This window comes from Rhinatrema bivittatum, chromosome 9, assembly GCF_901001135.1.
Source record: "Rhinatrema bivittatum chromosome 9, aRhiBiv1.1, whole genome shotgun sequence".
In the NCBI taxonomy this organism is placed as follows: Eukaryota; Metazoa; Chordata; class Amphibia; order Gymnophiona; family Rhinatrematidae; genus Rhinatrema; species Rhinatrema bivittatum.
Genome location: NC_042623.1, coordinates 56,367,028 through 56,505,347, shown reverse-complemented (window position 1 = coordinate 56,505,347; position 138,320 = coordinate 56,367,028). Strand labels below are relative to the sequence as shown.

At 44.9% G+C, this 138,320-nt stretch overlaps 2 long non-coding RNA genes across 2 annotated transcripts in view; both read left to right on the top strand.

The window, feature by feature from the left end:
• Positions 1–21,734: 21,734 nt before the first annotated feature.
• On the top strand, positions 21,735–87,758 carry LOC115098930. Its single transcript, XR_003858642.1, has 5 exons — positions 21,735–21,761; positions 33,146–33,199; positions 68,957–68,992; positions 70,729–70,761; positions 87,673–87,758. It is a non-coding gene; the product is annotated as an uncharacterized LOC115098930 (long non-coding RNA).
• Positions 87,759–116,544: 28,786 nt separating this feature from the next.
• LOC115099508 overlaps positions 116,545–138,320 on the top strand; it is a 25,356-nt gene continuing 3,580 nt past the window's right edge. Inside the window, exons 1-4 of the long non-coding RNA XR_003858810.1 lie at positions 116,545–116,579; positions 124,035–124,061; positions 128,709–128,744; positions 131,834–131,857. This is a non-coding gene — a long non-coding RNA (uncharacterized LOC115099508). The remainder of the gene's footprint in view (positions 116,580–124,034; positions 124,062–128,708; positions 128,745–131,833; positions 131,858–138,320) is intronic.

Below are 138,320 nucleotides of genomic sequence, written 5' to 3'. Positions count from 1 at the left end.
ATATATTTAAAGATTGAATCATGGTTATATCTGAATTCTTATATGAATGAACCTACAACTTTTTTTTGCAGAAAAAAACTCTAATTGTATGGTTATATTTTTGATGCTAATGAAAATGAATGATTTATTATTTTAGTCACATGTGGGCTATGTACTCACTTGCATTAATTTAATATGTGTGGTAAATGCATGTAGGGTCTAAGGGTCTTATTTTCTAAGGCTATCGCAGGCTTGCGCTAACAGCGCAAGCCTGCGATAGCTAGCCAAGGTAGCGCATGCCTGGGCTACCTACATCGGGGCGGAGTCGGTCCCAGAAGAGGAAGAGTAGGGGCGTCACCGGGGCCGACTCTGCGACGACAGCAAAAAGGTATGGGCATTTTCGCTGCCTATTTCGCGCCCAGTAACTACACAATACTGGCAATATGACCCGAGTGCAGGTGGTCACTCCCGGACCCCTGCTGGACTTTTGTCAAGGCTTGTGGGGGGTCAGGAGCCCCCTCTCAAGCTGGCCAAAAGTCCCTGGGGGTCCAGCAGGCGTCCAGGAGCGATCTCCTGCACTCGTGCCGTCGGGTGCCAGGAATCAAAATGGCGCCGATAGCCTTGCCCTTACTTTGTCATAGGGGCTACCGGCGCCATTTTGAAATGTACCGAAGGTGTGAGAGTGCAGGGGATGGATCCCGGACCCCCCCACTAGACCACCAGGGAGTTTTGGTAAGTCTTGGGGAGATCACAAGGGTGCATTCGGTCCCTACATATTGGCGGATTGCTAATATGTAGGGACCGAATGCACACCCCTAGTAGTTTACTGTTACGAGCGCGCGCGAGCGCGGTCGTCTCGAGCTGGTGGTGAGCCCTTGGGCCACGGCAGGACTCAAGGAGGAGCCCCAAGCCACACCGTGGTAGGTGAGCTGGGCAGGCATGGTGAGCCAGGCGGGTACAGAAGCAGGGGAGCAGGCACGGAGTCTGACCCTCAGCCGGACCTGCACGCCCATGGTAGCCAACACTGGGAAGTTGACTGATGAACGGTCCTCAGACTGTTCCCAGCCCTTTCGGACCTGCCGCTGGGAACGGCAATGGGCAGCAGGCCGGACAGAGGCGAGGGCAGACAGAGTCCTTTACACTGAAGACGTCAGATGGGGGCTGAAGCAGACATCCAAGACAGGCTGAAGCAAGACGTTGGAGACATCAGGGCAAGGCTGAAGCGAGACATTGTAGAAGAGGGCAGGAAAGGTCCAGTCGAGCAGGAACTCCGATGCTGGGATACTGACATCCGAAGCCCCTTCGGCTGGCAGGAACAGAAGCTCAAGAGCCCGGGGGACGAATCCCTCCTGTTGGCCACTCCAGGGCCCAACAGGACAGAAGGCTCAGGAACTAGACGAAGACACAGGGCAGAACAACCGGAACTGGAACAGGAATGGAATCAGGCAGCTTCAGGAACAGACATCAAAGCAAGGTCAGGAACAGACATCAAGGCAAGGTCAGGAACAGAGAGCCATCAACGCAAGGCAGACCACAGTAGACCTGGATCGGGAGAGGTTACAGGCAACTGTAGAGCCTGATCGAAGGCCGACATCAGGTACACATCAGGTAGTGGATATCCGGACCGAGACAGGACAAGAAGCCATCAATACATGGAGGACCTGGATCGGCAAGGTTACAGGCGACTGTAATGCTCAATCCGAAGGCCAGTTGCAAATGACAAGAAAGTCCTTAAATACTGGAGGTAGAAGGCAACTCCCTGGGAGGAGCTTGGCAGGACCGCCCCTCACTGGTCCTATAAATAAGGTGGAGAGCTGCGGGCCGACCCCTAGGGAAGGGCGTCGCCAAACAGGAAGTCCAAACACAGAGGCATGCAAGCCACAGGCAGGCCACAGAAACAGCTAGGCCCCCCAGGCCCTGGAGCAAGTCCCGGATGGTGCACAGGAGAGGCCCTGGCTTCGCAGCGGCCTCCGGGAGGAAGGTAAGATACCTCCTGTAGCGCAGCAACAGGGGGGAATCGCAACAGTTACAATGGTGTTATTGTTACAATATTGATTGAGGAACTATATATTTAAAGATAGAATCATAGTTATATCTGAATTCTTATATGAATGAACCTACAACTTTTTATGCAGAAAAAACTGTAATTGTATGGTTATATATTTGATGCTAATGAAAATTAATGATTTATTATTTTAATCACATGAGGGCTATGCACTAACTTGCATTAATTTAATATGTGAGGTAAATGCATGTAAGGTCTATGTGTTAATGATAACATGTGCATTAAGGGGCTTTCTGATATCCAGAAGTCAGTTGGGAGTGCTCATCAGGGAGACAATAGATGACAGCCATCAGAGGGATGAGGGGTGACTAGGTAGGTGACATGGTCCTCAAAGGAAGAAAGGTATTGAGATTGAGGAGGAAGTAAGGGTTAAGACCTAAAAGACATGGAAAGCAGCAGCCTGATATTGCCACCCCCTGTTTACCAAGTGAGGAGTGTGAGACATGACACAGAGTAGCAACTGAAGAGGAGTCATGTGACAGAAACCCAGTATCCATCAGAACGAGAAGAGGGAGGGAATACGAGATAAAAAGATCATAAATGTTTAAAATTGAGTATTTAATCCATAGAAACATGAGAAGGTGAGAAGAGGAAGTAAGGGATGAGTTTGAAGGATAATGGTTTGAACTGCACAGATGGATGATAGAAGCCTTGAAGGGCCGAGATTGGGCTTGATTTCTCTATGTAAGAGGAGGAGGAAGAGAATTGTATGGAAGAGAGGAGCTTCTTTTAATATTATAAATTCTCACCTATATCTGGGGCCAAATAAATAAATTAATCTCTGCTATGTGATTTAGAATGCTGGCACAACTACCCATGGATGGGTAGTAGATGTCGGAATAGGCAAAAAATAAAATAAAATAATAGATGCAAAATTCCCCCTATAAATATTACTATTATAAGTGATGTAAGCAAAGCGGCAGATTTTAAATGCCCTGTGCGCGTAAATCCAGCCGGATTTACGCGCGCAGGGCCCTCGTGCGCCGGTGTGCCTATTTTGCATAGGCACGCCGGCGCGCGCAGAGCCTCGGGACGTGCGTAAGTCCCGGGGCTTTGTAAATGGGGCGTGTCAGGGGCATTTCGGGGCGTGCCCAGAGTGACGCGGCATTTTGGGGGTGTTCCGGGGACGTGGCCGCGGCCTCCGGCCAGCCCCCAGGACCGTAACACGGAGCGGGGCTGCCGGCTGGCGCGCGCAAAGTTACGCCTGCTCTTAGCAGGTGTAACTTTGCCGACAAAGGTAGGGGGGGTTTAGATAGGGCCGGGGGGGGGGGGAAGGGAAGGGAAGGTGCGGGGGGGGGGGGGGAGGGAACAGGCAGCGCGCGCTGGGCTCGGCTCAAGCAGGTTGCACAAATGTGCACCCCCTTGCACGCGCCGACCCCGGATTTTATAAGATACTTTTGTTCGCACCTGGGGGTAGATTTTTTAAATTTGGGCGAGCGTGTACTTTTGTTCGTGCACCAGGCGCGAACAAGAGTACGTGGAATTTCAATAGATACATGCGTAGCCGCGCGTATCCATTAAAATCCTGGATAGGCGCGCGCATGGCTTCCGATTTTGGGCAGCCTGCGCACAACGAGCCGCGCAGCCTGCCTCCGTTCCCTCCGAGGCCGCTCTAAAATCGGAGCGGCCTCGGAGGGAACTTTCTTTCGCCCTCCCCTCTCCTTTCCCTCCCTTCCCCTACCTAACTCACCCCCCTCCCCGGCCCTATCTAACCCCCCCTACCTTTATTGATGGATTTACGCCTGCCAGAGGCAGACGTAAATCCGCGCGCCAGCGGGCTGCTGGCGCGCCAAGACCCGACCCAGGGCTGTTCCGGAGGGCACGGCCATGCCCCCGGAACACCCCCAGGCCGAACCGCGCCCGCGGCCCCGCCCCCAAAACGTTGCATCACGCGTGACATGCCCCCGACACGTCGCGTCATTCCGGGCACGCCCCCGACACACCCCCTGACACGCCCCTCCGTGTAAGCCCCAGGACTTACACACGTCCCGGGGCTTGCGCACGCCGCCGAGCCTATGCAAAATAGGCTTGGCGTGCACAGGGGGGGTTTGGGGTAGGTTTTCGGGGGGTAAGTGCATATCCTACGCGTGTACCCCTTTGAAAATCTACCCCCTGGTGCGCGAACAAAAGTACACGCTCACTTATGTTTTTAAGATCTACCCCAAAATCAATACATATTTACATAACACATTTAAATTCTTATAATCTATAGAAGAAATAAACCCATGACATTATACCAAAGAAGAATTTATGAATTTATTAAGATTGGAAACATGGAAACATAGAAATGACGGCAGAAAAGGACCAAATGGTCCATCCAGTCTGCCTAGCAAGCTTATGGTTGTAACTACTGACCATACAAGCTGCCTTTATAATTATCAGTTTCCCAGACTGTCAAAGTCAGGGCCCTTGTTGTTGCTGTTTGAGTCCAATTCCCATTAGATTTTTGTAACTTATAAAAAGAAACCATAAATCAGCTGCAGGGCTAACATAAAAAACCCCCAGTGCCATTCTTCAGAGTAATCACAAAAAACAGATTGAGTGGACTCTCCAATTTTCCCTTTCCTCCAGAGGGTGGGATTCTGGAATGATCTGTGGTACTACAGGAATGAAAATTACCAGATAGGAACCAATTTTCCTTTCCCAGATCAGTCTAGACTCCTGGGATATACCAAAGCTTCCCTAAACAGGGTGGGACTGTGAGAGTCCTGCATGAAGTATACTTTAAGCAAAGCCCATAGTCTCTGGGGCCTGGACATCCAAATGATAATGTTTGGCGAAAGTGTGCAATGATTTCCAAGTAGCCGCTCTACAGATCTCCTGTGGTGAAACTTGCTGACCCTCAGCCCAAGAGGCCAGCTGAGAATGGGTAAAATGTGCCCTTAGCTCCTCCGGGATTGGGCAACCTACACAGATATACACAGAGCTAATAGCCTCTTTCAACCACTGCGCAACTGTAGCTCTTGATGCATAATGACCCTTTTTGGTATCACACCACAGCACAAAGAGATGATCGGACAAACGGAAGCTGTTCGTGACTCCCAGGTACTGCAACAAAGAGTGTTTCACATCTAGTCGTCATAACTCTTTAGCCTAAGGTGCTGTAGGATCAAATTTGGGAAGGACAGGAGCTCCACTGACTGATTTAGGTGGAATGATACACCACCTTCGGAAGAAAGGATGGAACAGTTCTCAAGGACACTCCATCATCTGAAATCCTCAAAAAGGGCTCTCTACATGATAAGGCCTGAAGCTTGGAGATTCATCAAGCCAAACAGATTGCCACCAAGGAAACTACCTTCAAAGTGAGATCCTTTATAGTCACTCACCTCAGAGTTTGAACAGAAGCACATACATGCTCTTTAGGATTAAGTTAAGGTTCCAGGAAGGGCAAGGCTTCTGAACCGTAGGACGCAAATGTTTCGCTCCCCAAAGAAAACGTACAATGTCCGGATGAGCTGCCAGACACACTCCCTGAACGTTACCTCAAAGACATCTCAAAGCCACCACTTGAACCTTGAGGGAACTAAAAGATAAACCTTTGATCAAACCCTCATGCAGAAAAGCCAAGGTAAGTACCGCCAAAGCATGCATAGGATCCACCCTCTGTTCGGAACACCAGGCTTCAAAAACTCTCCAAACTCTCACATAGGTCAGGGATGTGTGGAAGACTTTCTAGACTGCAAGAGGGTAGTGATGACCACTTCCGAATAACTTTTATCTCTCAAACGCTGCCTCTCAAAAGTCAAGCCACTAGACAAAAGTGATCTGCCTGATTTAAACAAACAGGACCTTGGTGCAGAAGGTACGGCAGATGAGCCATCTGTAATGGTCCATCCACTGCTAGGTTTACTAAGACCACAAACCATGGATTCCTTGGCCACTCTGGTACAATGAGAATCATGTCACTGGAGTGAATATGAGCTGCAAGATCTTGCCCACCAAGGGCCAAGGAGAAAACACATACAGAAGGATATCTGTTGGCCAGGGCAGAACCAAAGCATCTACCCCCCTGCTCCTCTTTCTCTGGGCCGGCTGAAGAAACGCGAGGCCTTGGCATTGTGGAAGGTCACCATTAAATCCACGCATGGTGTGCCCCACCTGTGACTGACAAGGCACATCACTTCCTCTGACGGCTCCCATTCTCCAGGATCCAGCTGCTGCCGTCTCAGAAAATCCTCTTGCACGTTGTCCATGCCCGCTATGTGGGAGGCAGCCAACCACTCCAGATGTTGTTCTGCCAAAGCAATCAAAATCCTGGCTTCCTGAGCCACTGCTTGACGGAGCCCCCCCCCCCCCCCCCACCGATGGTTGATGTAAGCCACTGTTGTCACATTGTCTGACAAAACCCTCACTGGCCTTCCCCTCACCAGGGGCAGAAACACCTGCAGGGCCAAGCACACAGCTCTTGTCTCTAGACAATTAATGGACCACTAGGCTTCTTCCGCCGATCACCACCCTTGCACAGACTGACTCTGACACACTGCTCCTCACCTAGAGAGACTGGCATTGGTGGTGATGATTATCCAGACTGGAATGTTCAAGTCCACACCTTGACTTAATTTGTCCGGAAGGAGCCACCAGGAAAAACTGGAAAGAGCCAGTTCTGTAAGAGGGAGAGGTAGCTGAAATTGCTTCAACAACGGGTCCCAGCGAGATAGTAAAGCCTACTGTAAAGGCCTCATATGAGCAAATGCCCAAAGAACTAATTCCAATATGGAAGCCATAGACCTGAGGACTTGCAAGTAATCCCAGACCTTGGGTACCCGCTTCTTCAACAATCTGTGAACTTGAGCTTGCAACTTGGAAATCCGCTCTTCGGTGAGGAACACCTTCCCGCCTTTGTATCAAAACTTGCCCCCAGAAATTCCAAAATCTTGGAAGGGACAAGATGACTCTTGGACAGATTGACTATACACTCCAGGGTCCAGAGGACTAAGTCCACTGCCTTCTGACAAATGGTTTCTGACTTTGCCTGAATCAGCCAGTCATCCAAATAGGAGTGGAAGAAAACTCCGTCCCTCTGGAAAGATGCCACCACCATGACCATCACCTTGGTAAAGGTCCTGGGTGCCATCACCAAACCGAAGGTCAGAGCACAAAATTGAAAATGTTCTCCCAGAATCATGAATCTCCGATATCTCTGATGATCAGGCCGGATTCCTATATGCAAGTACTCTTTGGTTAAATCCAAGGTAATCACCGAATGCAGGATTTCCATTTGGAACTAGGGAACCTTCAGAGCCATGTTTACCTTTTTAAACCAAGGATTTGACAGAACATGCCCTCCTTCTTGGGAACTACGAAATAAATGGAACAGTGACCTGTTCCCTGCTCCTCAGTGGGACAGGAATAATGGCTCCCAGCCTGCATAAGCAACAAATGGTCTCTCAAACTACCAGCTTCTTTGCGTCGTAAGTGCACAGGAAGACCATAAACCAATCTCTTAGTAGCTGAGCAAATTCTAAAGCGTAACCTTGTGTTATCACACTTAAGACCCACTGTTCCGATGTGGTCTTGGTCCACTCCTTATAGAACAGAGTCATCCGGCTCCTGATCACCAGAACTGAGGAGTGGACCAGCATTGCATCATTGAGTTGATTTGGCTCCACCTCCACAATGGGAAGAGCCATCTCTGCCAGAACTACGCCGTCAATAGGACTGGTTCCAGAATGGTTGTCTATTCAAGATCTGCCTCTCCCTGTCACCCTGGGAATCTAAAAACACTGACTCCCTCTGAAGTGTGAATGAGGAAGAAAGGAACGTTTCCCTTTCAAATTGTTTTCAGGCAATTTATGGACCTTATTCTCACTGAGAAACTTGATCATCTCATCTAAGTCCTTACCAAAAAGGAGTTTCCCTTTGAAGGGCAAGGCCCCCAAATGAAACTTGGATGAAACTTTGGCTGACCAATTCCTTAACCAGAGGAGTCTCTGGGCTGAGACTGCCAAAATCATAGTCCTAGAGGAGGTCCTGAGGAGATCATTCAACCCATCCACACTATACGCCACAATGGCCTCCAGCCACTCTGCCTGCTGGGTCACAGATTCAGACAATGACTTGTTTGCCTGTAACTGCCGCACCCAGCGTAGGCCTGCCCTCAACATAAAACTACTACATACAGCAGCCAGAACACCAAAGGCAGACACCTCAAAAATCGTCTTGAGGTGCGCCTCCAGCTTCCTATCTTGAAGATCCTTCAGAGCTGTAGAACTGGCAACTGGAACTGTTGACTTCTTAGCAACAGATGAAACAGATGCATCCACCTTTGGGACTTTCAGACACTCAAGCGTATCCTCTGGCAAAGGATACAATTTACCCATAGCCCAGCTGACTTTTAGGCCTGTTTCAGGAGTATCCATTTCCATAAACAGCAATGTACTGACCAACTTTTGAAATGGGAAAGACCTCACAGGACCCCAGAGACCAACCATGACTGGGTACACTGCTCCCAGTTTGTAATCCTTCTATGCCCAGCTCCTCCAGAACCACAGATATCATGGGACCCAGCTACTCCCTGTGGAACAACTGTATCACTTTGGGATCATCGCCAATGATGAATGGGACCTTTGTTAATGCCTGATCTTGGTCTTGATCCACTAAACCCGGATTCAACCAGGAGGGTCCTGCATTTGCCGATCATCTGCTCCAGATGTTTTGGAGCAGCTGTCAATAGCAGGCAGCACCAGGGTCCTCAGGAGCTACCTGACCCTTGTGGCCCCCATATCCCCAGAGGGCCTGGATCTCTTTGCAAGCCTTAGGGAAACCCCCTTCTCAGATCTATGCTACATGGTCTTCCTGGTCTTATAGGCCTTGTGCAGCAAAAGAACAAATTCTGAGGAGGAAGAAGAAGAAGCCTCCGAATCCTCCTCGGGGTCCTCATCATTTTGAAAAGGGGCCCCCTCAGTGCCCGGACCTCCCCCAGAGGCCACCACCACTGGAGACAAAGGAAGAGGGAATTCCCCATCCCCCTCCACGGCCCACACAGCAGCCCTGAATTTAGATAAATTGGCTGCCATTTCCATGTTTATTATTTATTTATCTATCTAATTAATTAATTAATTGATTAATTAATTAATTAAGGGTTTTTATATACCGCGGCACATTAGGAAACATTACCTCTGTTTACAATGAACATTAACTTAGCAAAAGCTTTACAATCCAAAAACAAATAAATAAGGGTACATAGCACATAACATTAAAATTATAAACTAAAATAGGAAAAGGATCATCAGGGAGCTTTTTCTCTTATACCTGTTATAGATAAAATGAAGAATAGCATTTACTGCTCATATTTTCTTTATTGTTTCATTTAACTGAAAGGTACACGCTGTCAAGAAAGATTTGTTATTATAACAGAGTAGAAGAGCTGTAGCCAATCAGATTCCATGCCAGATGTGGTCATTTCCTCTTAACAGCATAGCAACATTGAACCATATAGGCAATGGACTGACACTGTATAAATAGATAAAACCAACTGCCAGTTGTTGTAGTGAGTTGTGTTATATCTATTATGGAATGAGATTTTTAGTATGAGTAATTACATACAGTACATAATTTGAGCATAATAGGTTGTTCTACCAGCTTTTCACTCTCTCATTCCTTCAGCTCACTCCCTATTCCCCAAGCTCCTTTCTTTTCCCTTTCCTAGAGAATAATGCATTTAGAAGAAGGCATAAGTAGAAAGAAAATGGCCACAGCTCTATTTACAGACTGAAAAAAACAATTCCTACATATTACAGAAACATTGATACCCCTTTGTGGTTTGGCATTATTCAACATTAAAGGCTCTGCTGTTATTGTTCTGACTTCTTATACTGCAACGCTTATACATTTGAAAATCCAAGGGCACGCCTGTGATTTACTCCAACAACCTAAACATCCTTCTCCCTGGAAACATCTCATTTTTAATCCAACTAAAATTACATGTGCTGTGAAAGACTGCATATTTTTGTTATGCTCAGGTTGTGAACCCTTGGCCGACGGGAGGATGGTATACCTTTCGGAGAGTCTGTAGGTTCTCTCGTCGGGTGGCGAGGCAGAGCAGGAGGCCGGACCAGCTGACCCCTGGCACTGGAGACCGAGGTGACTGCGGAAGCGGATGAAGAGACGAGAAGAGGAACTGAGTCTTCACCCCTGGAAGTCTGTGGTCCCCCCAGGAGGAGCCCGTAGGGACCCAGACCGCTGGGACTTATGTGGACCTTTGAGAGGTCAGGAGATGGTGCAAGGGCTGACTGGAGCTTCACCCTGGAAGCCCGCGGTCCCCCCGGGAGGAGTCCGTAGGGACCCGGGCCGCTGGGACTTAAGTGGGCCCTTGGAGACGGAAGTCGTGAAGGAATCCGAGGTCGGGTGCCAGAGGGTCGTCGCTCACCAGTCCGAAGTCATATGCCAGAGAATCACCACTTGCCAAGCCGAAGTCAGGAACCAGAGAATCACCGTAAGCCAGTCCAAAGTCAGGAACCAGAAACACCAAGACGAAGCAGGAACAGGAATCAAGACACTGGAACTCACCGAAGCAAGCAGACCTGATCAACATAGGATGTTGCCAAGTCGAGGAATGAGCAGAAGGAGTCTCCCTTTATTCTTCCTCTGCTCCAGCTCATAGGAAACAGCTGAGCCTGGTTTAAAGGGATCATGTCCCTTTAAGTCTAATGAGGAGGCGCGGCCTAATGCCTAAAGATGGTGGTGGCCATCTTTGATTTTGTCCCGTGGAGGAGACGCTGCTGGACGCCGCGAGGGGGGAGCAGGACAGCTCCCCCTGCAGCGGGCAGCTCGGGAGGTCGTGCGGGAGCAACGGCCAGGATCGGAGTCCTCCCCCAGGGCTCCCGCGGTACAGGAACGCCGCGGCTGAGGTAGGGGGCCGCGGTCGTGGCACCCCACGACCGCGGAACACAACAATTTTTAAATGCTTTGAGAAGGACATTTTTCAACCTTGGCAATGTATCCAGGTAGCTACTCAGAGGTTGTTATTCAGTGCTTCCTGGATAAACTTCAAAGGGTAAGTCCAGTTGGAGAAATCACTGTCCTAAAGTTACCTAGATAACTATATTCAGTGGCAGAGCCTTCCAGCTAAGTGTCACTGAATATCTAGGTGAAGTTTTATTGATGAGTAGTGTGATATGATGTTGGTAGTTTGAAAGTATTGTTTGGATTGTAATTTTGATTTTTATTGTATTTTATTACTTGCTGAAATGTTATTATATTATGTTAGATGTTGGGATAGTATTATTGAGAGTGCTGGTTATAATGACTTTTTGTTTTTAATTTTAATTGTTTGTATTTGATGTTATGATTTTATGTTTCCCTTTTGGGATTTGTACGTTGCTTAGAATTTGCAAATATAAGTGTGTAATAAATATTTAAAACCATCAAATAAATAACTAAATAAATAAATAACAGACTTTACCTCTCGCTGGCTCACTGAATATCTACCTCAGTTGCTGGGCTTAACTCCCTTTATGTATTTATTTATTTGTTTAATTAAACCTAATTACATGCTCTTCATCAAGTAGACAGCAAAGTGTTGCCATAATGCCATATCCTTCCTTTGAACATTGTCTGCTTAAAATCCATTTATTTTTAATTCCTTCCAGTATTTTTTTATTTTTTATGTTGTACTGTAGGCAGAAAATGAGCTGCTTTTAGTCCTGTCAGCTGTCATGAGCAGGATCATAAACAGTGTGTCTTTCATACAATAATCTTAAATAATTCTAACAATATGTGCATTTTTTTAAAGGATCTACTACTGTTTCTCCTCATAAAGGTAAAAAGAAAAATATTATTCACTGATCTATTTTATATTTTCTTTGTTGTTTCATTTAGTTTTGTTATTTATTCTGCCTTTTTGTGACTGGTCATCTACTTCAAAACAGATTACATTCAGATACTGAAGGTATTTCCCTTTCACCAGAGGGTTTATAATGTATGTTTGTATTTGAGATAACTGATCTCCTTTCTGAAGAAAACAGCCTAGTCATATATAAAGACAATAGCTCTTTTGCACATGAAACAAATTAATTTTTATTTCAAACACAGCTGGAGGACCATCATATTGAAAGGCACATTATAATGGTGCAGGCTGCAAGTGAGAGTGCGCTATTTTAGAGCCCTACATATAACCATAGGTCCATAACTGTAGTCATATTTTCTGTGTATGTTTTTATTTTTGCAATTATAATTAAATGAGTGTGGCAACTTAGCTTTCATTATAGCTTCACTGAATACTTATGTGGCTGACGCAGGAATCCCAAGGCATTCCGAAGCATGGACTATGTCAGGATCTGGGCTGTATTCAGTGAAGTTGTAGCAAAAGCTAAGTTGCCACGTTCATTTAATTTTAATTGTAAAGGTAAAAATGTACAAACGCAATTTGAAAAAAGTTATGATTATATTTCAGGCTCTAAAATAGTGCACTATTGCTTGAAGCCTACAGCATTATATATAATGTGCCTTTGAATATGATGATCCTCTTAGAAGTGTTTGAAATAAAAATTAATTAGCTTCATATGTAAAGAGCTATTGTCTTTATATGTGATTAAGCTGTTTTGTACAGATAAGATATTAGTCATTTTAACTGTTACAAGTTAAGGACCAGGAGTGTAATATGTTTGTACTTGAGGCAATAGAGGGTGAAGTGACTTGCCCAAACTCACAAAGTGTCATAAGGATTTGAACTTTGGTTTTCGTCATTCTCAGCCTGTTGATCTAACTACTAGGCTACTCCTGCACTTTGAACATTTAACTCACCCGTATGCATATCTCAGAAAATGTTTCACATCATGCAATATTCGTTATTATAACATATTAGGAGGGCCATAGCTAATCAGAAACCAAATATAAGCTGATTTCAGGTGCGCTCTTTGTCCTTTAACAGCATAACAATATTGAACCTTACAGGCAATGGATTGATACTGCATTGGTAGATAAAGCTAGCTAGCTGCCCATTGTTTGCAGGGACAGGTACAGTCATTTCCTTGTAACTGTATAGTAAGTGGTTAACCTAACCTTTCTCAGCCCTTCTGAATTCTGAAGGCCTCTAGGCAGCAGCCTATCACATTACTGCTTACATCGGTCCAAACTGTGCTCCTAGCTGTCACATTTATGGTAATTTAAAAAGACAGCTAAAGTAGATTTTACCCACATAAATGCTGTTTTCTTTAATTGCCTGCCCATTATGCAGAGGGGACGGGGAGAATGGGAGTGTACACCTTTTCTATGTGCATTTTTCCTCCTTATATTGGAGAGGCATTCCAGTGGGCGGAGTCTAGGGAAGGATTGGACTTAGGTGTATATTTATAAATTTTAGAAAGTATGTGAGTAAATTCCACCAGGGAAATTATTGGTAGCTGTAAATCATTTTGATAATCAAATCTGCGAGTAAAAAGTACCTATAGACTACATTGGTTCTAGATAACAACCATTGTGCCTGAAGTAGCTTCCATCTGATTTTCACTCAAAGGACAATTAAATGAGAAGTGCTTCATGTACTCTTAGGGGGCAATTTTCAGCAACCTACTTTGCTGCAAAGTATGCTGGTATTTTTTTTTTTTTTTACCTATGGCTAATTTTCGTATGGAAAGCAAATGGGTAGTTTCCCCTTGTTAATTGTCCATGAGGTACAAAAGTACAAAGTGCCCATGTAGTTTGCACCTGTAATATCTATGGATGTCAGAACGAGGGCAGAACGCTGCATGCAGATTTGAAAATAAAATCTACATGTTTTATTTTCCTCCCCTGACTTATTCTTGCCCTTAGGGTGTCTCCTTTTTTCTCTTGGGTAAATATGTACATCTAGTGAAACTTCTCTTCTAGTTCTTCTGAGACTTGGTAGGCACATCCTTTGGTATGCATTAGACCTTCTCAGGGCACATTACCTGCCATCTTCAGTAATAAAGGTTTACTTTATCATTTGAGGCAAATTTTATAGTGACCCTATGATCTGTCAAATGCATGAGTGAGACTGCAAGTGATCTACATTTGCTGAGGCTTTTTCCCCCTAAAGCAAGTAGCCAAATATGACTTGTCCTTAGCAAGTCTCTATACACCTTTTGAAGTAATTGACATATCCAGTAGTTAGCATAATGACAGTCTGAAATAGGTGTAACCCCACCTTCGCTGAAGATTACCTTCCCAGCCCTGGAGAGCCACTGGGTACACTCAGCTGGGGTGGTAGAATTTATTTTGGGGTTCTGTGAATTGAAGACAGGTTTAGCTGCAAGGCTAAACTTGGCTAAGAATACCTTGAAAAATCACAATGTTCAGTTGTGCTTGAAAAGAAAAAATAATTTACTTCAAAATTAACCAGTTCAGCAGGATATAAAAAAATCCACAGTCAAATACAGGGAAAAAAATGCAGGAAAATAGTTCAGATCACAAAAAATCATCATCAACACTCTACGAAAAAGAAAGTGGTCTTTATACAGATCTTCTCTTCACCCTCCTAGATCCTCTGTGGCTCCAGAAACAAACATAAAGTTTCTTTTCAATAATCCCAGGTACTCACAACAGATCAAGGTTGACTCTATGACCTGGCACAGTACTCTTCTTCTGGTCCCTTAGGCTTCCAACACAGTTCCTTCTACCTTCTGTAATCTCAATTTTTCAAATTTTTTACTTCACCAACTTTCCTTCTGCCAGACTCTCTTCATATCTGACTCCCTTCATAGCAGAATCATTTGAGGGCTTGTGAAAGCACCACAAACTCGCCTCAGCTTCTCAACTACTGCCAGTGCCTATTCCTCACAGGAAGCCATTTTTCTACTCTCAGTTTTACATTTCCCTTTAGGGGAAGAACCACTCTTTCACTGAAATAAATGGCTTTTATATCCCTGTCTTCCTTCTGGACTTTCTTTTCCAGCAATTTCCTCATGCTAACAGTATAGCACATGCTACAGAACACTTCTGCACTCTATTTGACCTTCCACTTGCTGGAAGATTCCCTTAGAATACCTGTTCCATTCTTTTCTATTATCAATATGCCAACTAGTGGCCATAAGGTAATTTTCAAAACAGCCTGTCTGGGTGGAAAGTCCATGGGTACTTTGCATCTTCATATTTGGGGTAGATTTTATGAATTTACGCGCGTGCGTACTTTTGTTCGTGCACCAGGCGCGAACAAAAGTACGCTGGATTTTATAAGATACGTGCATAGCTGCGCGTATCTTATAAAATCCGGGGTCGGCGCGTGCAAGGGGGTGCACATTTGTGCAACCTGCACACGCTAAGCCCGGCGCGCGCTGCCTGTTCCCTCCGAGGCTGCTCCGAAATCGGAGCGGCCTCGGAGGGAACTTTCCTTCCGCCTCCCCTCACCTTCCCCTCCTTTCCCCTACCTAACCCACCCCCCCGGCCCTATCTAAACCACCCCCCTACCTTTGTTGGCAGATTTACGCCTGCCGAAAGCAGGTGTAAATCTGCGCGCGCCAGCTAGCTGCTGGCGCACCATCACCCAACCCAGGGGCTGGTCTGGAGGCCTTGGCCACACCCCCGGGCTGGCGCCACGTCCCCAGAACTGCCCCGAACCACCCCCTGACCCTGGACACGCCCCCTCCCCGCCCCTTTTACGAAGCCCCGGGACTTACGCGCGTCCCGGGGCTGTGCACGCGCCGGTGGCCTATGCAAAATAGACGCGCCGGCGCGCGAGTGCCCTGCACGCATAAATCTGGCCGGATTTACGCACGCAGGGTTTTTAAAATCCGGCCCCCTGTGCACATTTTTTAAATGGAAACTCTATGTGTACTTTCCCTTTGAAAATTGTCTACAGGTACAAATGTGCTGCAGACTTTGCATCCGCTTTTTGTGCAGGTAAGATTTGTCTGGGAAATAGAAGGCATGCCTTGGAAAATATCATGTATGCGCACTATTTCCTAATCTTTCCCAAAACATCCCTGGGAATGCCTCTACTTATCCAGGCTAAAAGCATGCATGCTCTTGAATCCTGCCCCTACTTTTAGCTGGGTGGGCAATTTTCAGACAATCCTTTTATCTGGATATATTGGTAGTTACCCGGGCAAATGGCTGTGCAAAATTGTCCTCATCAGAAGCACCACTAGAAAAGATTATGGAGAACCAGTTTCATTTTCCCCAATCAGAATGACTACCCATCATCTGGCTAGAATAGCATGTTGCATGTGGTTAGACCACAACACTACATTTAAAATGGATCTTCAATACCATGGTTAGAAAACCATGCTGTGATATTTGCAGAAAAAATGGAATTATTGTAAGAAAAACATTGGACATTAAAAAGTCAATGGTAGCTTTCTAGTTTTTTCCAAGGGGTACACTAATTTGAACAAATTAAATCTAGATTCTGGTTGTTGTTTAAAATATGTGTAGAGATGTAATTTTATTTATTTAAAATATTTGTTGTCTGCCTATATCAGCGCACATCATGCTAGGTGAATAATTGTTTACAGCGAGGTTTTTCTATTCCTGAATAGGACTTTTTTTTTTTTTTTTCAAAATTCATTTTCCAATATTCCCCTTTTCTGTGTTGGAAGAGAAATTCTCTAGATTTCCAACACTGAGAAAATCAAATGAACAGTGGAAGTGGAGAAAAGGCAGGAAGCAAGAGAGCAAGCCCTTCATTACTGTGTCAGCTTTCTAAGCTGTACAAGTGTAAGCCTTTCGGAATGAACCATGTGCATCTCAGACCTCAAGACTGCACCCGTGCAGCACAGGAAGCAGATGCTAGCTTAAGTGCAGCTCCTGGCTGCTGGCAAGGTGACAACAAGGGTGCAGGGAGCGCAGCGAGGAAGCCAAACTTTACACCATGAACATCTCAGCTGAAAATATTCTCAACAAGTTTTCCTTCCTCTTGAGGTGGCTATCCACGCATCTCCTTCCTGCCTGCCCTTCAACAGCTGATCTTTTTCTAAAATTGCTGCCAGCCCTGACTCTTGGGTTTGAGACAATAATAAAAAAAAACCAAAAACGATCAGCCGTTTCTAGTTACAGCTGATCGCAGGCTGGTGGTAAGAATGCACTTAAAGGTAATGAGGGGTGGAAGGAGGCGCTGCTGACAAAAAAAACACTTGGGAGAAAAGGCAACCCAAGGCTGTAGAAACTCTCCATTTTTTTTCTCCTTAGAAACCAATTGGACAATGTTAATTGACCATGCAGTTTTAAAATGGTTGTATCACATGAAAGACCCAAGGCATAATAACTCACTGATATTTGGTCCTACATCCCTTGACTGCTATGCAGCTAGATTGTATACCAATGCAGATTTCCTTTCCTGGAAAAGGAGGGATCAATAAAGCACTAAAGAAGCTACTGGCAGCACTCTGAGGAGAGGGGAATATGACAGGGTTGCTAAACCTTGCACTAGAAGCTTAAATGTTTACCCATGGAAAGGGTTCTTGCTGCTTGGTTAGACAGCCAAGTGATTTCAGTGAAACTGATTTGAGTCTGTCTGCTGTCTTAAAAAACACATAGGAACAGAAGGGCATAGGAGAATTATACAGGAATTTTATTTATTTATTTATTTATTTATTTATTTATTTATTTTTTAATTTTTCTATACCGACATTCGATATGGTATATCACATCGGTTTTTTACATATAACAGAATGTCTAAGGCTGGCCTTAGAGACAAGATACAGCATAACATATTAAATTGAGCACCTAGCTAACTATTTAAGTAGAACAATTGGCTGCTTCCTGTATGTGGGATAGGCCATTTGATACCTGGAAGGCAGAATCAATAAGATATGCTCAAAATTATTTTCAAATTCCCTTTTGGTAGTTACAGGCTATAAGTGTTATCAGGTATTGAGCCTTTCATGAATTTTAACACCATTTGGGCTGTAACGCCAAACAACGCATAGATGAGAAGAGCTGATCCCAGGGAAACTGCAAGGTGCTACCAGTCTAACATCATTCACAGCCTTAACCTTAATCAGAAAACCTGGGCCCCTGAGTGGTACCAGGTAGGCAGTCTTCTGTATGCCACATTTGCTGCATCCAATGGATGGGCAGAAATTTAGCACTGCCCTCTCTTTTTCCCTTGGAATGTTTTTGCCTCCATCCTTCTGCCTTGGCCTTAGAGTGTTGATGCCACTATTCCTGCTGCCTTGCCCCTCTCAGTGCCTTGGGATACTATGGCCTCTGTTCTTTGAATGCGAGTAGGTGATAGGGATGAATCTACCTAAAGAAACTAATTCACAATCAATCCTCTGAATACCTACAGTGAACTTTGGCTCAAACAAACATAGCAAAATTAATGACCATCATCGAATATCAATGGCTCATGTTCAAGCCTCAGAATGGCTACAAGTCTCCTTTTCCATGATTGAACATCAATTCCTAAAAGTATGAAGGGAGGACAAGGTTAAGAACATAAGAAATTGTCATGCTGGGTCAGACCAAGGGTCCATCAAGCCCAGCATCCTGTTTCCAACAGAGTCCCAAACCAGGCCACAAGAACCTGGCAAGTACCCAAAACACCAAGAAGATCCCATGCTACTGCTGCCAGTAATAGCAGAGGCCAGTCCCTAAGTCAACTTGATTAATAGCAGTTATGGACTTCTCCTCCAAGAACTTATCCAAGCCTTTTCTAAACCCAGCTACACTAACTGCACTAACCACATCCTCTGGCAACAAATTCCAGAGCTTAATTGTGCGTTGAGTGATAAATAATTTTCTCCAATTAGTCTTCAATGTGCTACTTGCTAATTTCATGGAGTGCTCTCTAGGTCCTTCTAATTATCCGAAAGTGTAAATAACTGATTCACATCTATTCTTTCAAGATCTCTCATGATTTTAAAGACCTCTATCATCTCCTCCCTCAGCCATCTCTTCTCCAAGCTGAATAGCTTCTTGTGTATGTTAGTGTGTATTGAACTAATGCCATGATTGCACCCAATAAGATAATATTAAACTGTTTCCCTCTTTCTCCCATTTAGCACTTATGGCTTGCAATTGGACAAGGTGGCTGAGCTTGGTGTCATAAAACACACCCTGTTTCTCTCTCTCTCTCTCTCTCTCTCCCTGTTTGCTGCTTTCAGTTTTACCTCCTGATCTGCCCTGCAACTGAGCTGCAGCTTCTAAAGAGACTAGGCTTTCTTGTTTTGTATAGATGTTTTGTTTCTCAAAAAATACTAAACGGTTTTGGAACTTATCATTAAGTGGCTGTGCATTCTCCTCTGTTGAACTACTTACTTTGAACATTAAGGTTAAGTCACAGCTTCCAACAGTCCAGACCTGTAACAGGTGATGATATGCTACCCCTGACTTCATGCTTTGGAGTGTTGTTTCCTCAGCTGTACTATCTGTTCTTTCTCTGGTGCCTTTGGGTCCCGAGATGCCTTGGAATGTTGATCCATAACTATGGTGTCCCCCAACCCTCGCCCACTGCTCATGCTGCCCTGCTCCTCTCTTGGTGCTTGCTGGGCAAGCTTTCATGCTGAGGACCCTGTGTCCTACTACAAGAACAGCATCAGCAAATACATTGAAAAGAGAAATCAATCTCTACGCTGGATCCCCCTCCCCTTCAGCACTTTTCCTATTGATGCTGCACTCAGTGGCCTTGGGATGCTGATGCAGTGCTCAAGATGCTTTATCCTTTTGCCCACCCTCCTGCCACATGGCCCTTGATGAATGCTGTGGGTGTCCAAATTGGTTACACATGATACAGGGATCCACCATCCCAAAACTACGACTCTACCATGGGGTGACTCCAGTGGGTGGATGGCTTGAACGCCACCGGTTTATCTCTAATAATTTCACACAGCCTTAAACTTTGTCTTCAAAGTAATTTTCGAATTCCCTTATGGTACTTTCTGACTATTAGTCTTATCTGATAGTTAGCATTTCAGTGGAATATGCCATTCATTATGGGCTGTATTCCCATATAACCCAACTAAGAAAATACCTGCTCTACATGTTTTTGTGGGCCACTCCTGGCCTAAAACCAGATCTAAGCTCAATTTGAAGGACTTCAGTGCTTGAGTGGCACTAGGGAGGCAGTCTTCTGTTGTCACATTTCCTGCACTGACCAGAGAGAAAGGTAATTGGTGCTGGGCTCTCTTGTTGCCTTGTCTTTCGTTTAACTCTGCCTAAGAACTCATTCAGTACCTTCAGGTGTTGATGCCTCTGAATCTTCAGCCTTTGGGCTGGAGTGCATGGATGGCAGCTGCCGTCATCTTGAGCTGGATCTGAGGCACAATTCCTTCGCTCAATTCCTTAGGTGTTGATACCACTGCTTCCTCTGCCATGCCTCTCAGTGCCTTGGGTATCAGTACAAAGGATAAGTAAATCCACTGCAGTATGTATGGACCAAGCTTTCAGTGACCAGTGTGGAGGAAAACCATACCTTCATATCATTTTTCCTCTCTCACATCACAGCCTGAGCTAAAAACTGTATTTATATTTTTAACGTGCGAGGTATTATAATATTTCTTTAGTGCACGCTATTCTTCCTGGAGAAAACAATCTTTGGAAGTTGTGTCGCTGCTAAAAAACCCCCAAAATACACATGCTTCTACTACTGCTGCCTTGCCCCCTCCCTTGGTGCTTTGGAACATGGTTTACTGATGCTGATTTTGTTCTTGGCCCTCTCTCATGCTTTGGGGGTATTCACGTCAGTGGTTCTGCTTGCTTTCCTTCACCTTGGTTTCTTGGGATGTTTTTGCCTCTGCTCTTTCTGCCTTGGGCCCTTTCTCTGTGCCTTGGTTAATTGATGCCTCCCGCTCTGGCTTCCTTGCCGTTTTCTCTCAGTGCCTTGGGATGCTCTTGCACTGCTTCTGATACTACCTGCAAGTTTCAAAAAGCTTAGATGGAAACCCCCAATGTTTGTAGTAAAAAATCTGAGCCCTTGCTTCCCCCATTGACCTTAATGGAAATGACATAAACCACAATGCACCATAAATGACAAACTATAAAACAAAATGAACAAAAGAAGAAAAAATGGAAGTAAAAGAAAAGTTTTCATGCATACCCCTATTGCTGCACTAATAGTCCTGGACTTTCTTAATTCTCTGAGGTAAGGATCAAAAGACTTTTTATGCTTTGTTTCTGCTGAGGCAGGCCAGAGATTCTTATGTCCAGAAGCATAGCCTTCAGATTGTAAAAGTTTTAAAATAAAGTGCTCAAGGAAGCAGTTAAAACTCTATTTTCCATGTGAAGCTCATCTTTCTAGTCACTCATCTAGCCAACCTATCACAAGTTTATTCAACAACATAAATTTATGTATTTGATGATTTTTTGCAAGCATATTGGTAGTCCACTTGGGCAGATTAACTTCTTGTAAAATAGCACGAAGAAAATCTTTAGAAAGCCTGTTTTAGGAAGAAACATTTTTCACTGTTTATCATAAATATATTGCATTCTAAAATAAAATATCTTAAGTCTTAGTGAACCATCATGCCTGCCTAGTAATCCCATACCTATTGATTTTATTCTGATAATGGGCATAATTAAGAATGAGTTTATGTATGACATAAATAGGTAAATGTGTTTTTTATAAAGGGTTCTAATTTATCATTGTCAATAATTGTATTCATATCTATTTATCTTGTATAGAATCCACTGTATGATTCATTTTTTTTAGTATTATAAGTATTGCATAAATATAACCACATTGCATGTATAAATATTTTGGCTATTGCTTTTATAATATTAGTGAAAATTGAAGATCATTAAAAAGTCAATTGTAAATATGAATAATCTTACATGTTCTAAAATATTTTTGCAGAAGAAGAAACGTTCAACAAATCAGGTATGTCTTGAATTATATTTCAGTTCAGAGTGATTGACTTAAAGATATCAGAATTATTTGGTTAATGATAAAGAATTTGTATATTTTTAACATATTTCAACTCAAGTCAGAACAGCGCTCCTACCACGTGCCATTGGTCAGCTCCTGTCACATGGTAGGAGCACAAGATGGTGCCAGCCGTCCATTGCTCCTACCATGTGACAGGGGCTGACCAATGGCACCGGTAGCCCCCGTGACATAGTAAGGTCAAAGGCTATCGGCGCCATTTTGAATACTGGCAGCTGACGGCGTGAGTGCAGTAGATGGTTCCGGACCCCCGCTGGACCACCAGGGAGTTTTGGTAATCTTGGGGGGTCAGGAGGGTGGAGGATTTGTTTAAATTTGCTCCTTTAGATGGCCGAATAATTCGGTGAAAATTCATTGTATTTATGGGGAATCACGATATATTTCGCTTCCCCACGAATACAACAAATATGGCCCTATATGTTGCGAATTACCAATACATTGCAAATGAATGCACACCCTTAGTAGGCTGATCAGATTCAAATATGGGGTGAAGGCCAACCATGGGTCTAGAATTTACCCTAATGAAAATATCAGGTTCAGGTAATTTCCAATATGGTAAAGTTGAAATGTGCTGGAGAATTCACTTTTATGCATAATTTTCACTTCCTTCCTTGTTTAAAGTAGTCTATACATGTGGTATGTTCTTGTAGAAAGTGTTTCCAACTGAGACTATTTCTGTTCATCAAGCTAATCCAGTCCTGGTTTTATTCTTTTGCATGTATGGATCATAACTTGCATTGCTGTAAGAAAAGCAGGACCCATTCATATAGTGTTTTATTTACTAAGCTGTGATGAAGCATTAATCATGGTAAAAGCGATTTAATGAATGATAAAATATATTATTGTGCTGTCATTGGAAATAATGGGTGAAATCTGCAATTATTGCAAACCTTCATTGTCTTTTTTCCTGAGGCTTAAATCAGGCCCAATGCAGCTGTGCTAATGAGCCTCATCATATGCAAGTATACATTCTGCAGATTTATTAAACTGAAGTAGTCCAGTGACTGCAGTTTAGTAAATCCAGCAACGTTTTCTCCTGTGCTAAAACAGTACTTTTAGCAACATTTTATTGTGACTTAGTAAATATGGCCAAGAATGAGTTATTTGCTGGGACTGGATCAGCCTGAATAGCAGAAAAGAAGTTAATTGTGAAACCTATTGTAGAATGAAGATGATTTATTAGTTGAAGCAGGCGTAACTTGCGCGCACCACCTTGCATCCCCGGCACTTTGGCCTGTGCCGGGGGACTCTGGACCACCCTCCCGGCCCGCTCCCCGAACTGTTGCCATGCCCCTGGGACCTGACCCGGACATGCCCCCGGATACTCCCCCTCCCGCCCCTTTATGAAGCCCCGGGACACACGTAAGTCCGGGGCTTTGTGCGCGCTGGCGGTCCATGCAAAATAGGCGCGCCGGCACGCGAGTGTCCTGCGCGCGTAAATACGGGAGGATTTACACGCGCAGGGCTTTTAAAATCTAGCCCACTATGCGATAACGGATTTCATAGCTTTATTGACCACTGCTCCTTGGGGGCCCTCTGTTCTATTTCAGGTGCCATTCAGGGATCAGGTACTTGCTCCTCAAGGGCCTGCTCTCCCTGCCTCAGTGCCTGTAGCATCGACTAACTATCTTGTGGAATCGCATTCATAACAGCTAACACCGAGTGAGTACTCTAACCTATCATCTGTCTCATCCACAGTCCTGCTGCGGAACCTCCTGACATCACCGATAGGAGAAGGGCTCCCTCTGTCGAGGTCCCTGAGACTACAACTCACCACTGCTACCTATTGGCTACATCAAGCTGAATAAATAAAGAGTTCATTCACGATGTTTTGTATCTAGAATCTAGCCCAGTGCTGTGGCTCCTCTTGGGGCTCCTCCTCGGGGGCATGGTCATCTCCAAGGATCCACTAAAACACACGTAATAACAACAGATTGCCAACTCCATGGATCCGGCTCACTTCACGGCGTTGCAGGCCATTCCAGGCCTGGCCCAGCGGATCGCCGAATAGCAGACTGCGCTGGAAGGACTGACCACTGCATTTAATTTGCTACACAAACAGATGAACTCACCTTCCACCCTCAGGTAAAGAGGCTCAACCGTCTGAGGTGACGGCCAAGATGGACTGTACCTCTAGCAGATCCTAACCGCTTCTCGGGAGAAGTATGGAGATGCAGAGATTTCATTAATCAGTGCTGTATGCACTTTGCATTACAACCTGGACATTTCCCCACAGCTTATGCGAATACTACATACTCCTAGCATACCTAGATGGATGAGTCCTGTCCTGGACATCTTCGCTGTGGAATGCAAGGACCCTATCCTTCACAACATTGAAGGATTCCTCAAACTGTTTTAAGTCAGTTTTGATTGACCCTGCCTGATATTCTATTGCAGTATCTTCCTTGGTTCACCTTAAGCAAGGGAACAAGACCCTAGCTGACTTCGCTATTGAATTCAAGACACTGGCATCTGAATTATCCTGGGACCCAAGGTGCCTGAAGACGCTGTTCTTTGAAGGACTGAACACTCACCTGCAGGATGAACTCTCTGCCAGAGAGATGCCTGAAACCTTGGCTGAACTAGTGAAACTGGCAACCAGAATTGACCGCCGGCTTCGAGATAAAGTTCAAGAAACCAAGAGTACCAGGAGGCCCTTTTTGATTGAAGTTCATGTCAAGACTGCATCCAGGGCTACCCCTACGGTCCCAGCAGCCAGCGAAGAGGAACCGATACAGTTAGGCCGCAGCCATTTGACGTCAAAGGAAAGAAGAATGTGGAAGAAACTTGGGCTGTGTATATACTGTGGACAAGCTGGCCATGCTGTCCAAAATTGCCCTATACGTCTGGGAAACGGACAGGCCTAAGTCCTGCGGGAGAACTCTTCTTAGGTCTCACCACCCCTTCTCCTCTGCTCTCTCTTCCGGTATCTCTCATCTGCGGTCATCTACAGTACCAGACTCTTGCCCTAATAGACTCAGGGGCAGGAGGTAATTTTATTCTTCAGCGACTAGTAGAACATGTATGGATACCCACTTCCACCTTGTCGCCTCCTTTGCTTCTTTCATCCATCCATGGAGAACCTTTGCCGGGAGAAGTAATCCTATGTACCGAACCAGTGTGCCTACGTACCGGTGCACTCCATATAGAGACCATCTTCTTCTTTTATCTTAGAGAAGGCTATGCACCCCATAGTACTGGGATTACTGTGGCTACAACATTATATGCCTCAAATTTGATTGGGTCACTCTGGAACTGTCAAGTTGGGGTCCAGACTGCCATAAGAGATGCCTGACTGAGGTTAAACCATTACCGTGTATGCCTACTACCCCAGTGATGCCGTACTTGCCACCTCAATACGCATCTTTTCAAGATGTTTTTTCGAAAGAAGCTGCAGATATACTTCTGTCTCTCAGACCCTATGACTGCGCCATTTGTCTGAAGCTGAATACGGAGCCACCCAAGGGCAGAGTGTATCCCTTGTCTGTGGCAGAGAACAAAGCCATGTCTGAACACATTCAGGAGAATCTCAACAAGGGCTTCATTAGACCGTCCAAGTCTCTGGCAGGTGCAGGCTTCTTCTTGTTGGCAAAAAGGATGGCACATTGCGTCCTTGCATAGATTACAGAGGCCTTAACGAAATAACTATTAAGGACCGTTACCCACTACCTCTGATTACAGAAATTTTTGATAGGCTACAAGGAGCCCAGATCTTTTCAAAACTAGATCTGAAAGGAGTATATAACCTACTTCGCATTAAAGCTGGCGACGAGTGAAAGACGGCCTTCAACAAGCCGAGACGGCCACTAGAGTACTTAGTAATGCCGTTGGCCTGTGTAATGCTCCGGCTGTATTTCAAAATTTAATGAACGACCTCTTCTGAGACCTCATCTATAAATGTGTAGTTATCTACTTAGATGACATCTTAATCGTCTCACAAGACGTCACCACTCACCAAGAAGATTTCAAGAGAGTACTACAGAGGCTTCGTGAAAACCATCTCTAGCCAAGCTATCGAAATGTGAGTTTCATAAGGAATCAGTGCCTTTCCTAGGTTACATTTTCTTCAAAGAAGGTTTTCAAATGGACCCACAGATGCTGGAGAGTATCCGAAAATGGGCCCAACTAACCGGATTAAGGCTCTCAGGCGCTCCTTAGGACCTTCATTAAGAATTACTCTTCTCTCACTGTACCGCTGATGGCTATGATACGAAAGGGTGCCAGCGTGAACAATTGGTCTCCCGAAGTGATTGCTGCATTCCAAAAGCTGAAGGATGCCTTTTCAAACAAGCCATGCCTTCGACATCCAGACCCCTCAAAACTTTTCATTGTAGAGGTCGATACCTCGGACATTAGAGTAGGGGCAGTATTAAGCCAGGCTAGCAATTCTAAGGTTCCTCATCCTTGCTCATTTTTCTCCCGTTGCTTTTCTCCTGCTGAGAGAAATTATGGAGTTGGAGACAAGGAGCATCTGGCCATAAAAATGGCATTCTAAGTTTGGCGCCCATGACTTGAAGGAGCGCAACATCAAGTAACGGTCTTCACAGACCATAAGAACTTGGAGTATCTCCGCCACTCACAGCGCCTGAACCATAGACAAGCAAGATGGTCATTGTTTTTCAACAGATTCAACTTCGTGCTCAAGTATTGTCCAGGAGATAAGAATATCAGAGCTGACACTCTTTCACACTCCTTCCTCTCCGAGGACATACCCGAAGAGCCGCAATACATCAATGACCCCGAGAAGGTCATATTGGCAGCTACCCATTCCGTGCCTGCAGGAAAGATGATTGTACCCAAGAACCTCAGGAAGAAACTATTGCCTTGGGCACATGACTCCAAACTCTCAGGACACCCTGGGCAACAAAGGATGTTGGCTAAATTGCAAACTTTCTATTGGTGGCCCACCATGAAAGAAGACATGTTCGCCTACATTGCTTCCTGTGTAAACTGCGTTAAACAGAAGACACCCCCAGGATGTTCATGGGGTCTCCTCCAACCCTTGCTGGTCCCTGAAGAACTGTGGATACATATTGCCACTGACTTTGTGATAGATTTACCATCATCTGGAGGGAACAACACCATTTGGGTAACCGTTGCAGGTTCTCGAAGATGGCACATTTCATGGCTCTCCCAGGCTTACCCACCGCCATGGAGCTCGCCTGATTATTCATCACACACATCTTCCGCCTGCATGGCTTGCCTAAGCATATAGTCTCCGATCGTGGAGTCCAGTTCACAGCTAACTTCTGGAAGCCATTATGCAAGAAGTTCGATATAGCCCTTGATTTCACATTGGCATATCATCCTCAGTCCAATGGCCAAACAGAAAGGATGAACAGGACTCTCAAAAAGTTCATTCGTGCCTACATGAACACCCAACAAAATGATTGGAGTGAACTGTTGCCATGGACAGAATTTTCCATAAACTCTCATCCAGCAACACCCACTGAATCAACAGCATTCAAAGTATTCTATGGACGACTACCATTACCACCACTGCCACTTCCATTATCAGTGTCATCCCCAGCAGCTCAAATAACTGCTACTGATATCCATCAGCTCTGGACTCAGACTAAAGAGATGCTTATGAAAGCAGGAATACAAGCCAAGAAAGGATACGATGCTCATCACCGCAAGGCTCCAGACTTCAAGCCTGGTGACAAGGTCTGGCTTTCAACAAAACATTTAAGACTTAAACTTCCTTCATCTCGATTTGCTTCTCACTACATTGGACCATTTCCCATTCTCCAATGACTGGGCAACCTCATCTCACCTTACCTCACCTCACCTCACCACAATGCATTCCATGTCTCACTATTGAAACCAGTGATACTCAGTGAATTCTCCAACAAGATATCCGATTCTACTTTGGTAGATGCAGAAGATGACATTGAGTACAAAGTCGATGCAGTTCTCGATGTAAGAAGACGGGGCAGAGCACTGGATGGCGCGGGCCATCCAATGCTCCTACCATGTGACAGGGGCCGGCCAATGGCACGGATACCCTGTCACATGGTAAGGAAAAAGGGCCATCGGTGCCATTTTGATTAGTGGCAGCCGACGGCCCGGGAATGGGAGATCGCTCCCGGGACCCCCACTGGACCACCAGGTACCTGTAAAAAGTTTTTTGGGGGGGGGGGTCAGGAAGGTGGGGGAAGCTAAGGGATTAGTTTTAAAGAGTCGGGGTGGGTTTAGGGGTTATTTTTGTGTGCCATTTTTCCCACCCTCCCCCAATATCATGGGGTTTTCCTATCGTTTTGGGGGAGCCCCCGATTTCTGACGATTTTGAAAATATCGTCCGATATTTTCAATCATCCAAAGCCCGATTCACATCCCTAATAAGAGCCTCGTAAATTGTTCTGCCTTCTCGGCGTAGTAGGTTATAAACCTTCTATAGTAGCCTGTCAGGCCTAGAAGCAGTCTTGTCTTCCCTTTGATTTGTGAAATTAGTACCTTGGTAATTGCCTCAATCTTCCTGGACTGTGAGTAGACTTGACCCTTCCCCAAAATATAGCCCAGACATTGGACTTCTTGTCCTCTCAACAAGTACTTCTTTGGGTTCGCCATCAGACCAGTGTTCCTTAGAGAGGAAAATACAGCTTACAGTTGACTAAGGTGTGTCCTCCAATCTGGGCTGTAGATGATTATGTCATCCAGGTATGTGGTGGTATAACCCTGGTACGGGCAGAACATACAGTCAACCAAGCACTGGGACACTCTGGGGGCACCATGGAGGCCAAACAGGAGGAATGTAATGTGAAAAAGCTCCACTGATGTCGAGAAGGCCATTTTCTCTTTCGCCATTGGCATGAGGGGTACTTGATAGTATCCTTTGATGAGGTCCATGGTAGAGATGAACTGAGCAATCCCAGATGCTGGATCAGCTCATCCACCCTAGGCACTGGGTATGTCTCCAGTTTGGAGACTTTGTAAATTTTTTTAAAGTCTATACAAAATCTTATGCTCCCATCCTGTTTTGGTCCCGGGACTATAGGTGAAGACCATTTGCTATTACATTCTTCTATAACTCCAAGCTGAAGCATTTCCTTCACTTTTGTTGTGATGCCTGGCTTCTGGAATCTGGTATGGCCATTGACATACGATCACCTCCAGCGGTGTAATGATATCATGTTTGACCATGCGTATCCATCCCGGCAAGCTGGAGAAGATACCCCTATTCTGCTACAGCAGCATCTTTAAGGCCACTTCCTGGGAAGTTGACAGATCCTTCCCAAATGGCACCTGGGTCTTATCTGCCTCAGGTCCAAGCTCTGGGCCAAATCCTACTTGAACCACTCCACACTCCTATGGAACACATTTCTTTAGTAGGTTGACATGGTAAATCTGAGTTTTCTTCCTTTTTTCCGGCTGAGCTAGTTTATAATCAATGGGTTGTTTTTTTTTACAAGTCCTCATAAGGCCCTTGACAATGGGCGAACAGTTTGCTTTCAGAAGAGGGTAAGAGAACAAGGGCCTGGTCTCTGGGCTGAAAAAGGCTCTGAACTGTAGGATGGTTATATGCCCAAGTCTGAGTGATCTGAGCTTCTCTAAGCATATGCAGGCTGCCTCCACGGCCTTTTTTAGACGCTTCTGTACCTGAATAATATAGTCCACAGGATTTTGTCTGGGGTTTCCTTCATCCTCCCATGTCTTTCGAGCCACGTCTAATATGCTTCTTGGTTTTGTTCCATATAATAACTTGAAAGGCGAAAAGCCCATTGAACTCTGGGGCACTTCGTGAATTGCGAATAGTAAATAGAGCAAATCCTAATTTTTGCCATCTTCATCTATGAAGTTTTTGCAACATTTGTTTAAGTATCCGATTGAAGTGTTCCATGAGGTTGATGGTCTGTGGATGGCATACTGATATATGTAGAGTTTTTACCTTATGCACTGAACAGGACCTGTTATATTTGGATGAAAACTGAGTGTACCTTCATACGATGCGAACAATGAGTTCTGCTATCGTGTCTATGAGCCTTGTTCAAGCTTCTAAATCATTAGGTACCTCAGTGCATTGCTGTTCATAATTAACTTATTGTCCACTTGTCTTCTTCAAGATAAATATTGTAAAACTGGTCTTAACCACCACTTATCTTATGCTTGCTCTGATAGTCAGTCTTGTGCAGCCGACACCTAGATGTTTCGGAGCATAGCTCCTTCTTCAAGGGCTGAACATTATCAAGAAGGACTTGAGGAACTCTGTGGAATTCTATATAAAGTTGTGTTGACGGCTGGATTAGCTTGAGTGGACTTGGCGTTGTTGTTGCGGTCTAAAGAGCTCCGTATATTTATGACGGCTGCTCTTGACGGCTCCTTATACTGACGCCTTGACGCCAGGAGCCGTCAAGAGCAGCCGTCATAAATATACGGAGCTCTTTAGACCGCAACAACAACGCCAAGTCCACTCAAGCTAATCCAGCCGTCAACACAACTTTATATAGAATTCCACAGAGTTCCTCAAGTCCTTCTTGATAATGTTCAGCCCTTGAAGAAGGAGCTATGCTCTGAAACATCTAGGTGTCGGCTGCACAAGACTGACTATCAGAGCAAGCATAAGATAAGTGGTGGTTAAGAGCAGCTAATCCAGACCTTCTTTAGATTTTGGGATGCAGTGGTGGGCCTCTTCCTGACTGGCTGCCATTGTGTTGGGATGCAAAAGCAGACCTGATGGGCCTGTTCTTTGGCTGCCACAACAGGCTTCTACTTCTTTATGGCCCAACAGATGCTAAAGAATTTAGGGGCATGAGCCCTGTGTGCACAATGCTAAGGATGCCCCTGCTTAACCTCTTTATGCAGGAGACACAATGGCACATTCCTTCTTGTTCTGGTGCGTGGGTCCTGATGGATCTCCTACAGGGCACGTGCCCAGGTGATGTTTTTCTCCCAGGCCTGCTTCTGCAGCAGGACATGGAGATTTTGATATTGGCTCAGAGATATGGTAATTTTTTTTAGAATTCCAGAGTTTCTGGGTCAAATCCAGAGAGTTCTCTGGTATGTAGGTTCACCAAGGCTGAGAATGCTGCAGAGGCAGTATTCACAGGACCTGAGTGAAGGAGTCTCTGTAATTGTACAACAGCGGTACCTAGTAGCCCAGTTTACAGTCGATAATTGCAAGGTTACTGTAGGAACCCTGATGCATAATAACCTCTAGTCAGGGTCTATTGCTGCAATGTCTAGGAAACATGAGTTGTGAAGGCAAGTAAAATAGGTAGAAAAATGTCTGGATAGCTATGATTGAAGGTTAATAACTGAATAATGATGTAGATACACAAACTCATCTTATTCCATGGCAGACCTCATACGGGGCATACGTATCTAGTGCCAATGCGCAGTAGTACAGCAGCGATATAATCATTGGTCTATTGCCCGATGTATATTTTTTTCAAAAACTTTTCCTCATGCGTAGGTGAACAATAAAATAGCCCATTGGCATATCACAAAATATATCGCAAGTGAATAATAAAGTAGCTTATCTTTTCTGAAGCTTTACAGATTTCATTTCCATCTTTTCTGAAGATTCGCAGATTTTATGCTCAAGAAATTAGCAGAGACATGGGCGTGAGGACATGCACGGAGTCAAGGGCTTGACTCCGTGCATGTCCTCACGCCCATGTCTCTGCTAATTTCTTGAGCATAAAATCTGCGAATCTTCAGAAAAGATGGAAATGAAATCTGTAAAGCTTCAGAAAAGATAAGCTACTTTATTATTCACTTGCGATATATTTTGTGATATGCCAATGGGCTATTTTATTGTTCACCTACGCATGAGGAAAAGTTTTTGAAAAAAATATACATCGGGCAATAGACCAATGATTATATCGCTGCTGTACTACTGCGCATTGGCACTAGATACGTATGCCCCGTATGAGGTCTGCCATGGAATAAGATGAGTTTGTGTATCTACATCATTATTCAGTTTTCATTTTGTGGGTTGGTAGCCTATATACTTATTACTTGTTAGTTGGCTTCTCCACCTCTTCTTCAAAACCAGGTGCTTGAGTGTTGCCGTGGTCATATTTGAAGGTTAATAACAACATAGCCCAATAAAAGTTGGTTCTGAGTTAACTGGAAGTCCAAAAGAAGCAGGAAGAAACTGCTGGGTCAAAAAGGGTTGTATTGTAGTTGATGTACTTTTTATACTGGATATCAGTATTAGGGATGCGAATCGTTTTTTGACGATTTAAAATATCGTCCGATATATTTTAAATCATCAAAAACCGTTAGGGCCATGATACAATACCAATTCCCCCGATTTATCGTGAAAAAATCATAAATCGGAGGAAGGGGGAGGGCAGGAAAACCGGCACACTAAAACCCCCTAAAACCCACCCCGACCCTTTAAATTAAATCCCCCCCCCAAATGCCTTAAATTACCCTGGGGTCCAGCGGCGGTCCATAGCTAAATCGGGGGAAGGGGGAGGGCAGGAAAACCGGCACACTAAAACCCCCTAAAACCCACCCCCGACCCTTTAAATTAAATCCCCCACCCTCCCGAACCCCCCCCAAATGCCTTAAATTACCCTGGGGTAGAGCGGCGGTCCAAAACGGCCTCCTGCTATTGAATCGTGTTGTCTTCAGCCGGCGCCATTTTGCAAAATGGCCGCCGCAAAATGGCGGCGGCCATAGACCAACACGATTCGACTGCAGGAGGTCGTTCCGGACCCCCGCTGGACTTTTGGCAAGTCTTGTGGGGGTCAGGAGGCCCCCCCAAGCTGGCCAAAAGTCCCTGGGGGGTCCAGCGGGGGGCCGGGAGCGATCTCCTGCCGCGAATCGTTTTCCGTACGGAAAATGGCGCCGGAAGGAGATCGACTGCAGGAGGTCATTCAGCGAGGGTTCCGGACCCCCTGAGGAAGGAGGCTTGAGCCATTATAAGCTTTACGTCAGCCCAAATTGTGGACATTAATTATGAGGTCTCTCTGAGCGTCCCCGCTTCTCATTCTATACGGGATTTTTTTTATTTTTTATTTTTATAGTTGAAATCATTTATATCCTGACCAGTGGATTCTTTCATTTGTTGTAATAGCAGAAAAGGCATAAAATAAGTTTTTGAATATTGCTTATGATGGAAAGTGGAATATTATATTTCAAAATTAAATTGGCCATTTAATTACACACTGCATACTCCTCTAAATAATATAGACCATCCTTTTCTTAAAAGCCAAATATTTTGTATGGGTGGATTTACAATGAGAAGAACCCTTCAGAAAATGTATCTCTTGCTTATAAAAAAAATGTGACTGTGACCCTTTCTGTATTAAACATTTGATTTAAGTGTTTTATGTAGTCTTTTTCTTCTTCTAATTTTTAATCAGATTTCAGGCTCGTTACACCATCCTCAACAAAAGCTGCCAAACCAGCTGCTCAAGGTAATGTAACAGAACTTTAACCTAGGAATTTGTAATGTTTTATATTAAAACTAGCTGTACCCGCCATGCATTGCAGTGGCTCATTTTGGTTCTTTTCCCTCACGCCCCTTCCCCTTGCTCATTACCTAGGTCACTCCTCCTCCTCCTCCTTGGTCATGCACCCCCGTTCCCTCCCCTTTCCCCCCACTCAACTCCCTTCCCTCACACTCACCTCTCCCCTCATTCTCCCTCTCCTCACTCTCACCTCCCCCCTCATTGTCCCTCCCCTCACACCTCCCCCTCATTCTCCCTCCCCTCTCACCTCCCCCTCACCCCCCCCTCCTCCCGCCCCTCCCTTCCCCTCACTCTCACCTTCCCCCTCCTCCTCCCCCCCCTCACCCCCCCTCCCCCCGCATTCTCCTCCCCCCCTCTCCCTCACCCACCTCCCCCCTCATTCTCCCTCCCCTCTCACCTCCCCCCTCATTCCCCTCCCCACCCTCCCCTCACGTCTCCCCCCCTCATCTCCCCCCCTCACCCCCCCCCTCATCTCCCCCCCTCCCCTTCCCTCACTCTCACCCCCCTCTCTCAATCCCCTCCCAGCTCATCCACACCCCCTTCCCTCTCCCTCTTGTGCTTTTTAGTGCGGCCCATTCATGGAGACGGGAAGTCTCCGGGGATCCCTCCTTGGCGCGCACCTCAGCTGCTCGATATTGCCGCTGCCGCTCCTCCCAGCTATTGTAGCTCGGCCGCCCAACACTCCCATACCGCCGCTGCTACGCCAGATATCACCGCTGCTCCGCTGCTGCTGCTCCTCCCAGCGCCATCTTGGCTCCGCTGTAACCGACGTGCGCTCTCGCCCGCCCAAGCACAGCGGAGCTGCTCCCTACTGCGCATTTGCGGCACATTGGTCAAGCTTCATTTATCTAGATAGATAGCGTGTGTTGCTTTTACGTCCAACAGATGGCGCTGTCTTTCCCAAAAAACATGTTTTTACCTGTCACAGGAGTGACATCTATATAATATAGGTATATAGAAACATGAGCGTATTCGAATGCTACGTTGTGTCAAAATTTCAAAGCAATCGGTGAAGAACTTTCAGAGATTTAAGATTTTGAACAAACATTTACATTTTTATTTATATAGATTTTCATATGTGAATGTAAAATAATGATTCAGCATTAATTACAGTTAATTTTTTGCAATTTGCTATGGGGTAGATTTAAAAAAAATGCGCGTTCACGTACTTTTGTTGGCGCACCAGTCGCAAACAAAAGTACGCTGGATTTTAGTAGATACGCGTGTAGCCGCGCATATCTTCTAAAATCCAGGATCGGCGCGCGCAAGGCTGCCGATTTTGGGCAGCCGGCACGCGCCGAGCCGCACAGCCTGCCTCCGTTCCCTCCGAGGCCGCTCCGAAATCGGAGCGGCCTCGGAGGGAACTCTCTTTCGCCCTCCCCTCACCTTCCCCTCCCTTCCTCTACCTAACCCACCCCCCCGGCCCTATCTAAACCCCCCCCCTACCTTTGTCCACGGATTTACGCCTCCCGGAGGGAGACGTAAATTCACGCGCGCCAGCGGGCCGCTGGCGCGCCGAGACGCAACCCGGGGGCGGTTCCGGAGGGCATGGCCACGCCCCCGGACTGCCCCGGGCCGAAACCACGCCCCCGGGCCTGCCCCCGAAACGCCGCAACCCCCCCCCAAAACGCCGCGTCGATCGGGCCCCGTCCCCCGACACGCCCCCCCCCGACAAAAACCCCCGGGACTTAAGCGAGTCCCGGGGCTCTGCACGTGCCGGCAGGCCTATGGAAAATAGGCGCGCCGGCGCGCAAGGCCCTGCTCGAGTAAATCCGGGTGGATTTATGCGAGCAGGGCTTTTAAAATCCGCCCCTATATTTTCTTACTTGAATATTTGTAGCCTAGGTTGTATTGAAAATTAAATGGTGATGAATGTACAAATATTTGTCTGTTTCAGGTATTGCATTCTTCAGGTGTAGCTCATTCCACTTCAGTGACTCTATATCAGTATTTGCAATCAACTAGCGAATACTTATTGGGAGCAATTTTCAAGTGTCAGCAGCTGGATGCAAAGCCCCTGGGTATTTCAACTTTGCACCAGCTCTCAAAGGGAATTGCCTAGGAGAAAAAAAGTACCCACAGAGATATTCCCTGGGAAAAAAAAGACAGCCTCTGTAGTTTTGAAAATATAAAACTCTGTACATTGTTGTCTTCCCTGACATGGGTTTTTTACCTGAGGAAAAAGGCAGGCAATTTCCAGAGCACCAATTTATGCAGGTAAAATAGCCATTTACCTAGACACATGGCTTTTGAAAATTGCCCCTCATTTGTAAAAAAAATAAACATTAAGCAAAGATAGGCAAATATAAGGTATATGTTAACAATCTAAAATCAATCAAAGTATTACCAGATAGTGTTTTCTTAATTGAGATCAAGAATTGAAAAGCATTCAGGATAATCATAGGAGGAGGAGAGAAAGACTTGTTGAGCTGTTGCTGGCCCACCTCCACAACTGATTGGCTCATTTTTGCTGATATATCAATTGACTGTGGGAGGAGGGAGAAGAAGCCTCTGCTCAGGAGGGCTTCTTCCCATTCCCAGTGTACAGGTCTGCAGGAGGTAAGATCAAGGGAAGATGGGGGAAAGACTGGGTGGGAGAATTGGGTGGGAGAAGAGAGGGGTGAAATCCCCAACCCCTAGATTCATCAAAATGTGATAATAACGCATGGATAACACCCACAATTAAAAAAAAGGGGCATGTTTAGGGTAATTTTTGAACTACTGCACAATGTGGTAACATAGTGCTTTGCATGATGCACTTAACTTATTTTGCAGCTTGTGCTGTGAGATTGAGAGACAGAGACAGAGACTATAAGGCCTTCACAGTAGTCAAGTATTTATATACCTATAGGAGGGGCATCAAATAGCTCGAGGTGAGGTGTTGGTGATGGTTTAACGGTTTAGGGGCCACTTTTTCATGCAGAGTGAGATGTACCCCTCTGTGAAGATTGACTTCATTTGGAGTGATGAAAATCTCGGAACATAAGAACATAAGAACATGCCATACTGGGTCAGACCAAGGGTCCAACAAGCCCAGCATCCTGTTTCCAACAGTGGCCAATCCAGGCCATAAGAACCTGGCAAGTACCCAAAAACTAAGTCTATTCCATGTTACCGTTGCTATTAATAGCAGTGGCTATTTTCTGAATCAACTCAATTAATAGCAGGTAATGGACTTCTCCAAGAACTTATCCAATCCTTTTTTAAACACAGCTACAGTAACTGCACTAACCACATCCTCTGGCGACAAATTACAGAGTTTAATTGTGCGTTGAGTGAAAAAGAACTTTCTCCGATTAGTTTTAAATGTGCCACATGCTAACTTCATGGAGTGCCCTCTAGTCTTTCTATTATCCGAAAGAGTAAATAACCGATTCACATTTACCCATTCTAGACCTGTCATGATTTTAAACACCTCTATCATATCCCTCCTCAGCCTTCTCTTCTCCAAGCTGAAAAGTTCTAACCTCTTTAGTCTCTCCACATAGGGGAGCTGTTCCATCCCCTTTTTCATTTTGGTCACCCTTCTCTGTACCTTCTCCATTGCAACTATATCTTTTTTGAGATGCGGCGACCAGAATTGTATACAGTATTCAAGGTGCGGTTTCACCATGGAGCGATACAGAGGCATTATGACATTTTCCATTTTATTCACAATTCCCTTTCTAATAATTCCCAACATTCTGTTTGCTTTTTTGACTGCCGCAGCATATTGAACTGATGATTTCAATGTGTTATCCACTATGATGCCTAGATCTCTTTCTTGGGTGGTCGCTCCTAATATGTAACCTAACATTGTGTAACTATAGCATGGGTTATTTTTCCCTATATGCATGATGCTGGGGGAGCGCTGGGAAGCGTTTCCGATTTCAAGGAGATTTAGTGTGCCCAGATCTTGGCACAACGCAGAGGATTCCAGGGAAGCACTGCTCCAAGACGTATTCAAGCACAGGTGGACAGGTAGAAGACCAGGGAGCCTGAGCCATGTCGAACCCATCGCACCAGAAGAGACCCAACAACGCAATGCTGGTCTCTGGGATAGCCCTCCGGCTATTTGATAGCCCTTTCAAACCTGCCGCTTGGGAACGGCAGAAGCGATGGGATGGACAGAGGTCAAAGACAAGAGATGGTACTGGAACAGGAACAAGACAAGGAGCTTGGAGACTTGGACGAGATGAAGAGAAGTGAAGACTTGGACGAGGCGAGGAAACTTGGAACTCAGGCAAGGATTCAGACATGGACAAAGATACAGGATACTCAAACATGGATGAAGATACAGGATGCTCAGACATGGATAAGGATGCTGGATGCTCAGATGAGGATGGAGATGCAGGATGCTCAGAGGATTCAGATAGGCAAACAAGTTACATAAAAGACTCAGGCGAAGACTCAAGTTACTCAGAAGACTAGGATAAGGATTCAGGTTACTCAGAAGACTTGGATAAAGACTCAGGTTACTCAGAAGACTCGGACAAGGATTCAGGTTAAACGAAGGTCTCAGGCAAGGATTCAGGACTTGGGCAAAAGTCCTGGATGGGAGCTGCATTGCAGCGTGCCCTACACAGCCGCCATGGCTGGTCACGGACCACGTTGAACGTGAAGCAGATTCCAGGTGAAGAAGTGGTAGGTTAAGCCAGAACATGACGAAGATTCAGGAGAGGCCTGCACCAGGGCATGCCCTACACAGCTGCCCGTGGCTGGTCGTGGACCACGCTGAAGCAGAGCAGGTTCTGGCAGAGTCTAGGCATGGATGGAATCAGGCAAGGACTCCGATGACCGGGGACAGGATACAAGACTCAGGATTCAAGACTAGGAACTTGGAACTCGGATTCAGGAACATTAAAAGCAAGGGTCCATCTGAGACTTGCGTTGCATGATAAACAGTGGACAAAAGAAACCTGGAAGCTGGGTGAAGAGCTGGCGAAGGAAACATCAGGGTCAGGACAGGAACAAAGAACATCTGGTACACTGGAACATTAGGACATCGTAACCACTAGATGACAAGGTAGATCTGGGACGTCTGCGACAAGGAGCAAGGATCCTCAGATACCTCTGGAGCAGGAGCATTGGAACTAGGAGTATCAGGAGGGAGGAGCATCTGAAGACAGGAACATCTTGAAGACAAGACGGACGAGGACAGAGGATCCGACAAAAGACCAGGACCTGGAAAAAAGGTGAAGACAAAGGATCAGGAACCACAGATGAAGACAAGAAAATTCCCACGAAGAACGGAGTGCCTTGAAGAAGCGAGGTGACGCAGAGAAGACTCCTGGAATGAAGAGCTGGAACCAAAGCAACTCCAGGAGTTAACCAACTCCTTGCAAAAGTGATGAGAGACTGAAAGAAGGCCATATTTATAGAGCTGAAGAGGAACACCCAGGATGACATCACAAGGAAGAGCCAGGGACTTCACCCATTGCTGGCTCTTTAAATCAGGAGAGGAGGCAAGGCCTCGCACCTAAGAGGCAGGTCCCGGGACAGCAGCCATGCTGCAGAGCAGGAAAAGCAGGCCCAAGATGGCTTCCACCGCAGGAGAAAGATGGGGGGAAGCCCCAGCAGCTGAAGCGAGGACTGATGACAGCACTCCCTGCAGCGGGAGGGTTGCAGCAAAAGTGGCACCCACCGCAAGAAGGTCCCACATCGGTGGCCTCCTGGCCGCATGGAAGCATGGCCCGCCGTGCAGAACAGACAAGGGCAGCCTCTGAGCCTCCTGGCTGCACAGAAGAAGAGGGACCTAACCCACAAGCAGAATTGCAACACATCATCTTGCAATTATCCATATTAAATTAAATTAAATTAAATTAAATTTCATCTGCCCTGCTCTGACCCAGTATGGCATGTTCTTATTTTCTTATGGTCTTATCATTAAAATCATCCATTGTATCTGAAGACTGGAGGGTGGCTAATGTAACCCCAATATTTAAAAAGGGCTCCAGGGGCGATCCGGGAAAGTACAGACCGGTTAGCCTGTCTTCAGTGCCAGGAAAAATAGTGGAAAGTGTTCTAAACATCAAAATCACAGAACATATAAAAAAAACATGGTTTAATGGAACAAAGTCAGCATGGCTTTACCCAAGGCAAGTTTTGCCTCATAAATCTGCTTCACTTTTTTGAAGGAGTTAATAAACATGTGGATAAAGGTGAACCGGTAGATGTAGTATACTTTGATTTTCAGAAGGCGTTTGACAAAGTTCCTCATGAGAGGCTTCTAGGAAAAGTAAAAAGTCATGGGATAGGTGGCGATGTCCTTTCGTGGATTGCAAACTGGCTAAAAGACAGGAAACAGAGAGTAGGATTAAATGGACAATTTTCTCAGTGGGCGGGAGTGGGCAGTGGAGTGCCTCAGGGATCTGAATTGGGACCCTTACTTTTCAATATATTTAAAAATGATCTGGAAAGAAATATGACAAGTGAGGTAATCAAATTTGCAGATGATACAAAATTGTTAAGAGTAATTAAATCACAAACAGATTGTGATATATTGCAGGAAGACCTTGTGAGACTAGAAAATTGGGCATCAAAATGGCAGATGAAATTTAATGTGGTAAATGTAAGGTGATGCATATAGGGAAAAATAACCCATGCTATAGTTACACAATGTTAGGTTCCATATTAGGTGCTACCACCCAAGAAAGAGATCTAGGCATCATAGTGGATAACACATTGAAATCGTCGGTTCAGTGTACTGCGGCAGTCAAAAAAGCAAACATAATGTTGGGAATTATTAGAAAGGGAATGGTGAATAAAACGTAAAATGTAATAATGCCTATGTATCGCTCCATGGTGAGACCACGCCTTGAATACTGTGTACAATTCTGGTCGCCGCATCTCAAAAAAGATATAATTGCGATGGAGAAGGTACAGAGAAGGGCTACCAAAATGATAAGGGGAATGGAACAGCTCCCCTATGAGGAAAGGCTAAAGGGGCGGATTTTCAGAGCCCTGCTCGCGTAAATCCGCCCAAAACCGGGCGGATTTACGCGAGCATGGCCCTGCGCGCCGGTGAGCCTATTTTACATAGGCTCACCGGCGCGCGCAGCACCCCGGGACTCGCGTAAGTCCCGGGGTTTTCGGAGTGGGCGTGTCGGGAGGCGTGTCGGGGGCCGGAGCGCGCGGCGTTGCGGGGGCATGTCGGCAGCGTTTTGGGGGTGGGTACGGGGGCGTGGCTACGGCCCGGGGGCATGGCCGCGCCCTCCGTACCCGCCCCCAGGTCGCGGCCCGGCGCGCAGGAGGCCCGCTGGCGCGCGGGGATTTACGCCTCCCTCCGGGAGGCGTAAATCCCCCGACAAAGGTGGGAGGGGGGTTTAGACAGGGCCGGGGCGGGGGGGTTAGGTAGGGGAAGGGAGGGGAAGGTGAGGGGAGGGCAAAGGAAAGTTCCCTTCTAGGCCGCTCCGATTTCGGAGCGGCCTAGGAGGGAACGGGGGTAGGCTGCGCGGCTCGGCGCGCGCAGGCTATACGAAATCGATAGCCTTGCGCGCGCCGATCCAGGATTTTAGCCGATACGCGCGACTACGTGCGTATCTACTAAAATCCAGCGTACTTTTGTTTGCGCCTGGAGCGCAAACAAAAGTAGGCTATTCGCGCTCGTCTGAAAATCTACCCCAAAGTGGTTAGGACTTTTAATCTTGGAGAAGAGACGACTGAGGGGGGATATGATAGAGGTGTTTAAAATCATGAGAGGTCTAGAACGGGTAGAAGTGAATCGGTTATTTACTCTTTCGGATAATAGAAAGACTAGGGTCCACTCCATGAAGTTAGCATGGGTCACATTTAAAACTAATCATAGAAAGTTCTTTTTCACTCAACGCACAATTAAACTCTGGAATTTGTTGCCAGAGGATGTGGTTGGTGCAGTTAGTATAGCTGTGTTTAAAAAAGGATTGGATAAGTTCTTGGAGGAGATGTCCATTACCTGCTATTAATTACTAGCAACAGTAACATGGAATAGACTTAGAAGGTCTCTCTCCATGAGTTCATCCTTTATGGATTCCGACAGGCCTTGGCAGAAGATTGCGGTTAGGTTTTCCTTCTTCCATTGGAGCTTCAAAGGAAATGTCCAAAAATAAACCACTGAGGTGGTGCCTTGATGGAGCTGGAGGAATTCTATTGCAGTGGATGTGGTGTGACCTGCTTATCAGGGATGAGGCGGAATTGCCAGAGGAACTGATCCAGATTGGACAAGAGAGGATTGTCCCTCTCCTAGAAGGACTAGGCACAAGCCAATGCTGAAGCCCCCAAGTGAGACAAAGTATGATACCCTGGCTTTATTAGTGGGAAAGGTCTGCCTGGAGGATGAACTGCATGGAGCATTGGTTAATGAAACTTCTGCAGTCCAAAGGCTTGCCAAGAAAATAAGGTTCAGGTGACAGCTATGGCATAGACTTAGGAGCTAGTGTCTGAACCTGCTGGCAGTGGGATTACTGGATTAAGTGAAGGCAGTGGGTAAGTGGTAGCGAATCCATAGAAGAAACCAGTCTCTCCAGAACCACATTGACCTGATCAAAGACATTCTGCTACTGCTGTATCCATTGGGTAATGCTGGAAGTGGACAGTAGGGTGGCAAGATCTTCCGGATCCATGGCCTCAGCAAACCATGATTCCTGTAGAGGATCTGGTGATAGTGAACCCTTGATGGCAAAGGCTGATTGGTGCCGCCTAGCAGGGAAACCTGCTAGGCTCATGCCATCAGCTGGCAGAGATTTGCCTATAGCAGCCACATTCCCCATAGATGGAGCCCTTGAGTTCTGGTGGCTGACAGGTCTTAGGTGGGCCCTTAGGGTGGTGGCAAGAATGAGAGTCCATATTCCAGGCAGAGGTCAGGACAGACAGTGAACAGATGTGGCCAGGTCCAAGCAAGAAGCCAAGTCCATGCAGCAGGCAAAACGTGGTTAGGTTCAGTCAGATGGTCGGAGGACAAAGACACACAGAAGACACTTTAAGAGGGGAAGTTGACCATGCATGCATGCCTTAGGTGATCTTGGTGGAAAGGCAGCATGCTGATATGTGGGGCCTGCACTCAGCGGGGTTGAGAGATGGTGGGATCTCCACTATGGGGAAGTGTCGCCAGTGTCCTGGTCCGCTTCTGCTAGCATCGGTATATATACCACAGCTTGTGGGGCCGAACCAAAAATTGAGAATCTTAACACAGTGTCTATTTTTTTTTTAAGTTCAAAACTTTTTATTGCATTAAGTAATAAAGTAGGAAAAACTAGACAAACTAAAATTAGAAATTAATACAGAAATTATACAAATTAAAAGGGTAAAGAAAAAGGCCAAAACAATAGAAGATCAATAATAGGAAAATACAGAGAAGGCCACTCTAATAGTGTGCCATACATTAATGACAATAAAAATATCAGTTGGCAGTGCTTCCATGTTTACTAGTGAAGATGTTGGGGAGATATCAGTTCCGGAGTTGATTTTCAGGGGTGATGAGTCAGACAAACTGAACGAAATCACTGTCAACCTGGAAGATGTAGTAGGCCAGATTAACAAACTAAAGAGTAGCAAGTCACCTGGACCGGATGGTATGCATCCTAGGGTACTAAAGGAACTCAAAAATGAAATTTCTGACCTATTAGTTAAAATTTGTAACCTATCATTAAAATCATCCATTGTACCTGAAGACTGGAGGGTGGCCAATGTAACCCCAATATTTAAAAAAGGCTCCAGGGGTGATTCGGGTAACTATAGACCAGTGAGCCTAACTTCAGTGCTGGGAAAAATAGTGGAAACTATCCTCATGATCAAAATTGTAGAGCATATAGAAAGACATGATTTAATGGGACACAGTCAACATGGATTTACCCAAGGGAAGTCTTGCCTAACAAACCTGCTTCATTTTTTTGAAGGGGTTAATAAACATATGAATAAAGGGGAACCGGTAGATGTAATGTATTTGGATTTTCAGAAGGCGTTTGGCAAAGTCCCTCATGAGAGGCTTCTACGAAAACTAAAAAGTCATGGGATAGGAGGCAATGTCCTTTCGTGGATTACAAACTGGTTAAAAGACAGGAAACAGAGAGTAGGACTAAATGGTCAATTTTCTCAGTTGAAAAGGGTAAACAGTGGAGTGCCTCAGGGATCTGTACTTGGACCGGTGCTTTTCAATATATATATCAATGATCTGGAAAGGAATACGACGAGTGACATCAAATTTGCGGATGATACAAAATTATTCAGAGTAGTTAAATCACAAGCAGACTGTGATACATTACAGGAGGACCTTGCAAGACTGGAAGATTGGGCATCCAAATGGCAGATGAAATTTAATGTGGACAAGTGCAAGGTGTTGCATATAGGGAAAAATAACCCTTGCTGTAGTTACACGATGGTAGGTTCCATATTAGGAGCTACCACCCAAGAAAGAGATCTAGGCGTCATAGTAGATAATACATTGAAATCGTCGGCTCAGTGTGCTGCAGCAGTCAAAAAAGCAAATGGAATATTAGGAATTATTAGGAAGGGAATGGTTAATAGAACGGAAAATGTCATAATGCCTCTGTATCGCTCCATGGTGAGACCGCACCTTGAATAGTGTGTACAATTCTGGTCACCGCATGTCAAAAAAGATATAATTGCAATGGAGAAGGTACAGAGAAGGGCAACCAAAATGATAAAGGGGATGGAACAGCTCCCCTATGAGGAAAGGCTGAAGAGGTTAGGGCTTTTCAGCTTGGAGAAGAGATGGCTGAGGGGGGATATAATAGAGGTCTTTAAGATCATGAGAGGTCTTGAACGAATAGATGTGACTCGGTTATTTACACTTTCGAATAATAGAAGGACTAGGGGGCATTCCATGAAGTTAGCAAGTAGCACATTTAAGACTAATCGGAGAAAATTCTTTTTCACTCAACGCACAATAAATCTCTGGAATTTGTTGCCAGAGGATGTGGTTAGTGCAGTTAGTATAGCTGGGTTCAAAAAAGGTTTGGATAAGTTCTTGGAAGAGAAGTCCATTAACTGCTATTAATCAAGTTTACTTAGGGAATAGCCACTGCTATTAATTGCATCAGTGCATCAGTAGCATGGGATATTCTAAGTGTTTGGGTAATTGCCAGTTTCTTGTGGCCTGGTTTGGCCTCTGTTGGAAACAGGATGCTGGGCTTGATGGACCCTTGGTCTGATCCAGCATGGCAATTTCTTATGTTCTTATGTTCTTAATACAAATTAACCAAAGATTCAAAATATTCATCAAAAGGTTTCCATATCTGAGACCATGAAGGAAGCCAATGAAATTTAACAGCAACAGCTTTTTCATATTTACAATATAAATAGACAGAATTCAAAATGTTCATTGAGTAATTCACTGTGCTTCCAGAATGACAAAATAAAATGTATAGTGACCACAAGGAGAAAATCCAATAATTTGTGATGTGGAAGGGCAAGATGGAACAGCAAAGCCGCACCCCTGGAAAATAACTACGTGGTAAATGAGAGGGGCATTTATGTGCAAAACTTGAGATCTGCTGCCAAAAAGAGAGCATGATAGGACAGTAAAATAACATATGAGATAAAGAGGCCTTAGAAGGTAAACAAGACCAACAATTGTGGGAGGACATTAGACCCCCCCCCCCCCCCCCCCCCCCCCCGCCCTTGAATAATTTCCAGGGAGTCCACTCTGCCCTGTGGGCCACAAAAAATGAGTTTTGGGTCAAACTGGAGGACAGTGAAACACGCAAAGAAAGACTCCAAAAAGACCACCAGTTGACCTCAGCTGAAGGGCAGTCAGTATCGGAGGTCCACAGACTCTGCAACTAGTTGAGACTGGAAAAAGGGTGCCTTTAAGGGATTTATAAATCTGAGAGGCCAAATGACCTAGAGGACCAAATTCTTGATATAGTACAAATAATGCAGGGAATTCAAAAAAACAGATGTTGGAGAGAAGAAAGGAAGTCAGATATTTGCGAAGTTGTAGTCGGGCATAAAACTGAGATTGGTGTCGAGAGTAGACTCCCTTCAAAACAATGAAAGAGGAGATGGAGTCACCCTGAAAGAGGGTAGACAGATACCAGATACCACAATTTTGCCAGCTTCTACATTTGATACTATGATCCCCAATATGAATATGTGGATGAAACATAAGGGTGCCAGTTTCGATAAATGCCACAGAGGGGCGGAGGCGGACATTAGGTAATCATAGTCTTAGAAAGCTTTATAAGTGGAGGAAAGAATGATATTGGTCATGACTGCATGTATGGGGGACATCTCTAATATTGTTTCTAGGGGAAAGGGGAGTGATAACTCACATTATATGAGCACTTACTGGGGCATATCAGACAATTAAAGAAGGTTAGAGAGCCAGTAATATCCCTATTGTAAAATGTATGCCTGATAATTTCACAGATTTTTACAGGTTATCAACTCCTCCGTGGAGTCTTGTCTGCTTTCAATTTAGAGCGTGCATCTGGGGAGATTTGTTGTGCCAAAGAAAACGAGATAGCAAGCGATTCACTTGCTTGTATAAGTCTCCTGAAAAGAAATTGGGAAACATGGAAAATACAAAATTCAGACGAGGAGCTAGCACCATCTTAATGGTATCTAGATGCCCTCACCAAGTTAATTGAAGAAGGGTCCATTGTACAATGGAGTCACATAACATTGGGAAAAGTGGGAGAGGGTGGATGACAACTCTGTAAAGAAATGGATACTCAAATACCTAAGACCTTGATCTGAGCTTTGAAAAGGATAGGCAGACAGATCTACTCAAGACCCCAAAAAATTTAGAGGAAGTAGTTCAGTTTTATGCCAGTTTACTTGATAACCAGAGAAAGAAGAAAAAGAAGAAATAAGAGAAAACAAAGGTGGTAACCAAGAAACAGGATTAACAATAAATAACAAAGCATCATCTGCATCTGCATCATCTGGTTAGTCAGATACATAAAGCAGAGGGGTGATGATAAAGAAACTGAATCTAGGCCAAAACTTAGGGCCATATCCAAACCATTGTAAGGTAACAAGCAAATAATCCCATTAGACTCTTATCAAATGCTTTTTCAGTGTCTAGGGAAATAGCAATAACTGGAGAAGATAAGGATTTTTTTGCACTGGTGGTGGACCCTTGGTCTGGTGCAGGATTGGTACGGTCCTCCAGTCGGACCCGGAGAGCACCTGCCACCAGGAGGCGGAGCACAGGAGGAGACATAGGCTAGCTGGAGTTTTGCCAATAGCAACCCAGGGCTCCCTAAGGTTGAGACCTTGGTTACCCAGGCCGCCTGGTCTTAGGTGGGCCTCGCAGGGTCTCATAGAGAGGAAGCGCAGGGGAGTGCCCACCACGAACAAGAGTGCGTGGTCGATGTCCAAGCAAGAATGTCCAGAGGTCACAGGAGGCCAGAAGGGAGTGTCCGAGTAGATAGCGAGGATCAAGGCTAGAGTATCAGTTCAGAATGGTCAGCTGAAGAAGGGGTCAGTCTGCATCATCTGGTTACCCAGGCTGCCTGGTCTTAGGTGGGCCTTGCAGGGTCTCATAGAGAGGAAGCGCAGGGGAGTGCTTGGGATCTATTTAACATTTGGGTACTTGCCAGGTACTTGTAGCCTGGATTGGCCACTGTTGGACACAGGATACTGGGCTTGATGGACCCTTGTTCTGACCCAGTATGGCATGACTTATGTTGTATGTTCTTATGTATAGGCAGATAACTTATAAGAGTCAGAACCACAAACGATTCCCTCAATAGCAGGAAAACGCTGGATGGCAAATAGCATGGATTCCAAAGCCAGGTTAAAAAGGAAGGGAGATAGGCACCTGTCTGGTGCCTCTATGTAGTTTGAAACGGTGGTAAATCCTGTTAGTCAGATACATAAAGCAGTGGGGTGATAAAAAAGAAACTGAATCCAGGCCAAATATTTAGGGCCATATCCAAACCATTGTAAGGTAGCAAGCAAATAATCCCATTAGACTCTATCACATGCTTTTTCAGTGTCTAGGGAAATAGCAATAACTGGAGAAGATAAGGATTTTTTTGTGCTAGTGGTGGACCCTTGGCCTGGTGCAGGATTGGTACAGCCCTCCAGTCGGACTCAGAGAGCGCCTGCCACCAGGAGGCGGAGCACAGGAGGAGACATAGGCTAGCTGGAGTTTTGCCAATAGCAACCTGGGGCTCCCTCAGGTTGAGCCCTTGGTTACCCAGAGAGAGAGGAAGCGCAGGGGAGTGCCCACCACGAACAAGGGTGCGCGGTCGATGTCCAAGCAAGAATGTCCAGAGGTCACAGGAGGCCAGAAGGGAGTGTCTGAGTGGATAGCGAGGATCAAGGCCAGAGTATCAGTTCAAAATGGTCAGCTGAAGCAGGGCTCAGAACCTGTAGTCAGTCTGGGAATAGTCAGGTCAGGTAGAGGTCAAGTTCCAGGCAGCAATCAGGACTAGTCAGTGGACAGGCAGAGGTCGGTTCCAGGCAGCAGACAGACGAGGTCAGGAGCAAGCAAAGGTCAGTACAGTGAGATCAGTGAGAAGGGTACTACCAGGAATGGAGAGATGAAGGAACAGGAGATGCTGGAACAGGAGACACAGGAGATGCTGGAACAGGAGACGCTGGAACAAGAGACACTGGAACAGGCAAACTTAGGAACACCGGAGTGTACGATCCGATTGCCAAAGCAAGGAAGTGGTGTCTGTCCACTTCCTTAAATCCTGCTGTCAATCAGGGCATGCCGCGGAGCTGGGATCCACCCCATGCCCTTTAAGAGGCTCGGCGGTCCGCGTGCACCTAGCGGCAGGGCTGACGCCATGGAGGAAGCCAAGCCCCTCCGTGAGGCCTGGATGGGAGACTGAGAGCGGGGGAGCCGGGAACACTGCGAACTGGCTGCGGCAGCGGAGGAGGAGAGCCCGGAGCTCGTGGACGGGAGAGAATGGTGAGCAGGCCTGGCTGCGGAGTGGACATGGCCAGGAAGCCCAACAGTAGACCCCCTTCTAGGCCTCCCCCTTACCGTCCTAGGCTTGTCAGGATGGATCTGGTGGAACTATGCAAAGAGGTCCTTATCGTAGATGTGGTGGGAGGTCTCCCAGGAGTTCTCCTCCGGCCCGAAGCCCTCTCATGACAGGAGGTATTCCCAATGGCCTCTTCGTCATCGAACATTGAGGACCTCTTTTACCTGGAGGATGTCTTCGGGTTCAGTGATAAGTTGGGTAGGAGCAGGAGACCTTCGAGAAGGCCAGGTCAAGACTAATGGCTTTAATAAGGAGACATGGAATGTGTTGTGGATTCCCATGGAGGTGGGAAGTTGCAGCTGGTTTGTAACTGCTCCTATGCGTCGTAGGGGTGTGCATCCGTTTTCGACGTATTGGCGATCCGCATCATATTTTGTCCTATCCATTAAATACGTGGGGAGGCGAAACGCATCGCGACTCCCCACGTATTTAACTTATTATCCTTTTAATTCGGTGCGACAAGCGGCGTGCGCTTCTCTTCGCCCCCATTAGCTACTAGCTACCTATGATTTGCACAAAATGGCAGCGCCCCTGCCCTACATTCCGGTATCCATGCCGACCTGTCTGACCCTTTCCTGTGAGTCACAGTGACTCACAGGAAAGGGTCGGACAGGATACCGGAATGCAGCGTATCCGCGCTGACATTTTGTGACATGCACTGAATGCAGCCAATAGCGCTGTCATTCAGTGCTCTCTGTCAATTTTACTGATGAGCCAGCACTATATAAACATCAGCACGAGGAGCCACGCACTTATTTCCAGCGATGCTGTGGGGAAGTGGGCTGGGTGGAAGAGGGAGGAGGCTGAACTAAGAGAGATAGGCTAGTTAAGCTAGTAAAGGAAAGAAAAAGCTAATTATTCTTTGTTTTGCTGCAGTGCCAGGGTCAGCTACAGCTAGTCCTGTTTCTTTCAAGCTGTTTATTTTGGTCATCTCTGACTGAGAAGAGAAGCTGTGCTAGGTCAGCTAGCACTGACCACCATTTAGGGTGTTGGGCTGGCTTGGAGAGATATATTATTTTCAATTTCATCCATTTTTCTGGAGTGACAAAAATTCCTGCTTTTCTAAACAGATTTTTTTTTAAATTCCATTTACTTAGTCTCTCAGTGCACTGGGCTTCACTGGGCAGTTTAACAGGCTGAGTCTGTGCAGTCAAGTGCCCAGGGAGTCTGCCTCTTTTGTGCTTACAAGCAAGCAGCTTCTGTGGGCACGCCACACACATTACTGCACAGCCAGGCACCATGACAGTGGGCCGTGGGTAGCTTTAACAGACTGATCCTAACTATTGGGTGGGTCTGTGCAGTCAAGTGCCCAGGGAGTCTGCCTCTTTTGTGCTTACAAGCAAGCAGCTTCTGTGTGCACGCCACACACATTAGTGCTAAACATGTGGTTCGTTTATCACCAGAATTAGGCAATCACAACAAAATTTCCTAATTCGTTGTGGTTTCGGAGGCCCCGAAACCCGAAAATAATTTTCCCCGAATTTCGGGGAAATTTCGTTTTTCGGGTTTGCATGGGGAGAGGGACACTTTTTTTTTTTTTTTTAATTAAAAACCACCCCAAACCACCCCAAACATTTAAATAAACTATAATACAACACCACCCCCCCTGATCCCGATCCCTCCCCAAGACTTACGAAGTACATCCCTGGTGGTCCAGCGGGGTCCCGGGTTCCATTTGCCCTCCGTGCCCGTGCTACTGCAAGCCGTGCTCTTTAAAATGGTGCCGAATAGCCTCTGAACTACCATGTCACAGGGGCTACTGGCGCCATTGGTCAGCCCCTGTCACATGGCCATCGGCACCATCTTGTGCTCCTGTCATGTGACTGGAGCTGACCAATGGCGCCGAAAGCCTCTGTGACATAGTATGGGCAAAGGCTATCGGCACCATTTTGATTACTGGCAGCCGACAACAAAATCGCTCCCAGACCCCCGCTGGACCCCCAGGGATTATTGGCAAGTCTTGGGGGAGTCAGGAGGGGGCTCTTGACCTCCCCAAGGCTTGCCAATAATCCCTGGGGGTCCAGCGGGGGTCCGGGAGGGATTTCGTTGTCGGCTGCCAGTAATCAAAATGGCGCCGATAGCCTTTGCCCATACTATGTCACAGAGGCTTTCGGCGTCAATGGTCAGCTCCAGTCACATGACAGGAGCACAAGATGGTGCCGATGGCCATGTGACAGGGGCTGACCAATGGCGCCAGTAGCCCCTGTAACATGGTAGTTCAGAGGCTATTCGGCACCATTTTATAGAGCACGGCAGTAGCACGGGCACGGAGGGCAAATGGAACCCGGGACCCCGCTGGACCACCAGGGATGTACTTTGTAAGTCTTGGGGAGGGATCGGGATTGGGGGGGGTAGTTTGTATTTATGTAGAAAACTGATTTTAAATGCTTGGGGTGGGTTTTTTTTAAGCTTCCTTTGCCGTTTCATTTTTTGGCCCGGTTTCGGGTTTCCTCGTTTCGTTTTCCAAAAAACGAAATGAGAAAACCCGAAATTTACCACGAAGTATCCGAGTCAAAAAACGACCCGGCAGAAAAAAACGAAGCACATCTCTAGTGTACAGCCAGGCACCGTGACAGTGGGCAGTGTGTAGTTTTAACAGACTGATCCTAACTATTGGGTGGGTCTGTGCAGTCAAGTGCCCAGGGAGTCTGCCTCTTTTGTGCTTACAAGCAAGCAGCTTCTGTGTGCACGCCACACACATTAGTGCACGCCACACACATTAGTGCACAGCCAGGCACCGTGACAGTGGGCAGTGTGTAGTTTTAACAGACTGATCCTATTGGGTGGGTCTGTGCAGTCAAGTGCCCAGGGAGTCTGCCTCTTTTGTGCTTACAAGCAAGCAGCTTCTGTGTGCACGCCACACACATTAGTGCACAGCCAGGCACCGTGACAGTGGGCAGTGGGTAGTTTTAACAGACTGATCCTAATTATTGGGTGGGTCTGTGCAGTCAAGTGCCCAGGGAGTCTGCCTCATTTGTGCTTACAAGCAAGCAGCTTCTGTGTGCACGCCACACATATTAGTGCACAGCCAGGCACCGTCACAGTGGGCAGTGGGTAACTTTAACAGACTGATCCTAATTATTGGGTGGTTCTGTGCAGTCAAGTGCCCAGGGAGTCTGCCTCTTTTGTGCTTACAAGCAAGCAGCTTCTGTGTGCACGCCACACACATTAGTGCACAGCCAGGCACCGTCACAGTGGGCAGTGTTACTACTCAGTGACATTAAATCCATAATGTCAGGGAAAGAGAGATGTAGTTGAGTGATTGGGACTGGCAGAGGAGGCACCTCAAAAGACACTAGTGCAACACCACCAGTAGAGCTAAAAAGGCAACTGTCACACTCTAAACTGTTTGTAGGGGATGGCAGTTCCATGCAAAAAAAAATGAAATCTGACCATGATACATCACCATCGCCGCCACTTGTTTCTGGCCCTGTAGATTTGGAGGTGAGGGAAGTGGAGGCAGAGTCATGCCATACAAAATGTAGACACCCAAAAGCAGCAGGGGGACAGAAGTCTCGACTAACAGCATTGACAAGGTAGCGCAGTCACTGTTTGCTTCTGATTCAGATGAAGAATCTTCTTGTGTGGGATTCTCATCAGAAACGGAAGAAGTAATAGCTGACGAATCTTCAGTAGAATCAGTTAGTCCTGTCTTAGCCTCCACAAATGTGCAGCAGGGGAGAGATGAAAGTGATAACGAGGAGGAGGAAGAGCAGTCAGTACAGGCACAGAGGGTGACTGAGGCCCCCTCTGGCATTGCTTCTCAGGGTGCACCCACTACCTCAGCTCCAGTGCCAGCATCCACCCCCAAGGTGTTAGAGAGGGGAGGATCACGAAAGACATCTCCGATCTGGAGACACTTTAAAGTGATGGAAGACCTGCGCTATGCTCAGTGTAATTACTGTGCCAGGGATATTAGCAGAGGCAAGCAAATGGGACATCTATCTAATTTTGGCATTAACCATCATATGAAGAGGCAACACCCAACAAGATTACTGCCATCTGGGGATGGTGGCAGTACCAGTGGGGGGACACCTTCCAACCAGTGTGCAGTGGTAGGAAAGCAGCAGAGTCAGCCCACGCCCTCATCCCCTTCTAGCAGTCAGGTGGCAGGCCAGCAACCCCCTGACATGTGGCAGAAGCGACAGTCCACCATGGAGGAAATGGGGTGGAGTGCAGTAACGCTATCCCGGGGTAGGAGGCAGGCAGCCTCAAAAGTTGTACCCAGGACCATTGGGGAAACGATTGCCCTTGATGACCAGCCCTTGCAGTTAGTGGAGAATGTGGGTTTCAAGCATTTTTTGAAGGTCGTACTTCCAAATTACAAAATCCCCTGCAGAACCACATTTAGTAGAAAGGTCATCCCCAGCCTGTACAAGCAGTGTTGCAGTCGCATGCAAGCACTGCTAGCTAAGACAGAGGGAAGAGTGCATTTCACCTGCGATATCTGGACCACCATGAATGCTGCACACTCTTACCTCTCTCTGACAGCACACTGGTGGGACATGGCTGAGGCAGGGGCAGCCAGCAGCTCTATTACTGAAGAAGTATCGGGGTGGAGGTGGGCTTTAGTGCACACCCACTTGACGGACCAGGCCCATACCGCAGCCAATATTTTAGCATGCATCAGACTGATGCTGGAGGGCTGCAACTACACCAGCGAGACAGGAAAACGCAAGCAGGGTTCTTTGTCACAGTCAATGGTGCAAACATGGTTAAGGCAATAACCGAGGGGCGCTTTAAGAACATCCAATGTTTTGCACACACTCTGCACCTTGTAGTGAAGTCAGCTCTGGGCTTGGAGTCCAATGACAAAGAGAATGAATACCTGCATAGGTTAATACAGAAGTGCAGGAACATAGCAGCACACTTCCACAGAAGTGTCAAGGCGGGGCAGGTTCTCCGACAAAAGCAGACTGATTTGGATATGCCTCAGAAGCGTCTCATTCAAGACATTGCCACCCGGTGGAATTCCATCTTTATGATGCTGGAGAGGTTACTGGAGCTCAGACACCCCTTCATGAACTTTCTGGTACAATGGACATAGGTGTGCAGAATCCCCTAGGGCATCATGATTGGTTAGTCATGAGTCAGCTGGTAAAAATCCTGCAGCCCTTCAAGGATGTCACGGAGGAGCTGAGTTCCAGAAGTGCCACCTTGGCTGACATCATCCCTATAATTAATTTCCTGGATGAACATTTAGAGGCCTTTAAACAGGAAGAGGGAATGACAGCTGAGGTGCTGCAGTGTCTGGACGTTTTGCAGCAGCAGGTGAAAGACAGATTTAGGCCTTTAACAGACGACCGCACATACATGCTCGCCTCAGTCTGTGATCCCCGTGTGAAAGGTAAACTCGCCCTATGTCCAATTGTCTGTCATTTGTGAAGGAGCTGCTGTTAGCAAAAGTCCATGAACAGGAGCGCCATAGGCGGAGACAGATTAGGCTTGAAGCAGAGGTGGAAACAGCAGGCACGTCAGAGAGTTGTGCTGCTAGCCCAAGCAGGAGCAGCACTGTGTCAGCGACAGATAGTACCTCCTCCTCCATGTCAGAACGCCTAAGGCATGTTGCCCATAAAGATTCATCAGTTGTGTAACGGGTGAGAGAGAAAGCAGCAGGCATGAGTAACTCTGAGCCCGCCCAAGCAAAGGAGACACCAGCACAGCTGTCAGTGACACGGTATCTCTCAGAGCCGATAGAGAAAATGCAGACAGATCCTCTAGCATATTGGGCACACAAGTCCACTGTCTGGCCATACCTAGCCAAAGTGGCTCAGTGATATCTATCATGTCCACCAACCAGTGTGCCCTGTGAACGTGTCTTTTCAATGACAGGGGATATCATGAGCCCTCACCGCTCAAGGCTGGCACCAGAGTTGATGGAAATGCTAGTGTTTTTGAAAGTAAACCTGCCTTTGCTTGGGTTTCCAAATTTTCCCTGTGAATGGCAAGATGAATAAAAGCAATTCAAAGCCTTGCAGCAGCTCCAATTTCCTCCTATGCTCCAGATAATATAAGCACTGCAGCACATGTACCTGATATGAAACGCTGTGCCTGACCATCAAATGTCCAGGCCCTATGTTCCTACAAGTGTTTGACCTCAATTGCTTTGCCTGTTCATCCAGGCCTTATGTCCCTAGGTGGGATTGACTTCTGTCCTCGACTGCTTTGCCTGTCAGTGCAGGCCTTGTGTTCCTACAAGTGTTTGATCTTGATTGCTTTGCCTGTTCATCCAGGCCTTATGTCCCTAGGTGGAATTGACCTCTGTCCTCGACTGCTTTGCCTGTCAGTCCAGGCCTTGTGTTCCTACAAGTGTTTGACCTCGATTGCTGTGCCTGTCAGTCCAGGCCTTGTGTCCCTAGGTGGGATTGACTTCTGTCCTTGACTGCTTTGCCTGTCAGTACAGGCCTTGTGTTCCTACAAGTTTTTGTCCTCAACTGCTTTGCCTGTTCATCCAGGCCTTATGTCCCTAGGTGGGCTTGACCTCTGTCCTCGACTGCTTTGCCTGTCAGTCCAGTCCTTATGTCCCTAGGTGGGATCGACTTCTGTCCTCGACTGCTTTGCCTGTCAGTCCAAGCCTTGTGTTCCTACAAGTGTTTGACCTTGATTGCTTTGCCTGTTCATCCAGGCCTTATGTCCCTAGGTGGGATTGACCTCTGTCCTCCAGTGCTTTGCCTGTCAGTCCAGGCCTTGTGTTCCTACAAGTGTTTGACCTCGATTGCTTTGCCTGTTCATCCAGGCCTTATGTCCCTAGGTGGGATTGACCTCTGTCCTCGACTGCTTTGCCTGTCAGTCCAGGCCTTGTGTTCCTACAAGTGTTTGACCTCAATTGCTGTGCCTGTCAGTCCAGGCCTTATGTCCCTAGGTGGGATTGACCTCTGTCCTCGACTGCTTTGCCTGTTAGTCCAGGCCTTGTGTTCCTACAAGTGTTTGACCTCGACTGCTTTGCCTGTCAGTCCAGGCCTTGTGTTCCTATAAGTGTTTGACCTCGATTGCTTTACCTGTCAGTCCAGGCCTTATGTCCCTAGGTGGGATTGACTTCTGTCCTCGACTGCTTTGCCTGTCAGTGCAGGCCTTGTGTTCCTACAAGTGTTTGATCTTGATTGCTTTGCCTGTTCATCCAGGCCTTATGTCCCTAGGTGGAATTCACCTCTGTCCTCGACTGCTTTGCCTGTCAGTCCAGGCCTTGTGTTCCTACAAGTGTTTGACCTCGATTGCTGTGCCTGTCAGTCCAGGCCTTGTGTCCCTAGGTGGGATTGACTTCTGTCCTCGACTGCTTTGCCTGTCAGTACAGGCCTTGTGTTCCTACAAGTTTTTGTCCTCAACTGCTTTGCCTGTTCATCCAGGCCTTATGTCCCTAGGTGGGCTTGACCTCTGTCCTCGACTGCTTTGCCTGTCAGTCCAGTCCTTATGTCCCTAGGTGGGATTGACTTCTGTCCTCGACTGCTTTGCCTGTCAGTCCAGGCCTTGTGTTCCTACAAGTGTTTGACCTTGATTGCTTTGCCTGTTCATCCAGGCCTTATGTCCCTAGGTGGGATTGACCTCTGTCCTCCAGTGCTTTGCCTGTCAGTCCAGGCCTTGTGTTCCTACAAGTGTTTGACCTTGATTGCTTTGCCTGTTCATCCAGGCCTTATATCCCTAGGTAGGATTGACCTCTGTCCTCGACTGCTTTGCCTGTCAGTCCAGGCCTTGTGTTCCTACAAGTGTTTGACCTCGATTGCTTTGCCTGTTCATCCAGGCCTTATGTCCCTAGGTGGGATTGACCTCTGTCCTTGACTGCTTTGCCTATCAGTCCAGGCCTTGTGTTCTTACAAGTGTTTGACCTTGATTGCTTTGCCTGTTCATCCAGGCCTTATGTCCCTAGGTGAGATTGACCTCTGTCCTCGACTGCTTTGCCTGTCAGTCCAGGCCTTGTGTTCCTACAAGTGTTTGACCTCGATTGCTTTGCCTGTTCATCCAGGCCTTATGTCCCTAGGTGGGATTGACCTCTGTCCTCAACTGCTTTGCCTATCAGTCCAGGCCTTGTGTTCCTACAAGTGTTTGACCTCGACTGCTTTGCCTGTCAGTCCAGGCCTTGTGTTCCTATAAGTGTTTGACCTCGACTGCTTTGCCTGTCAGTCCAGGCCTTGTGTTCCTATAAGTGTTTGACCTCGATTGCTGTGCCTGTCAGTCCAGGCCTTATGTCCCTAGGTGGGATTGACTTCTGTCCTCGACTGCTTTGCCTATCAGTCCAGGCCTTGTGTTCCTACAAGTGTTTGATCTTGATTGCTTTGCCTGTTCATCCAGGCCTTATGTCCCTAGGTGGAATTGACCTCTGTCCTCGACTGCTTTGCATGTCAGTCCAGGCCTTGTGTTCCTACAAGTGTTTGACCTCGATTGCTGTGCCTGTCAGTCCAGGCCTTATGTCCCTAGGTGGGATTGACTTCTGTCCTCGAGTGCTTTGCCTGTCGGTACAGGCCTTGTGTTCCTACAAGTGTTTGACCTTGATTGCTTTGCCTGTTCATCCAGGCCTTATGTCCCTAGGTGGGATTGACCTCTGTCCTTGACTGCTTTACCTGTCAGTCCAGGCCTTGTGTTCCTACAAGTGTTTGACCTCGACTGCTTTGCCTGTCAGTCCAGGCCTTGTGTTCCTACAAGTGTTTGACCTCGACTGCTTTGCCTGTTCATCCAGGCCTTATGTCCCTAGGTGGGATTGACCTCTGTCCTCGATTGCTTTGTCTGTCTGTCCAAGCCTTATGTCACTAGATGGGATTGACCTCTGTCCTCGACCGCTGTTCCTGTCTGTCCAGGTCTTACATCCCTACAAGGACTTGACCTCTAACGCTGTTCCGATCCATCCACTGTCAAGGCCTTACGTCCCTACAAGGGCCTGACCTCTAATGCTGTGCCTGTCCATGCAGGTCTTACTTCCCTAAAAGGGCTTGACCTCTAACACTGTGCCTGTCCGTCCAGGCCTTACGTCCCTACCAGGGCTCGACCTCTAACGCTGTGCCTGTCTGTCCAGCTTGGAGCTAGGATATAGTTTTCATGACCTTCCTAATACGGGCCATTTTCCCAAGATGTTTCTTAGTTGCTACATTAATGTTTCTAGTGCTATAGAAAACTGGTGGTAGTTGTACTCTAGTTGATCCTCTGTGTTCTCATTGTTTACAGAGGCACTGTACGGAGAAAGTCAACATAGGTTGATATTGTAGATTTGGACTTGAGTAGCAGTTTTCTTATTTCTGAGAGCTCTTCAAGTTCCTTTGTCATCAGCTGAAGTGCGTAAGTACAGTCAGTAACTTCTGGGTATTCACTAGACGCCAACAGAAACACCCCACTCCAGGGGTGAACCCGTTCTAGGGAGTCCTTTCCTGCACAAAGGAAAGGGAATAGTCTCCTGGGCTAGCCTGTCTTTCCCCTATCAAAACCACAGGGACCAGACTACCTCCACTCTGCCAGCCTTCTTGCCCCTATCAGCTTTCTGCCACTCTGCTTTGCTGCCATACACCAGATGACTCACTTAACTCCTTGTGGTGTTCTTGCCACTATCATGGTTCCTCAGTGTGTTGGTGCTAGTCTTTCTGCTTGCTATGTTCCCCCTTCATTGTGCTGTAGGATGTCAATGCCACTTGTCTTGCCGCTTTGCCTGTCGTGCTGCCTTCGATGGTTCATGCATCTGTTATCGGTGCTCTCTTTTGAAGCTGTGGTGTGTTTTTGACACTCTCACTGCTGCTTTGTGCCTCTGTTAAAGCACTCTTGCCACTTCTGGTACCCCTTTGCACCTTTACAGTGCCTTAGGCTATTCATGCCACTTTGCCACAGTCTAAGTACCTTGGAGCTCTTTTGTTGTTGTGATGATTGCTCCCCAGAAGTTTCATCAAAATTGATAATAAAACCCCAATTCTGCAGCCAAAAATAGACTGGAAATCCTTCCCCCATTGACTTTAATGGGAACCAGAAAACAAATTCACATATCAACGTATTGGGGGTGCCATACGTCCCAATGCAACGGAAATGACCCCCGACAAATGCGTAACTCGAATGCAACGAAAATTGTTTGGCTGCACATCCCTAATGCATCGAATGATTGGGAATGGTCCAATGAACCTGGGAGCCAATCATTGTGATATGTTTAGTGCTGAGCCAAAATTTCTGGCCTGGCCAGAACAGAGGTGCAGTGCGATAGTGAGCATCAGTGAAGCGTTTGGCTTTTTCGGCAGCCTGACCCAGTCTCTTCTTGACCTGATTCCAGAAACAGTGAATCATCTGTGCCATAGACTGGGCTGCAGACAAGGGTATGGAAAGCAGCACTGGTAGAGGCAGGTGTGGCTGGAGACCAAATATTATTGAGAAGGGTGAGACGTCAGAGGCAGAGGCAACGTGGGTATTGTGAGATAACTCAGCCCATGGCAGGAGATCAGCCAAGTTATCCTGCTGATCATTGACGTAGGATCTTAGGAATATCTTCAGAGAGAGGTTTGTCCTCTCGGCTTGGCCATTCACTTGAGGGTGGTAGGCTGAAGACAGATTAAGAGTAATATCAAACTTTTTACACAAAGACTTCCAGTACTTGGCAGCAAATTATGGCCCACGATCAGAAACGATCTCCACTGGTAATCCATGTAAGCGGAATACATTGTTCAGGAAGAGTTTTGCCAATTCAGGAGCCGAAGGGAGGTTCTGTAGTGGAACAATGTGGGCCATTTTTGAAAAACGGTCGATAATAACCCAGATGACCGTGGTACCCTTTGATGGGGGTAGATGGACAATGAAGTCAGTAGAGATGCTTGACCAGGGTTCGGTGGGAGCTGGAAGAGGTTGGAGGAGTCCCCAAGGATGGCTAATCGGAGGTTTTTGCTATGCACAGATGGGGCAGGAGTCCACATAACTGCGGGAGTCTTTAACCATGTTAGGGACTGAAGAAATAGCAAGGAAGGCTGTCTAACAAAGCCGTGAGGGCAGCAAAACAGGATTAGCAGCCAGATGTCCAAACTGGATTTCTTTATTGAGCAGTAATACGAATATGTGAACAAGCCCGACTCTGGCCGAGTTTCGCCCTCTTTCAATGGGGCTACATCAGGGGCTCAACTTGTGTCGTGTTTTGATTAATAAATATCCAGGTCTTAAATAAGACTCTATAACAGCTGATCATTAAACAGACTTTGAAAATTATGTGAGGGCAATGAAGCCCTTGTGTCTCATTCACTCACAGATAGTCAATGTGCTGATATTATTAGATGTGCTTACGATATCTAGCGTAAGCGGCAGCATCTCTGTCTCGTATTCTCTCGTAAAAACGTGTTACTGCTCAATAAAGAAATCCAGTTTGGACATCTGGCTGCTAATCCTTTTTTAACCATGTTAGGCCACCAGTACTGTTTTCTTAACATCTCAAGGTTCAAGCCCGGCCAGGATGGCCGGCCAACTTTGAGTCATGGGCCCAGCGGAAGACGCGCTCTTGGAAATGGTGTGGGACCACCATCTTCCCAGCTGGTACCGTGTTGGTAACTGCAAGGGTTATGCAAGCTGGGTCGATGATGTGTCTAGGTGTTTCGGGCGTATCTTCTGCCTTGAGAGAGTGAGAGAGGGCATCCGCTCGGGTGTTCTTTGCTGCAGGGCGTAGCGGAGTTCAAAGTTAAACGTTCAAAGAACAGCGCCCAACGGGCCTGTCTGGGGTTCAATAGTTGGGCTTCCTTTAAGTGTTTGAGGTTCTTGTGGTCTGTAAAAATTGTGAACTTATGCTGTGCTCCTTCTAACCAGGGGCGCCACTCTTGAAGAGCCAATTTCACAGCTAAGATCTCACGGTCCCCAATCGTGTAGTTTTGCTCTGTGGGAGAAAACTAGTTTGAATAGAAGGAGCAGGGTACTAGGACCCCCTTGGAGGAATATTGGCTCAGGACTGCCCCTGCTCCAATGGCGGAGGCATCAACTTCAACAACAAAGGGGCAGTTAGGATCTGGGTGACTTAGACAGGGTCCTGTGCAGAAGGTCTCTTTCAAGGCATAGAAAGCAGATTGAGCCTTGGGACTCCAAACTTGAAGGTTACTATCTTTCCTAGTCATATAGCCATGGGAGGAGCAGCTAGCATGGAGTAGTTAACGATGAAGTTCCTGTAATAATTGGTAAATCCAAGGAATCTTTGTAATGCGTGGAGGCTACTGGCTGGGGCCAAACTTGAATTCCTTTGAGTTTCTCAGGGTCCATGGTAAAACCACGATTGGAGATAATGTAGCCTAGAAGTGGGAGACACACTTCTCTAATTTTGCGTAGAGATGATAGTCTTTGAGGCATTGGAGGACTGTTTGAACATGTGAGTGGTGGGACTTCAGGTCTTTGGAAAAGATCAGTATATCGTCTAGATATACCATGACAAATGAGTATAGTAGGTCCTGGAAGATCTCATTCTTCAAATGCTGAAAGACCGCAGGGGCATTACAAAGTCTGAAAGGCATTACTACATACTCGTAGTGGCCGTCCCTTGTATTAAAAGCGGTCTTCCAGATATCCTCTGGCTGGATCCATACATGATTGTATGCACCTCGGAGGTCTAATTTTGTAAAGATCTGGGCTCCTTGTAGGCGATCAAATAGTTCGCTAATGAGTGACAGAGGGTAATGATCCTTGCGAGTCACGGCATTTTGTCCATGGTAGTCAATGCAAGGACATAAACTGACATCTTTCTTCTTCACGAAGAAGAATCCGGCTCCTGCCAGGGAATCAGAGGGTCTTATGAATCCTTTATTCAGATTCTCTTTAATGTACTCAGACATTGCTTGGGTTTCCGGTAGCAAGAGAGGGTAGGTTTTGCCCTTGGGAGGAATGGTACCTGGTAGGAGCTCAATAGGACAACTGAATTCTCAGAGTGGAGGCAACATGTCAGCATTTTGTTTGGAGAGCACATCTTTGAAGTCAGAATACGGAGCAGGTAACCCAGTAAGGGTTGTAGAGTTCAGAACGGTAACCGCTGGAGACACCTGTCGCAGACAGTGGTTCTGGCACTGGGGTCCCCACTGAATTAATTGCAGGGATTGCCAGTTGAAGTGGGGTCCATGTTCCTGGAGCCAGGGAAGTCCTAGGATTACCGGATGCGTGGAACGCTTCAAGGCGTACAGTGACATTTCCTCTTCATGGAGTGTTCCCACGGTGAGGCGGAAGGCCATGGTGTGATGAGTGATGTGTCCATGGAGTTGCTCTCCCTGGATTGATGTGATGTGGAGAAGTACTTATAGAGGCTGAAGTGGGATCTGGCATAGTGTGACGATGTAGTCCAGAATAAAATTGCCACTCGGCCCAGTGTCCACGAGTGTGGTAGTGGCAAAGGAGAATGATTCCCTAAAGAGGGACACAGGGAGTAATAATTGGGGGCCAGAAACCATAGCGCTCAGGCTTTGCAGTTTCCCAGATGTACGGGGCAGGGCTGCAGGAGGTGTCCGGAACCACCACAATAAAGGCAAAGGCCTTGTTTCTTACGTCGGAGACGTTCTTCAGGAGACAAGCGTCCACGATTGATTTGCATCGGTTCTGGTGATGGAGGAGGTGCCAGTAAGGCCTTCAACTCGGGGCTCATGGCATGAGCTGGGCGTGAGGCAGAAAGCCGGAGGACCTTTACTTCCTGGTGTCGCTGTCATATGCGATGGTCAATCTTGCCAACCAGGGAAACCAGGTCCTCAAGAGATGAGGTATCTCTCAAGCAGCCAGCTCGTCCTTGAGAGCCGGAGATGCTTCTAGATAGATTGCCCATAGACAGTCCTCTTGCCATCCCAGTTCTGTGGCTAATGTTCTAAATTCCTCCATGAATTCAGTGAGTGAATGCAAGCCTTGATGGAGGTGGAGAAGATGATGACCCGCAACTGCCTGACGGCCGAGATTTTCGAAGATCCACTTGAAAACAGAGATGAAGTGGGAGAGGTGTCGGAGGATGACATCAGAATGCTCCCAAAGTGGGGAAGGCCATGCCAGGGCTTTCCCTTCAAGGCATGAGAGGATGAAGGTAATCTTGGTGGTTTCACTTGGAAACAGTGCAGGCTGTAGTGCGAATTGCATAAAACATTGGTTGATGAAGCCTTAGCAGAGGCACAGATCCCCATTGAAATGGGGTGGAGCTGAGAGGGCCAATGATGTCCAAGGGGGGCAGGGTTTGAGCAAAACTCCCTGAGTTGGCCATAACAGAATCCTCTAGTTGAGACCGTAGTCTCTCCACAGATGAAGCTAATGCTTCCATGGTTCGCTGTTGTTCTCGGACATGAGCAGCTAGGCCAGGGATGGCCTGCAAGGCAGGAGACTCCACTGAGTCCATGGCCTTGGCAACCTGTTGCCCTGGAGGAGGACCGTTGGCCTGGTGCAGGATTGGTATGGCCCCCCCGGTCAGACCCGGAGAATGCCTACCACCAGGAGACGGAGCATAGGAGGAGACAGAGGCTAGATGGAGCTTCGCAAATAGCAACCCGGGGTTCCCTCAGGTTGAGCCCTTGGTTACCCGGGCTGCCTGGTCTTAGGTGGGCCTCGCAGGGTCTCCTAGAGAGGAAGTGCAGGGGAGTGCCCCCCACGAACAAGGGTGCGAGGTCAATGTCCAAGCAAGAATGTCCAGAGTTCGCAGGAGGCCAGAAGAGAGTGTCCGAGTGGATAGCGAGGATCATGGCCAGAGTATCAGTTCAGAATGGTCAGCTGAAGCAGGGGTCAGTACCTGTAGTCAGTCTGGGAAAGTCAGGTCAGGCAGGGTTGGTTCCAGGCAGCGATCAGGAGTAGTCAGTGGACAGGCAGAGGTTGGTTCCAGGCAGCAATCAGGAGTAGTCAGAGAACAGGAAGAGGTTGGATCCAGACAACAGACAGATGAGGTCAGGAGCAAGCAAAGGTCAGTACAGTGAGATCAGTCTGAAGGGTACTACCAGGAATAGAGAGACGAAGGAAGAGGAGATGCTGGAACAGGAGACACAGGCGATGCTGGAACAGGAGACACTGGAACAAGAAATGCTGGAACAGGAGATGCTGGAACAAGAGACACTGGAACAAGAGACACTGCAACAGGCAAACTAAGGATCAGGAGACACAGGAGATGCTGGAACAGGAGTCACTGGAACAGGCAAATTAAAGAACACCGAAGTGTACGACCCGATTCCCAAGGCAAGGAAGTGGTGTCTGACCACTTCCTTTAATCCTGCCATCTATTAGGGCACACCGCAGAGCTGGGATCTGCCCCTGGCCCTTTAAGAGGCTGGGCGGTCTGCACACCTAGGGGTGGGGCAGACGCCATGGAGGACGCCGATCCCCGCCGTGAAGTCTGGATGGGAGACTGAGAGCGGGGGAGCCTGGGACTCCATGAACTGGCTGCGCCTGCAGAGGAGGAGAGCCCGGAACTCATGGACGGGAGAGAAAGGTGAGCAGGCTCAGTCAGGGAGCGGACAGATTTTGCCAGTGCTTGGATGTGAAGAAATAAACTGGCGTTATTGGAAATAAGCTGGTGTTTGATGAAACCAGATTGGTCAGGATGTATAAGTGTGCCCATGAAATCTGTGTTGAAAAGAGAGATGGGCCTATAATTAGAGACAATCTGAACATCTCTTCCTGACTTTGGAAGCACCACTACACACACTTCAGTGAAAAATGAGCTGGAACTAGGGGAAGACATCATATCAGTAAAAAAGGTGTGAAGCCAGGGGACGAGCAAGTTCTGAAAGACACGGTAAAAGTCCACAGTGAATCTATCCAGTCCTGGAGCCATCCCACTCTTCAATGTGGTAATGACATTGGAGATCTCAACCAGAGGGATGGGACAATCCAATGCAGCTTGTTGTTCTGCAGTAAGGGTGGGATGAGACATCTGGGAAAGGAATTGGTTAATAGCAGAAATAGAGGAAAATGACTCAGAGTTATAAAAATCATGATAAAAATCAATGAATTCTTGCAAAATGTCACTGTCAGACAACATAATGTACCAGGTCCAGATTTAAGGGCAAGAATACGTTTTTTCTCCCTTTTCTTTTTAAGATAGTTCACTAAATCTGACCACACTTGTCATTTTCCGCATAATACTGCACTTTCTGAATGAACAAGGATTTCCCAGCATGCAAGCTCAAAAGCTTATTATAGTTATAGCATGCTTTCTGCAAAGCAAGTAGAGTATTATGGGATGGATGAGAAACAAGTTCCTTTTCTAGGTGAGCTACTGCAGCCTGCAGAAGAGAAAGTTCTACCTTTTGCTTCCTTCGAGACCGAATACTGTAACTGATGATTTCCCCCGTGATGGTAGCTTTAAAAGGCGCCCAGATCATTGATGAGGGAACCTCTGGGGTGTCATTTTGCAAAAAATAGTCAGCAACTTTAGTGCAGAGAAATTCAAGAAAAATAGAATCCTCCAAGAGGGCCGAATTAAAACTTCATAAGCGATCCTCCTGAGAGGGAGATGTGAGAGTAATGGAAAGAGAGACCCTGCGTGTTCCGAAACCAGTATAGAGTGAATGGTACCAGAATGAAGGACATTGGAGACCAATGAGCCAGAGATAAAAAATAATCTATATGGGAGTAAGTGGAGTGAGGGGAAGAAAAAAAAGGGAAATCTTTATCCATCGGGTGTAATAGCCACCAAGGATTTGCAAGGTCAGAGGAGTCTATGAGACTGAGCAGAACCTTATGTGCTTTAGCATAAAAGATCTTGGCAAGGGACTGCTTATCCAAAACAAGATCAAGGGGCTGGTTAAAATTGCCACCAAGGATCAATTGGGAAGACCCAGTGTCCAACAGCTGGAGAAAACATCCTGGAAAGAGGCAGGATCATCCTAGTTTGGAGCATACAGGTTAAAAAATGTAAATTACTCCGACCCAGAACCCACCCGAACAATACTCAGCGAACTTCAGGGTCGGTGGACTGATGCAAAACCTGGATCCCCAACTTCTTATAGAACAAAAGAGCAACCCCTCTCTTCTTGTGAATAGCAGGACTAAAGAAAACCTCCCCAACCCATGACTGTTTTAACTTGAGAGATTCCAAAGAGGAGATGCGAGTGTCCTGGAGCATAGCTACATCAGCTTGCAATGAGTGGAGATATGACAATATTTTCTTCCTTTTAATTGGGTATGAGAGACCACTGACATTTAATGAAACTACCTGCAGGGTGGAAGCAGAAACCATAATGTACATAATGTGCTCAAGAAAGGTGCGCATAACATCAACCTGCAAGATAAAAAAAAGTTAGAAAGCCTGCAATAATGAGAAAAGACAGAAGGAAGTAAAACATACATGACAGAGAGAAATACAGTAAGAAAGAACCATAGCCGAAAAACATGGCAACATGTACAAAATGAGCCTCAAGGCAGAACCAATGGCTGGACAAGATCCAACTGGAACAAAAAGAAATGAGAAAAACCTCACCCATGTGAGTTTAAAAAAAGAGAAAAACAGATAATAATGTTTCAAAAAGAGTCCATTGATAAAGACACTAACCAGTTCCTGCGCATCTTGGCGAAAAAAGGAGAACACTGAAGGGCACGTGATCCAAAAGCTATTGAGCACAATTCAAAAGAGAAAAAAAATCCCAATTTCGCTATAGCAAAAAGGGACAAAGAAGTAAAAGGGAGCAGCAAGAAAGTGCACCAATCTTCAGGTCACCATTTCCTGCAACAATTCCAGGTTGGAGAGAAAGGAGACCAAGTCGTCGGAGGCCTCAAAGATCTTTGGGGCAGATTTTCAAAGGGTTACGTGCGTAACCCTTTAAAACCCCTCCTGTGCGTGCCAAACCTATTTTGCATAGGCTCGGCGACGCACACAAGCCCCGGGATGTGCGTATGTCCCGGGGCTTGAAAAAAGGGGCAGGTTCACGGTGGGGCAGGGCCGGAGCCTCCAGGCACAGTGGCCATTTGCCTTTGTGCCCGGGATCGCGGGCCGGCTGTTGGCCGGCGTGCGCAACCTATGCCTGCCCTGAGGCAGGCGCAACTTATAGGATAAAGGTAAGGTGGGGTTTTAGGTAGGGCTGGGGGGCAGGTTAGGTAGGGGAAGGTGGGGGGGCGGAGGGAACGGAGGAATGTGCGTGGCTCAGCGTGCGAAAGTTGCACAATTGTGCACCCCCTTGCGTGCACCGACCCTGGATTTTATAACATGCACGCAGCTGCACACACATGTTATAAAATCGGGCATACATTTGTACGCGCTGGGTTGCGCCCACAAATGTACGCCCGCGTGTACCTTTTAAAATCCGGCCGTAAGTATGGTTACGGCACGTCACCCCTATCCGTTCTGGATACAAGAGGCCTGTATAGCCCCTAGAGCCTGCAGATGGGGAAGACGAGCCAAAAAAGCTTTGTGCTTTGCTGCAGTCATTTTGGCTAAATTCGGCATGAAGAGAAGCGTATGCCCCTGAAACAGAATGGGCGACTTGGTGTGGGTGACAGAGAGCACTTCCAGACCGTGTGAACCAGGAGTTCTGTAAAGGCCTGGAGGGAATCCGATGGGCCTGTTCTGTTTCAAAAGGTAAGTGAAAATTCAGCTGGAGATACTCCGGAACCATTGTAGTTAGAAATGTAATCATATCAGACCCTTCCATACCCTCCGGTACACCAAGAATACGCACATTACTGAGGTGATTCTGGTTAGCAAGCTTGTCAAGATGTTTTTGCAATCGATCCACTTTCTGAGTCAGTTGATGGAGTGAGGCCGTCACCAGCATGAATGACGCAGTCTGGGATTCAACATCTTCCAGCCACGTTTGGAAAGAAGTAAGTTGCTGAACCATCGTTGAGTGGTCAGAATGAATCACTGCCGTGTTGTCCATATTTACCTGAAGCATATATTTAAGTTGCTTCAGCTCTGTGAGAACCAGGTCAGAAGATGCCAGAGGTTTAGCATGCATCACTTTGTCAGGAGAAGTGGGATCCTGCTTCAATTATTTAGTGCCAGCAACTGCTGCAAAAGTGGTTTCATTTTTCCAGTTTTTGTGCTGGATATCCCCAAACTCAGAGAGAGAGAAAATCTGGAGAAAGATTCACGAGCATTGTGGAGAAAATGGTAAGAAATAGCAAAGATCTTGAAGAGCAGTTAAATCAAGCATCCATCTTGGTCACCGCTCAAGAGCACCCCCCCATAACACAGAGTTTCATTAAAATTCTAAACGCTATAATACCTGCTCTCAGTATGGGCCACTCCTTCAGAAGCTTCCAGGAAATTATCAGATTTTTGTTAACCTCCATTAGATGTGCAAATACATATTTTTATGATTTCATTTTATTTTTTTCATTCCTTTACTATTTGATTTGCTTTTTGTGTAGTTTTGGTTTTTTTTTCACTTTATTTACGAGAAATGAATAATAAAAAATAAAACCAAAATTTGAAATAAGATACATTAAACCCCCCAAAATTGAAGTTCCATCAGAAAAATACCCATCTCCTGGACCTCCTGTAATCCCTCTCAGTGTAATCCCATTTTACCCCAAAGGTGTCTTCTTTGCATTTTAAATATTTTATGGACTGATACAATTCCTTATCAGTGTGTTCTCTGTTCAGGCCACACATGCACATGTGCACACACACACACACACACACACACACACACACACACACACATGTGCACACATACCCTGTACTCCCACAGGCCTACCTTGTGGCTAATTTTCAGGAAAGAGGGGGATACCGAGGGGCTTCTATACCTCAGGACATCTTCAACATATAAACATGCACACATATACTGAGTTAATACACCAGGATTCAGGTACTGGATGGTATATTTATTTGAGCACTTGCTAAGCAAAAGGGTAATGACTCAAAAGATATGTAACAGCAAGCACTAGAGTTGAATGCAAGCAAATAATAAAAACAATAACTATTAGAAAAGTATTTAAAGCATCAAAGAAAGATAGCAAACCTTACTTTCCTAATGAAAGTTGAAATGGGCCCAAGAAATCCATCTGTAGTCTTAGCTCCAGAAATCTGACAAGTAACAATGATGCTGAAAATTGTACAGCTTTGCTCATTTCTACAAGTCTTTTCTAAAGTTGCTTGAAGCAAGAGTGAGTCCCCATCCCTCTCATCTGCTTTCCAAACCTTTATGCTATTTGGTGTTTGTTCCATGCCCTATTACTCCCAGTTTCTTGTCTGACCTTCACTAACAGTTATCATGAGTTGAGTGCATAAGCATGTTTGAGTATAAACATCTACATAGCTGTTAGAAGCAATAATAACCATAGTACCAAGAGACATCTAGAGAGGAGTCTAATCATAACTGCATTTGCAACAGGTGTCATAGACACATCGTCTTCTCTGCAACTTTTCTTTTACCTGACTGTTCTTGTACTAACTGAGGTTAGCTAAATGTGGCCAGCTAACCCATATTACATATTTCCATAATGCTGCAGCCACAATAGCAAATAACGCCAGTAGATCAAAGTTGCTGCTATCTTTATCTGGGAAAATATATCTTCTGGCATCTTTAGAAAGGACAGTAATGGTGAAGCATGTGTAACTGGTATTGTGCCTGCTTCATGAAGAACTGAAAGGTAGAAAAGTTTTAATGGGCACTGACATTGGCAAGTGTTTGTAGCTAAACACCAACTATTGCCTGATAAAAAAAAAGGTGTTTCACCTATGCTTAAATGTTATTTTAAAATTTTAGGAAAATTCACCTACATGTACACTTTTTCATATAGGGATAAGAACCAATCCAAGTACTAAAATTTCAGTGAAATATTGCTCAATTTGAACAGTATCTTTGTGAACATGAGCATTATCTTCATATTCTGTTTGAAAACTATAATTTCCATCTTAGGACGTTCCTTTCTTTCTTATAAATTCTAACCTAAAATTGTGTTATTTTGATAGTACAACCAAGTACCACATCAGAAACATCAACAACAGGTAATTCCTACTTATCTCTCTGAAACTGTTTTAACTTGTTCTGCTTCCATATAGTTCAGATGCTTAGCCTTAGCTATATTATCTTACATATATCAAATCCAATTAAATATTCCAAACATACATTTCCTATTTTTCAATAAACTACAGCCTATATTGGAACTTCAAACTCAGGTTATTTTCATTTATATTATATAATTTTTCTCAACCGTTTTTATGTGCTCTATGTTAAGTGATTAATGTCAAATTATAGCTCCAGCAAAGAGTTTATTTAAAATAGTAACATCTATTTTATCTGCAATAAGTTAGCTCCACTCCTTTAAAAGTTTACACATTAGGTAATTTTATCACATGAGGAGTTTCTTAAATTCTATTACTTGTGTGAAGAAATCTTTATTAGATTCATTTCTTTTTATTGCTATTGAATTTGATTTTTTGCAGTATTGTTGTTTTGTTTCATTTTACTGAATTGTAAATTCAAATTTAAAAAAGCACCAAAATGTGAAATAAGAACCCTTATAAAATAAATGAAGTTCCACCACAAAGTATGGTTTTTCTGGGTCCCCCCCAAATTGATTCTATACTATCTTATCCCAGAGTTGGCTTCATTACACTGTAGTTTGTTACTGAGCTGGTACAATCCCCTATCAGTTGTACTGTGCTGCAGCCACAATTGGAAATAATGCCAGCAGTTAAAGGTTTGTGTAATCTCATTCTGTTAAAATGGATCTGCTGGCATCATTAGAAAAGGCAGCAATCAGAGAAAGTACAGCTGAGGTTTTTTTGAGTGCTGACCATGGCAAGTGTTTGTAGCAAAACACCATGGAGCACACATGAAATAGATGTGGCTTCATCTACGTTTAATATTGTCCTAAATTTTAGTGAATAAATTACACTACATGTAAGCTTTTTCATATAGGAATAAGAAGCAATCTAGCAAGAAAATTTGAATTAAGTAAAGATTAATTAGAACAATTTTTCCTTGAACAATAGCACTATCGTCATGTTCTGTTTGAAAATTATGATGGTAGCTTCGATAAAGACGTGCGGGTGCACGTGAACTCATGAATCACAGTTCAATAGAAAGAACGCGGCCATATCGTGATCTTGGGGCATATATGTGCACGTTGTACAAAATAAACCATATGCTTAGATATTTGCACACAATTTTCTATAAACATGTGCATTTACTGAGAAATTCCGCCTCTAATGCATAAGTGAGGGGATTTAAGTAGACACTTGTGCCCTCGCAATTTCCATTTCCCCCAATTTGTTTCCATTTAGCCCATGAAACGATAGGACTTCCTAACCCCACTAGATAATTAGCATCACTTTAAATTTGTGAGCCCCAATCCTCAAAGTCTTACTGACTAGCCTATTTTTATTTTAATCCTGGATTGACATGCTATCCATAGAAGTAAGGTTATGAGGTAGGGGAAAATGGTGTGTGATTGTGCACATAAATATTTATGTGCAAATTTTATTGAGAAATATAGGAAATGCGCATGCGACACTAAGACCATGCCTGTACCTCTCACCATGTTCTCAAAAACATTTTTGGCTCAATTCTTGAGATACACATGAGCTCGCATGATTCAGTATATGCGGTCCTGAACTCTGTATGTATCTCATGGTTTTTGCACTTGTAGGCTGTTTAAAAAGAAATCTTAATATTTTAAAACATTGTACCTTCTATTATTTCTTATCAATTCTATCCTAAATATGTGTTATTTTCATAGGACCAAGTACAACATCTGAATCATCAACAACAGGTAATTCGTTCTCATCTCTCTGTAATTGTTTTAACTTGTCTGCTTCCTTGTAGTTCAGATGCTTACGCTTCTCTATTTTAAGTTATGTATATGCATTCCAATTAAATATTTCAAATACAAATGACCTTTTTTTCAATAAACTATGGGGGTCATTGACCAAGATTCCATAGCCAATTATTGCATTCCTTAGGACATTATCACAGGTGATAATGCCCTAACACATGCAATAATTTGATTTTCACAGCATTAAAATTTAAATTAGGGAAAGGGATTGGAGTTAAGAGGAGTTCGGGGGGTTTAGGGAAATTGGGTGGTGACAGTGCTTCTAGCAATAATGTTTTGGACATTATTGGAGGTAGTAGCGTGGGAAATAACAACGCCTTTTTCCATGATGCTACAGGGCGATAGTGTGTGGCACGGCCGCACTGTGGCAGGTGAAACCACACTGCCGTGATGCGTCCAGCTATACACTAGCGCCTTCCCACCCCTTTTCTCAACTCCCCACCCTTTATCGCCTCAGCTCATCATTCTGTGGGGAATGATGAATCTAGCCCTTTTTTTCAACTTCAAATTCAGGTTATTTTCAATTATATTGTGTAATTTTTCTGAACCTTTCTTATCGCCTCTATGTTAAGTGAGTAATGTCAAATTATAGCTCCAGGAAAGAGTTTAATTAAATCTCTAAACTCTATTATACCTACTATCAATAAGGTCCACTCCTTTAAAAGCTTGCACATAGGCAATTTTATCACATGATGAGTTTTTATAAATTCTATTACTTGTGGCAGTAATAATTTCTAGATTAATTTGTTTTTTTTTATAGCTATTGAATCTGATGTTTTACCAATATTTTTGTTTTGCTCCATTTTTGTTATTTGGAAACACAAATTTAAAAAAAACTCCAAAATGTGAAATAAGAACCACTATAAAAATAATTGAGATTCCACCACAATGTACGGCTTCTTCTGGGTCATCTGTAATCCCCCCAAATTGATTCTAGACCGTGTTATCCCTTATGGGCCTGGAATGCAGACTGGGCTTGTGAACTTTACTCCCGGAGGTTACATGCTTTCCTAGTCATGGCGGTGAGTGGAGCGGCTAGCGTGGAGTAGTCTGCGATAAAGTAATGGTAATAGTTTGTGAATCCAAAGAACCTTTGTAGGGCCCACAGGCCAACAGGCTGGGGACAATCGCGAATACCTTATAGTTTGTCTGGGTCCATGGTGAATCCCTGGCTGGAGATGATATAGCCCAGGAATGGGAGACTAGATGGTTCAAAAAGGCATTTCTCAAGCTTGGCATAGAGATAGTGGTCCCTAAGCCGCTAGAGGACAGTCCGGACATGAGAATGATGGGATTCCAAGTCTTTAGAGAAGATCAAGATATCATCCAAATAGACTATGATGAAGGAGTATACAAGGTCTTGGAAGATCTCATTCATCATTTTCTGGAAGATGGCAGGGGCATTACATAGCCCAAAGGGCATCACTACTGTACTCATAGTATCCATCTTGCGTATTGAATGCTGTCTTCCAGATGTCTTCGGGTTGAATGTGGACCAAAGTTTAGGTCCCACACAGGTCAACTTGGTAAAATTCTGGGCCCCCTGGAGCCGATTGAATAGCTCACTGATGAGTGAAAGTGGGTGTCGGTCTTTGTGGGTGATGGCATTCAGGCTGTGGTAGTCAATACATGGCCTTAAGTTACCATCCTTCTTCTTTTCAAAAAAAAAATCCAGCACCCGCGGGGGACGTGGAAGGCCTGATGAATCCTTTGGCCAGGTTTTCATTGATGTAAGCTGACATGGCCTGGGTCTTTGGAAGTGAGAGTGGGTATGTTCTCCCTTTGGGAGGCGTGGTACCGGGTAACAGCTCGATTGGGCAGTTAAACTTCTGGAGAGGTGGTAAGATGTTGGCTTGTTGCTTTGAGAAGACATCTTGGTAGTTAGTGTAGGATGTAAGTAGTCCAGGAAGGGTCATGGATGTTAACACAGGTATGGACAGGTACACCTGCTATAAGCAGTGTGTCTAGCACCGAGGACCCCACTCAATGAATTGGAGCGACTCCCAGTCGAAGTGTGGGGAGTGTAGTTGTAGCCAGGGTAGAATGAGGATGATGGGGTGTACTGACAGTTTCAGCACCAAGAGAAATAACTTCATTGTGGAGAGTCCCTACCATCAGCTGGATGGCTAGGGTGCGATGGGTGATGTGATCGGGTAAGGGTTCTCCATGGATGGAGACTATACATAGTGGAACCTCCAGAGGTTGAGTAGGAATCTGGAGTAATATGACTAACTATTCAAAAATAAAATTCCCACTGGCCCCAGTATCCACGAGGGCGGTGGTGGAAAATGAATGTGCCTCCCTGAAGAGGGAGATGGGAAGCAGTAGTTGGGGGCCTGTAAGTGTAGTGCCCAAGCTCGGGACCCCACTGGACTTAAGCTCTGGAGTTTTCTGGGAGCACTGGACAGGTCTGGATATGGTGGCCTGGTCCCCCACAGTAGAGGCAGAGACCAGATTTCCACCTTCGGAGGCCTTCCTTGGGAATAAGATGACCGCAGTTGATCTGCATCAGTTCTTCCTTTGATGGGGAAGCTGCCGGTGGTGCCCTCGATTTGGGGCTACCGGACCGAGGTAGTTCCAGGGCTGATCGTCGTATGGCCCTTACTTTCCGATGCCGTTCCTGGAGGTGGTGGTCAATCCGCCCGACCAAGGAGATGATGCAGGAATCTCTCAGGCTGCCAGTTCGACTTTTCAGGGTAGATGACAGTCCTTTGAGATAAAGTTCCCACAGGCAGTCATCCTGTCATCCCAATTCCATTGCCAAGGTTTGTAACTCCACGGTGTGTTCTGTGAGGGAATGGGAACCCTGGCAGAGGTGGATAAGATGGTGTATGGCGACCGCCTGTCGGCCTGCAACATCAAAGGTGTGTCAGAACATAGAAATGAAGTGGGGGAGCTGCTGTAGTAAGGAATCAGAATGCTCCCAAAGTGGGAAGGCCTATGCAAGGGCCCTCCCCTCCAAACACGAGAGAATAAAATTGATCTTTGGCACTTCGTCTGGAAACAAGGAAGGTTGTAGCGCAAACTGCATGAAACACTGGTTAATGAAGCCTCAGCAGAGACGAGGGTCCCCATTGAATCGGGGAGGAGATGGGAGGGCCAGTGGTGCCCATGAGGTTGATGAACCAGAGGAAGCACTATTAAGAAAAGTTCCAGGGTTGGCCATGGAGGACTCTGCAAGTTGTTACCATAGTTTCTCAACTGAGGTGGCCAATGCCTCGAGGTATTGGTGATGCTCCCTGACACGTGCAGCCAGGCCTGGAATAGGCTGCAGGGTGGAGGACTCCACTGAGTCCATGGCCTTGACAACTTTGGCTTGTCACAAGATTGGTACGGCCCTCTGAGGGATCCCAAAGGGTGCCTGCCACCAGGAGGCAGAGCACAGAAGGAGACAGAGGCAAGCTGGAGCTTCACCAATAATGGCCTGGGGTCTCCGCGGGTTGAGCCCTTGGATTCCTGGGCTGTCTGGGCTTAGGTGGGCCTCTGGGTGTCTCCCGGAGAGATAGTGGAGAGGTGTGCCCACAAAGGGGCGGATTTTAAGAGCCCTGCTCGCCTAAATCCGCCCAAATCCGGGCGGATTTAGGCGAGCAGGGCCCTGCGCGCCGGTGAGCCTATTTTACATAGGCCTACCGGCGCGCGCAGAGCCCCAGGACTCGCGTAAGTCCCAGGGTTTTCTGAGGGGGGTGTGTCGGGGGGTGGACCCGAACCGCGCTGCGTTTTCGGGGCGTGTCGGGAGCATTTCGGGGGCGAGCCCGGGGGCATGGTTACGGCCCGGGGCGGTCCGGGGGCGTGGCCGTGCGCACCGGACCCGCCCCCAGGTCGCGTCCCTGTGCGCTAGCGGCCCGCTGGCGCGCGGGGATTTACGTCTCCCTCCGGGAGGCGTAAATCCCCCGACAAAGGTAAGGGGGGGGGGTTTAGACAGGGCCGGGCGGGTGGGTTAGGTAGAGGAAGGGAGGGAAAGGTGAGGGGAGGGCGTTAGGGAATTCCCTCCGAGGCCACTCCGATTTCGGAGGGCCTCGGAGGGAACGGGGGTAGGCTGCGCGGCTCGGCGCGCGCCGACTATACAAAATCGATAGCCTTGCGCGTGCCGATCCAGGATTTTAGCGGATATGCGTGGCTACGCGCGAATCTACTAAAATACCGCGTACTTTTGTTGGTGCCTGGAGCGCCAACAAAAGTACGCGAACGCGTCGTTTTTGTAAATCTACCCCAAAGAGTAGAGGTGCACAGCTGATGGTGAACAGTTGAGCTAGACCAGAATAGAGAGTACTGGAGACCATAAGAACATAAGAAAATGCCATACTGGGTCAGACAAAGGGTCCATCAAGCCCAGCATCCTGTTTCCAGCAGTGTCCAATCCAGGCCATAAGAACCTGGCAAGTACCCAAAAACTAAGTCTATTCCATGTTACCATTGCTAATGGCAGTGGCTATTCTCTAAGGGGTAGATTTTCAAACACGGCGCGTTCGTATACTTTTGCTGGCGCATCAGGCGCAAGCAAAAGTACGCGGGATTTTAGTAGATACGTACGTAGCCACGCGTATCCGCTAAAATTCTGGATCGGCGCGTGGAAGGCTATCGATTACGTATAGCCGGCTCGCGCCGAGTCGTGCAGCCTACCCCCGTTCCCTCCAAGGCCGCTCCAAAATTGGAGCGGCCTTGGAGGGAATCCTCTAACGCCCTCCCCTCACCTTCCCCTCCCTCTACCTAACCCACCCCCCCGGCCCTGTCTAAACCCCCCCCTTACCTTTGTCGGGGGATTTACGCCTCCCGGAGGGAGACGTAAATCCCCGCGCACCAGCGGGCCGCTAGCGCGCCGGGACGCAATCTGGGGGCGGGTACGGAGGGCGCGGCCACGCCCCCGGACCGCCCCGGGCCGTAACCACGCCCCCGGGTCCGCCCCCAAAACGCTGCCGACACGCCCCGAAAACGGCGCGGCGCTCGGCCCCGCCCCCGGCACACCCCCGACACGCCCCCCTCCGAAAACCCCGGGACTTACGCGAGTCCCGGGGCTCTGCTCGTGCCGGTAGGCCTATGTAAAATAGGCTCACCGGCGCGCAGGGCCCTGCTTGCCTAAATCCGCCCGGATTTGGGCGGATTTAGGCGAGCAGGGCTCTTAAAATCCGCCCCTAAGTGAACTTAATAGCAGGTAATGGACTTCTCCTCCAAGAACTTATCCAATCCTTTTTTAAACACAGCTATTCTAACTGCACTAACCACATCCTCTGGCAACAAATTCCAGAGTTTAATTGTGCGTTGAGTAAAAAAGAACTTTCTCCAATTAGTTTTAAATGTGCCCCATGCTAACTACATAGAGTGCCCCCTAGTCTTTCTATTATCCGAAAGAGTAAATAATCGATTCACATCTACCCATTCTAGACCTCTCATGATTTTAAACATCTCTATCATATCCCCACTCAGCCGTCTCTTCTCCAAGGTGAAAAGTCCTAACCTCTTTAGTCTTTCCTCATAGGGGAGCTGTTCCATTCCCCTTATCATTTTGGTAGCCCTTCTCTGTACCTTCTCCATCGCAATTATATCTTTTTTGAGATGCGGCGACCAGAATTGTACACAGTATTCAAGGTGCGGTCTCACCATGGAGCGATACAGAGGCATTATGACATTTTCCGTTTTATTCACCATTCCCTTTCTAATAATTCCCAACATTCTGTTTGCTTTTTTGACTGCCGCAGCACACTGAACTGACGATTTCAATGTGTTATCCACTATGAAGCCTAAATCTCTTTCTTGGGTTTTAGCACCTAATATGGAGCCCAACATTGTGTAATTATAGCATGGGTTATTTTTCCCTATATGCATCACCTTGCACTTATCCACATTAAATTCCATCTGCCATTTGGATGCCCAATTTTCCAGTCTCACAAGATCTTCCTGCAATTTATCACAATCTGCTTGTGATTTAACTACTCTGAACAATTTTGTGTCATCTGCAAATTTGATTATCTCACTCGTCGTATTTCTTTCCAGATCATTTATAAATATATTGAAAAGTACAGGTCCCAATACAGATCCCTGAGGCACTCCACTGTCCACTCCCTTCCACTGAGAAAATTGTCCATTTAATCCTACTCTCTGTTTCCTGTCTTTTAGCCAGTTTGCAATCCACAAAAGGACATCGCCACCTATCCCATGACTTTTTACTTTTCCTAGAAGCCTCTCATGAGGAACTTTGTCAAACGCCTTCTGAAAATCCAAGTATACTACATCTACCGGTTCACCTTTATCCACATGTTTATTAACTCCTTCAAAAAAGTGAAGCAGATTTATGAAGAAAGACTTGCCCTGGGTAAAGCCATGCTGACTTTGTTCCATTAAACCATGTTGTTCTATATGTTCTGTGATTTTGATGTTTAGAACACTTTCCACTATTTTTCCTGGCACTGAAGTCAGGCTAACCAGTCTGTAGTTTCCCGGATCGCCCCTGGAGCCCTTTTTAAATATTGGGGGTTACATTTGCTATCCTCCAGTCTTCAGGTACAATGGAAGATTTTAATGATAGATTACAAATTTTTACTATGAGAATGAGGCAGGAACTGAAGGTCCTCTGGCAGGGTAGGCAGTGCCTAGTTGTCTAGCTCGAGGAAGGCCACAGACAGCGTCAAGGCAGGTGGACCTGGTGGTCACAGGAGCAGCAAAGAGAGTGTCCGAATGGAACGCAAGGGTCAAAGCCAGGGTATCCATCCGAGGATGGTCAGCCAAAGCAAAAGTCAGTTCCAGGAATCAGTCTGAGTGTGGTGAGGGCAAGCAGAGGTCAGTTCCCGGAATCGGTCCAAGCGTGGTCAGAATCAAACCGAGGTCAGTACGGTTATCATTCAAAGCGCAGTCAAAGGCAAGCCAAGCTCAGTACTGGGTATGACGTGTATTTCAAGGTGTGAGCCAAAAATGTTTTTGAGAACATGGTGAGAGGTACGGGCATGGCCTTAGTGTGGCATGGACATTCCCTACATTTCTCAATAAAATTTGCACATAAATATTTACGTGCAAAAGCACGCACCATGTTCCCCTAGCTCGTAACCTTACTTCTGCTATGGATAGCATGCCAATCCAGGAAGACCCAATTGCCAAGGCCCTGAGCTAAGGGCCGGGCTGTGGTATATATATATATACCTTGCATGAGTAATGTCAGATTCGGGCTTGGGACTTTAAATCAGCTGTATCTTGGCTGTCTGCAATTGAGTAGTGAGCTGCAGAACCCGTTTGTTTAGAACGGTTTGGCAATGAGCAGTATAGGAAATTATGTCACCCCTCAGAACCGCATTGGCCGTATACCAAAATAGGGTAGGTTGAGCCTTATGCTCCTGATTCAGTTTTTCATAATCGGACCATCTCTCATCTAAATATTGTTGAAACTTCCCACCTTTAGCTAAGTAAAAAGTAAACCGCCAGACTCTAGCCGACTGCGAGGTAGTGTGAAAATGCATATCAACCCACACTGGGGCATGATCAGATATCATAATGCCTTCAATGCCAGCTCATATACCTTAGAAAAGGCATGGCAACTGGTGAGAAAATAGTCAATACGGGAGTAGGTGGCATGTGCCCGTGAAAGATGCGTAAATTCCTCTTCTCCCAGGTGTAAAGTACACCAGGTTTCAAACAAGGGTAAAGCTCTTTCTAGGAATGCAGGGCCCTTTTCCTGCTCTGTTTCCCTACACCAATTTTGGGAGGCATCTAATTGATGGTCCTTGATGGTGTTGAAGTACCCCCCTTCAATAAGCATATCCTCGATATAAGGAAGCAAATGTTGCTAGAGGACTTGAAAGAACGCCGGGCAATAAGTATTAGGGGCATAGAGATTGCAGAAGACCACAGTCTGATGATACAATTCCATAACCAGGACAATAAAACGATCTTCAGGATCTTTAATTTCCTTGCGGACCTGGATAGGCAGATTTTTATGAAACAGAATCGCCTCTCCCACTGAGTGAGATGTAGCAGAGGCATAATGAAGGCTGCCTACCCAATGTTTATTTATTTTTTATTTATTTATTTTTAATTTTTATATACCGACATTCTTACATCCGATGTAAATCATACCGGTTTACATTAAACAGAACAGCAGGAAATAAATTTCCATAGTCTAATACAATGAACATTTCTAATTAAAATTGTTAACAAGCGAAAAGAAAAGGTAAAGAATTGGAATAAAGGTTACATAACAGAAAAATATAAAAGATTTTTTTTTTTTAGAAGCACAAGGGTTGCACGAAGGGAAGAGCCCCTTTGTCGCGGCGCCTGATGGTGAGGCGCTCTTCAACCGTCGCCGGAGCTCCCAGTGACGTCAGGGGGGTGCGTGGTCACACATCGTATCGCAGTCATTCATTTCCCTCACCTCCTGCTGTTAGTTCTGTATCTTTTTTCCCTCTGCCATTCAGTTAGGTGTTCAGTTCTTGCAGGGGCCCAGGATGGAGGCTGGCCTCCCCGCTCGTCATTAGCATGTTCCAAATCAGATAAATGAGTTTCTTGGAGGAAACCCACATCCTCAGCCTTGCGCCATAAGTGGGTTAATATCTTGGAACGTTTAATGGGGGAATGAATTTCACACACATTCCAGGAAACTATCCTTGTCTGCATACTAGGTTTTGACTAAAACCCTATTTATTTATTTATTTATTTAAAAGTATTTATATACCGTTTTTCAAAACAAGGTTTTTTTGTCAAAACGGTTTACATTGTAAAATGAAAAATAAATAAATAGAGTTAAAAATTAAAGATAAAATTAAATAAAATTAAAATACAATAATTGGTATATACCTCATGGTAACAAAAATCTAAATTAAATAATAAAAAGTAAAAGTGGAGCTGGGCCGTAAAAGATGTTTTATGGAAGGGAAAAAGGTAGGAGAAAATGAATGGGGAGGAGGGAAGGCGTAAGGTGAAAACAGGGTGATGTTAAAGATGTGGAAGAAATTATTAGGTTGCTAAATGTTGATTATTTGACGTAGTGTGTTGTGGATGAATATTAAATGCTAATTGAAATAAATATGTTTTTAGTGTCTTCTTAAATTGTTGGGTATTGGATATTGAACAAAGTAAATTGGGTATCGAGTTCCAAATGGTGGGTCCTGCTACAGAAAATGCTCTTCTTCTAGTAATATCAAGTCTGGCCTGTCGTGGGGAGGGGATGTCTAATAAGTTTTGAGTTAATGATCTTAAATGACGGGTGGGTTTATATATACGGAGTAATGAGCAAAGCCATGTGGAAGATGAGTTATGTAGTAAGCTATGAATAACAGTAAGAACTTTGTATTTTATTCTATATTTTATTGGTAACCAATGTAAGGATTGAAGGATGGGTGTAATATGTTTTCGAATGGGAGTACCTGACAGAATACGAGCAGCACTGTTTTGAACAATTTGCAGAGGATGAATTATAGAATCGGAAAGTCCTAAATAGAGAGCGTTGCAGTAGTCTAGACCAGAGAAGATTAGAGATTGTAGAATAGTTCGAAAATTCTGATAAAAGAGAAGAGGACGGAGACGTTTTAAGAGTTGTAATTTGTAGAAAGATTTTTTTTGTTAACGATGAAATATGAATGAAGCAGATGAATGAAGCAGATTGTTTGCCAGGGGTTGAGTATGAACCCTCCCAGCCAGGGTCCACACTCAGAGTATAGAATACCTGGCAGATAGCCATTGTACTGGAAGGACAATTGAGTGATAATTAGGATGTACAGTCAAATCAGGGACATGCTCCCCCCTCCCCCTACTCTTGTCGCTACTATCCTCCCCTCCCTCCCACTGTCCAAGGACCCTGACCCACCCCATCTTTAACCTCATATTTAATGATCACTCTCCTATCCTTCAGGAGAAAAGAAGATTAAAGTACCCCCCTTACCCCACCCCTTCCCCCAGCCAGCCCCATTCCTCCACACATCATGAAATACCAAGAAAAAAACAATGAAGAAGAAACCAGCTTCATAATAAATAACATGAAACAAACGACAAGGTAAATCACGTCTGTTCCTCTCGGGTCTTTCAGAATGGTGGAAAAAAAGAAGAGTGCAACAGTGTTCCCTGTCAAATTTTACCACCTGCTTGAACGGTATCCCCGCCTGCACTAAACCTGTGAATGCTTTAGTGAGGGCAGCTAATATCTGAACCCTCACCAGTGGCTAATGTTGTGGTCCCGGTCGCAGGGTTCACGACCGGGTCCTTACCTTCTCTCCCCCCGGGCAGTCGGCGACGAGGTCCGGTATTCGTCAGGCCTACTCAGGTCTCCCCGCTGTGGCGTCTCCATGAAGGAGATGCCGCCGAGCTCTGACTCTTGTCTCCGCCCCTGCTAGGTGCACGCGCATGCGAGGTGGAGCTTTTAAAGGGCCTTTGGCACCAAACCGCAGCCCGCCCTCAGAGATGATGTCAGACACTGGCGGGGATTTAAACCCGGCGCCTGACTAGAAGAATTACCTTGCAATGAGGTTCTCCCTCTCTGGGTTACTAGTTGCTGTTCCTGTTTGTTTCTGCCTTCGCCTCTGCTCCAGTCCTGCTCTAGCTTCCGTTCCTGATCCTGCTCCATTCCTGTTCAGTCTTCGTTCCTGTTCCTGCTCCGGCTCCCGCTTCAGTTCCTGCTCCAGCTCCCGCTTCAGTTCCCGCTCCGGCTCTTCTCATCAGTTCGCTGTTCCAGGTTCCAGTCCTGCCTCTCCCTCGGATTGTCTTCTTGGCTTTTGACTCTGGCTCATCTCTCTGTGCTTCTTGTTGCCACCCGCCCAGTACTCGGACTGTCTTGACGCTGCTGATCCATCGCCCCGAGTGACCCCTCCTAAGTCCCAGCGGTCCGGGTCCTCATGGGCTCCTCCCGGGGGATCTCTGGCTTCCAGGGTGAAGATCCTGCTTGGTCACCTGGTTCCATGCCGCCTCCCAGCTTCTCCTTCTCCGCGGAGTCCTTCTAACCTTCCTTCTCATCTCCGCAAGGCCGGCCCAAGGGTCCACCACTACGGTCGCAACAGCTAAAGGTAAAAGGAGTAGGACATGTTGTTTGCCTGGGGCCCGAATGACCAGCAAACATCCCCAGTGGGAGAGACATGAAAGAAACAAAAACCCAGCGGTCGGAATGGTCCACCACCCCTACAGATAGTGGCAGCCTCCAGAATACCTGTGATGCAAGTAGACAATAAAAGGAAGGAATAAAAAAGATATAAAAATAATCTCAGTACAGATTGCCAGGGGGACTGGAAGTCTCCAGGAAGGCTCAGGACCCTTCACTATTTATAATAAGATAGCACAGTCCCGAAAGCACCCCCTTGACTAGTCCATCTCCGGGTGGCGTGGGACCCGGCAGGCGGCACTAGCAAATTAGTATCCATGGGTGAAGGAAAAAGAAATAAAAAGGAAGGAAATAACAGTACTCTTCCAGAATAAAGGGCAACGACATCGCTGTTGAATAGTACCACCCAGTATATAAGAAAGAAAAAGATTAAAAAGTATAAGTACAAAATTAAAAAACAAAAAGCTCCAGCGCTGAAAACAGATTTTTCAGCTTCTCACAAAAAAGAAATCAAAAGTAAGGATCAGAAAGCAGCATCTGTAGTTGTCCCCAAAACGGCATGGAGGGCCCCAACAAAGGTCCCATTCGCCCAGCAGAGAACATTTCCCCCAGAGAAGTAAGTTGTTAAGGGATGTCCGAACATGGGACTAGGCCCGTAGATCCGCTGCAATGCCGGGGGTCTGGGGACAATCAAACTCGTATAAGGCACCAGAGACAAAAAAAGCAGAAGGGGGGACCCTCATCCAGAACTGGAGCCAGAGCAATGAGTGGTGTGGCCGAATCATATGTTGCAATAGAAAAAAAAGAAGGAAAGAGAAAAAAAAGGGCCGCCAAGTCCCTGCTGGTAGTGCGCCACATGTCACCAAGCCAGTTTAATACAGGATCGCCAGGGAATGTAAGTAAACAAACCAATGGGAATCAAGGGAAAGAAATGATTTTAGAGACCTCAATTCTATAGCCCCAGGCATTATACCATGAAAGGCAGGCTCATTTCAGGGTACTTGGCTCCCAGCTCGTACGCTCAGTCACAAAAGCTTGAACTGCTTCAGGAGTGTCCAGCCATTTGAGCCCCATGTTGGTCACCACATGCAATCAGGCCAGATAAATCAGTGTTGCTCAGAGGCCCAGATTTTTAAGCTGTGAACAATGCAGCGACATAGCTCGACGTTGCGCCGATACACCCGCCGAAAAGTCTTGGAATAGAAGAATATTGTGACCATTGTAGTTAAGGGAATGACCCCCATGAAGCGCCTTCAAAATATCCATTTTTTGGGCATAATTGAGTAATTTGGCTATGACCGGCCGGGGACACGTGGCATTGCCTAGCCTGGGTCCTAGTCAATAAGATCTCTCCACGCACAGGGGCCCATTCATGGCAGGGAGTTCCAATTGCTCCTGCAGCCATTTCTCAAGCAAGGCTGAGAGTTCTTGGTCTCGGATTGTCTCTGGCAGCCCTATCAATCTGATATTGGAGAGGCGGGAGCAGTTCTCCAGGTCCTCAATGCGCTTTACTTGTTGCGCCATCGAGGCCTGAAGAACCGCGATATCTTGCTGGGCAGCGATGAGGCCATCCTGAACTTCTGATACCCGGCTTTCCACCTCCGCAAATCGAGTTTCATAACCACTTAGGGTTGGGATAATCTCGGATAATTTATCTGCAATAACTTTTAATTCTGGACCAAGTGCTGTTGTCACCACCGTCTTTATATTCTCGAGATCCGGCACTGGTGAAAGCGCCACAGGCGGCTCAGCCGTAGGCGTTGATGGTGGATCCAGGCCCCGAGTTTTTCTCTCTCCTGATCCTTGTCTTTGCAGATCACACGAGTCACCATTGCCGGTATGATTATGTCCCTGAGGCATTAGAAAAGACGAGAAAAAAAGACAACTGTTTCTGCTGGTTATTTATCACGAAGAATGAGGCTGGATGTGGAGGAGAGGCATGGAGCGGGGAAGCCTACATTCATCTCCTTCGCTGCCTCACGTGATCTCCCTCACTTCTTCTTTTTAGATGCTAAAGTCTAGATAAGTTAGCTTCTATAAATACTTTCCAATTAAATATTCAAAAGTGTATTATAAAACCCCAGCACATGCCTCAATTAGTAGATTTGGAGGACCTAACTCTTTATTGAGTGAAAAGGGGATAAGTGGGTAAAACTGGGAAGATGGTGCATCCGACTTTAAAATCCCTTGATTTACATGTTAGAAGTTGGATTTGCCCGTCCTCATAAATTCAGTGTACATGTGTACACAGAGAGTCTATTTTATAAGATGGATGCATGTACTCTTACAAGTTCTAAAATAGTCATATCCCTGGGCACAAGCAGACAAATATATGCAAAGTTGTGCCTCCACACTAGTGTAAAGTAATGATCCTTTTTATTTTTTAAGATTGTAATTGATTTGTTATTGCTTTTTATTTTGGATTTTTTTTTTTCACTTCTTTTGGTTTTGTTTCCTATAATTGAAATGAAAAATCAAAAAGAATGTAAACATTTGAAATAGGAACCATTAAAAACCACAAAGTATGAGGTTCCCCAATAATGCATCCCATCTCCTGGGCCTCCTGCAATCCCCCCCCCCCCCCCAAGTAGATTCTACACTATCTTACCCCAAATGCGTCTTCATTTTACTCTTAATAATTTCCAGTCTGATAAGAGTCCCCTATTACTTCTAAAATGCTGCAGCTGCTTTTGCAAATAATAGAGATTTGCATTCGTTTTTGCCGAATTGGAAAATTTCAAAGAAATTGTCCAATTCGACATGGGTCAGAGGACCTGAAAAACGATCGGGGGGAAAAATCATTTTTCGGCCATCCATTGCTCCTTCCATGTGACAGGAGTCGACCAATGGCTCCGGTAGCCCCTGTCACATGGTAAGGGCAAAGGGCCACTGGTGCCATTTTTGTTTAGTGGCTGCCGACAGCCCAAGAGTGGGAGATCGGTCCCAGGACCCCCGCTGAACCGCCAGTGACTTTAGGCAAGTTTTGGGGGGGGTCGGGATGGTGGGGGGGTTAATTAAGTAAATTTGAAAGGTTGGGGTGGGGGTTTTTTCCCGGTTTTTTTGGCGATAATTGCCGAGAAGAAAAAAATGACCCATTGGAAAACAAAGTTTACACCTGTTGCCCCACCCGAAGCCTGACCCGGCATATAAAAATGAAGCACATCTCTAGCAAATAATGAAAGTACTGTGCAAGTAAATCTAATGACATTATTATTGAAGGCAGCAGTGGTAGATAAGTGCAACTAGGCTTCACTCCTGCCTTATGAAGATTTAAATGGAAAGAAAAACACCATAGATGATGAGGCATTAATTAAATGCTGGGGAGAAGCAAAATAGGTGCATGATATTTACCATGTGCTGATGATGTCACTGCTCATAGCTATATAGCTTGGGTTCTGTTTTCAGTTACTTGGTTGCTTGGCTCTTTAGCCCTATAAATATATCCAGCTAACTAGCAGGTTATATTACGTGGCTACGTTTAATACAGCCCTATGGCTCAACCATAGTTAGCTGCATCAGATAAGCAGCTATCTTGGAGATAGCTGTATATCTTATACGGATAACTTCACTTTCCCCATAATGCCTCCATCCCTTCACCAGAATGCCCCTGAATAATGAGAGTGACTTAGCAGTATACAGCTTTCAATATCAATGGATAGCCATGTAGATATTTAACTCTTTAGTTATCCGTTTAAATGCCTTTGGGATCTTGAACCATTTGTATCTCCAGAAAAAAAAGGAATGTGCTTCCTTTATCTTTAAATGTCATTATGAATTTGTAAGAAAACATTCCACTACATGAGAACTTTTTCTTATAGGAAGAGTCCATCAAGCTAGAGTGAGAGAACATTTTAGAAATATCATCTTTGTGAGACTTTCCTTACTCCAAATGACAACAAATCTTCCCCAAGGTGTACTGTGTGGATCATATTTCTCACTCTGCATGTAAAACTGGCCCAAAACCTTAAACAACCACCAACACCTCACCTAGAGCTATTAGTTGGCCTTCCTGTAGTGAAAATAGAAGATGTGGTAGGCCTGATTGACAAACTGAAGAGTAGTAAATCACCTGGACCACATGGTATACACCCCAGAGTTCTGAAGGAACTAAAAAATGAAATTTCAGACCTATTAGTAAAAATTTGTAACCTATCATTAAAATCATCGATTGTACCTGAAGACTGGAGGATAGCAAATGTAACCCCAATATTTGAAAAGGGCTCCAGGGGCGATCTGGGAAACTACAGACCGGTTAGCCTGACTTCAGTGCCAAGAAAAATAGTGGAAAGTGTTCTAAACATCAAAATCATAGAACATATAGAAAGACATGGTTTAATGGAACAAAGTCAGCATGGCTTTACCCAAGGCAAGTCTTGCCTCACAAATCTGCTTCACTTTTTTGAAGGAGTTAATAAACATGTGGATAAAGGTGAACCGGTAGATATAGTATACTTGGGTTTTCAGAAGGCGTTTGACAAAGTTCCTCATGAGAGGCTTCTAGGAAAAGTAAAAAGTCATGGGATAGGTGGCGACTAGGGGGCACTCCATGAAGTTAGCATGGGGCACATTAAAACTAATTGGAGAAAATTCTTTTTTACCTCAAAAAGCACAATTAAACTCTGGAATTTGTTGCCAGAGGATGTGGTTAGTGCAGTTAGTATAGCTGTATTTAAAAAAGGATTGGATAAGTTCTTGGAGAAGTCCATTACCTGCTATTAAGTTCACATACGGGCGGATTTAAAAGCCCTGCTGCATAAATCCGCCCGGATTTACTCGAGCAGGGCCTTGCGCGCCGGTGCGCATCAGAGCCCCGGGATGCGCGTAGGTCCCTGGGTTTTTTGAAGGGGGCGTGTTGGGGGCATGTCGGGGGCAAGGGCCCGAACGACGTGGCATTTTGGGGTGTGGGACGCGGCGTTTCGGGGGCGGGCCCGGGGGCATGGTTTCGGCCTGGGGCGTTCTGGGGGCATGGTCTCGCCCTCCGGAACCGCCCCCAGGTCGGGTCTCGGCACGCCAGCAGCCCGCTGGCGCGCGTGGATTTACGTCTCCCTCCGGGAGGCGTAAATCCATGGATAAAGGTAGGGGGGGGTTAGATAGGGCCGGGGGGTGGGTTAGGTAGGGGAAGGGAGGGGAAGGTGAGGGGAGGGTGAAAGAAAGTTCCCTCCGAGCCCGCTTCGATTTCGGAGCGGCCTCGGAGGGAACGGAGGCAGGCTGCACGGCTCGGCGTACGCTGGCTGCCCAAAATCGGCAGCCTTGCGCGCGCCTAACCAGGATTTTATAAGAAATGCGCCGGCTACGCGCGTATCTTATAAAATCCAGCATACTTTTGTTTGCGCCTGGTGCGCCAACAAAAGTACGCGAACGCGCTTTTTTTAAAAAATCTACCCCATAGAGAATAGCCATTGCCATTAGCAACAGTAACATGGAATAGACTTAATTTTTGGGTACTTTCCAGGTTCTTATGGCCTGGATTGGCCACTGTTGGAAACAGGATGCTGGGCTTGATGGACCCTTGGTCTAACCCAATATCGCATGTTCTTATGTTCTTATATAAATAGTTGACTACTATAAGGTCTTATAATATTTTCTCTTTCTCTCAGTGGTAATTCTACAGAATACTCTAAAACACCCCTTTCTCTTACCATGGGTGTTATGCATACAATATTATAAGATTTTCAATGAATCTATTGGTTAGACTCCCCTCTTTGTGGAGGGCTGTGGTAAAGTTTAGTCTTTTAACGATTCAATTATAATTCTTAAATCTAGTCCTTCTGATTTGTACAGGCCTATCAACTACTTCACAAACTACATCAGGTCCTTAAAACTTTATTCTCTGTTTCTTGCAGGATCTGCAAGCAACCACTTGGTAACTACTACAAACAATGACAACAGGTAATTACATTTATTCAACAGAATCTTTATAACAGTACCACATTCTTCATACAGGGTTTGTTTTCCTTATGTTTATGGGTTTCTCCTTCTCATTGTTGACCCTAGCCTTTCCGTTTAAGCTTCGTTCATATTATAAAGATTATGTTAATTGATTAACTTTGTTAAATCTGATTAAATTTCAATTCCTTGCTTAATTTTTACTTTATAATACATATTTATTTTATGTCACCCAGGCAAGATTCCATATCAAGCTGAAATTATTGGTAGTATATTAATAGGGGTGGAAAGGGGGAAAAATTGCATTTTGAAATTTGTTTCATTTTAGGTGGTTTGTTTTACCATGAATTTGGTTTTCTGGAATGTTTATTTTGTTTCTTTAGTTTTCAAAAAAACAAAATAAACATTGAACAAAAATGGAAAATTAAAGAAATAGGGCCTCCCATGCCTCCACACCTGGAAAAATGTAGGGGCCAGGATCCACTCTGCCTCCCACTTACCCAATCCAGGTGGGCTCCACAGATGAGGCCTAGGCTCAGGCCAAATCCAGGGCCTTGCATAGGGCTTAGGCCAAGGTTGCAATTACCTACTGCAGCCTAGGCCTAAGCAAGGCCAAGGCATCAGCCTAGCCCTAAGCATTGGAACCAGCCTGATCCCGCTGCCTAAGCCAGGCCAAATCCTTGTCCTTGCATAGGCCTAGGTCACTGTAGGTCTCCACGTCCTTACTACATCCTATACAAGGCCCAGGTTTGGATGCCTAGAATTGATGCCTAGGCCTCAGCCTAGGCCAGGGTTCAGGCACAATGCAGGAGTTAGGTCCAGAGACTAGGTCACAATTGGCCCTTGACCCAGACCCAGGCTCTTTGCCAGGGTCCAACCCAGAGGTCTACTTCCAGTGCCTCAGCCAGGGCTTGGTTCCAGGTCCAACAATAGGGCTTGGCTTAGATGTCGGGTCCCAACTACTAGGTCAGGGTCCAGGCAGAGATCTTACAACACTGTGTCCCAGCCATAGTCTGGGTCCCAACTCCAGGGCCTTGGCCTGGACCCCAGTCTGATGGCCAATGCCCATCCCAGAGACTGAGTCCCACACCTGTGCCTTAGCCCAAGTCAGGTCCAGGACCAGAACCTAAGCCACAGGGTTCCAAAGATGCATCTTCTTCTTTCTTCTTTGACTAGCTGCCATCTGCTGGGGTGGTACTGTAATTAATTTAACACTCAGTGCATTCCTCCGCAGGGGAAGAGCACCATTTTTGATATATGCGAAGCTAATTTAACTATCATACATTAAAATGATACACTCTGCCTGAAGAGGAGGGATTGAAGTTAATTAACTCCTACCTGGCCCCAGTTGATGGCATCAGTTTTAAGAAGAAAGAAGAAGCTTGAAGATGTGTCCATCAGAGCTTTGATGCTGGGCTCCAGGACTGTGCCTGTCATTGGGCTGAAGTCCAGGCCAAGGCCAAAGCATCTTGATCCATTCTCTAGGCTGAGCCCTGGTGTTGGGGCCTGGGTCCGATTCAAGGCCACAACATCTGAACCCAGCTCTGGACGAGGCTGCAGTGCCAGGCCTGCCTAGGCTGGAACCCAAGCATCAGGACTGCCTCTGAGCTGGGCTGTGGCTTTGGGCCCTGGCCTAAGCCAAGATCCAGTCATTGGAACCTAGCCTATGGATTAGGGCCCAGTGTTGAGCCTAGGAATAGGCTGAGGTCCAGGTGTTGGCACTCAACCTCCAGATGTCCAGATGAGGTAAGTCCTGTAATATGTTTTAGCCTGGGCCTTTGCTCAGGTCTTGGTTGAAACCCTGGTATCATTGCTCAGGCTTAGACCTCAATCCCTGAATCAGATTGCATTTTATGCCTAGGCAAGGCTCCATCTGACAGATTACCTTTTTTTTTGTGGTTTTCAAAACTTAACTTGAAAACTGACATTTCTTCAGAGTTTTATTGTTTCACTTTGTCTATTTCCTATTTCATTTCTCCCAAATGCCATGTCTAAGTATTACTATTACTATTATTTATTATTTATATTTTTTCTTTGAGGTTTTAAACAAGACACATTATTGGAAGAGGGGCTTATTATATGAGGTGGGGGGGGGGGGGGGTATGGGATCATGATTAAAAGTGCCTGTTTTCAATCACTATGAGATCCTTGTTATAACCCAGATCAATTATTTCTCTTTCTTGTCTTTTATGTAAAGACTATGAAGCTACTTTCTTATCTTTTGAATTCCATTTACTGTTTTAACCTTTGCTGCTTTTAGGACCAACAATCACTTTGGGAACAGTAGCATCACATAGTTTTAATTTACATAACAAATAGTTTAAACAGAGTTTTTTTTTTCATATTGCTGACGTAACTGAGGGAACAATGCATTAAAATGTACATTCATTAGTGCTACATTGATAGATCATGGCAGCATATTTAGATCATATAAATAAGAGAATAACCCACAAAATATTACAATTTTTCTGCACCCAGTTTAGCACTCAAACATGTGCATTTGGTACCAGGAAGGGATTTGGGTTAGTAATATTTGGAGTGAGGAAAGGTGGTGGGTTTACATGGATCAGGATGCCAAAAAAAGTAAGGGCAGGGAGGCTTGACATGGAATGGGATGGTGGTAAGGAGGGAGCAAGGCAACTTATATGGATCATGCTTATCAGGAAGGGATGAGGGAGGCAACCTCATATTTTCCACCTGCACTAATGAGCCCAATAACTTAAGACTAGTTAGCATGGGTGGGTGGGGTGGGGGGGGGGGAGGTGGTACATTTCTGCAGTAGCAAGAGTGCAGCCCTTGCTCCCATAGAATTCTTAACATGGTACTCATTTGCATATGATGGCATTAGTGAATGATGCACTATGCAAAAATTAATCACAGGTAATAATTTTGCAAGGGTACCAGCAATACCTATGGAAAAGTTGTGCACATTAGTAAATCGGATGCTAAATGTTTCAATTGTGTATTAAAAATATTATGAGTTTTCTGATGGTACAAAAGGTGCCACTAATTAGAGGACAAATGACCAAATAAACCATGAGTCTGCTTTCAACCAACTATAACATTGGCAAGTGTCTTTACTAATCAAAAACTTATTAAATACCTCATGTCTTACAAACTGCATTCAGGCTTTGGTATGTAACAAGTTCACTTATTATTTATCATGCTTTTTTAATTCCTAGTACAATCTACTTTTAAACCTATTCCAGGTAAGATTTTACTTTTCATTACAATTTTATTGAGCTAGCCTTATATAGGAAAGAAAAGGAAGAAATGAGATACTTAAAAAAGAATATTTAATCCACATCCATATTCATTAACATTTTGGTTCCAAAAGCAGTAGTACCTTCCTCGTGGAACAGGAAATATGGTGTATATTAAATTGCAGTTATGTTTCTGAAAGTACCTGGATCTTTTACTTTCTTCCATACATTTGACTGCACTTTTTTTTACTTTCTGTAGATGAAACCATGAGTATCCATTACTACAACAGGAAGAGATCTACTTTTGAATTGTTTATATTTCTAAATAGGATTCAGAATAACTGTCACTTCTAACATCGTGATTACCAGCTCATTTTATTATTTACAATAAAATAATTCTTGTCCTATATTGTAGTCCTATATGGTAGGCCCATTCCTTATTGATGCCTTTTTAAAGTTGAAATTGAGGAAGGGTGAAAAGGTAAACTAAAGACCAGTTTTTAAAAAGCTCTGTGCATGTAAATTTTGGGGGTTATGCGCTAGGGATGTGAATCGTTTTTCAACGATTAAAATTATCGTCCGATAATGTTAATATCGTCTTAAATCGTTATAGAACACGATACAATAGAAATTCTAACGATTTATCGTTAAAAATCGTTAAATCGTGTTAGTGCGCACTAACGGGAGTTAGTGCGCACTAACTGAAAATGATACAAATAAACACTTTCCAGGTCACTGAGGTCAGTTAGGAATATGAATATGTGTTTCCTATAGGCTGGCTGCCCTCTTATCTATTGATATTACCAAGGTTACCACTGAGGTGATGGTTGGGGGATGGAAATGGAACTGGAAACTAAACGAACACCAACAGAAAATGAAACAAAGTGTTCACACTTCCCAGGTCAGTAAAGGTCACTTAGGAATGAATATGTATGTATGTATTCCTATTGGCTGGCTGTGCTCTTATCTATTGATGTTACCAAGGCTAACACTGAGGTAATGGTTGGGGGGATGTGAAATGGAAACAGTTGGAAGCTTGACAAAAAAAGTAATGCAATGATCAGCACTCACGTGACTAGAACTTGTTTGTTTATTATTTTTGTTAGCAGCACCTGAAATGCTAGTGCATGTTGAATTTGCCAATCACTGTGCATTTTAGAAAGGTGGTCCTGGCTGGAACTGTACACAGTTCAAATATATGTAATTGATTGTTGGTAAGTGTATTTTTTAAGTAGCCACACTGGCACAAGTATGTTTACTTTTCCTCCTACTTAACTCAGTAGCTCAGCTTTGTAGAAGGGCTTCTCTGCTTGTGTGTTGCTTTGTTTGGTGTGAGGAGAGCAGAAACATCAGATCTTTATTCAATCTACTACAGTCATCTCTTACAGTGCCTATCCCTATTAATACCAGGAGTGTTGTGATCTTCCTGCACACACAGTGCCCTAACCCTGGCACCAGGGTGTTGTGATTTTCCTGCACACAGTGCCCTAACCCTGGCACCCGGGGGTGTTGTGATCTTCCTGCACACACAGTGCCCTAACCCTGGCACCAGGGGTGTTGTGATCTTCCTGCACACACAGTGCCCCTAACCCTGGCACCAGGGTGTTGTGATTTTCCTGCACACAGTGCCCTAACCCTGGCACCAGGGGTGTTGTGATCTTCCTGCACACAGTGCCCTAACCCTGGCACCAGGAGTGTTGTGATCTTCCTGCACACAGTGCCCTAACCCTATTAATACCAGGGACTGTTGTGATCTTCCTGCACACAGTGCCCTACCCTGGCACCAGGGGTGTTGTGATCTTCCTGCACACACAGTGCCCTAACCCTGGCACAGGGGTGTTGTGATTTTCCTGCACACACGTGCCCTAACCCTGGCACCAGGGGTGTTGTGATCTTCCTGAACACAGTGCCCTAACCCTGGCACCAGGGGTGTTGTGATCTTCCTGCACACAGTGCCCTATCCCTATTAATACCAGGAGTGTTGTGATCTTCCTGCACACACAGTGCCCTAACCCTGGCACCAGGGGTGTTGTGATCTTTCTGCACACAGTGCCCTAACCCTGATACCAGTCTGAGACAGCTCCCTCCCTGCATTACTAGTGAGAGGCTGGCTTCACAGACAAGGGGGAGCTGCCTGACCCTCACTCCTGACTTCCCCATGTCCCAGCTAGTGAATGGTGTGTGGGTGAGGGGGGGGGGGGGGGGGTGGTGAAGTCTGAGACAGCTCCCCTCCTGCATTACTAGTGAGAGGCTGGCTTCACAGACAGGGGGGAGCTGCCTGACCCTCACTCCTGACTTCCCCCATGTCCCAGCTAGTGAATGGTGTGTGGGTGAGGGGGGGGGAGGATGGTGAAGTCTGAGACAGCTCCCTCCCTGCATTACTAGTGAGAGGCTGGCTTCACAGACAGGGGGGAGCTGCCTGACCCTCACTCCTGACTTCCCCCATGTCCCAGCTAGTGAATAGTGTGTGGGTGAGGGGGGGGAGGATGGTGAAGTCTGAGACAGCTCCCTCCCTGCATTACTAGTGAGAGGCTGGCTTCACAGACAGGGGGAGCTGCCTGACCCTCACTCCTGACTTCCCCCATGTCCCAGCTAGTGAATGGTGTGTGGGTGAGGGGGGGGGGGGGGGATGGTGAAGTCTGAGACAGCTCCCTCCCTGCATTACTAGTGAGAGGCTGGCTTCACAGACAGGGGGGAGCTGCCTGACCCTCACTCCTGACTTCCCCCATGTCCCAGCTAGTGAATGGTCTGTGGGTGAGGGGGTGGGGGGAGGATGGTGAAGTCTGAGACAGCTCCCTCCCTGCATTACTAGTGAGAGGCTGGCTTCACAGACAGGGGGGAGCTGCCTGACCCTCACTCCTGACTTCCCCCATGTCCCAGCTAGTGAATGGTGTGTGGGTGAGGGGGGGGGGGGGAGAATGGTGAAGTCTGAGACAGCTCCCTCCCTGCATTACTAGTGAGAGGCTGGCTTCACAGACAGGGGGGAGCTGCCTGACCCTCACTCCTGACTTCCCCAATGTCCCAGCTAGTGAATGGTGTGTGGGTGAGGGGGGGGGGGGGGGAGGATGGTGAAGTCTGAGACAGCTCCCTCCCTGCATTACTAGTGAGAGGCTGGCTTCACAGACAGGGGGGAGCTGCCTGACCCTCACTCCTCCGGGGTATTGTGATCTTCCTGCACACAGTGCCCTATCCCTGATACCAGGGGTGTTGTGATCTTCCTGCATGCAGTGCCCTATCCCTATTAATACCAGGAGTGTTGTGATCTTCCTGCACGCAGTGCCCTATCCCTAAATCCAGGGGTGTTGTGATCTTCCTGCACACAGTGCCCTATTCCTGATACCAGGAGTGTTGTGATCTTCCTGCATGCAGTGCCCTATCCCTGATACCGGGATGTGTGCAAGAAGATCCCAACACCCTCGGTATCAGGAATAGGGCACTGTGTGCAGGAAGATCACAACACCCCTGGTATTAGGGATAGGGCACTGTGTGCAGGAAGATCACAACACTCCTGGTATTAATAGGGATAGGGCACTGTGTACATGAAGATCACAACACCCCTGGTGCCAGGGATAGGGCACTGTGTGCAGGAAGATCACAACACCCCTGGTGTCAGGGTTAGGGCACTGTGTGCAGGAAGATCACAACACTCCTGGTATTAATAGGGATAGGGCACTGTGTGCAGGAAGATCACAACACCCCTGGTGCCAGGGTTAGGGCACTGTGTGCAGGAAGATCACAACACTCCTGGTATTAATAGGGATAGGGCACTGTGTGCAGGAAGATCACAACACCCCTGGTGCCAGGGTTAGGGCACTGTGTGCAGGAAGATCACAACACTCCTGGTATTAATAGGGATAGGGCACTGTGTGCAGGAAGATCACAACACCCCTGGTGCCAGGGTTAGGGCACTGTGTGCAGGAAGATCACAACACTCCTGGTATTAATAGGGATAGGGCACTGTGTTCAGGAAGATCACAACACTCCTGGTATTAATAGGGATAGGGCACTGTGTGCAGGAAGATCACAACACCCCTGGTGCCAGGGGTAGGGCACTGTGTGCAGGAAGATCACAACACTCCTGGTATTAATAGGGATAGGGCACTGTGTGCAGGAAGATCACAATACCCCTGATATCAGGGTTAGGGCACAAGTTCTAGTCACATTGACTGATCACATTACTTGTTTTGTCAAGCTACCAACTGTTTCCATTTCCCATCCCCCATATACTGTCAGTGGGAAGCTTGGTAACATGAATAAATAAGAGGGCAGCCAATAGGAATACATATTCATTCCTAAACTGACCTTAACTGACCTGAAAAGTGTCAAATTGTATCATTTTCAGTTAGTGCGCACTAACTCTCCGTTAGTGCGCACTAACTCCCATTAGTGTGCACTAACTCGAGTTAGTGCGCACTAATCGGAAAAAACGATTTTTAACGATTTTTTTAACTAAAAAATCGTGCCTAACACGATTTTCTTGCCCTGCCACACGATTTCTATCGTTAAGACGATATGGAAAATAATTCACATCTCTATTATGCGCGTGGCCGGGCCTTCTTCGTGCCTTGTGCAATTTACAACAGGCCCGGTCATGCATGTAACCCCTGATACGCGCACAAATCTCGGGCCTGCTGAAAGGGGCAGCCCAGGGGGCATGGTCTGGGCAGGATGGGGGGTGGGCCAGGACAGAACCATTAGCTACTGTCCAAGGGAAGCACACAGAAAGGGTCAGGGTTCAGGGAGGAGATGAGAGGGGAAAAGGTAGGAAGTTTAAGTAGGGATATAAGAAAGTTCCTTCCTTAATTGGAGAGGACTAGGGAGGGGGGGACTGGGGAAGACCTACTTGCCTCAGCGTGTATATTTTTCTAAAATACCCCTCTCCGCGCATGGAGCAGGCCACCCACCCTCACATGTGCACTCGGACATTTAAAAATGGCGCGGGCCATCCATTGCTCCTACCATATGACAGGGGCCGGCCAATGGCACCGATAGCCCCTGTCACATAGTAAGGGCAAAGGGCCATCTGCGCCATTTTGTTTACTGGCAGCCAATGGCCCGAGAGCGGGAGATTGCTCCCAGCACCCCCGCTGGACAACCAGGTACTTTAGAAAAGCTTTTGGGGGGGGGGGGGGGGGGGTCGGGAGGGGGGAGAATTCTAAATAATGAGATTTAAAGGGTTCGGGTGTTTTTTTGGGTTTTTTTGGCTCGGGATAGCCAACAAAAAAACCCCAAAACATTGGGACCGTGGGAAAATGAATTTCCTGCGGGTCCACGATACCAATACCGGAACCTATTCCGGAACCAATTCAAATCCCTATTTATTTATTGATTTAAAAATGTTATATACTGTCATTCCAAATCAAGATTACAATGGTTTACAAAATAACATTCATAATATTAAAACAGAAAATTTACATAAATCTAATGCAATATTCTATTACAAAACATAACAACTTATTAAAATATCATATACATGATACAGAAAAGATATCTAACAGCTAATATATAAAATCAGTACATTTTAAATTAATAAATGGCAATCAGAACATTATAAATAATCATGTTTCATTACATTTTATCCTCCATGCTTCTAGTCCAAGAACTCTCATCATTCTTAGTCTTATAATTCCCTCACTCTCAATACCATCAATTCCTCATGATTCAATTTTAAATTTCTCATCATTCTTAAACTGTGGTTCTTTACTCTCATGATCTTAAGGCAAGATTATAAGGATTCTTAAACAGCCAAAACTGGATAGCCAGATTTTGAAAGGCCGCACGCATGGCCAGGCCTTGCGTGTGCCACGCACATTTTAAAATGGAACCTGCCATCTACGTAAACCCTAAGTGCCGAGCCTCTCCAAAGGGGTGAGCTGGGGGCATGGTCTGAGTGGGGGGGGGGGGGGGGCAGGGGACTGGCTGAGATAGCGCCATTTTACCGTGTCCCAGGGAAGCATGCATCAGCAGCTGGCCGGTGCATGCAGATTATTTCATCTCCAGAGGATCAGTAAGTAATAAAACAAAAAAATGTAAGTAGATAGGAATGGTTTAGGTGGTGGGGAGGAAAGGGGAAGAGAGAGGAAGTTTGGGTAGGGGGTAAGGAAGTTCTCTCCCAGTCCGCTTCTTAATTGAAGTGGACTGGGAGGGAACTGTGGGAAGCTCGATTGCATCGCTGCACGTATTAATCAAAAATTCACCTCTCTTGTGCGTGCCATCCTCACATGCGTGCATGTTATAAAATCAGTGCGTCCATTTGCACGTGCCAGGAACTGCGTGCACATGGATGGCCGTATGTTCCTTTTAAAATTGACCCCTTTAAGAGTACAAGAATTTCAAGCTAGTTAATGGCCTGTATCTTACTTCATTCTGTTAAGGCACTCTTCAATATAGACTTCACTCTTCTGTAGTATTCTGTACTGAACTTTTCTCTCAATACTTTATTTTTCCACCTTCCTCTGTTGTTAGATATTTATATCTAAACCAGTGTGGATTCTTTCATGTATTTTAAGATAAAATTTCTTACCGAAATAGTTATCACATTGAGAACATTAAAACTGTTTCTTCCAAGTATGGACTCTCTCATGCTTTTCAAGACCAGGTTTCTGACAAAACATTTACAACATTCAGAATATTGAAATGGCTTCTCACCAGTTTAGATTCCTTCATGTTGTCTTAGACCATATATCTTATTGAAACATTTATCACATTCAAAACATTTAAATGGTTTTTCCTCAGTATGTATTTTTTCCTGTCTGCTTAGAGCAGATTTATAGCCAAAACATATATCACATTCAGAACATTTAAATGGTTTCAGTCTCATGTGGCTCATTTCATGCCATTCCAGGTGGATTTTATGAATGAAACATTTATCACATTCAGACCTGTAAATGACTTCTCTTTGTTGCGACTTTTCTCATGGACAATAAGGCATGATTTATGTGCTGTAAGTTTTGTTTTCTTAGGGGTTCTTTTCTCTCCTTCAGTACCTGTAAATATTTTTCCCTTCTGTAAAATTGTTGGATAGACCTGTGACTTGCCCTCTCTGTGAACTTGTTTGCAGATTCAAATATTTCTTGTTGCTCAAAAGATTGTGAATTTGTGGCGATGTTTTCCAAAGTATCTGCACTTTAAATGGTCTCTCTCCTTTGTGGAATTACTGAGTTTGCACAAAATTTGGGCAGTTGAAATTTCTCCCTTGTTCAGGACATGATATTAGTCTCCCTCCTTTTTGGATTTCTTTCAGCCTGAGTGGTATTCTACTGAAATATCCTTCACTGTCAGCTGAAGGACCTGGGCTGTCTCTGGAGGGGTCTCTCTCTTTCTTTCCACTCTGTCCTCTGCTGCCCATCACACATTATCTGCCTCACACTATAATTCCTGAATCCATATTCACCCTTGGTCTCCGTCTCCTTCCCTCCCTCCAGCTGGTGCAGGACATGAGATTCTTCCATTCTCAGTTTCTCTGCTGTAGGGTCAGGACTGTGACTTTGGCTGTCTTTAATGCCAGCTGCATAACCTGCTTCATGCAGCTCCTCACTGCACCTGAAATGCTCAATTAAATATTTCAAATGCTAATTTCCTTTTTTTCAATAAACTACTGCATTGGAATCATTGACCAAGATGTCATGGCCAATTATTGAATGCCTTAGGACATTATCACAGGTGATAATGCTCTAACACATGCAATAATTTGATTTTCAAGGCATTAAAATTTAAATTAGGGAAAGGGGCTGGAGTTAGGAGGAGTTCGGGGGGGGGGGGGTAAGGGAAATTGGGTGGTAACAGTGCTGCTGGCGATAATGTCTTGGCCCTTATTGCAGGTAGTTGTGTGGGAAATAACAACGCCTTTTTGCATGGTGCTACGGGGCGATTATATGCGGCACGGCCGCTCTGTGGCAGGTGAAACCACACTGGCGTGATGCTTCCAAATACACACTAGCACCTTCCCAACCCTTTTCTCACTTCCCCACCCTCTTTATCACCTCAGCTCATCATTCTGTGGGGAATGATGAATCTAGCCCTTTTTTTAAACTTCAAATTCAGGTTATTTTCAATTATATTGTGTAATTTTTCTAAACCTTTCTTATCATTTCTAACCTAAATATGTGTTATTTTCATAGGACCAACTACTACACCTGGATCAACAACAACAGGTAATTCCTTCTCATCTCTCCGTAATCGTTTTAACTTGTTCTGCTTCCTTGTAGTTCAGATGCCTACGCTTCTCTATTTTAAGTTATGTATATGCATTCCAATTAAATATTTCAAATGCAAATTTAACTTTTTTTCAATAAACTACTGCATTGGAATCATTGACCAAGATGTCATGGCCAATTATTGCCTGCCTTAGGACATTATCACAGGTGATAATTCTCTAACACATGCAATAATTTGATTTACAAGGCATTAAAATTTAAATTAGGGAAAGGGGCTGGAGTTAAGAGGAGTTCGGGGGGGGGGGGTAAGGGAAATTGGGTGGTAACAGTGCTGCAGGCGATAATGTCTTGGACCTTATTGCAGGTAGTAGTGTGGGAAATAACAACACCTTTTTGCATGGTGCTACGGGGCGATTATATGCGGCACGGCCGCTCTGTGGCAGGTGAAACCACACTGCCGTGATGCTTCCAGATACACACTAGCACCTTCCCAACCCTTTTCCCACTTCCCCACCCTCTTTATCACCTCAGCTCATCATTCTGTGGGGAATGATGAATCTAGCCCTTTTTTTAAACTTCAAATTCAGGTTTTTTTCAATTATATTGTGTAATTTTTCTAAACCTTTCTTATCAATTCTAACCTAAATATGTGTTATTTTCATAGGACCAACTACTACAGCTGGATCAACAACAACAGGTAATTCCTTCTCATCTCTCCGTAATCGTTTTAACTTGTTCTGCTTCCTTGTAGTTCAGATGCCTACGCTTCTCTATTTTAAGTTATGTATATGCATTCCAATTAAATATTTCAAATGCAAATTTCACTTTTTTTCAATAAACTACTGCATTGGAATCATTGACCAAGATGCCATGGCCAATTATTCCATGCCTTAGGACATTATCACAGGTGATAATGCTCTAACACATGCAATAATTTGATTTTCACGGCATTGAAATTTAAATTAGGAAAGGGGCTGGAGTTAGGAGGAGTTCGGGGGGGGCGGGTAAGGGAAATTGGGTGGTAACAGTGCTGCTGGCGATAATGTCTTGGACCTTATTGCAGGTAGTAGCGTGTGAAATAACAACGCCTTTTTGCATGGTGCTACGGGGCGATTATATTCGGCACGGCCGCTCTGTGGCAGGTGAAACCACACTGCCGTGATGCTTCCAGATACACACTAGCACCTTCCCAACCCTTCTCTCACTTCTCCACCCTCTTTATCACCTCAGCTCATCATTCTGTGGGGAATGATGAATCTAGCCCTTTTTTTGAACTTCAAATTCAGGTTTTTTTCAATTATATTGTGTAATATTTCTAAACCTTTCTTATCATTTCTAACCTAAATATGTGTTATTTTCATAGGACCATCTACTACACCTGGATCAACAACAACAGGTAATTCCTTCTCATCTCTCCGTAATCGTTTTAACTTGTTCTGCTTCCTTGTAGTTCAGATGCCTACGCTTCTCTATTTTAAGTTATGTATATGCATTCGAATTAAATATTTCAAATGCAAATTTCCCTTTTTTTCAATAAACTACTGCATTGGAATCATTGACCAAGATGCCATGGCCAATTATTGCCTGCCTTAGGACATTATCACAGGTGATAATGCTCTAACACATGCAATAATTTGATTTTCACGGCATTAAAATTTAAATTAGGGAAAGGGGCTGGAGTTAAGAGGAGCTCGGGGGGGTTAGGCAAAATGGATGGTAACAGTGCTGCTGGCGATAATGTCTTGGACCTTATTGCAGGTAGTAGCGTGGGAAATAACAACGCCTTTTTGCATGGTGCTACGGGGCTATTATATTCGGCACGGCCGCTCTGTGGCAGGTGAAACCACACTGCCGTGATGCTTCCAGATACACACTAGCACCTTCCCAACCCTTCTCTCACTTCCCCACCCTCTTTATCACCTCAGCTCATCATTCTGTGGGGAATGATGAATCTAGCCCTTTTTTTAAACTTCAAATTCAGGTTAGTTTCAATTATATTGTGTAGTTTTTCTAAACCTTTCCTATCAATTCTAACCTAAATATGTGTTATTTTCATAGGACCAACTACTACAGCTGGATCAACAACAACAGGTAATTCCTTCTCATCTCTCTGTAATCGTTTTAACTTGTCCTGCTTCCTTTCAGTTCAGATGCTTATGCTTCTCTATTTTTAGTTATGTATATGCATTCCAATTAAATATTTCAAATGCAAATTTACTTTTTTTCAATAAATTGCTGCATTGGAATCATTGACAAAGATGCCATAGCCAATTATTGAATGCCTTAGGACATTATCACAGGTGATAATGCTCTAACACATGCAATAATTTGATTTTCACGGCATTAAAATTTAAATTAGGGAAAGGGGCTGGAGTTAGGAGGAGTTTGGGGGGGTTAGAGAAACTGGGTGGTAAGAGTGCTGCTGGCGATAATGTCTTGGACATCATTGCAGGTAGTAGCGTGGGAAATAACAACACCTTTTTGCATGGTGCTACGGGGCGATTATATGCGGCACGGCCACTCTGTGGCAGGTGAAACCACACTGCCGTGATGCTTCCAGATACACACTAGCACCTTCCCAACCCTTTTCCCACTTCCCCACCCTCTTTATCACCTCAGCTCATCATTCTGTGGGGAATGATGAATCTAGCCCTTTTTTTAAACTTCAAATTCAGGTTTTTTTCAATTATATTGTGTAATTTTTCTAAACCTTCTTATCAATTCTAACCTAAATATGTGTTATTTTCATAGGACCAACTACTACAGCTGGATCAACAACAACAGGTAATTCCTTCTCATCTCTCCGTAATCGTTTTAACTTGTTCTGCTTCCTTGTAGTTCAGATGCCTACGCTTCTCTATTTTAAGTTATGTATATGCATTCCAATTAAATATTTCAAATGCAAATTTCCCTTTTTTTCAATAAACTACTGCATTGGAATCATTGACCAAGATGCCATGGCCAATTATTCCATGCCTTAAAACATTATACAGGTGATAATGCTCTAACACATGCAATAATTTGATTTTCACGGCATTAAAATTTAAATTAGGGAAAGGGGCTGGAGTTAAGAGGAGCTCGGGGGGGTTAGGGAAAATGGATGGTAACAGTGCTGCTGGCGATAATGTCTTGGACCTTATTGCAGGTAGTAGCGTGGGAAATAACAACGCCTTTTTGCATGGTGCTACGGGGCGATTATATGCGGCACGGCCGCTCTGTGGCAGGGGAAACCACACTGCCGTGATGCTTCCAGATACACTAGCACCTTCCCAACCCTTTTCCCACTTCCCCACCCTCTTTATCACCTCAGCTCATCATTCTGTGGGGAATGATGAATCTAGCCCTTTTTTTAAACTTCAAATTCAGGTTTTTTTCAATTATATTGTGTAATTTTTCTAAACCTTTCTTATCAATTCTAACCTAAATATGTGTTATTTTCATAGGACCAACTACTACAGCTGGATCAACAACAACAGGTAATTCCTTCTCATCTCTCCGTAATCGTTTTAACTTGTTCTGCTTCCTTGTAGTTCAGATGCCTACGCTTCTCTATTTTAAGTTATGTATATGCATTCCAATTAAATATTTCAAATGCAAATTTTACTTTTTTTCAATAAACTACTGCATTGGAATCATTGACCAAGATGCCATGGCCAATTATTCCATGCCTTAGGACATTATCACAGGTGATAATGCTCTAACACATGCAATAATTTGATTTTCACGGCATTGAAATTTAAATTAGGAAAGGGGCTGGAGTTAGGAGGAGTTCGGGGGGGGCGGGTAAGGGAAATTGGGTGGTAACAGTGCTGCTGGCGATAATGTCTTGGACCTTATTGCAGGTAGTAGCGTGTGAAATAACAACGCCTTTTTGCATGGTGCTACGGGGCGATTATATTCGGCACGGCCGCTCTGTGGCAGGTGAAACCACACTGCCGTGATGCTTCCAGATACACACTAGCACCTTCCCAACCCTTCTCTCACTTCTCCACCCTCTTTATCACCACAGCTCATCATTCTGTGGGGAATGATGAATCTAGCCCTTTTTTTGAACTTCAAATTCAGGTTTTTTTCAATTATATTGTGTAATATTTCTAAACCTTTCTTATCATTTCTAACCTAAATATGTGTTATTTTCATAGGACCATCTACTACACCTGGATCAACAACAACAGGTAATTCCTTCTCATCTCTCCGTAATCGTTTTAACTTGTTCTGCTTCCTTGTAGTTCAGATGCCTACGCTTCTCTATTTTAAGTTATGTATATGCATTCGAATTAAATATTTCAAATGCAAATTTCCCTTTTTTTCAATAAACTACTGCATTGGAATCATTGACCAAGATGCCATGGCCAATTATTGCCTGCCTTAGGACATTATCACAGGTGATAATGCTCTAACACAAGCAATAATTTGATTTTCACGGCATTAAAATTTAAATTAGGGAAAGGGGCTGGAGTTAAGAGGAGCTCGGGGGGGTTAGGCAAAATGGATGGTAACAGTGCTGCTGGCGATAATGTCTTGGACCTTATTGCAGGTAGTAGCGTGGGAAATAACAACGCCTTTTTGCATGGTGCTACGGGGCGATTATATTCGGCACGGCCGCTCTGTGGCAGGTGAAACCACACTGCCGTGATGCTTCCAGATACACACTAGCACCTTCCCAACCCTTCTCTCACTTCCCCACCCTCTTTATCACCTCAGCTCATCATTCTGTGGGGAATGATGAATCTAGCCCTTTTTTTAAACTTCAAATTCAGGTTAGTTTCAATTATATTGTGTAGTTTTTCTAAACCTTTCCTATCAATTCTAACCTAAATATGTGTTATTTTCATAGGACCAACTACTACAGCTGGATCAACAACAACAGGTAATTCCTTCTCATCTCTCTGTAATCGTTTTAACTTGTCCTGCTTCCTTTCAGTTCAGATGCTTATGCTTCTCTATTTTTAGTTATGTATATGCATTCCAATTAAATATTTCAAATGCAAATTTACTTTTTTTCAATAAACTGCTGCATTGGAATCATTGACAAAGATGCCATAGCCAATTATTGAATGCCTTAGGACATTATCACAGGTGATAATGCTCTAACACGTGCAATAATTTGATTTTCACGGCATTAAAATTTAAATTAGGGAAAGGGGCTGGAGTTAGGAGGAGTTTGGGGGGGTTAGAGAAACTGGGTGGTAAGAGTGCTGCTGGCGATAATGTCTTGGACATCATTGCAGGTAGTAGCGTGGGAAATAACAACACCTTTTTGCATGGTGCTACGGGGCGATTATATGCGGCACGGCCACTCTGTGGCAGGTGAAACCACACTGCCGTGATGCTTCCAGATACACACTAGCACCTTCCCAACCCTTTTCCCACTTCCCCACCCTCTTTATCACCTCAGCTCATCATTCTGTGGGGAATGATGAATCTAGCCCTTTTTTTAAACTTCAAATTCAGGTTTTTTTCAATTATATTGTGTAATTTTTCTAAACCTTTCTTATCAATTCTAACCTAAATATGTGTTATTTTCATAGGACCAACTACTACAGCTGGATCAACAACAACAGGTAATTCCTTCTCATCTCTCCGTAATCGTTTTAACTTGTTCTGCTTCCTTGTAGTTCAGATGCCTACGCTTCTCTATTTTAAGTTATGTATATGCATTCCAATTAAATATTTCAAATGCAAATTTCCCTTTTTTTCAATAAACTACTGCATTGGAATCATTGACCAAGATGCCATGGCCAATTATTCCATGCCTTAGAACATTATCACAGGTGATAATGCTCTAACACATGCAATAATTTGATTTTCACGGCATTAAAATTTAAATTAGGGAAAGGGGCTGGAGTTAAGAGGAGCTCGGGGGGGTTAGGGAAAATGGATGGTAACAGTGCTGCTGGCGATAATGTCTTGGACCTTATTGCAGGTAGTAGCGTGGGAAATAACAACGCCTTTTTGCATGGTGCTACGGGGCAATTATATGCGGCACGGCCGCTCTGTGGCAGGGGAAACCACACTGCCGTGATGCTTCCAGATACACTAGCACCTTCCCAACCCTTCTCTCACTTCCCCACCCTCTTTATCACCTCAGCTCATCATTCTGTGGGGAATGATGAATCTAGCCCTTTTTTTAAACTTCAAATTCAGGTTACTTTCAATTATATTGTGTAGTTTTTCTAAACCTTTCCTATCAATTCTAACCTAAATATGTGTTATTTTCATAGGACCAACTACTACAGCTGGATCAACAACAACAGGTAATTCCTTCTCATCTCTTTGTAATCGTTTTAACTTGTTCTGCTTCCTTTTAGTTCAGATGCTTATGCTTCTCTATTTTAAGTTATGTACATGCATTCCAATTAAATATTTCAAATGCAAATTTCCTTTTTTTCAATAAACTACTGCATTGGAATCATTGACCAAGATGTCATGGCCAATTATTGAATGCCTTAGGACATTATCACAGGTGATAATGCTCTAACACATGCAATAATTTGATTTTCACGGCATTGAAATTTAAATTAGGAAAGGGGCTGGAGTTAGGAGGAGTTCGGGGGGGGGGGGGGTAAGGGAAATTGGGTGGTAACAGTGCTGCTGGCGATAATGTCTTGGACCTTATTGCAGGTAGTACCGTGGGAAATAACAACGCCTTTTTGCATGGTGCTTCGGGGCGATTATATGCGGCATGGCCGCTCTGTGGCAGGTGAAACCACACTGCCGTGATGCTTTCAGATACACACTAGCACCTTCCCAACCCTTTTCTCATTCCCCACCCTCTTTATCACCTCAGCTCATCATTCTGTGGGGAATGATGAATCTAGCCCTTTTTTTAAACTTCAAATTCAGGTTTTTTTCAATTATATTGTGTAATATTTCTAAACCTTTCTTATCATTTCTAACCTAAATATGTGTTATTTTCATAGGACCAACTACTACACCTGGATCAACAACAACAGGTAATTCCTTCTCATCTCTCCGTAAACGTTTTAACTTGTTCTGCTTCCTTGTAGTTCAGATGCCTACGCTTCTCTATTTTAAGTTATGTATATGCATTCGAATTAAATATTTCAAATGCAAATTTCCCTTTTTTTCAAATAAACTACTGCATTGGAATCATTGACCAAGATGCCATGGCCAATTATTGCCTGCCTTAGGACATTATCACAGGTGATAATGCTCTAACACATGCAATAATTTGATTTTCACGGCATTAAAATTTAAATTAGGGAAAGGGGCTGGAGTTAAGAGGAGCTCGGGGGGGGTTAGGGAAAATGGATGGTAACAGTGCTGCTGGCGATAATGTCTTGGACCTTATTGCAGGTAGTAGCGTGGGAAATAACAACGCCTTTTTGCATGGTGCTACTGGGCGATTATATGCGGCACGGCCGCTCTGTGGCAGGTGAAACCACACTGCCGTGATGCTTCCAGATACACACTAGCACCTTCCCAACCCTTCTCTCACTTCCCCACCCTCTTTATCACCTCAGCTCATCATTCTGTGGGGAATGATGTATCTAGCCCTTTTTTTAAACTTCAAATTCAGGTTAGTTTCAATTATATTGTGTAATTTTTCTAAACCTTTCCTATCAATTCTAACCTAAATATGTGTTATTTTCATAGGACCAACTACTACAGCTGGATCAACAACAACAGGTAATTCCTTCTCATCTCTCTGTAATCATTTTGGGGGAGGGTAAGGGATTGGTTTTAAAGGGTCGGGTGTTTTTTTTTATCGGGCCATCGGCGCCATTTATATTAGTGGCAGCCAAAATAGCGCCGATGGACCGAGAGCGGGAGACCGCGCCGGGACACCCCCCCCCCCCACTGGACCACCAGGTAATTTAACATTTTGGGGGGGTTCAGGAGGGTAAGGGATTGGTTTTAAAGGGTCGGGGTGGGTTTAGGGGTTGTTTTGGTGTGCCGGTTTTCCTGCCCTCCCCCCAAATAATTCCCGTGCCCGATTTAACGATTTTTGACGATAAATCGGGGGAATTTGTATTGTATCGCGCACTCTAACAATTTTTGATGATTTAAAAATTATCTGACGATTTTTTTTAAATCTTCAAAAAACGATTCACATCCCTAGCAGATAATACAAGCTTCTCTCACTGCAGAGATGTTCCTTGGGTCTCCAAAACCCAGGGCCAAAACTTATATTTCTGCCTTCACCCCATCACAACCCTTCTCCTCCCCTCCCATCTCCTACTCATAGCCATGCTTAAAGTCACACTAATACAAAGGCTAGAGAAAGCTGAACTGACAGACTTCTGTGAAACACCTAAGCCCACCTTTCCACGAGACGCAGAGGATGGCTTAGAGAACTTTTAGAATTCAGGTACTTTTCCTGCTACATAGAGCTTAGTATCGATGTGGTTACCATGCTCTCTGTCTTACTACCTTTCTATGTCTCTATACATTAAATTTCTATCTTGTTCCCTGCCCCCATTCACTTTCTCTTATTCCCTGCCACCTTCTTTCTTTCCCATTTCTCTCATAGACAGGGAAATTTGGGATTTTTGACCAAATCTCTAAGGCACGCACAATGAGGATTACAGCGCAATTAAAATTCAGGTGCACTAAATCCATGGCACTACTATGTGTGTATCCTACCCTTCACCAATTCCCCCTAATCCTGAAACCCTCTCTTCCCTGCCCAGCATCAGTTTTCATGATCCCCAAACCAATTTTCCCCCCCTTCCCAGCACTAGGCCCTTCTGCCCTGTACCTCTATTTCCTCCATTTGCAGCACCAATTCCCCCTACTCCTAAAGCCACCTCTGTCTCTTCCCTCTGCCAAGCACCAAGCAACTAACCCTGCCCCCTGACCCATTTCTTCTATCCACTATAAAATCCCTCGATTTACATGTTAGAAGTTGGATTTGCCCGTCCATATAAATTCAGTGCGCATGTGTGCATGGCGAGTCTATTTTATAATATGAATACATATATTCTCACAAGCGATAAAATAGACATATTCATGGGCTCAAGCAGAAAAATATGTGTAATCTAGTCCCTCCGCACCTGTTTAAAGTAATGATCCATTTTATTTATTTAAGATTGAATTTCCTTTTGTTATTAAATTTTTATTTTGGATTTTTTTTCTCTTCTTTTGGTTTTGTTTTCTTTAATTGAAATGTAATTCAAAAACAATAAAAATGAAATTTAAGCCATTAAAAACTAAAAAACATGAGGTTCACAATAATGCTTCCTAGGTCCTGGGCCTCCTGAAATCTTCCCATAAGATTTACCCTGCACCATCATACCCCAACTGTGTCTTCATTTTAATATTAATCATTTCCAATCTGGTATGGTCCACTATTGCTACTAAAATGCTGCAGCCACTACTGCAAGTAAAGAAAATACTGTGAAAGTTGATCTAATGGAATTATTATTGAAGGCAGCAGTGGTGGAGCAAGTGCAACTAGTCTTCGCTCCTGTCTCATGAAGATTTAAATGGAAAGAAATACACCATAGAGGAAAATGTATTAATTAAATGCTGGGGAGAAACAAAATAGGTGCATAATATTTAACCTGTGATGATGATGTCACTGCTCATAGCTAAGTAGCTTGGGTTCTGCTTTCAGTTACTCTGTTGTTGGCTCTTAAGCCCTATAAATATATCCAGCTAACTAGCAGGTTATATTACGTGGCTACATTTAAGACAGCCCTATGACATGACCATAGTTATCTGAATAGGATAAGCAGCTAACGCCGAATGTTGGAGATAGACGTGTATCGTATGCAGATACTTCGCTTTCCCCATAAATGCCTCCATCCCTTCCACAGAATGCCCCATATTAATGAGAGTGACTTACCAGCAGTTTCAATATCAATGGGTAGCCATTTATGTAATTAACTCATCAGTTATCCGTTTAAATGCCTTTGGAATATTGAACCCATTATAGCTGTAGAAATAATGAAATGTGCTTCCTCTGTGTTCAAATGTCATTATGAATTTGTAATAAACATTCCACTGAATGAGAACTGTTTAGTATAGGGAGGAGCAACAATCCAAATTCTAAAATATCATTCAAATAATGTTTACAGCGAATACTTAGTTTTTGAATGTTACCATATACGTAATATTTCTGTGGATAATATATTTTCATACCTGCCATATACAATTCTTTCCTCTTCTTACCTAATAATTTTCTGATTTTCATAGGAATAACTTCCCCATCAGCAACTGAAAAAGGAAATATATATTTATCTCTCGGCAAATGCTTAAATAGCTTCCGCTTCTTCTTATCTTACATGCTAAATTCAAGATATGTTAGCTTCTATATATACATTCCAATAAATATTCAAAAGTGTATTATAAAACTCTAGCACATATATCAATTAGTAGATCTGGAGGACCTAACTCTTTATTGGGAGAAAAGGGGATAAACTGGTAAAACTGGGAAAGATGATGCATCCCATTATAAAATCCTCTGATTTACATGGTAGAAGTTCGATTTGCCCGTCCACATAAATTCAGTGTGAATGTGTGCATGGCTATTCTATTTTATAATATGAATTCATATACTCTCGTAAGTGATAAAATACACATATCTATGGGCACAAGCAGACAAATATGTGCAATGATGTGCCTCCACCCCAATTTGAAGTAATTATCCTTTTTATTATTTGAAACTTGCATTTGATTTCGTTATTGAATTTTATTTTGGATTTCTTTTCCCTTCTTTCGGTTTTGTTTTCTTTATTTGAAATTAAAAATCAAAAACAATAAAAAAAATTGAAATTTAAACAATTAAAAAACAGAAAACATGAGATTCCAAAATAATGCATCCAATGTCCTGGGCCTCCTGAAATCTTGCCATGTGATTTACCTTGCACAATCATACCCCAAATGTATCTTCATTTTAATATTAATCATTTCCAATCTGGTATGATCCCCTGTTACTATAACATTGGCAGCTTGCACCCCCGTGTCCCTCCCCCCTACTCCTCCCATCCGATAACCAGCAAGATTCACACATATACCGTTATTGGTGAAAAACAGGCCGCAGCTTTTATTAATAATTAACATCAACCAAACATTTTGATACCCGAGTATTAGTGCGTGCGTCAAATATAACTAAACCAGGCTTCGTACCGGTGTCCACCATTTTAGCCAGTCCGCCACACGATGTGTCCGGCCCCTCGCCATGTCCAAGCCGAGGGGCCACCCCCCGGGCAGCCCACGCCCATCTCCACGCACTTCTCCTTCCTCTCGGACCCCGGTTTGTTCTGCTTCCTTGTAGTTCAGATGCCTATGCTTCTCTATTTTAAGTTATGCATATGCATTCCAATTAAATATTTCAAATGCAAATTTCCCTTTTTTTCAATAAACTACTGCATTGGAATCATTGACCAAGATGCCATGGCCAATTATTGCATGCGTTAGGACATTATCACAGGTGATAATGCTCTAACACATGTAATAATTTGATTTTCACGGCATTAAAATTTAAATTAGGAAAGGGGCTGGAGTTAGGAGGAGTTCGGGGGGGGGGGTAAGGGAAATTGGGTGGTAACAGTGCTGCTGGCGATAATGTCTTGGACCTTATTGCAGGTAGTAGCGTGGGAAATAACAACGCCTTTTTGCATGGTGCTACGGGGCGATTATATGCGGCACGGCCGCTCTGTGGCAGGTGAAACCACACTGGCGTGATGCTTCCAAATACACACTAGCACCTTCCCAACCCTTTTCTCACTTCCCCACCCTCTTTATCACCTCATCTCATCATTCTGTGGGGAATGATGAATCTAGCCCTTTTTTTAAACTTCAAATTCAGGTTATTTTCAATTATATTGTGTAATTTTTCTAAACCTTTCTTATCATTTCTAACCTAAATATGTGTTATTTTCATAGGACCAACTACTACACCTGGATCAACAACAACAGGTAATTCCTTCTCATCTCTCCGTAATCGTTTTAACTTGTTCTGCTTCCTTGTAGTTCAGATGCCTACGCTTCTCTATTTTAAGTTATGTATATGCATTCCAATTAAATATTTCAAATGCAAATTTCCCTTTTTTTCAATAAACTACTGCATTGGAATCATTGACCAAGATGCCATGGCCAATTATTGCATGCGTTAGGACATTATCACAGGTGATAATGCTCTAACACATGTAATAATTTGATTTTCACGGCATTAAAATTTAAATTAGGAAAGGGGCTGGAGTTAGGAGGAGTTCGGGGGGGGGGGGGGGGTAAGGGAAATTGGGTGGTAACAGTGCTGCTGGCGATAATGTCTTGGACCTTATTGCAGGTAGTAGCGTGGGAAATAACAACGCCTTTTTGCATGGTGCTACGGGGCGATTATATGCGGCACGGCCGCTCTGTGGCAGGTGAAACCACACTGCCGTGATGCTTCCAGATACACACTAGCACCTTCCCAACCCTTTTCCCACTTCCCCACCCTCTTTATCACCTCAGCTCATCATTCTGTGGGGAATGATGAATCTAGCCCTTTTTTTAAACTTCAAATTCAGGTTAGTTTCAATTATATTGTGTAGTTTTTCTAAACCTTTCCTATCAATTCTAACCTAAATATGTGTTATTTTCATAGGACCAACTACTACAGCCGGATCAACAACAACAGGTAATTCCTTCTCATCACTTTGTAATCGTTTTAACTTGTTCTGCTTCCTTTTAGTTCAGATGCTTATGCTTCTCTATTTTAAGTTATGTACATGCATTCCAATTAAATATTTCAAATGCTAATTTCCTTTTTTTCAATAAACTACTGCATTGGAATCATTGACCAAGATGTCATGGCCTATTATTGAATGCCTTAGGACATTATCATAGGTGATAATGCTCTAACACATGCAATAATTTGATTTTCAAGGCATTAAAATTTAAATTAGGGAAAGGGGCTGGAGTTAGGAGGAGTTCGGGGGGGGGGGGGTAAGGGAAATTGGGTGGTAACAGTGCTGCAGGCGATAATGTCTTGGACCTTATTGCAGGTAGTTGCGTGGGAAATGACAACGCCTTTTTGCATGGTGCAATGGGGCGATTATATGCGGCACGGCCGCACTGTGGCAGGTGAAACCACACTGCCGTGATGCTTCCAGATACACACTAGGACCTTCCAAACCCTTTTCTCACTTCTCCACCCTATTTATCACCTCAGCTATTCATTCTGTGGGGAATGATGAATCTAGCCTTTTTTTTAAACTTCAAATTCAGGTTTTTTTCAATTATATTGTGTAATTTTTCTAAACCTTTCTTATCAATTCTAACCTAAATATGTGTTATTTTCATAGGACCAACTAGTACAGCTGGATCAACAACAACAGGTAATTCCTTCTCATCTCTCTGTAATCGTTTTAACTTGTTCTGCTTCCTTGTAGTTCAGATACCTACGCTTCTCTATTTTAAGTTATGTATATGCATTCCAATTAAATATTTCAAATGCAAATTTCCCTTTTTTTCAATAAACTACTGCATTGGAATCATTGACCAAGATGCCATGGCCAATTATTGCATGCCTTAGGATTTTATCACAGGTGATAATGCTCTAACACATGCAATAATTTGATTTTCACGGCATTAAAATTTAAATTAGGGAAAGGGGCTGGAGTTAAGAGGAGCTCGGGGGGGGGGGGGGGGGTTAGGGAAAATGGATGGTAACAGTGCTGCTGGCGATAATGTCTTGGACCTTATTGCAGTTAGTAGCGTGGGAAATAACAACACCTTTTTGCATGGTGCTTCGGGGCGATTATATGCGGCATGGCGGCTCTGTGGCAGGTGAAACCACACTGCCGTGATGCTTTCAGATACACACTAGCACCTTGTCAACACTTTTCTCACTTCCCCACCCTCTTTATCACCTCAGCTCATCATTCTGTGGGGAATGATGAATCTAGCCCTTTTTTTAAACTTCAAATTCAGGTTTTTTCCAATTATATTGTGTAGTTTTTCTAAACCTTTCTTATCATTTCTAACCTAAATATGTGTTATTTTCATAGGACCAATTACTACACCTGGATCAACAACAACAGGTAATTCCTTCTCATCTCTCCGTAATCGTTTTAACTTGTTCTGCTTCCTTGTAGTTCAGATGCCTACGCTTCTCTATTTTAAGTTATGTATATGCATTCCAATTAAATATTTCAAATGCAAATTTCCCTTTTTTTCAATAAACTACTGCATTGGAATCATTGACCAAGATGCCATGGCCAATTATTCCATGCCTTAGGACATTATCACAGGTGATAATGCTCTAACACATGCAATAATTTGATTTTCACGGCATTAAAATTTAAATTAGGGAAAGATGCTGGAGTTAGGAGGAGGTCGGGGGGGGGGGGTTAAGGGAAATTAGGTGGTAACAGTGCTGCAGGCGATAATGTTTTGGACCTTATTGCAGGTAGTTGCGTGGGAAATAACAACGCCTTTTTGCATGGTGCTACGGGGTGATTATATGCGGCACGGCCGCACTGTGGCTGGTGAAACCACACTGCCGTGATGCTTCCAGATACACACTAGCACCTTCCCAACCCTTCTCTCACTTCCCCACCCTCTTTATCACCTCAGCTCATCATTCTGTGGGGAATGATGAATCTAGCCCTTTTTTTAAACTTCAAATTCAGGTTAGTTTCAATTATATTGTGTAATTTTTCTAAACCTTTCTTATCAATTCTAACCTAAATATGTGTTATTTTCATAGGACCAACTACTACAGCTGGATCAACAACAACAGGTAATTCCTTCTCATCTCTCTGTAATCGTTTTAACTTGTTCTGCTTCCTTGTAGTTCAGATGCCTACGCTTCTCTATTTTAAGTTATGTATATGCATTCCAATTAAATATTTCAAATGCAAATTTCCCTTTTTTTCAATAAACTACTGCATTGGAATCATTGACCAAGATGCCATGGCCAATTATTGCATGCCTTAGGATTTTATCACAGGTGATAATGCTCTAACAAATGCAATAATTTGATTTTCACGGCATTAAAATTTAAATTAGGGAAAGGGGCTGGAGTTAAGAGGAGCTCGGGGGGGGGGGGGGGTTAGGGAAAATGGATGGTAACAGTGCTGCTGGCGATAATGTCTTGGACCTTATTGCAGTTAGTAGCGTGGGAAATAACAACACCTTTTTGCATGGTGCTTCGGGGCGATTATATGCGGCATGGCGGCTCTGTGGCAGGTGAAACCACACTGCCGTGATGCTTTCAGATACACACTAGCACCTTGTCAACACTTTTCTCACTTCCCCACCCTCTTTATCACCTCAGCTCATCATTCTGTGGGGAATGATGAATCTAGCCCTTTTTTTAAACTTCAAATTCATTTTATTTTCAATTATATTGTGCAATTTTTCTAAACCTTTCTTATCAATTCTAACCTAAATATGTGTTATTTTCATAGGGCCAACTACTACAGCTGGATCAACAACAACAGGTAATTCCTTCTCATCACTCCGTAATCATTTTAACTTGTTCTGCTTCCTTGTAGTTCAGATGCCTACACTTCTCTATTTTAAGTTATGTATATGCATTCCAATTAAATATTTCAAATGCAAATTTCCCTTTTTTTCAATAACCTACTGCATTGGAATCATTGACCAAGATGTCATGGCCAATTATTGCCTGCCTTAGGACATTATCACAGGTGATAATGCTCTAACACATGCAATAATTTGATTTTCAAGGCATTAAAATTTAAATTAGGGAAAGGGGCTGGAGTTAGGAGGAGTTCGGGGGGGGGGTGGGTAAGGGAAATTGGGTGGTAACAGTGCTGCTGGCGATAATGTCTTGGCCCTTATTGCAGGTAGTTGTGTGGGAAATAACAACGCCTTTTTGCATGGTGCTACGGGGCGATTATATGCGGCACGGCCGCTCTGTGGCAGGTGAAACCACACTGCCGTGATGCTTCCAGATACACACTAGCACCTTCCCAACCCTTTTCCCACTTCCCCACCCTCTATCACCTCAGCTCATCATTCTGTGGGGAATGATGAATCTAGCCCTTTTTTTAAACTTCAAATTCAGGTTATTTTCAATTATATTGTGTAATTTTTCTAAACCTTTCTTATCAATTCTAACCTAAATATGTGTTATTTTCATAGGACCAACTACTACAGCTGGATCAACAACAACAGGTAATTCCTTCGCATCTCTCTGTAATCGTTTTAACTTGTTCTGCTTCCTTTTAGTTCAGATGCTTATGCTTCTCTATTTTAAGTTATGTATATGCATAACAATTAAATATTTCAAATGCAAATTTCCTTTTTTTCAATAAACTACTGCATTGGAATCATTGACCAAGATGTCATGGCCAATTATTGAATGCCTTAGGACATTATCACAGGTGATAATGCTCTAACACATACAATAATTTGATTTTCAAGGCATTAAAATTTAAATTAGGGAAAGGGGTTGGAGTTAAGAGGAGCTCGGGGGGGGGGGGGGGTTAGGGAAAATGGATGGTAACAGTGCTGCTGGCGATAATGTCTTGGACCTTATTGCAGGTAGTAGCGTGGGAAATAACAACACCTTTTTGCATGGTGCTTCGGGGCGATTATATGCGGCATGGCGGCTCTGTGGCAGGTGAAACCACACTGCCGTGATGCTTTCAGATACACACTAGCACCTTCCCAACCCTTTTCTCACTTCCCCACCCTCTTTATCACCTCAGCTCATCATTCTGTGGGGAATGATGAATCTAGCCCTTTTTTTAAACTTCAAATTCAGGTTTTTTTCAATTATATTGTGTAGTTTTTCTAAACCTTTCTTATCATTTCTAACCTAAATATTTGTTATTTTCATAGGACCAATTACTACACCTGGATCAACAACAACAGGTAATTCCTTCTCATCTCTCCGTAATCGTTTTAACTTGTTCTGCTTCCTTGTAGTTCAGATGCCTACGCTTCTCTATTTTAAGTTATGTATATGCATTCCAATTAAATATTTCAAATGCAAATTTCCCTTTTTTTCAATAAACTACTGCATTGGAATCATTGACCAAGATGCCATGGCCAATTATTCCATGCCTTAGGACATTATCACAGGTGATAATGCTCTAACACATGCAATAATTTGATTTTCACGGCATTAAAATTTAAATTAGGGAAAGATGCTGGAGTTAGGAGGAGGTCGGGGGGGGGGGGGTTAAGGGAAATTAGGTGGTAACAGTGCTGCAGGCGATAATGTTTTGGACCTTATTGCAGGTAGTTGCGTGGGAAATAACAACGCCTTTTTGCATGGTGCTACGGGGTGATTATATGCGGCACGGCCGCACTGTGACTGGTGAAACCACACTGCCGTGATGCTTCCAGATACACAGTAGAACCTTCCCAACCCTTTTCCCACTTCCCCACCCTCTTTATCACCTCAGCTCATCATTCTGTGGGGAATGATGAATCTAGCCCTTTTTTTAAACTTCAAATTCAGGTTATTTTCAATTATATTGTGTAATTTTTCTAAACCTTTCTTATCAATTCTAACCTAAATATGTGTTATTTTCATAGGACCAACTAATACACCTGGATCAGCAACAACAGGTAATTCCTTCTCATCTCTCCGTAATCGTTTAACTTGTTATGCTTCCTTGTAGTTCAGATGCCTACGCTTCTCTATTTTAAGTTATGTATATGCATTCCAATTAAATATTTCAAATGCAAATTTCCCTTTTTTTCAATAAACTACTGCATTGGAATCATTGACCAAGATGCCATGGCCAATTATTGCCTGCCTTAGGACATTATCACAGGTGATAATGCTCTAACACATGCAATAATTTAATTTTCAAGGCATTAAAATTTAAATTAGGGAAAGGAGCTGGAGTTAGGAGGAGTTCGGGGGGGGGGGGGGCGGTAATGGAAATTGGGTGGTAACAGTGCTGCAGGCGATAATGTCTTGGACCTTATTGCAGGTAGTTGCGTGGGAAATAACAACGCCTTTTTGCATGGTGCTACGGGGCGTTTATATGCGGCACGGCCGCTCTGTGGTAGGTGAAACCACACTGCCGTGATGCTTCCAGATACACACTAGCACCTTCCCAACCCTTTTCCCACTTCCCCACCCTCTTTATCACCTCAGCTCATCATTCTGTGGGGAATGATGAATCTAGCCCTTTTTTTAAACTTCTAATTCAGGTTTTTTTCAATTATATTGTGTAATTTTTCTAAACCTTTCTTATCATTTCTAACCTAAATGCATTAGTGAGGGCATCTAATATCTGAACCCTCACCAGTGGCTAATGTTGTGGTTTCGGTCGCAGGGTTCACGACCGGGTCCTTACCTTCTCTCTCCCCGGGAAGTCGGCGACGAGGTCCGGTATTCGTCAGGCCTACTCAGGTCTCCCCGCTGTGGCGTCTCCTTGAGGGAGATGCCGCCGAGCTCTGACTCTTGTCTCCGCCCCTGCTAGGCGCATGCGCATGCGAGGTGGAGCTTTTAAAGGGCCTTTAGCACCAAACCGTGGCCCGCCCTCAGAGATGATGTCAGACACTGGCGGGGATTTAAACCCGGCGCCTGACTAGAAGAATTACCTTGCAACGAGGTTCTCCCTCTCTGGGTTACTAGTTGCTGTTCCTGTTTGTTTCTGCTTTCGCCTCTGCTCCAGTCCTGCTCTAGCTTCCGTTCCTGATCCTGCTCCATTCCTGTTCAGTCTTCGTTCCTGTTCCTGCTCCGGCTCCAGCTCCCGCTTCAGTTCCTGCTCCAGCTCCCGCTTCAGTTCCCGCTCCGGCTCTTCTCATCAGTTTGCTGTTCCAGGTTCCAGTCCTGCCTCTCCCTCGGATTGTCTTCTTGGCTTTTGACTCTGGCTCATCTCTCTGTGCTTCTTGTTGCCACCCGCCCAGTACTCGGACTGTCTTGACGCTGCTGATCCATCGCCCCGAGTGACCCCTCCTAAGTCCCAGCGGTCCGGGTCCTCATGGGTTCCTCCCGGGGGGATCTCTGGCTTCCAGGGTAAAGATCCTGCTTGGTCACCTGGTTCCATGCCGCCTCCCAGCCTCTCCTTCTCCGTGGAGTCCTTCTAACCTTCCTTCTCTTCTCCGCAAGGCCGGCCCAAGGGTCCACCACTCCGGTCGCAACAGCTAAAGGTAAAAGGAGTAGGACGTGTTGTTTGCCTGGGGCCCGAATGACCAGCAAACATCCCCAGTGGGAGAGACATGAAAGAAACAAAAACCCAGCGGTCGGAATGGTCCGCCACCCCTACAGATAGTGGCAGCCTCCAGAATACCGGTGAGGCAAGTAGACAATAAAAGGAAGGAATAAAAAAGAAATAAAAATAATCTCAGTACAGATTGCCAGGTGGACTGGAAGTCTCCAGGAAGGCTCAGGACCCTTCACTATATATAATGAGATAGCACAGTCCCGAAAGCACCCCCTCTACGAGTCCATCTCCGGGTGGCGTGGGACCCGGCAGGCGGCACTAGCAAATTAGTATCCTTGGGTGAAGGAAAAAGAAATAAAAAGGAAGAAAATAACAGTACTCCTCCAACAATAAAGGGCAACAACATTGCTGTTGAATAGTTCCACCCAGTATATAAGAAAGAAAAAGAATAAAAAGTATAAGTACAAAATGAAAAAACAAAAACAAAAAGCTCCAGCGCTGAAAACAGATTTTCCGGCTTCTCACAAAAAAGAAATCAAAAGTAAGGATCAGAAAGCAGCATCTGTAGTTGTCCCCAAAACGGCATGGAGGGCCCCAACAAAGGTCCCATTAGCCCAGCAGAGAACATTTCCCCCAGAGAAGTAAGTTGTTAAGCAATGCCGGGGGTCTGGGGACAATCAAACTCGTATAAGGCACCAGAGACAAAAAAAAGCAGAAGGGGGGACCCTCATCCAGAACTGGAGCCAGAGCAATGAGTGGTGTGGCCGAATCATATGTTGCAATAGAAAAAAAAGAAGGAAAGAGAAAAAAAAGGGCCGCCAAGTCCCTGCTGGTAGTGCGCCACATGTCACCAAGCCAGTTTAATACAGGATCGCCAGGGAATGTAAGTAAACAAACCAATGGGAATCAAGGGAAAGAAATGATTTTAGAGACCTCAATTCTATAGCCCCAGGCATTATACCATGAAAGGCAGGCTCATTTCAGGGTACTTGGCTCCCAGCTCGTACGCTCAGTCACAAAAGCTTGAACTGCTTCAGGAGTGTCCAGCCATTTGAGCCCCATGTTGGTCACCACATGCAATCAGGCCAGATAAATCAGTGTTGCTCAGAGGCCCAGATTTTTAAGCTGTGAACAATGCAGCGACATAGCTCGACGTTGCGTGGATACACCCACCAAAAAGTCTTGGAATAGAAGAATATTGTGACCATTGTAGGTAAGGGAATGACCCCCATGAAGCGCCTTCAAAATATCCATTTTGTGGGCATAATTGAGTAATTTGGCTATGACCGGCCAGGAACACGTGGCATTGCCTAGCCTGGGTCCTAGTCAATAAGATCTCTCCACGCACAGGGGCCCATTCATGGCAGGGAGTTCCAGTTGCTCCTGCAGCCATTTCTCAAGCAAGGCTGAGAGTTCTTGGTCTCGGATTGTCTCTGGCAGCCCTATCAATCTGATATTGGAGAGGCGGGAGCAGTTCTCCAGGTCCTCAATGCGCTTTACTTGTTGCGCCATCGAGGCCTGAAGAACCGCGATATCTTGCTGGGCAGCGATGAGGCCATCCTGAACTTCTGATACCCGGCTTTCCACCTCCGCAAATCGAGTTTCATAACCACTTAGGGTTGGTATAATCTCGGATAATTTATCTGCAATAACTTTTAATTCTGGACCAAGTGCTGTTGTCACCACCGTCTTTATATTCTCGAGATCAGGCACTGGTGAAAGCGCCACAGGCGGCTCAGCCGTAGGCGTTGATGGTGGATCCAGGCCCCGTGTTTTTCTCTCTCCTGATCCTTGTCTTTGCAGATCACACGAGTCACCATTGCCGGTATGATTATGTCCCTGAGGCATTAGAAAAGACGGGAAAAAAAAGACAACTTTTTCTGCTGGTTATTTATCACGAAGAATGAGGCTGGATGTGGAGGAGAGGCATGGAGCGGGGAAGCCTACATTCATCTCCTTCGCTGCCTCACGTGATCTCCCTCACTTCTTCTTTTTAGATGCTAAAGTCTAGATAAGTTAGCTTCTATAAATACTTTCCAATTAAATATTCAAAAGTGTATTATAAAACCCCAGCACATGCCTCAATTAGTAGATTTGGAGGACCTAACTCTTTATTGAGTGAAAAGGGGATAAGTGGGTAAAACTGGGAAGATGGTGCATCCGACTTTAAAATCCCTTGATTTACATGTTAGAAGTTGGATTTGCCCGTCCACATAAATTCAGTGTGCATGTGTACACAGAGAGTCTATTTTATAAGATGGATGCATGTACTCTTACAAATTCTAAAATAGTCATATCCCTGGGCACAAGCAGACAAATATGTGCAAAGTTGTGCCTCCACACTAGTGTAAAGTAATGATCCTTTTTATTTTTCAAGATTGTAATTGATTTTGTTATTGCTTTTGATTTTGGATTTTTTTTTCACTTCTTTTGGTTTTGTTTCCTATAATTGAAATGAAAAATAAAAAGAATGTAAACATTTGAAATAGGAACCATTAAAAACCACAAGGCACCAGCCTAGCCCTAAGCATCGGAACCAGCCTGATCCCGCTGCCTAAGCCAGGCCAAATCCTTGTCCTTGCATAGGCCTAGGTCACTGTAGGTCTCCACGTCCTTGTACTACATCCTATACAAGGCCCAGGTTTGGATGCCTAGAATTGATGCCTAGGCCTCAGCCTAGGCCAGGGTTCAGGCACAATGCAGGAGTTAGGTCCAGAGACTAGGTCACAATTGGCCCTTGACCCAGACCCAGGCTCTTTGCCAGGGTCCAACCCAGAGGTCTACTTCCAGTGCCTCAGCCAGGGCTTGGGCCCAGGTCCAACAATAGGGCTTGGCTTAGATGTCGGGTCCCAACTACTAGGTCAGGGTCCAGGCAGAGATCTTACACTGTGTCCCAGCCCATAGTCTGAGTCCCAACTCCAGGGCCTTGGCCTGGACCCCAGTCTGATGCCAATGCCCATCCCAGAGACTGAGTCCCAACACCTGTGCCTTAGCCCAGAGTCAGGTCCAGGACCAGAACCTAAGCCACAGGGTTCCAAAGATGCATCTTCTTCTTTCTTCTTGAACTGCTGCCATCTGCTGGGGTGGTACTGTAATTAATTTACTCCAGTGCATTCTCCGCAGGGAAGAGCACCATTTTGATATATGGCAGCTAATTTAACTATCATACATTAAAATGATACACTCTCCTGAAGAGGATGGGATGAAGTTAATTAACTCCTACCTGGCCCCAGTTGATGGCATCAGTTTAAGAAGAAAGAAGAAGCTGAAGATGTGTCCATCAGAGCTTTGATGCTTGGGCTCCAGGACTGTGCCTGTCATTGGGCTGAAGTCCAGGCCAAGGCCAAAGCATCTTGATCCATTCTCTAGGCTGAGCCCTGGTGTTGGGCCTGGGTCCGATTCAAGGCCACAACATCTGAACCCAGGCTCTGGACGAGGCTGCAGTGCCAGGCCTGCCTAGGCTGGAACCCAAGCATCAGGAACTAGCCTCTGAGCTGGGCTGTGGCTTTGGGCCCTGGCCTAAGCCAAGATCCAGTCATTGGAACCTAGCCTATGGATTAGGCCCAGTGTTGAGCCTAGGAATAGGCTGAGGTCCAGGTGTTGGCACTCAACCTCCAGAATGTCAGATGAGGTAAGTCCTGTAATATGTTTTAGCCTGGGCCTTTGCTCAGGTCTTGGTTGAAACCCTGGTATCATGCTCAGGCTTAGACCTCAATCCCTGAATCAGATTGCATTTTATGCCTAGGCAAGGCTCCAGTCTGACAGATTACCTTTTTTTTTTGTGGTTTTCAAAACTTAACTTGAAAACTGACATTTCTTCAGAGTTTTAATTGTTTCACTTTGTCTAATTTCCTATTTCATTTCTCCCAAATGCCCATGTCTAAGTATTACTATTATTTATTATTTATATTTTTTCTTTGAGGTTTTAAACAAGACACATTTATTGGAAGAGGGGCTTATTATATGAGGTGGGGGGGGTTTATGGGATCATGATTAAAAGTGCCTGTTTTCAATCACTATGAGATCCTTGTTAAACCCAGATCAAATTATTTCTCTTTCTTGTCTTTTATGTAAAGACTATGAAGCTACTTTCTTATCGTTTGAATTCCATTTACTGTTTTAACCTTTGCTGCTTTTAGGACCAACAATCACTTGGGAACAGTAGCATCACATAGGGGGTCAGCGCTAACAGCCATTAACGTGATTTGCGAATGCAAATCTGTAATGTGGTATTCAGGGGGCAGAGCTGATGTAAAGCACGAAACAGTCGCAGTGTTAGCACGGCTCCTTTGCACTAGAGGCCAGGAGAGAGAGAGAGAGAGAGAGAGAGAGAGAGAGAGAGAGAGAGAGAGAGAGAGAGAGAGAGAGAGAGAGAGAGAGAGAGAGCGAGCCTTGCTATAGATCCTACTCCCTAGACAGGTATTTGTATCCCCATGGTAGGCCCACCTAGTAACTCGAGGTGAGGATTACGTATGAGTGTAGGGGGTTGGGGGCCACTTTCACATTCAACATGAGACGTACGAACAGAACAGTGGTCTCTTGTGAAGATTTGATGACCGTCGGAGTGAGGAAACTCACTCCAAGAAGAGATTTGGGCAACGTTCTCTCAACCTAGCTTGATGGACACTCTACCTGGGCAACAACAAGCTAGGTTGAGAGAATGTTGCCCAAATCTCTTCTTGGAGTGAGTTTCCTCACTCCGACGGTCATCAAATCTTGTGCTACTAATGTACTAATGTACATTAGTAGCACATTAGTGCTACTAATGTACATTAGTACATTAGTACATTAGTGCTACATTAGTGCTACATGTGTACTAATGTAGTACATTAGTGCTACTAATGTACATTAGTACATTAGTGCTACATTAGTGCTACATGAGTAGCACTAATGTAGCAATAATGTACTAATGTACATTAGTACATTAGTACATTAGTGCTACATTAGTGCTACATTAGTACATTATGTCGTTGAGAGGCGTGAGGCTCTAGTGGGAGGAAATTTCAGAGTGCCTTTGAGAATATCTCTAGTTGGTGCTACATTAGTGCTATATTAGTGCTACATTAGTAGCACTAATGTAGCACTAATGTACTAATGTACATTAGTACATTAGTACTACATTAGTGCTACATTGATAGATCATGGCAGCATATTTAGATCATATAAATAAGAGAATAACCCACAAAATATTACAATTTTTCTGCACCCAGTTTAGCACTCAAACATGTGCATTGGGTACCAGGAAGGGATTTGGGTTAGTAATATTTGGAATGAGGAAAGGTGGTGGGTTTACATGGATCAGGATGCCAAAAAAAGGAAGGGCAGGGAGGCTTGACATGGAATGGGATGGTGGTAAGGAGGGAGCACGGCAACTTATATGGATCATGCTTATCAGGAAGGGATGAGGGAGGCAACCTCATATTTTCCACCTGTACTAACGAGCCTAATAACTTAAGACTAGTTAGCATGGGTGGGGGAAGAGGTGGGACATTTCTGCAGTAGCAAGAGTGCAGCCCTTGCTCCCATAGAATTCTTAACATGGTACTCATTTGCTTATGATGGCATTAGTGAATGATGCACTATGCAAAAATTAATCACAGGTAATAATTTTGCAAGGGTACCAGCAATACCTATGTAAAAGTTGTGCACATTAGTAAATCGGATGCTAAATGTTTCAATTGTGTATTAAAAATATTATGAGTTTTCTGATGGTACAAAAGGTGCCACTAATTAGAGGACAAATGACCAAATAAACCATGAGTCTGCTTTCAACCAACTATAACATTGGCAAGTGTCTTTAATAATCAAAAACTTATTAAATACCTCATGTCTAACAAACTGCATTCAGGCTTTGGTATGTAACAAGTTCACTTATTATTTATCATGCTTTTTTAATTCCTAGTACAATCTACTTTTAAACCTATTCCAGGTAAGATTTTTCTTTTCATTACAATTTTATTGAGCTAGCATTATATAGGAAGAAAAGGAAAGAAATTAGATACTTAAAAAAGAATATTTAATCCACATCCATATTCAATTAACATTTTGGTTCCAAAAGCAGTACCTTCCTCGTGGAACAGGAATATGGTGTATATTAAATTGCAGTTATGTTTCTGAAAGTACCTGGATCTTTTACTTTTCTTCCATACATTTGACTGCACTTTTTTTTTTACTTCTGTAGATGAAACCATGAGTATCCACTACTACAACAGGAAGAGATCTACTTTTGAATTGTTTATATTTCTAAATAGGATTCAGAATAACTGTCACTTCTAACATCGTGATTACCAGCTCTATTTTATTATTACAATAAAATAATTCTTGTCCTATATTGTAGTCCTATATGGTAGGCCCATTCCTTTATTGATGCCTTTTTAAGTGAAATTGAGGAAGGGTGAAAAGGTTAAACTAAAGACCAGTTTTTAAAAGCTCTGTGCATGTAAATCTTGGGGGCTATGCGCGTGGCCGGGCCTTCTGCGTGCCTGTGCAATTTACAACAGGCCCGGTCATGCATGTAACCCCTGATACGCGCACAAATCTCGGGCCTGCTGAAAGGGGCAGCCCAGGGGGCATGGTCTGGGCAGGTTGGGGGGGTGGGCCAGGACAGAACCATTAGCTACTGTCCAAGGGAAGCACACAGAAAGGGTCAGGGTTCAGGGAGGAGAGGAGAGGGGAAAAGGTAGGAAGTTTAGGTAGGGATTATAAGAAAGTTCCTTTCTTAATTGGAGAGGACTAGGGAGGGGGGACTGGGGAAGACCTACTTGCCTCAGCGTGTATATTTTTCTAAAATACCCCTCTCCGCGCATGGAGCAGGCCACCCACCCTCACATGTTGCACTCGGACATTTAAAAATGGCGCGGGCCATCCATTGCTCCTACCATGTGACAGGGGCCGGCCAATGGCACCGATAGCCCCTGTCACATGGTAAGGGCAAAGGGCCATCGGCGCCATTTTGTTTACTGGCAGCCCAATGGCCCCGAGAGCGGGAGATTGCTCCCAGCACCCCCGCTGGACAACCAGGTACTTTAGAAAAGCTTTTGGGGGGGGGGGGGTTCAGGAGGGGGAGAATTCTAAATAATGAGATTTAAAGGGTTCGAGTGTTTTTTTGGGTTTTTTTTGGCTCGGGATAGCCAACAAAAAAACCCAAAACATTGGGACCGTGGGAAAATGAATTTTCTGCGGGTCCACGATACCAATACCGGAACCTATTCCGGAACCATTCAAATCCCTATTTATTTATTGATTTAAAAATGTTATATACTGTCATTCCAAATCAAGATCACAATGGTTTACAAAATAACATTCATAATATTAAAACAGAAAATTTACATAAATCTAATGCAATATTCTATTACAAAACATAACAACTTATTAAAATATCATATACATGATACAGAAAAGATATCTAACAGCTAATATATAAAATCAGTACATTTTAAATTAATAAATGGCAATCAGAACATTATAAATAATCATGTTTCTTTACATTTTATCCTCCATGCTTCTAGTCCAAGAACTCTCATCATTCTTAGTCTTATAATTCCTTCACTCTCAATACCATCAATTCCTCATGATTCAATTTTAAATTTCTCATCATTCTTAAACTGTGGTTCTTTACTCTCATGATCTTAAGGCAAGATTATAAGGATTCTTAAACAGCCAAAACTGGATAGCCAGATTTTGAAAGGCCGCACGCATGGCCAGGCCTTGCGTGTGCCACGCACATTTTAAAATGGAACCTGCCATCTACGTAAACCCTAAGTGCCGAGCCTCTCCAAAGGGGTGAGCTGGGGGCATGGTCTGAGTGGGGTGGGGGGGGGGGGGGGGCAGGGGACAGGCTGAGATAGCGCCATTTTACCGTGTCCCAGGGAAGCATGCATCAGCAGCTGGCCGGTGCATGCAGATTATTTCATCTCCAGAGGATCAGTAAGTAATAAAACAAAAAAATAAGTAGATAGGAATGGTTTAGGTGGTGGGGAGGAAAGGGGAAGAGAGAGGAAGTTTGGGTAGGGGGTAAGGAAGTTCCCTCCCAGTCCGCTTCTTAATTGAAGCGGACTGGGAGGGAACTGTGGGAAGCTCGATTGCATCGCTGCACGTATTAATCAAAAATTCACCTCTCTTGTGCGTGCCATCCTCACATGCGTGCATGTTATAAAATCAGTGCGTCCATTTGCACGTGCCAGGAACTGCGTGCACATGGATGGCCGTATGCTCCTTTTAAAATTGACCCCTTTAAGAGTACAAGAATTTCAAGCTAGTTAATGGCTTGTATCTTACTTCATTCTGTTAAGGCACTCTTCAATATAGACTTCACTCTTCTGTAGTATTCTGTACTGAACTTTTCTCTCAATACTTTATTTTTCCACCTTCCTCTGTTGTTAGATATTTATATCTAAACCAGTGTGGATTCTTTCATGTATTTTAAGATAAAATTTCTTACCGAAATAGTTATCACATTCAGAACATTAAAACTGTTTCTTCCAAGTATGGACTCTCTCATGCTTTTCAAGACCAGGTTTCTGACAAAACATTTACAACATTCAGAACATTGAAATGGCTTCTCACCAGTTTAGATTCCTTCATGTTGTCTTAGACCATATATCTTATTGAAACATTTATCACATTCAAAACATTTAAATGGTTTTTCCTCAGTATGTACTTTTTCCTGTCTGCTTAGAGCAGATTTATAGCCAAAACATTTATCACATTCAGAACATTTAAATGGTTTCAGTCTCATGTGGCTCATTTCATGCCATTCCAGGTGGATTTTATGAATGAAACATTTATCACATTCAGACCTGTAAATGACTTCTCTTTGTTGCGACTTTTCTCATGGACAATAAGGCATGATTTATGTGCTGTAAGTTTTGTTTTCTTAGGGGTTCTTTTCTCTCCTTCAGTACCTGTAAATATTTTTCCCTTCTGTAAAATTGTTGGATAGACCTGTGACTTGCCCTCTCTGTGAACTTGTTTGCAGATTCAAATATTTCTTGTTGCTCAAAAGATTGTGAATTTGTGGCGATGTTTTCCAAAGTATCTGCACTTTAAATGGTCTCTCTCCTTTGTGGAATTACTGAGTTTGCACAAAATTTGGGCAGAGGTTGAAATTTCTCCCTTGTTCAGGACATGATATTAGTCTCCCTCCTTTTTGGATTTCTTTCAGCCTGAGTGGTATTCTACTGAAATATCCTTCACTGTCAGCTGAAGGACCTGGGCTGTCTCTGGAGGGGTCTCTCTCTTTCTTTCCACTCTGTCCTCTTGCTGCCCATCACACATTATCTGCCTCACACTATAATTCCTGAATCCATATTCACCCTTGGTCTCCGTCTCCTTCCCTCCCTCCAGCTGGTGCAGGACATGAGATTCTTCCATTCTCAGTTTCTCTGCTGTAGGGTCAGGACTGTGACTTTGGCTGTCTTTAATGCCAGCTGCATAACCTGCTTCATGCAGGCTCCTCACTGCACCTGAAATGCTCAGGTTCCCTCTGTCCCTCAGATCTTGAGGGCTCAGTCCCATATCCTCTTGCTAAATTAGATTAAAATGTCAGGTATGACACTGGGAGAGCTTGTTACAGGAAGATCCATGAAGGGCAGATCTTCCTCTTGTTTAATACTCAGTTAAATTGTAAGTGCTGGGGTGCTTCATAGTTCCCTTTCTCTCCACTCCCAGGATGGAATGAAATATTTCTTATCTTTCTTTTTAATCTTGAATACATCAGGATTAAGAATTGAATAACATGTGACATTAGGACGCCATGAATTTCCTTGATGACCTTCTTGTACAACTCCTTCTGCCATTCTAGAAAGTCCCACTTCACTTCCCAGAAATCTGCAGCGACATCACTGAATGTGACCGATGCTGGATCAAAAACCAGGGCAGACATTTTCCTCTTGATTTCCCTCTGAATTCTGCAGTTTGTGGGAGGGATTCAGGCTGTTCCTGATCAGAGTCGGAGAAAGATGAATTGGAGAGGAGGGGCAAGGCTATTCCTGAGGGTCTTGGATAAAGCTTCTATAGTGGTATATGCTAGGGATGTGCATTTGTTTTGAACAAATGTGCAATCCGCAACGTATACGTCCCTGTTCATTGCATTCATGGGGTTCCAAAACATATGGCGAACCACCACGAATGCAACATATCATAATGAACAAAACCCCCCACTCTCCTGACCCCCCCAAGACTTGCCAAAAGTCCCTGGTGGTCCAGCGGGGGTCCTCGAGCGATCTCCTGCACTCGGGCCATCGGCTGCCCGGTATTCAAAATGACGCCGATAGCCTTTGCTCTTACTATGTCACAGGGGCCGACCAATGGCACCGGTTAGCCCCTGTGACATAGTAAGGCATTTCAGAGAATGCCACCCTAGAGGTTCTGGATTTCAGATTCCTATCTAAAATCCTAAATTTGGCTTCCAGAAGCTCTCTCCCACATTTTCCTATGTCATTGGTGCCCACATGTACCACGACAGCCGGCTCCTCCCCAAGCACTGTCTATAATCCTATCTAGGTGACGCATGAGGTCTGCCACCTTCGCACCAGGCAGGCAAGTAATGCAATGTACTATTTTCTGTCTCTAACAGTGCCAGCACCGATACCAGATGTATTGCCTACCATGGGTAAGACTTCCTGCTATTCTGATACTTTAATAACTTTTTAAGGACTTCCCTGATCCCTGAACAATAAAGCACTGCATGACCATAAGAACCTTCCAGGGCTGGGAGAGGGTGTTGCAGAGACCATTGTCCCTATCAGCAGGAGATGAGGATTTTTTGGCAGCACCCAGGCAGCCCAAGAGTACAGTTCTGACTTCATCTTGGCCTCTTATGGTGCTCTAGAGGCAATGATAGAAAGCAAAAGGCGGTAGGAAGAGAGAAAGAGGGGAAGGCCAGAGGGAGGGAAGAAAGAAAGGAAGGGGCGAGGGAACCCAGGGATAACCAACACAGACTAAAGAGAAGGATAATTACAGTGACAGAACTTCTTGGAAAAAAACAGAATTAGCATTTGGTACAATTTCGTGTTGTAAATACTCAGGAGTCTATGCAGTAATGCGTGTTAACATAATGCAAGTATTAATAAGCCATTAACACTCCTTAATGTGTTATTCCACATTGCCATTAATGTGGACTAACAACAAAATATTTAAATGAGGTTAATTAGATGCAAAATATGCTAATCTTTTAAATTAAAATAGTCACAATTTGCATTAACACTACAGTTCATGCAAAAATGTAATTAGTTTTTTATATTAACACAACAGTGTCATTGCAAACACATTACAAAATGAAAAAACCTGACTTTTTAATGCATTGTGTATTAACTACGTGTTAATATACATTCTAAAATTGGGCATTAATGTGATTGATTTTAATGCACTTTAGTACCTAACATAGAAACATAGAAATGACGGCAGAAGAAGTCCAAATGGTCCATTCAGTCTGCCCAGCAAATTTTTGCACTTTTTTTTTTTCTCATATTTATGTTACTCTTGGCTTTTACTAACCTTTTGGTTTTATTCCCTTCCACCCCCACCATGAGAGAGCAGTGTTGGAACTGCATCTAAGTGAAATATCTAGCCCAATTAGTTAGGGTAGCAACCGCCGCAATAAGCAAGCCACACCCACGCCCACCTGCCCACCCAGACTAAATAATTCAGTCCTTGTTGGTTGTTTGTCTGTATATAGATCCACCTTCTTCATTCCCCCTGCCGTTGAAGCCAAAGAGCTATGCTGGATATGCATTGAAAGTGAGGTATCAGACTTTCTCCCCTGCCGTTGAAGCAGAGAGCTATGCTGGATATGCATTGAAATTGAAGTATCCGGCTTATTTGGTTTGGGGTGGTAGCCGCCGTAACAAGGCAAGCTACCTCCCCCGCTTTTTTGTGAATGCAAATCCTTTTTTCCACATTTCCTCTTGGCGTTGAAGCTTAGAGCAATGTTGGAGTCACATTAACTGTGTGTATGTTTATTGAATAAGGGTATTATCTCCAGGCAGTAGCCGTCATTCCCGCGAGCCACCTACTCTTCATTCATGTCCTCTAGACCTTAATGGATCCACAGTGTTTTATCCCACGCCCCTTTGAAGTCCTTCACAGTCTGGTCTTCACCACAATCCTCCGGAAGGGCATTCCAGGCATCCACCACCCTCTCTGTGAAGAAATACTTCTGACATTGGTTCTGAGTCTTCCTCCCTGGAGCTTCAAATTGTGACCTGGGTTCTTCTAAATATTCCACCACAGAAAATACAGGTTTACCTATCATATTTCCTATGAATCATTACTGCAGGAAAAATACTGCCTAGGGGATCTGAGTGTGATCATCCCTTTTGCACCTAGGTGCTTTTCCTTTCATTTTTTGATTGTTCTTCATCTCCGAGGCAGGTTACAGGAAACACAGGAATGGACTCTGCTTCCTGTATCCTGCCAAGAAGCCTCAATAGTTTTATTATACTTTTTTTTCCCCATGTCTTAGCCTCTAGACTTAGAACTGGTTTAGTACAAGGAGGCCAGGAGTTTTCTACAGTAAACGGTTTTTGTCTCTGTGCCTGCCATAAGCATTGTAATAGAAACGGTTACATACTACTTAGGTGGCCCTAATTTGCATGTGGAAGTATTTGTACATACTGTGGTAACCTGTATTTTCTGTGGTGGAATATTTAAAGAACCCAGGGGTAAACCTTCCAAATTTACCTGCAGCTTAGTACCTGAGACACTTATTGACCTAATACAGGAATAAATGGTAAAAAAAAAGCATATAATCCTAATAATTTTGTGTTTTCCTTGACAGAATTATTACAAAATATTTTAATTTATGTGCTATAGTTAAAACATTGGAACACACATATATAAGGCTACCTGTTTATAAACTAGAGTAGAAATACTTACAATAGCATCACAAGTTGAATGCAATATGCATGAGACATTTGGAATAAAAATTAGGGATGTGCAGAGCAAAAGTTTATGTTCATAAGTCCATAAGACGAAAGGGGGGGGGGGGTCATTTGCAGTCAATATGGACATATGGAGAATTCCATAAGTTGAGTCTATGTCCATATGTGCAAATACAAATTTAAACCCCTCACCCTCCTTAATCCCCCCCCCAAGACTTACCAAAATTCTCTGGTGGTCCAGTGGGGAGTCAGGAAGCCATTCCTCCCAGTGGTTTTGCGAGGAGCACGTGATGTCCGCGTCACGTCGATGACGCGGCCGTCACGTGGTCCACCGGGGGTTCCGGTCCCGGACGCCTCGTTTTGAACAAACGGAACATTTGGCCAGCTTGAGGGGGCCTCCTGACCCCCCCCCCAAGCTGGCCAAAAGTTCCGTTTGTTCAAAATGAGGCGTCCGGTGGGGGAACCGCGGTGGACCACGTGACGGCCGCGTCACGTCGATGACGCGGCCGTCACGTGCTCCTCGCAAAGGACTAGAGGAATGGCTTCCTGACTCTCCGCTGGACCACCAGGGAGTTTTGGTAAGTTTTGGGGGGGATTAACGAGGGTGAGGGGTTTTAAATTGTATTTAGAATCAACGATCGCGATTTTCCAACGTATTCAACATAGCTATGTTGAATAAGTTGGAAATCCGATCGTTTTCGCCTCATCACTTTTTTAAGTTAAAAAAAAAAATAAGTTGCGTTTTACATTTAAGTTCAAAACGAATGCACACCCCCTAATAAAAATGTAATCATAATTTGTTTCTCTGTCTTAATATTAGATCTAAGCAAATTATTCCCAACTGGTAAGAACATGTTTTGGTTTATGCATTCAGATATGGAAAGTCTCTGATTTTTACTATTTATACACAATTACTAAATTCCTCATATATTTTCTTCTGTGTAGGACAACAGAGATGCTTTTAGTTAAATCAGTTTTACTACATTGGATAAATTATCACAACATAACTTCAACAAGATTGCAGATCTTATTCTGCAAAATGTTATCTTATGTACAACAAGATGAAACTGGACATGCTTGATTATTTGGAAGGTAAAACTTTTGAAGGTCCCTGAAGTATATGACGTAGATAATAGGGATGTGAATCGTGTGCCCGATCGTTTTTAATGATCGGGTTCGGCAGGGGAGGGGGGGGGGGGGAGGAAATCTGATCGTTAGAGATGTGAATTGGGATTGGTTCCGATTCCAATTCACATCACTAATTTTTTTTTAGTGAGGCCCGTGCCAATAAAAAAAAACCCGCCCCGCCCTTTAAAATTATGCCCTTAGCCTCCCCCACTCTCCCGACCCCCCCAAAAAAACTTTTAACACATTACCTGGTGGTCCAGGGGGGCCGCGGGGAGCGATCTCCCGTTCCCGGGCCATCAGCTGCGCTAAAATAAATGGCAGCCGATGGCCCGAGAGCGGGAGATCGCTCCCCGCGTCCCCCCCGGACCACCAGGTAATTTTAAAAGGTTTTGGGGGGGGGGTTTGGGAGGGTGGGGGAGGCTAAGGGGGTCGGTTTAAAGGGTCAGGTGTTTTTTTTTTATCGGGCCATCGGTGCCATTTATATTAGTGGCAGCCAAAATGGCACAGATGGCCCGAGGAGAGCGGGATTATTGCGCCGGGAACCCCCACTGGACCACCAGGTAATTTAACATTTTTTTGGGGGGGGGAGTTCGGGAGAGTGGGGGAGGGTAAGGGATTGGTTTTAAAGGGTCGGGTGTTTTTTTTTATCGGGCCATCGGCACCATTTATATTAGTGGCAGCCAAAATAGCGCCGATGGACCGAGAGCGGGAGACCGCGCCGGGACCCCCCCCCCCCCCCACTGGACCACCAGGTAATTTAACATTTTGGGGGGGTTTCAGGAGGGTAAGGGATTGGTTTTAAAGGGGTCTGGGTGGGTTTAGGGGTTGTTTTGGTGTTGCCGGTTTTCCTGCCCTCCCCCCAAATAATTCTCGGGCCCGATTTAACGATTTTTGACGATAAATCGGGGGGAATTTGTATTGTATCGCGCACTCTAACGATTTTTGACGATTAAAAATTATCTGACGATTTTTTTAAATCGTCAAAAAACGATTCACATCCCTAGCAGATAATACAAGCTTCTCTCACTGCAGAGATGTTCCTTGGGTCTCCAAAACCCAGGGCCAAAACTTATATTTCTGCCTTCACCCCATCACAACCCTTCTCTCCCCTCCCATCTCCTACTCATAGCCATGCTTAAAGTCACACTAATACAAAGGCTAGAGAAAGCTGAACTGACAGACTTCTGTGAAACACCTAAGCCCACCTTTCCACGAGACGCAGAGGATGGCTTAGAGAACTTTTAGAATTCAGATACTTTTCCTTCTACATAGAGCTTAGTATCGATGTGGTTACCATGCTCTCTGTCTTACTACCTTTCTATGTCTCTATACATTCACTTTCTATCTTGTTCCCTGCCCCCATTCACCTTTCTCTTATTCCCTGCCACCTTCTTTCTTCCCATTTCTCTCGTAGGCAGGGAAATTTGGGATTTTTGACCAAATCTCTAAGGCACGCACAATGAGGATTACAGCGCAATTAAAATTCAGGTGCACTAAATCCATGGCACTACTATGTGTGTATCCTACCCTTCACCAATTCCCCCTAATCCTGAAACCCTCTCTTCCCTGCCCAGCATCAGTTTTCATGATCCCCAAACCAATTTTCCCCCACCTTCCCCAGCACTAGGCCCTTCTGCCCTGTACCTCTATTTCCTCCATTTGCAGCCCCAATTCCCCATACTCCTAAACCCACCTCTGTCTCTTCCCTCTGCCAAGCACCAAACAACTAACCCTGCCCCCTGACCCATTTCTTCTATCCACTATAAAATCCCTCGATTTACAAGTTAGAAGTTAGATTTGCCCGTCCACATAAATTCAGTGCGCATGTGTGCATGGCGATTCTATTTCATAATATGAATGCACTATACTCTCGTAAGTGATAAAATACACATATCTATGGGCACAAGCAGACAAATATGTGCAATGATGTGTTGGACTCCGGAGGTGGATCCTTGGGCCGTGGAACACGTTGTGTATGCGGAGAGATGAAGGGAGGCGAAGTCTATAGGATACCAAACCTATTCGCTCCGCTACTTGAAAAGGACCACAGTATCTAGGTGCCAACTTTCGAGATCGGCCTGGCAGATGGAGATTTCTAGTACTCAACCAGACCTTGGTACCAGGTAGGAATACTGGCGCTGGACGTCGGTGGCGATTGGCGCATCCTTGGGCCTTCTCTGCGGCTGTGGTAAGTCGCTGCTGGATTGTCTTCCAGAGGCGGTGAATCTGATGGGCTACAGTTATTGCTGCTGGTGAAGGAACGGTAACCGGAATAGGTACTGGCGGTCTCGGGTGGCGACCAAATACTGTCTGAAAAGGTGATTGTCCAGTAACTGAGTGGGTATGATTATTATTAGGCGAACTCGGCCCAGGGAAGAAGAGAAACCCAGTTGTTCCCCTTCTTGGAGATGAAGCTTCGAAGAATGTCTTCAGCGACCGGTTCATCCGTTCAGTCTGTCCATTACTCTGAGGATGGAATGCAGTGGACAGGTTTAGCTGTACTCCGAACTTCTTTTTTTTTAATATTTAATCTTTATTAATTTTTCACAAATGACTTACATCATGAAAACAGGAAAATATGTTCCACAACACTGTAACCAATATAGAAATTAACACAGTAACATTATTACTGCTGGTACATATTCCATAATTGGGGGGAGATTCAAATAGAAATTACCAAAATATTCATCAACTTTAACTAAGAAAGAAGCAAATTTTTTCTTTATTTTAATCATACAAGTAAACATTATTTAAAGAGGAGGGAGGTATATTTTTTTTACTGAACATGCTCTCCTGATACTTCCACTTGAGTTTTATCTATCAAAAAGGTTTCTAAATGTGTAGGGTCCAAAAATCCAAATCTCTTCCCTTTATAATTAATACAGCATAAACAGGGGAACTTCAGAAAAAAGGTTGCGCCTATTGCTAGTACGCGTGCTTTCAAAGATAGAAAATATTTTCTTCTAAGTTGTGTGGCCCTAGCCACATCAGGAAACATCTGCAGCTTATGGCCGCAGAATAGGAAATTTTTAGATCTAAAGAACCTTTTGAATAGATTTTCCTTATCTTGCTCCGCTACAAAAGCTATAAAAAGGGTAGCCCTTTTATTTATAATATCTAATGATTCTTCCAAGAAGGTCAAAACTCCTGGAGAAGATGGAAGCTCTCCATTTTCCTTCTGAAAACCAGTATTACTAGCTGGTTTTTTTTCCAAATAATAATTTTTGAGACTTTAGGTATTTCTTCATCTTGATATTGCAATATGTCCTTCAAAAATTTCTTTAAAACATCTCCCATGGAGTTAATAAGCGAGTAATCGGGAAATTTAATATCTCATGTTCCTAGATCTAAATAAATTTTCTAATATTCAACCTCCTTATGCATCATAAGGACTATCCTTTATAAAAACATTCTCGGACTTCTGGATTAATTTGATCTTATTCATCATAGTTGTTATATCTTTTTCATGTTTATCCACCTTTTTTTCTTGTTCATTGATTAAACCCCTATTAATATTAATAGCTGCCACCAACGATTCATTCATTTTAATCACATTATTATCAAGTTTAGATATCATCCAACCAAGATCCGCCATAGTAACATTATCCGGTACAATCAAGGGACTAATATTACTCTCTATGTGAATTGGAGGATTTAATAACATAACATTACTACTAGAAGCAATAACACTACAATCCCGGTGAGGTACAGACTGACTATCTACAACTGTACCTCCCTGGGTTAGTCCTCCCCAGTTCAACATGATGTTCCAGGAGATGTTAACACCTTCGGTTGTGGTGGTGGAGTATGTCCTTCGCCAGGACTGAGGAAGATTAAGAACATATCTCCCACACTGTCCCTCTCTTGGCGTTTCCAACACCCTTAAAACGTGTGTCCATAGGGGCCCTGTGCGTTGTATAGTTGCACTGGTGAGGAGGGGTAGTAATAACTCTCGCCTTCTGTTTTTTCCCCATGAAGATAACACTGCAAAGAGATTTGCCAGCCCCCGGCCTATTCCGTTCTAAGCCGGACCATGCTGCGCGCCCCTTCTGCGCGCGCGGCTTAGGCGACGCGCCGGCGGCAGCGGGGCGCCACCCTTCCGCCGACTTTGTAGTCAGAAGGGGTCCTCAGCTGACGTCACTCAGCTGGGCTTTGGCTTGCCTGCACGATCTCTCCCGAGCAGCTGGATGCAGGTAAAAACAATCAGGCTTTGCCTGCTTCAGATTTCACTCTCACAGCAGTCCTGTCGGCACCTCGGGGGGGGGGGGGGGCGATTCCCCTCCTCCCTTCTCCGTAGCAGCTGGATGCAGGTAAAGACAGTCAGGCTTTGCCTGCTTCAGATTTCACTCTCACAGCAGTCCGGTTGGCACCTCAGGGGGGGGTCAAGTCCCTCCTCCCTTCTCTGTAGTAGCTGGATGCAGGTAAAGACAGTCAGGCTTTTGCCTGCTTCAGATTTCACACTCACAGCAGTCCGGTCGGCACCTCATTGGGGGGGCGAGTCCCTCCTCCCTTCTCCTTCGCTTGCTCCCCGACTGGCAGCTTCCCTTCCCCCGATTTTGTACTCTGAACTTCTTGAAGAGGGTAAGCCAGAATCGAGCGGTGAACTGGGGACCCCTGTCGGATACTATGCTTTGCGGGAGGCCGTGGGCCCGGAAGATGTGTTGTGTGAACAGGGAGCGCCAGTTCAGGTGCCGAAGGAAGCTTGGGCAGGGGTACCAGATGAACCATTTTTGAGAAGCGATCCACTGTGACCCATATCACCGAATTGCCCTCAGATGGCGGTAGGTCCACCACAAAATCTGTGGTGATGTGAGTCCATGGTTCGGTGGGTATGGGTAGTGGCTGTAAGAGGCCCCAAGGTCAGCCGCAAAGAGGCTTCTGTCTAGCACAGACTGGACATGAATCTACGTACAGGCGTACATCCTGCCGCACCTTGGGCCACCAGTAATAGCGGTTTAAAAGGTCGAGTGTCCTCTCTCTGCCGGCGAGGCCCCCGGAGAGGGAGTCATGAGCCCATCCGAGGACCTTCTTGCGATCTCTGCGAGAAACAACCACTCTCCCAAGAGAGGACATGGTGGTGCTGGCTACTTGGATCTTGGCGGGATCAATGATGTATTGAGGCGAGTCTTCTTTTTCCTCCTGTATGTCGTAACGAGACAGGGCATCTGCCCGGACGTTCTTTGAGGCTGGGCGATACTTGAGGACGAAGTCAAACCGGCTAAAGAAAAGCGACCAACGCGCTTGTCTGGGATTAAGTCGTTGGGCTTGATTCAGAAATTCCAAATTTTTATGGTCTGTGTAGACTGTAACAGGATGAAGGACCCCTCCAGGCATTGTCTCCACTCCTCAAAGCTAATTTTTATCGCAACCAACTCCTTGTCTCCTATTCCGTAGTTGCCTTCGGCTGGGGTAGGTAAACTTCTTGAAAAGTAGGAGCAAGGTAGTAGATGTCCGGAACTAGAGTTCTGAGACAGGACCTCCCCAACGGATATGTTGAGGCGTTCCACCTCCACGAAGACGGGCCGTGTTGGTCCGGATGTCGTAAACATGTGTCCCGGAGGAAGGCCTCCTTTAAGTCCTCAAAGGCTTTACAAGCCTCGGTAGGCCATACTCAAGCGTCCGCGCCCTTCCTGGTCAGAGTGGTTAGTGTTGACACCAACTGGGAATACTGAGGAATGAAGTGCCGGTAGAAATTTGCAAATCCTAAAAAGCGTTGCAAAGCTTTCAGGCCCACTGGCCGGGGCCATTTCCTGATGGCGGACACTTTGCTGGGATCCATACGAAACCCTGTTGCTGAGACAATATACCCTAAGAAGGGTAGTGACTCTTGTTCATAGAGACATTTCTCAAATTTTGCATACAAATGGTGATCCCGAATAATCTGGAGTACCTGTCGAACGTGTTGCCGGTTGGAGGTCAAATCTGGAGAGTAAATGAGGACGTCTTCCAGGTACACAATCACGCATGAGTGCAGTAATTCCCGAAGGATCTCGTTCATTAAGTGTTGGAACACGGCGGGGGCATTGCATAGTCCGAATGGCATAACTAAGTATTCATAGTGCCCGTCCCGGGTGTTGAAAGCGGTCTTCCATTCATCCCCGGGACGGATACGGACCAGATTGTATGCACCCAGTAGGTCCAACTTAGTGAATACTTGTGCTCCCTGGAGTTTGTCTAGT